This window comes from Rhamphochromis sp. 'chilingali' (genome assembly GCF_963969265.1).
Source record: "Rhamphochromis sp. 'chilingali' genome assembly, chromosome: 6".
Taxonomy (NCBI): Eukaryota; Metazoa; Chordata; class Actinopteri; order Cichliformes; family Cichlidae; genus Rhamphochromis; species Rhamphochromis sp. 'chilingali'.
The window spans coordinates 10609861-10731490 of NC_137933.1; the positions used below are offsets into that span (position 1 = coordinate 10609861).

Genomic DNA, 121630 nt, shown 5'->3' on the forward strand with positions numbered 1-121630 from the left:
GAGGTGAAGGTGGGTTTATGTGGTGGTTTATGAAATGCAACAAGAGAGCAGCTGTGGCTGCTGCAATTTTTTTTTTTTTTTTTGCAGCACAGTTAGAGAATTAGCCAGAGGCAACAACCGCCATTCCCTTTCTGGGTGTCTAAAACCACAAGGGAATATACTTTTTAGTGAAACAAGAAGGACAACTCTAAATCTAGCCTACCACCTGATATGTAGCAGGCAGGCTGAGACACATCAGTTATGCAGCTGATTATTATGAGCTTATACATATTAAAATCACAAAACCTCAGGCTTGGAGCTGGCAATCTCCTCATGAAATATAGCTATAAGCAGCTGATGACCACCAATAGACAGATACAAAGTTGACAATGACTGCAGTTGAATGAAGGAGCAGCGAAAAGGTCAAAGCAGCACACTGCAGCCAAGATGTAATTAAGATATGAAGAATAGTATAGAAATGCATCACATAAGCGAGTTTCACTGAGTTCAAGTAGTTTTACTGGTCAGTAAGTATGAGGAGTGCAGAGACATTAAAACCACATTACAGTACACTGTAAATAGGAAATGTGTATTCCCATAGATGTTACTGCTTATTTTACCAAGTCTTTCTGTCATTTTTAAATACATTAATCTTCAAAAGTCATGAGCTCTGCTCATTTCTTGGAAACATGGAAATACAATTCATTCACATTATCTTGAACTCTCTTAGACAATTGTCTTGTTATTTCTTTAAGTAGTCTTGAGATTCTGGGAAGGTCAATCCATGACTGATAGTCTTTCACACTGGCAGTTTGACTGTTGGGAATGTTGTTTTTTTTTTATTGTACTATATATTTTTCTTGTTTCCAATCAAATAGAAGATGCTTTCCAGATGGTATTGCATGATTCATCAACATCTAATGGTATTTTTCTCCGTTGATAATTCCATCAGTTTTGACAAGATCCCCAACAATGCTTGTTAAAAATGAGCCCCAGGTCATTACAGAGCCTTCATCGTGTTTTACAGATGGCTGTAGACACTCACTGTACCTCTCTTCTGACCTGCTGTTTCGATATTGATATTTATTACATTATAGTACCTGGAATACTGACTTTGGCATGCCTCTTCCTGTTTGCCTTTCTTAAAAATGTCTTCTTAACAGCCACCCACTGAGACCATTTCTGATGACAATTTGGCAAATAGTAGATGGATCAAAGGAAGGTCCAGATCCACTTTTTAGATCTTGTATTTGATCCTTACTGGACCCCCCCCCCCCCCCCCCCCCCCCCCCCCCACATACACACACACACACACACACACACACACACACATTTTCTGTAGAAGCAACTAAAGAAGGGGAACTGAATTATATGTGTTTGTGAAGAGTGGAAAGAAAGCAATTTTTTTTTTTTTTTAAAAATTCAAGTATTGCTCAAGGTCTGTTTAAAGATGACAAAAACTCTGGCTCCTTTCCTGGCTTTTGCACAGTAGTATACATGATCATATAAATAAAATTTCAACATGAAAAACTATACAAATAAAGAGTCTTCCATAAAAAATAAAATCCAGTCATTCTTTCATCATTATACAAATGTTTATTTTCATTTAAGAGATTAAAAATTATTGACTCGATCGTCAAAGGACCTCACACATACGTTTTAACCAAAAAAGGGCTTTTCATAAATATTACTCATTTTTTGTAAATTTAAATGTCTTTTCTTCTTTCTTAGATCATATATTAGCTACTAAGAAAGAAAGAAAGAAAGAAAGAAAGAATAACCCATATAACTCACATACAATTACCTTTTAGTTGGTTTGTGCAAACTGTGATAATGATCAGAGTCCAAGACAGCAGTATGCCCACATCCCTAAAACCAATGTACAATATTAATCTCTACACAGCGTTCAAGTTTACAATGAGCAAAAAAGGAAATCCTCCTCAAACAACAGTAAGAAGCAGGTTAGGGGGAAAGCTGTGCAAAATCATTTCTACCCCCAACATAATTAGCCTATTTATGTATAATTACTAAGCTGAATCAGCAGTGCATTCTAATGCACATTACAAACAATTAGAGCTCTAATAACATTAAACTCGGCCAAAAAAAAATCCTGCAAATAAAAAGAGTAAAAATAAAATGGCCTACTATTGCTATTGTAAACCTAGCCAAGGGGAGCTAAGGGCCAGTGCACTCATAGTTCTAGACGCAAGACCAGATAAAAAGAGAGGGTTGCATCAGGAAGGGCATCTGGCTTGAAATCTTGGCATAAAGAATGAGATTTCCATACTGGATCAGTTGAGGCCCGGGTTAACGACGACTGCTTCTGGTGCTGCTGGCTGACAGGGTGCCATGGAAACTGTGCTACTGCTGGCCAAAAACAAAGAAAGAAGAAAGGGGCAGCGAGAGAGAAGGAAAGGTAAGGGAAGAGACTTTAAATGTAAGAGCTATGGCTGGTAAAAGGAGAGAGCTGGATGATGTGATGGAAAGTAAGAAGGTAGATATGTAGTGTGTTCAGGAGACCATGTGGAAGAGAAGCAAGGCAGGGGTGGACTCCTATCTGTACCAATGTATAGATAGGAAGAGAAATAGAGTATAGGCTATCTTGAAGACTCTGTGAATAGTTTTTCTGAGGTGAAGAGAGTGTCAGAGAGGACTGTGAGTTTGAAACTGGGAATCAAAGGGGTAATGATGAATGTTGTCAGTGTGTATGCCCCACAGGTTGGATGTCAGATAAAAGCAAAGGGGAATTTTGGTGATTGGAGCAGACTTCAGTGGACATTTAGTTGAAGGGAGCAGAGGTGTTGGGTAGGTGTGGTGTTGAGAGAAATACAGCAAGACAGATGATGGTGGATTCTGTGAAAAGAGTGAAAATGGTTGCATGTAGGTTGCTGCACACAAGTGGGCTGCATCTTATGCAGAAGGTGCAGTCTGAAAGAGATAGGAGCTTGTAAGGTGTTGTGTCAGGGGAGAATATAGCTAAGCACCACTGGACAATAATTTGTTGGATGGCTGTGGAAACCAAGAAGAGGAAGCGAGTGAAGGTAGAACCAAGAAAGAATGTTGCAGAGAGCCCAGGGAGGAGTAGAGACAGGCTCTGGGTGGTAGGGAAACCTCACCGGATGACTGGGACAGTGCAGCTGTGGGAGACAAGAGAAACTACTAATAAGGAAAGAGGGCAAGGAGACTTGGTGGTGGAAAGAGGAAGCACAGGAAAGAAGAGGTTAGCCAAGAAAAAGTGATAGTCGGGAAGGTGAAAGTATGACAGGAGTAGTGGGTTGCTAGACATACAGCAAAGAGAAAGGTGGCAGAGACAAAGTAAAAAGGTTATAGTGAGTTTTATGTGAGGTAGGATACTAAACTAGGAGAAAAGGACTTGTTCTGTTTGGCTTTCCAAATCAAGCTGGAAAGGATGTACAGCAGGTTCAGGTGGTTAAGGATAGAGATGGAAATGTACCAGCAGATAGCAGCAAGAGTGAAAGGAGAAGGTTGTGAGACCTGCTATGATGTATATTTTGGAGACAGTGGCACTGATGAAAGACAGGAAGTAACTGGAGGTGGCAGAGTTGAAGATTTTCATTGGAAAAAAAAATAGAACAAACAAGATTAGAGATGAGTGTATCAGAGGGACAGCTCAGCACGAGTATTTTGGAGACAAAGTGAAGAGAGCCAAGGCTGAGATGGTTTGTCCACGTGCAGAGGAGGGATAGAGGATATATTGGACAAAGGATGTTGAAGATGGAGCTGCCAGTCAGGAGACAAAGATGAAGACCACAGAAAAGACATGGTTGGACTGGAGGACAAAAGGGGATGCTAGAGATAAGGAGAGATCCACTGTGATCCACTGTCACGACCCAAAAGAAAGCAGCTGAAAGAAGAAGAAAAGAAGAAACACAGGCTATTGTGCAGCTATAATAACGATGTTCAGTCGATATTAAGAGGTTCAAAGTGTGCCAAGAAAATATCCTCCACCACAAGTCTGCAACAGATTAGTGGTGGAATTGTAAAGCGCTTTGAGAGTCTCGAAAAGCACTATATAAATGCAATCCATTATTATTATTATTTCGATGCTTTCTTGATGTTTATGTGATCCACACAGAAATGTGGTCACAATTGTGAGTTAAGTGTTGTGATATATGGAGATTATTATGCATGTTTTATTTTGCTGGTTTATTGGTGTAATTTAAATCCACAATGTCATGTAAGTTCCCTGTTGCCAGGAGAGTGTATAACACTTTGGACAGTAGGGGGCAGCAGCGTGCTTTGGGAACTGAGTCGGGTGCATAAGTTTTCCATTCTGGCAAGACTGACCAGGCGAGCGGCAGCGTGTCTCCTGTGTTCACTTTCTCCCCTGTTTTACAGGTCAGTAATGTGGTCAAAAACATAAAGAAACACACAGCTGGACACTGTGATACTTAAACTTTCATGACATAAGACGGGTCTGTGATATGTGATGTATTATACTGTCGCTATGTGAGCTACTTTAGCTCTGTAGGATGTTATAGCTAGGCTGTATGCCTGGGTAACGCTAGCAAGCTGTTGCAACTGCGTATAATACTCCATATAATAATAAGAAGCACCAACCCAGTTGGGTTTACAGTTCCTGATAAACTTGTAGCTTTGTGTTCATGACAAATGTTTTGTATAACGTGTGTGTAAAGTGTTCTGAGCCCGCCTGAAGTCATGTGTAAACTTGCTGTTTCAGTGTTAGAATCTAACTGGTCTGAAAAAGACATATGAAGCGAGAGAGCTAATAAGAGTACGGCCAACAAAAATGCTGGCAAGGAAAGTAGTGCAGTAATGTTGAAAGTAGAGTTTCCTTTCTATGATAAGACACTACCATGATGATGTGAGTTATTTTGTTTATCTCATTTATGGGAAATGAGGTGTAGTTGTCATTTCTTTCAGTCATTTAAACCCTTTGTTGTTTTATGCCAGTAGTGTGGACTAATATTGAAATGTACTGGTGGAAAACAAGCCATGTGAGGGAATGAGCAGTTATTGTGAAATTGAGTTAACAAAAGAGTGGAGCAGATATGCTTGTGTTGTATGAATAAATTCTGGCAAGACTGACCAGGCGAACGGCAGCGTGTCTCCTGTGTTCACTTTCTCTCCTGTTTTACAGGATCGTAATCTGGCTACGTGCCCATCATAGTGGGGCCTGTAACATTTACCCTACCATTCAAATGCAGAAATCTCATTAGCCCCAGCAGCATTTTTCCAATCTTCCATTGTCCAATTATGGTTAGTAGCCTCAGTTTCCTGTTCTTAGCTGATACGAGTGGTCTTCTGCTTGCTTCAAGGTTTGACATGTTGTTCTTTCAGAGAGGCTCTTCTGCACGGACATTCTCCTCTGACCCAGATAATATCACTGGATATTTTCTGTTTTTTGAGCATTCTCTGTAAACCTCAGTCCAGCCCATCTTGCACCAACAACCACCATGCCACATTCAAACTCAGTAAAAAAAACCTTTCTTCCCGATTTTGATGCTCAGTTTAAACTTCGGCGGGTCATCTTGACTATGTCTACATGCTTAAATACACTGACTTGCTGCCATCTGATTGGCTGATTTGATATTTGTGTGTACAAGTAGTTGAATAAGCATACCTAATGAAGTGAGAGTATATGGGAAAAAGTAAAGAATGTAGCATGCACGAATGCTACAGAGCACAGTATTTATAGTCGAAGTCATTTATAGTGTCTACATGGATGCTTAAAATAATAAGAATAATAATTGATCAAACTTAACAATACAGCATAACACACACACACACAGACACACACACAATCTATGACTATAAATCAAACTATAAAAACTTTTTAAACTTAAGCTGCAGTGTTAGTTTAAGTTTCATTTGTGCTGTAGTGTGCTAAAACCAGATAAACTAGCCTTTGAAATGCATCCTATTAGAGTGGTCAATTACACATGACCTGGCATAACATGAACCCAGTGATGTTAAGAAAAATACAGACAATAATGTCACCATTAGTTTACTCTAAATGAACTCCATTAGTCACTCTATGCCAGAAAAACAGCAACAGTGGTAAAAAAAAAAAAAAAATACCATATCTAAGTGCAACCGTAGAAATGTTGTATGCAACTAATTTAATAAATGCAAAATTGGGTTATTACAAAAAGTACAAATCTGTTCCATTTATCCTAATAATGTTTTTTTTCTCTTTATTTATTAAAAGGTCAAATAAGGTGAATTTAATTGTTTTTAATTCTTTAAACTCAAATGTTTAAACCTTTTTATTTTTCTAGTACACCTAATGTTTATACAGGTGTATCAGTGTGGTCATTTATTCCTACTGTTAACAAATTTCTTCATATATCAAGAATACCATTTATTACATTTACAAAATGGTACGCTGTTGGTACATTCTGTCCTAATTCCACTTTATAGTTAGAGGAAAACCCTAATCTAGCAGAGGACTTTGTAGTTTTCTTTCAGTACCCTAAACAAGGAAATTCCGCAGGGACAAATAGTTCTAAAAACCCTGCAGCTTGCACTGTGCTGTCGGTGAATGTTTTTCCAGCCATGACGTGTGATTGTGCAGTGTCCTTCTTGTCTCACAAGCTGAGCTTGGCTGTGGCAGGGTGTCTTGGGACACTGGACAAAAATATTTCAGAAATGCTTCAATAAACTCAATATTTGTCATGTCAGCTCTCAACAAGGAGGTCTGAATTTGAAGGAAGCTGTCTGTGCAGCGTTTACATGTTCACCCTTTGTACTGCATGTGTGGGTTTCCTTCCTCAGAGGCACAACTGCATACAGGTCAGCAACTCCAAATTGCCTATAGATGTCAGGGTAAGTGTGGTTGTCTGTCTGTGTTAGCCTTATAACAGATTGGTGATTTGTCCTAAGGTGGACTCAGAAGTGCACAGAGGCTGAGCTCTTTTCCACATAATGTCAGTCTTTGTATATCTCTAAGCCTAGCAAAAAAAAGTGACCACTGGAACATTTTTCCAGAATTTTGCCCAAAATCTTCTTTACAGCATTGCTTCAGTTCATTGAGGTTTCATTTCATGTACTGCCCTTATAAGACCCCCTCATAGCATTTAAGTTCAGGTTGAGGCAACCTTTACTAGGCCATTGTAACACCATGATTCTTTTTCAGTCATTCTATTGGAGATCTAGATCGCTTGTTCCATGACCCATTTTCAGTCAAGTTGTATTTGTTGGACTGGTGATGTTACATTTGGCTCTAGAATACTTTGGTACACAGAGGAATTCATGGTCAACACGGTAATTTCAAGGTGACCAACAAGCCCAAAAAAAATCATCATCCCTCCACCACCGTGCTTAAAAGTTGGTATGAGTTTATTTGTGTTGTGATAGGCTTTTCTCAAAATATAGTGCTCTGGATTATGGTCATCTCCTGCAACTTTTCGAACTTAAACTGTTCTCTTCTCTTCCTTTTCACAGGACTCTATAGAATCACATGAAACCTTTCTTTTTCAGCCTGTGTATGTATATATAATTACCTCCATTGCTTTTTCAAATTACAATGACAGTCTAAGGGTTTATTGAGGGCATTCCTGCACATAGCTTTTAATGAATGAGTAATGGAAATATTCATTATTTTACTGTGAGTAATTCTTTTTTCTTAATATGAATGATTTAAAACCAAATATTTGCGGCCTTCAGTCTGGTGGCAAAAGTTTTGTTGGGAAGGAAGCGTCTGACTTGAACACCACTGCAGTGATCGCAACATTAAGTGACGGAGCAAAGGGAATTAAAAGAGTTGTTTTCCAGCATGCAGAAATCTGAAAAAGCTCCTCCACAATGAAATGATATTTACATAACAACCAAAAATTAAACAGGCTCCAGATGGCATACAGTATCTGTAATTGAATTCATTTATACAGCAGACATCTGCAGAGTGTTTTTCCAAAAAAAAAAACAACAATTTTTTTTCTTCACTATTTTCTAAAAAATCACTGAGAAATGGAGAAACAGCAAGTGAACCCATGCGTGATTCAAACAACTGTTCATTCATTCATTCTGTGTAACAGCTCCTTTACTAAGGGTTTGTTTTTGCCTTTGAAACACTATCACATTTATGAGAGTGCAAAGATGAAGCAGAGCTGGAGCTTGATAGTGCAGAGAACCTTTTTGATAATCAAAGCGAGAAGAAATCAGTCACATGATGGGAAAAAAGAAGAGGTGAAAATCCTTCATCACCTTTTTTATGTGTGTGTTGCAGCAGTGTAGCTCTTTCTTCACAATTGCTTCTTTTGTTTATTTCTCAAAGATAAAGTTGAGTTATATCTGCAGTGACACGGATAATTTAAAGATTTCAGCTGTGAATATGGCGTTAAGCTGGGCTGTTGAGTAGGACAGTATACTCTGCGCTTTGTAGCTCAAAGAAAGTGTGTCAATAGTGCCACCGCCTGGTTAGCCCTGAAGAAAAAATCTAATAGCTTGTAAATCAACATTCCTCCTCAAAACACAGCTTCTACTATAAGGTATGAATAATTGTAGCATATTGATGTACTGAGCGTTTTTCTCAGCTTTAACTGGAAATTTTATATATTAATTACAGACAGGCAACAAAATAAAGGTTCAAACACAAAGTTTTTATATGAAATTCAAAATCTTAACAGCAGGCAGTATGAACACAAACAACAAGGAAGCTAATCGTGTTCATGACAAATAGCAGTGCGGCAGGGTGATGGTAAAGCTGTGCACATATTGAATACAATAAAGGTCATTTGTTCTGACAGTGTAGATAAAATATATGTATATGCCAGTACCTTTGAACTGGCTCTATGATAACAAAGAGTTCTCAATGTCTTCACTCAGTGCAGTCTCTGCTGCCAAGTTGGCATGTACTGTATGTTCTCCAACAATGATGGTGAAAAAACCACCACCCACAGAGGTTTCATGTCAGCACAGTCTGCATCCATAACACTGTAGACATCTGTTGGTCCAAACGGGTTGTAGGGAAGCCAAATAGGTCAAACATGTCACAGTCGTGCTAGAACTCCCTTTGGATCAGCTCATCTGGTACTCCTCCTCAGGCTCTCCACGGTCTGCAGGAACGAGCGCAGGGCCTGGTCCTCCTCTAGGGTGGAGCAGTCCTCCTCCTCCTCCTCGATGATGCCACACTGCACGCAGCGGAGGCGGGGCTCACGTTGTCCTGCCCTGCAGACACAAGCTGTGGCCAGAGACTGGGGAAACTCCTCCATCACCAAAGGCAGCAGATGGGCAGGGAGCGTGTCCATGCTGGTCGCCATGGTGAACAGTGGCCCAAATGTGAGGATGATGAGCTGTAGACAGTGAAGCTCTTAAGGGAGACGGAAGCGTAGCATGTACGACTTTAAAGGTTTTGTTTTAAAAATTCTTGAGTGTCAAATCAGCCTGGACTGTTTTGGGACAGAAAATACAAAAATAAATTAAAACAAAAAAGAGTAAAATTTATAACAATATGAAGTAGTCAATCAGCAAAAGCTGGCTGACATCTCTCTGAAGGTTCTGCTTGATAAGATGATGTGAGAGATCCTGTTTTGCTCCTTTTCCAATCTGCTCGTCGTTCTTAAAACTCTGCAGTGAAATTACAAAGTGCGAGTAAGCAGTGGAGTCTGATCGCCACTGAGATCTTCTTTATATACATCTCCGCAGCCCACTCGCTTCTTCCTTTGGGCATCCCTCCACACAGAGCTCCTCTCCCCTCCTACATTCTCTGTGATGACACATTTCCGCAGCTTCCATACCAGTGCACCGGAATAATCTCCCAGAAACTGTTGGCATGGGAACCGGACAGTGATGTTTGGGAGGGAAGAGGCAGAACAGTGAAAAAGCAGCACATTGGTATGGACTGTGAAAATGACAAAAATGGTAAAAAGCCACTTTAGGAAGCTATGTGAGCTGGTAATTAGCACGCACAGTGTTAAATATAGGTATGTAAGACAAATTCATTACACAGTAGAGTTTACAGAGTTTTTACACTTAGCATTTAGGTGTGATGGTATGTGATAGACACACACGTTAACCACAGGCTGTACATAAAACGTAGTGACATTACCAACTGATTTGTGGTTGGCTTTTTGGAGCCAGAAGTGACCACATTTAGACAAGATGATGGATTTGAAAATTATCAGATTAATACTAGTAAGCCTTGTAGGCAGGGTACATCCTTAGGCTGTGTGCACAAACGCCTGCTAATTCATGCACAGATACCACACTAATAAGATAGTAGAATTCCACCGAGGCACCTCAGACTTATTGGACAGTGAAATAAACCACACAGCAAGGAAATACACGATAACCACAGCTGAAAGGTCCACTTGTGCGAACATGATGCAGAGTTAAAGCTTTAATAAAAATGTAGCAATTTATCTTCTTCTTCTGTTCCATTTAGGGGTTGCCACGGTTGCCATACTTTGTTCACTATATCCTTCCTCTGCATATGTACAAAACATCTTAGACTTTCCTCTCTTTAAAAAATATATATATAACTAAATAAATCACTATCTGCACAAGTGTGCAGGTGTTCAGTTATAGAGACCAAACTTGTTTTACGTTCCAGGGTCTGAACATGATGTAAAGTTTGGCATTTTAACATAGGAATCAGTGCGGTCGACTCTCTTTTCAAGGCAGCCTTAAGTGGGCATTTCAGGAACTGCAATTTTTTGGTAACTGATGACTGTCTACAAAGCTAATTTATATTTTAACCAACTATAAATCCTAAAGAATAAAATTTTTAAAACTACAAAGACCTAACTGACACATTTGATTAATATAGTTTAAAATACATGAGGCATACTGTAGTCGGCTGTCGCTTCACAGCAAGGAGGTCCCGAGTTTGAGTCTGCAATCTGGCCAGGGCCTATCTGTGTGGAGTTTTCATGTTCTCCTGGTATTTCCGTGGGAGCTCCGGCTTCCTCCCACAGTCCAAACACATGCAATTAGTGGGGTTAGGTTAACTGGTGAGCCTTAATTGCCCCTAGGTGTAAATGTGAACGCGAATGGTTGTCTGTCTTGCTGTGTTAAGCCCTGCATCAGATTGGCAACCTGTTCAGGGTTTAATCCGCCTCTCGCCCTTTGGTGGCTAGGATAGGCTCCTGCCTCCCTACGACCATGATAAGAATAAGTGGAAGAGAATGGCTAGTTGGCTAAAATACACAATTCAAAATGCCAGTTACGAAAAATACTGGTGGCTACCATTGCTACCCCTCAGCTTCCTACTAGATACACCGATGGCTATAAATGTGAAAATCCTAGGTGATTTTCAGAAACATGACATCCAGGTCACTGAGATTCAAATGCACCCAAGATTTTTAGTAAATACACCTATGGTATCAATTTGAAAATCCTACATCATCTTCTTCTTGATTTATCATATTCACAAACTTGCGTGTCCACGTTGCCTGCCCAGCGGGATGACAACAATGCCCTATGAGCCTTTTATGGCTGAGGGGTAAAAAAGGTGACTGAACACAGGACATGTGGACAAACGACTGGATGAAGTTAGTTGAAAAGCATTTTTATTGACGTCTGCAACGACAGTACACCTTAACAACATTTAGATTACTCCAAACAAAGCAAGTAATGTGTGAGACCACTACTGCCATACTGGATGAAGTCAAAAGTCACAAAAGAATGTCAAACAAATGTCAGATTAGAATTTGTTTTCTGCTTCACTTCATCTGTACATGGGGTACAACATTTCAGCGAATCCAAGACTTGAGAAAAAATAAAAATAAAACGTCTGTAAAGATGGAGATAAATGTTGATGTGACCCACTTACTGCATAGAAAAAAAAACAAGCCACCCACTCATTTATCGTGGAATAAAATACATTTTTGGAATGTCAAGTGTGCTGTGAGAATGACACGGAAACTCAATCATGACTGTAAACAAAACACATTTTTAGTATTCTAACCATCACAAACTCTCCCTCTATGCTCTTCATGTTTATACACGCAATGTATAGTTGGGTTAAATGATACAAGCAGCACCTTCGCTAACCCATCAACAGTAGAGGAAGTTTAAAAAAAAAAAAGGATGTTTTTGAATAAGCATGTGGTACTTTTCAACAGAAAGTTGTGCGTTTGCAGACGACAACAATGATGGAATTAAGGACGTTTTTAACATCACAGTAGAAATGGTTGAAAAAATAAACTTTTCATAAGTCTTGATAACTCACTAAGTGCTTTCAAAACAGTAAGCGCCTCCAGTTTTTATTAAGCAGCTTGAAGCTAGTCCACAAACTCACAGGAGGTCTGAAACAACAGACACGTCCAAATCTTTTAAATCTTCTCCCGCAGGGTTCATTTTTTGATTACGCTTTGCAGACAGATGGTTATTTTTTTGTTGTTGTTGTTGGTTTTAGTTTTAACATTAGTGTCCCATTCATTAAAGCTGTTCACTTAGTAAAGAGCAACGCTTTAATCAATATTGTTTGCACAACTGTTTGGATTGAATGCTTTTAATGTGGCCAGATACTGCCTCACATCATCTATGAGCTAGCAAATATCAGAGGGAGACAAAACTGAGATGTTTGCCCAGAAACTGTCACGTTCATCTGCTCGGGTCCGTGATGATGATGATGGTAGTCGGACGAGTCGTTAATCCCTCTGTCTTGGCCTCCACCGATCCGTCTACCCCTGCTTCTGCTTCTTGAGGTAACGAGCGCGCTGGGACAAACCCATCCCCATCACGTGGCTGTTGAGGATCTTGGCTGGGAGCAGAGCTGTAGTCACCCAACCCTACAGAGGGAAATTACATGGTCAGCTGGTGGCATTTACAAATAACAGATTAGCATTCATTATTAATTTCCAACCCACAAGAGCAACAAATGTGGCGAGCACGTTTGCGCGCAGGAAAATTCTGGCAATTGTGCCGTTTTAATGCCTGTGCCCTTTTCAAATTATGCTTGAACTACACGCCTTTTAGTACAAGTCCCTGCAATAACTGTGTATTTTGCATAAAGATCATAAAACCATTTCAGCATTATGCAAATCTTTTCTCACTGATGTCATCAAACGCTACACAGACAATCCCATGGTTCCTTTATAGCCAGTTGTAAAATTCTATCTCTCTCCCCTTTGACTCTATGGGTAAATTCATCTAATTTGCATGCTATACATCATATACTAACAGGCAGCTCAAATTAAACGTTTCCGCTTTAGCCAAAAAGTCTGTTACCTTACCTTTAAAGACAACAGTATCACACTGATTTCAATTATGATTACAGTAAACTTATTTTACAATCAAGGAACAGTTTAAGTAATAGAGCATTTCAGAGACTTAGAAACACATCCAGATAATTACTAGTAATTTCCTTTTTTCCCCTTTTCATTTTTCATGCTTTATTTACTTTAAAGCTGAAATTAATTTCTTATCTAAAATAACATATTATTAAAACCGAGGGGGTTGTAATCGTGGAAAGCCAGTGTGACTTTTTGTGTCAGCTTTAGGACAAAGAAAATCACACTACGGCCATCTGTATGTGCCAGTGAGCAGCGTGTACTGGACCTCCTCCACTGTGTGACAAAGACAAACCCTCAACTTGTGTGAGGAGGATGAATGAGTTGCAGAGAGACCGATCTGGCAAATACGTCGGGTGAAAACGACTGCGTTGATGTCCCTTTTAAGCGGGCATACACAACAGTTCAGTCACCGCCGCTGCCACAAAACATCATGCTTACATTCTGATCCCAAGGGAAGGATTCACACTTCGCAGTAGGGATGGGAATCATTCAAGTACAGCCGGGCGATATGACCAAAAATATTTATCACTATATCCATTTGAAAATTTGCGATAACGATATAACTGATGATATAATTGACACTAGACAAAATACTTTACAACTCCACAACTTTATTAGTGCAAAAAAACCCCACATCAATGTATTTTCACTTAAACGAGCAGCTGTTTTTTATGTGCATTAAAGTTATCTAAAAATCTAACAGTGCAAATACAAATTCCTTGCTGACAGTTTAACCAAAAGGCATTTCCAGTGAATATTGGCCAACAAATCCTCAGCATAACCATGTATAATATCCACAAAACTTAATTACACACAATATGGTAATATTATGTTGAAGCACAGTACGTACACTCCGCAGAGGCTCCTGCCTACGACAGCCGTAATGCTCCGACAATCCATCAAGCAGTGCGGGTTCCTAGCTTAGCAAAGTCGTACTAAAACATTTGACAGATTTTCGAGCGCCGTGTACATAAAATCGTTTTGAGGTCAGTAAACACAACCAGAATTCATACATGAGGCGCACGGGATTATAAGGGGCACTGTCGATTTTCAGAAACATCAAAGGATTGATTTTAAGTGTGCCGTATTTTCCAAAAAACACGGTAATAACGACGGCCCGCTAGCACGCTCTACCAAAAATAGTGCTTTGTTGTTTATCTGACGGATGAAAGCTAAACCAGTCCCACACCACTGAAGTTGCAGCATTTTTACAAACCAATTCTGGTTCATCTGTTTCATTCAACGATCCACTTTCGCCCTTCTCATTCTCCGTCGTCGTCATGCTTTTTCCGCCATGTGCGTATGAAAACAAAGGCACCGCGCATGCGCGTTTTACCCATATTCTATTGCGAGATTTCATTTTCTTATCGTTGCCCAACATTATACTGGTATTACCGTGAACGGTATGATATGGCCCAGCCCTACTTCCAAGTGCTTATCATTACGATACATTGCCTTTGATTAACATGTTGATGCACTGCTGCAAGACAATCACCCAGGTGACGTCACTATAAGTAGGATTACACGAGTGTGTCCAAACTTCTGACTGGGACTGCATTTACTGTATTATGCACTGCTTTGTTATGTCAGTATCTCTAATAGTTTTCAGTTTCAGCTTTTCCTTGCTGCCCAGTCCAACTTTTGTTCACTCTCCCTCATTTACTAGTTAAGTGAAGAGTCACACAGTCATAACACGGGTAAGTGTAAATGACTGGGTTTGATGTATTATCAAAAACACTGTTATTTGGCACCAGCGTATCAATAACTGTGCTACAAGAGGAAGCACTATGATACACTGTAATACTGGCAAGCCCTGGTAACTTCAGTTACAGTTTCTGGTAGAGATGGACCGATCCGATAGTACGTGTCGGTATCGGTCCGATACTGACCTAAATTACTGGATCGGATATCGGAGAGAAATAAAAAATGTAATCCGATCCATTAAATATCACGAAAGCACCTCACAAAACTTGCGACACGCCGTAACTCGCCTCAGAACCGTAGCACGTTGGAGCAGTATGCATCACGTGATAGAGTGGCTGTGGTGTGCGAGACCTGTTGGTGGTATGGTTGAGCATTTGGAGCTTCGCTACCAACCCGGCATTTCATCTCCGACAAAGTTATCCCAGAGAGAAGTAAAGCAAGTGTGTAAGTCCATCTCTGAATGTTTGTAAAGCATTCCCACGTTAAGCTTAACAACCGATTTATGGAGCGACTGCCTCTTCTCTCTCTCTCCTGCTGCTACTTCAATCATGAAACTGCTTAATGATCAGCTGATCGGCTTTTCTGTCGCGACTCCGTCTCTCTTGTTTGTTTTTGGCCCACTTTGCACCAGAAAGAGGGAACCAGCGGCTGAACAACAGCAGCACGTTTAAGCTTGATAATCTGTTGTTAGAATTTATTTAATATTACACCAGGATCCTTTTCTACGTAGCTGACGGCTGGTAACTGTGCAGGGGCGGATCTAGCAAAGTTTAGCCAGGGGGGCCGATAGGGCATTAATAGGGAAAAGGGGGCACAAAGACATACTTTTCTTTCTTATTCTCATTTAAAATGTCAAGCTTTTAATAAATAATTATCTGAATCTCACACCCGAAGTTTTAATTTGATGTAAAATGAATAGAAGTCCATAACTGTATATAGTAACTATTAAGTCTAATATATATACCCTAGTAAGCTTTTACTTTTTCCTTTGGGAAGGCACCATCTGTGCAGTCTGCAATTCTGTTAAAGAAAGATGTTGAATCTATTTAATATTTCTTGAAAAATAATTGATTTCTGTGCATTTTTTTCACACTGCATCAAATTAAAGTTGATTACGTCGATTAAGCATCATGAGGTGGAGGGTGAGGGGTGGTTCCCTATTTTTTATTTCTTTGTTGTTGTTGTTGCTGGGAGTTGGAACCCTATTAGTTAGGTTGCTTAATATTTACGCTAAGTACTCTTTAAAATACCAGAATAGGGAGGATGGTGTAGGTTTAAGTTTATTAGATTGATCAGTATTGCTGAACTATGAAATATTTTTTTTGCATACAGGTATAACAGAATAGCTTTAGTGTTGTTGTTTTTTTAAACTTGAGTATGAACTTATACAAAATGCAGCAAGATATTAAAAAAACAGTTTTATTGATTAAAAAAAACACTATATCGGATTCATATCGGTATCGGCAGATATCCAAATTTATGATATCGGTATCGGACATAAAAAAGTGGTATCGTGCCATCTCTAGTTTCTGGAATGTGGGCTCTTCGCCCTCGATTGTAGCCGGAGACCTGGCTCACCAAGAGTGATGACACTAGATGTGAAAGTTGGGCGAGCCGATACAATTTAAGTTCAAGGCTCACGGTGAAATAACAACTGCAAACCTGCAAATGGTCAGAACAGGGCTACCAAGAGGGAGCTGTAATGAGACAACATTGAAGCGAGTATAACTCGGGTACAGGCTTTGATTCTGCACACGCAAACCTTTTCTCTGCACCTCATACAGAGGCTGGAGGCAGGAAAGAGTGCTGACTTTATCTTATCCACAAAAAAGAAAAAAGAATTCTTTTTTTATTCTCGAATAAAGCTTACTTATGCTGATTAGAATGTATTGACCACCTGTATGCTCTTAATAGACCCTATTCTTATTTATATGCACATCAATAAACAAGATCATTGATATTCATGTCACACAGTTCACTGGTGTACAGCACAGCATGAAGGAACTGTAAAGAGAAAATGACTGCTGCTCTCAGTGACCTCTGCTAAAAACGAAGACGCCTCAGAAAAAAAAGAAAAGCAAAACTATGTTTGTGTTTCCATCTCATTTCTGATGCTCATTTCTCTGCAGAGTAATTGCAGTGTTAGGATGCAGACAATACTGAAAAGATAGCTGAGCATCCCACTCCATTATTCAGGGGATGTTTACCTTTTGACAGATGCTTTAGCAACTGTTGACACAACATTAATTCAGTGAATGGAGATGAGCCTGTAGGAGGCTATTTTGTATAAAGTGAAACTGCCGCCTGATGGGGTTTCAGTCCTGTTGCCATCACATACCTTGACTACCTGCAGTACGATTCTCGCTCGTTATCGTGAGTGTTACGCTGCAGCAGATCCATTACTACTACAGAGAAACCAGTTGTGTTAAAATAGCATTGCTTTTATGTGCTTCCCTATCTTTTATTGTCATTAAGACTACCATTTGCCGAGTAAGAACTGGCCTGTCGAGTCATTTTAAGTTCCAACTAACTGAAGCACTTTCAGCGGAGCTCGAGTCACTGTCAGCAGCAGGTTTATTGTACAGCTTTAACAGCTTTAAATGGTCTGGGAAGGCTTTCCACAAGGTTTAAGGATTGTTTATGGGAATTTTTTGCCATTTTTCCAGACGCATATTTGTGAGGTCTCACACTGATTGGACGAGAAGGCCTGGCTCGCAGTCTCCGCTCTAATTCATCCCAAAGGTTTTATATGAGGTTGAAGTCAGGACTCTGTGCAAGACAGTCAAATTCTTCCACACTAAACTCTCTCATCCCCACACCATAATCCCCTCTCCACCAAACTTTACACTTGGCACAATGCAGGCAGACAAGTACCGTTCTCCTAGCAACCGCCAAACCCAGACTCATCCATCGCATTGCCCGACAGAGAAGCATGATATGTCACATGATACGTCAAAGTCAAACTTGTCCTGGATTTTTAGTAAATGAATCTATGAAATATATTTGAAAATCCTACAACGCCTTGTTAATGTCTGTGCAAACTTTGGTGTCCACGCTGCAAAAAGATGATACCAAGGCTGAATAAATGATGCTCCAATTTACACATGAGAACCTACCATTATGGCATGAGGCAGATAGCCATTGGTCTGGGTCTGTAGCCCCACAGTGTTGAGCTGAGATGCAACATAGCGCTCTGGGCTGGGCTTGTCCAGTGTAGCCCGTCGGATTTTACTCAGCTTAGTCGCAACAAAAAATGGCAAAACACTCTGGAAGAAGAGAACAATGAGATTATAAGTTACAATGTGTCAAATTGTGTAACTCTAATGTATCAATACAGTATTCAGAAACGTGGTTTTTTGGCCTGAAGTCCTATGAAATTTGCATTAATAACTACAGTTATGTCTATATTAAATATGTGGGTCTTTCGCAGTGGTATAAACTTTACCTGAATAATGATCCCCTTATTCTTGTATTCAGCCTGCAGTCCTCGTGAAAAGAAGTCCACAAATGCCTACATGAAATAAATGTAGCTCATTAAATCACAAAGATCTAGAAAGGTGGCAAAAAGGTGACACTGAAAAGATCCTTTAAACTGTCAAAATTTATTAAAAACATATTAAAAACGAAATCAATGAGTGACTGTATCAATGGTACCAGCAGACGAAATTATCAGCAAACTGGACGACAAACTCAAGATGTTGCAAAGGCTAATTTTAGCTGCTTATTTAAAAACAGCAGCCAGGACGGGACCCAGGATTAAGACAGCAGTAAATTAACCAGGAAAACTGTGAACAGCAGGCTGTATTTAAGATAACAAATGCACATGAGACCGTGATAAAACATTATGATGCCACATGTTCCTATAAACATTTAATTGGTACACTACCTCAGGACCCGAGTTACTCACCGGCTCATTTATTTTGAATAAAAACAGCAAAATTAAAAAACAAAACAAAAAAAAAAAAACCACTTCATCCCTTCTTCTAAATAAATATTGGACAAACTTCAATCACCATCGTCAATAAATTATCAGTACGCTGTTCAATTAGAATAATTCATAAGATGAGATGGATTCCTCTTCAGTACATGGTAAGCTGAGTCCAACTTCAGTTAACACTTTATGAAAAGGTCATAAACCATGTAGCGCAATTACCTTGGAGGCAGAATAGACAGTAAGAAGAGGAACAGGGTACATGCCGCTGGCAGACGAGATGTTGAGGATGGCTCCCTTCTTCCTAAAAACAGCAAGACAAGCCGGTGCTTTTTTTTTAAAGAAGCAAATTACGAGTGAAAAGAAAGATGTGCAACAAACACTTCAATCCCCAGGTAACAAAAAGAAGACGGTAGTATGTGTACTTGCATGCTGAGCCAAAACTGCTCTTGCTGTACATCAAAGTGGAACTGGTAGATACAGATAGGATCAAAGATTTCATCAAGATACCTAAATGTTTACAATGTGGGGAATAGTTCAACTCTAGCCTGCGGTGCTTGCATACATTTCATTTAACAAAAAAAGAAAAAGACCAATGAAGGAATCATCTTTCTATTATAATATCTGGCAGTTTGCGTGACCCATCCCTTGTGGAATTATTCAGCCACATTAGTCAACAACAGCCTACGATCAAGCATGCGGCCCACCGGCTTATAACTGCACGACACATTAGCATACACCAAGTGTGCCAGGACTTATTTGAAAACAGAAAACAAACCAATATGCCTCAACACAGAGCCACATTTATTAGGATACATCTATCATGACTTCTATTTCCAAAGAACGAAAGAGGAAATCCAAGTTGTCATATACTTCTGTGAACTGATCTTTTTCCTGGAGCTGAATGACTATATGACACACAGAAGGGGAAATCATTTGATCGCCTGCTGAATTTTTAGCTATGGTCACTTCCAAAGAAATCAAAACTCTCTTTTAATGGTAGTTTCATTTAGAAATTAAAAACCCCACATTGCATAAAAATTATGAATTGTTCTGCATGTCACTGAGTGAAAAGTATTTGATCAGCAAGCCAAACATGATGTTGTAATTGATGGATTTTGATCCACTCCTCATTACAGAACCTGTCTGTAATGAGGAGTTCACTGGCTGTTCACTGTTCACTGGCTTTTTAGCTACCGGTATGTTCACTTGAGGAGACAGAAAATATGTTCAAGGTTTAAACTGAGGCATTTTCCTGCTTCATGAAAATTATCAGCTCATTCTAATGTTAATGCTGTTTACAGTTGGTATATATGTATGTATATGTATACATATGTATATTTAATGTGTACATGTGGGTGTGTGTACATGTCTATAAATAGGAATAGTAGTGGTACAATAGTTATGTCAAGCTATATAGTTTATGTCTTCCATATTTCCAACCATATCCATAATCACATACTGTGTATGCTACCATTGTATATAGTGTATTATCTTACTTTTTTTTCACTGATTGTACTTATTTGTATTTTTGTATTTCCTTCTGATATCTGTACCTGAGCTGAGGTGATGCAAAAATTTCCCCGTTGTGGGATCAATAAGGTCTTATCTTATCTTAAAATGAATGCAGCACATCTCAAAAAAGTTGAGCTCGGGCTATGTTTACCATTATTAGACATCCCCTCATATTTTAACATAATGTAAACATCTGGAAACAGAGGAGATCATCTGCTGGATCTTTAGAGAAGAATGTTGTCCCACTCTCATTTAATACTGGATTCCAGCTGCTCAACAGTCCCGAGTCTTCTTTGTCACATTTTGGTTTTCATGATTCCAAATTCTTTTTGTTATGGTGAAAGTCGTGGACTGCAGACAAACCATCACAGCACCTGAACTCGTCTACTATGAGGCCATGATGCTGTTATGGATGCAAGAGGTGATTTGACTTTGTCTTGATGAAATATACCAGCATTGTCTGGATGGAAGCAAATGTGTATATATCGTTCAGCTTCAATGGTGAAAGCTGCTAATTCAATAGGCACTAATGCACACCCGTACCATCAGAGAGAGAAAGGCTTTTGAACTGAGCACTGATGACACGCCGGATGGTCCCTCTCTTCCTAGATCCAGAGGATACAGCTTCCGTGATTTCAAAACAGAACTTCTGTGTTTTCCACTTTGCCTCTGTCCATGTTAAATAAGCTTTGGCCCAGAGAAGACAGAAGTGTTTCTGGATCATGTTCATATATGGCTTCTTGATAGAGCTTTAACCTGCATTTGTGGATGGCACGGTGACCTGTGCTCACACATTGATTTCTGGAAGTGTTCCTGAGCCCATGCAGGGATTTCCATGACAGAATCATGTCTGTTTTTATTCCCGTGATGCCCGAGGGCCCGAAGATCACGGGAATCCAATATTAATTTTCAGCCTTGTACCTTGCACAGATATTTCTCCAGCTTCTCAGAATCTTTTGATGTTATGTGGTACAGATGATGAGATATTCAAAGTCTGTACAATTTTACACTGGGAAACATTATTCTTATTCCTCTGTCCAGCTTCACTTCAGAGAAACTCTGAGTAATATGCTCTGTTTTTTTAAATATACAATCAATCATGTTACTGACCTGTTGCCTGTTAACCCCATCAATTCCTCCAGCTGTTTCTTTACAGTGTCACTTACTTTTTCAGTATTTTGCTGCCCCACCACAACTTTTTTGAGGTCTGTTGGCATCAAAAGCCTGTTTTTGTTTCAATATTACATTTTCCTTGCTTAAACATTCAAATATTTTCTATGTTCTATTGTGAACAGTAAGTAACAGAAGTAAATATATGAATTCACTGGTGCTAAAGTTTCCAAAAATGTCTTAACATGAAAAGCCCAAGATCTCTTCAGTTCCTGTTTTACTGCAGCTGGTAGCTTCTCTTTACCAAGATAAAAATACTGGCGGCTGCCAGTGGCACCCCTCGCCCTCCTAGTAGATACACTATGGTATCAATTTCAAAATCCTACTATGCCCTTTTTTTTGTTTCCATGTTATCACATCCACCTCCGACCTCTAACTTTGATGTCAAAGTCAGGTTTGAATTCATCAAAGTGTTTTAGTAGACACACCCATGGTGTCTATTTGAATTGTCTATTTTCAAGGTATCGCATTCACAAACTTGGTTTTCCACATCTCCCTGGAGGGTGACTGCAATACCCCATCAGCCTCTTACAGCTGAGACGTATAAAGAAAAGAAGAGGTTTACTTGACTACACCCACTGGACTGTCCAAAACACAGTAAAACAGAAAAATAAAAGGAGCTCAGTGCAGATATGAGAAAGAGGATCACAGAGTTACAAAAGTTAGGAACTTCTCTTGAAAAACTGAAAAGTCCAAGATCATGAGTTCAATCAGTTCTACACATACAAGTCAGCAGGAAGTGACACCTCTTTGCCGTCACACTCAGCTAAGACAAAATTAGGTGAGATGGTCAGACGTAACTCAGACACAGGCACTGACTCGGTGGTTTCTGGAATCTGCTGGAACAGCATTGTGTTTTAAATCACTATGGACTAAGAGGCTAGAGTCTAACTACAGGTTGCAGCTGACCACATAGACAAGAAAACGCCTGCTGGAGGAACATTTAATGGTCCGATGAGACTAAAAGATTGAGCTGTTTTGCCACAATTATAAAAATATGTTTTGGAGCAATGCTGAGATACTCAAGCTAAAGAAAACAGCATAAACTGTCAAGCATTGTGGTCGGGGTAGAAAGTTGCTGTGCGGCTGTTTTGCTGCTAGTTGAACTGGTACAGAGTGGATGCAATAATGAAGGAAACAGACTACCTCAGAATTTTTTTGCATTACCTCAAACCATTAGGACACTCAAATGGGTGTTTTAGGAATATAACTTTAACAAAAAATCTTTTCTTCCATGCACGAATGTGTATGTTACATGATCTCACAGCCCCAGAAAAAGAACAATTCACTTATCGAAAACCTAATATTCCCGTGTCATTTGACGACACGTTTGACCCACTGCGTAGTCAAATAATAATAAAGTTCAACATCTTTTCAGAAAATTCCAGCATTCTGCCACATTTCTTCTGTCTATGATTGTATACTAATGATGTTGACTGGGATTTGCTTCAATATCTTCTTTTGCTGCAAGGAAGAAGTTTCCCAAAAATCCTGAATCTTCCAGATCTAATATTTTAAATATCCATTCACCACTACCACAGAAATCCCAGTTTAATCTTTCACTGACCACACTGCTGGTTGGCAAACACAGCGCCCTGTTACACAATCCCACCATACCGGCCTCCCACGTATCTCGCAGCGGGTTCCAAAACAGGTGCATATGAATGATCAGGATTCACTGCGTTGAACCTTTTATAGATTCGCAGACAACGGTGATGTATAAACACAACTTACCTCTCCACCATTTGTGGTAAAACAAGACGTGTCATCTGGAAACAGAAAACAATGATAATGGGGGAAAAAGACAGAAAGAGAAAAGGTTAGAAGTGGGTGATGCAGAATAAAAGCATGAGACAGACAAAAACGGCTATTGTTTGTGGGTTGTACGTGGAGGAGTTCATCCACATTCGTAAATGTGTGTGTGCGTGTGGGTGTTGTGTGAAGAGCTGGTCGGAGAGACAAGAGAAAAGAAATGATAATGATAGAGGGAGCCGTTTAAAGAAATATTGAACAATATAAATTAAGTGTTAAGAGAGAGGGTCGACTGTAGCTGTTGCTCTGGGAACTGCTGAACATGGAGAACTGGGACAGAAGTGACTTCTTATGGTATAAGTCACTGTGTTGTGCCAGTGTGTGTGTGTGTGTGTGTGTGTGTGTGTGTATGTGTGGAGGTCTTCGGTGGTCTGTGGGACTTCCTGACTGTGGATCTATCTTACCAACCATCCTAAACACCTGAATCCACCTTGACGGCTTTAATTACTCATTCCACAGAGAGCGCACCACGGGGAAACGGATGACAAACATTTATGCATCACGAGTCCTCAGTGTGCAGTTTGGGACTGAGCCAGACATTTAAGATGAGCGGTCTGCAGCAGGCATTCATGCTGACTATCAAAAAGCACCCTGAAATTCTGTGAACATGCCTGAATGCTATTTTTCATTTGTTTGAACACATGTGCCTTTCAGTAAAAACTGGAGGAGAAAAAAAATCTGAGCTATGTCCCAAGTAGCTGTATTGATCCACACAAATTCAATGCTGTAATTACCGCTAAAGGTGGCTTTACTAAGTATTAGCTTGCAGGTGGAAATACCTGCAGTGCAATCAGGAATTTCTTTAGTAGATTTAATTTGTTTTCACACTGACATTTTAAGGTTCTTTTCTCTCTCTGATAACCTGTTAAGGGGAAAAAAAACGTAATTACTTGAATATAGCAACACTCACCTGGCACACTGATGTTATGTTAATGTTGACCAGGGTGTCAATGAACTGAAACAAGAAGAACACGTGGATTAGTACAGATGGTTACATTTTGCACTGGTGCACGTACTTGTAAGTAGAATTGTAAACATTGGCAAATGAGGTTTGTTTTGTCATTCTTAAGCCTTTTTAAGTAAAAAAGAAAAAGTCTCTGTGTGTGCGTTTACATCTAGTGTAACTGACTCGCCTCTGTCAGCTCATCAGACACATTCACACAATCCAACAATCGTGTTGCTTTTGGGTCACATCCAGCAATCTTTTGAAACAAGCCAAGTTTCTTTCAGAAGGGCCGTGTAGTTTCCAAACGGGCCCTGCACTCGCTTGGCACAGTGTTAACACTAGCAAACTTTTCCTGACAGATGACACACTCGGGCTGAAGGCTGTTGATATCCCTGATCTGAATAAATCCAAAAGATAGCTAGCTTACGTGATATTTTCTAGTAAAAGGTTTTTATTTATTTAAATTGGATCTCTTTTTATAGATGTAAGGTTACCTGTTAGCTAACTGTTTTGTTTTGTTTTCCTCCTTACTGTCAATCATGGCCTTTGATGCATCATGCTATAAGAAATGTGACCATTAACCCTTTAAGACCTACCATAGAATCAAGTCCGCCAGAGCTTATATTATATTTTTACATGCTATGGAGCCATTTTTGGGAGCATTTCAAGTTTCTATACATCAATACAACCGTTATAGCCCAAATTTTAATAATATGTATTCATTAAGTGCATAGTAAATACATAAATGGCAAAAAAGTGCAATAAACTACAAAAAAATTGAAAATCGTTTTTGTTTTTTTAACATATATTTCTAGTTAGAGTAATTTAAGAGGCTTATCCCTCAAAACTGTAAATACAAAAAAGTTGCACAAAATAGTTTCCCACCACAGGAAATTTATTTTGAGTGTCTTCATAGTTTTATTTTTTTAAATACACCAATTTTTATACACTGCAGGAAAAATGAAAATAAATATTATAATGCAAATTTGCAAAAAAAACAGCATGTGCATCAAAATTTCCAGCAACTATCAACTATCAACTATTTCCAGCAGTGCAATATGAGTCCTAAGCATCCCAGAAACGACACAGAAAGTCATAAAGTCAAACATAACCTTTAAAAACACCAGTATAGGCTCATGAGGCCCTGAAGGTAAAAAACAAAATTTTCGCGAAAATGACGTCACTTCCAGTTTCGGGCAGGTAATGGCGGACATGCGATAGTTCGCGCTGACGTCTATTCCAATGTAGGAAGTGTTATGAACAGCTGATCAGATCGGCAAAGCCTGTTTCTGGAATATTATGTTTTTGTTGCTGCAAGCGCTTTTTATGCAGTTTTTGCAAAGCTATATGTGGAAGGAAACCGTGACCGAGGACAAGCTGATGGCATAAGATGTAAGTACAACTCCTCTGGTTTCATATGCAAAAAAAATTATTGCGCTAGCTTACGTGGTTGCAGTGCTACTGGGATTTAAAAATAGTTACACAAAACGGAGCGTGCCCGCTCCGACCGGCTTTAAACGGTTAATGGAACTGCATACCTGGGATCCCTCTCATTTTTTGTTAGGCTATAGAATTTGCCTGAGTGGCTAAGATAGCAGTGATGTAATCGATTCGTTTTACAAAAAGCACTGCATGGCTGACACAAAATCCCAAGTTGTGCAGCAAATCACTTAGGAGCCACTGCTGTAAATGATAACATGATAGGGTGGAATCGTAAAAAATGTATTCTGTAACAGTAAAAGGACTATTCACATGGAAGAAATACCACGCGCATTCTTCTACAAATTCTTTTACACCTGCTTTCAGCTAGAAATTCCTGAGCAACAGCCATTACTGACTTTATGACTTACAAAGCTTAAAGACTTCATGAATAACAAATTTCCCTTCTTCTACTTAACACTTTTAAGAGGCAGAATACTGCTCTGAGTGTAAAACTGTCCCACCTATACCGATCTCCATTTAAGGAGAGTGAGACTGACGGAAACTGGACTGCTGTCTAATGCAGGTGAAGCGACCTAATCTACTTAACTTTAAATAGTAATAAAAAATTTAGATTTCCTTCAACGCTACAGCAGTTTACAGAAATAGAGCAGAGGGCCGATATATGCTGTGGAATATGCAGTCGCTGGAGAAACATCAAGGGCAAACATTCATGTATTTTCATACTAACTATAATTTGAATGTGAAATACAATAATCAGAAAACTTGGAACTTACAGTGTCGAGATTGGGGACGCTGAGGAAGAACTCAGGGTAAGGGTAGGAGATCCCAACATTGTTCACTGTTAACAAGACAAAAAAAATTCAGAATTGCCAAATTATTCAAAGAGATTAAGTATTTTATGAATACAGGATTGACTCTGTTATTCCTCATTTCAGTCTTCAGGGGGCAGTAAAAGGCTTATAAATTAACCCTTCCGAATACATGAAAAACACAGTGGATTTCACAGCACTCATTGTTTGTCAGATGTGGTTGAGATAAGATTTGACATATCGTGTGACAGGCTGATTAAAACTCGTGACAAGGGAACTGGCCTCAGCACCTCCTGCAGTCTTACCCAGTACTCCAATCTCCAGTCCTGTGAGTCCTCCTTCAATCTTAGAGTAGATGTCAACAGCACTGAAGTCTGCTTGAATTGTTTTTGTCTCCACACCACATTTACTGGCTGAGGACAGAAGTATGCATTTTAATTTACTATATCTGAGTCACAATGAAAGATACCAGAAAACAATACTCAAAAATAGCATTCAGGAATGGCAAAAATGACTATTAAATAGTGATTTAGAAAGGGAAGGAAGGGGAACAAAGTATTAAACCCTAAATTAATCATCAGTGAGGTTATCCCTCCCTTAAGAGGACGCTTTCATTTAACTGGACATATTCACTTTCAGCTCCAGTAAAAGATTTTACTACCTCATAACCAAAAGCATAAGAGTCCAGCAAAGGGCTACTCAGTAAGAGATCACTTGTGCTAAAACACTAAATTCAGTGCAGTATAATTTATTCTTTTGTTACTGAGCCCTAGTGTATTATTATGCAAGCTGTAAGATTTCAGATTCGGGACAAATGAGGCTCTAAAAGTCGCGGTCATACACATGAACTAAATTAGTCTGGTGCCTCTGGAACACAGGTAGGTTTTAATCTGACTCTAAAGATGTTTTCACACATAAACTGAAGATAATTTCAGCTGAATCCGTGTGAGATGTTGTCCTTAGCTGCGTTTTTGTTTACTTCAAATCATTCTGATAAGCAGGGTGCAGACTGACTGGCTGCAATACGCTGAACTACTTCCTGCAGCGATTCTCACAAATCACCAAGGCACACAGACATTGCACCAATCAGGGTGACCGATGCAATAAGGAGAGGAATATTTAACCATGTCCAAAATTTTACAGGGGTGAAACAATTTTGAAATAATATAAACATGTGCATATCTCACCAATAGCCTTGGATACATCATCCAGCTTCTCCTGAGAGCGGCTGATCAGCACAATGGCAAATCCTTTGCGGGCGAGCTGCAAATACAAAAATGAAATATGTCAACAAAGTAAAACACATGCGCACTGCACTTACATCCATACTGATGATCAACATTTAACTGGTTCTTTGATCGACTTTTACATTTTGGCACTAGGCTATCCTGCAATATTATGACGACGTCAAAGTTATTACTTTGAATTAATACCAAATTAATATTGAAAACTGAAAATGCAACTTTGTGAACCAAATGCAGATGAAAAAGCTTTTAAAAAGCAAAGTTTGTAGATTTTATTTTTGTCATTTGGTTTCTAAAAATGGAAACTCAAGTAAATAAATTTAATGGGAAATATAAGAGATTCTTGTTGAAAATGATTCTATACCACATGTCTCTGAGGTGAGGTAGTATCTCAAAAACTCATAAACTTGATGCAAAACAGACAATAAGTGTTTGGACTCCATTGATTCACTTTGAACCAGACTTCAAATCAAGAACACTGCTCTTGTTCACAGCAGTGGTCTGCCTGCCAACAAATAGACCCAGTGTGTGCCTTAACACTAAGCAACAATGGCATGGATGGCAGGGTCACAAGAGGAAAGTCACTGCACTCCAAAAACCAACGCTGCTGCCCAGAGCCAGTTTGCTAAAGATCACACTAGCAAGCCAGAAGGCTGTTTGAACAGAGCTCTGTGGGCAGCTAAGAGCAAAGAAAAACTTCATTGTGTATACGAGAGGCGTTTGATTTAGAAGAAGGGAAAATCGCTGCATTCGAGCGTCAGGACCTTATTCCATCTCTGAAACATCACAGATTAGGCCTGTTTTGCTGCATGTGGGCCACGACAGCTTGCCGTCATTAATGGAACAGTAAATTTTTAAATACAGCAGCAAATTCGAAAGTGCAATTCAAGGACATCCGTGAATGGAATCTCAAGAGAAACTGGGTCACACAGTGCATCAAGATAAAAGATGTCCTGAAAACTAGTCATTCTACAAAAAAACAAAAAACGAACAAGAGGAATAAATATGTTTTGAATGGCCGAGGTCTCACTCATCAAAAGATATTGTGGAATGGCCTGAAGCGAGCGCTTCATGTGAGGATACCTGTTATCGAGTTAAATATGTTTTGAACATTTAATTCAACTCACTCATCCAAAGTGATGTGAAGGACTGATCAGCAGTTACTCTAAACTCATATTACACCGTGGGCCACGTACAACCCACCTTGATCTTAAGTGGCCTGTTAGTCTAATGAAGTTTAACTACTCATTGTAAAAAAAACAAAAAAACACTTCTATAGTAGATACTGAAAAAAAAGGAACTTTTCTGTAATCTAATTGTTTTATTTATTACTGAATTACTCTGGTGTAATATGATTAAGGATGGAGGAGGTCTTTATCAGAAGGAAAAGCTGTAGAACTTGAAAATACAGAATCCTAAAGTTTCTTTCTTCCCATTTTCCAAAGCCATATAGTCGATCAGATTGGGGTCTTTGCCAGGCCGATTCTGGCCCCCCAGCCTGGTGTTTCACACCCCGGCTCTCAACATTTAGTTGCAGTTATTGCTGTGCAAGATGTTCACACCAGTTACAGATCAATCTTTGCAACTCACATGCATCATATTGGGTCATTTTCCTAAATAAATAAATTTCAGTGACCATGCTTTTGTCTCATTTGTGTGGCTCTCCATGTGTTACTTTCTGTATAAAAATGAAAAAAAAAAATTAAAAATATATTTTTTAACCGTACTCACCATCAGGTGTTACATGTTTATAGATCTACTATTACAGGCACATACTATTTTCAAGTACAAGTTCATAACTCAACACCTCTGGGAGACCCTTACCTCTTCTGCATATGCTTTCCCAATCCCATCTGTGGCTCCTGTCACAACTACAAACAGAGAGAGACTTAATTAGCAAGGAAACTATATTACCATTACTCGCACCTTAATAAGATCCTTTGTACACATGTAAAAATATACAGCCTTTCCCTTATGCTCAATTACACTGGATAAACATATGAAAAACATATTGAAAATATATCACAGACTGACCCATTACGACTTAATCACATTAATCTCTACGGGCCGTAGCTTTGACTTCTGTTATAACAGAGCGTTGCAAGCAAAACATATTTAAACAGACCAAAGAAGACATGTGCTATGTAGCCAAATATATGGGCATATGAATGTAACTGATGTCATCCCAGGGCCAAGTAATGAGGTTAATCCACTTCTCTAACAACCTCCAAAGCTGAGGGAGATTTCGGAACTTAGGTCCTGGGATTTGCTCCATTTCCACCACAAGAGCATCGGTGCAGGGCGGTCAACCAGCTGATGCTCACACTCAGCTTTTGTGTTCATCCCAGGGATTCTGGAGGCTAAGAGCAGGTCAGTCAAGTTGGCTTAAAACAACAACAAAAAAGAACTATTTCTTAATGAGCCTAGATATATCTAAGGGGTCAACGTCAAGCTTAGGCAGGAAGGGGCTTTCCTCAAACTGTTGCCAGACATGTATAGCCACGCTATTAAACAGAACCTTACAGCAAGGTCGCTTATTGTAGCAGTAATGTTTCATTTATTGGTACTAAGGAGCTGAAATTATAACACTACGTAAAAAAGAAATTTACACATTTTTCAGAATTGAACTCTCGTTCAAAAGTACTAGAGGACTGTCCTGTTGTGAAGGATTCCAGTGAGTGACCACTTCACAATCAGAGATACTTTAGATGCACACTGTCAGTTTGAGGACCTGAAGCCTTTCTGCCTCTTCCACTTTAGACTTGTTTTGTCTTTGTTTGTCAAAACGTAGAAGCAAAAAAACATACTGCAGAAAACCCGAGCGGTGCTAGCCACCACAGATGAACAGCTAAAGAGTGCCACCTACAGGAACTTTATCAGCACAGAGATCTACTTCGAAGCATGACACAATACTTAACTGACAAGTGATGTCAAGAAATTGCTGTGTAGAAAGGCTAATTATGACCCAGCGCAAAAAGCTTGAGCACAATAAAAGGGATTTACTTTTAGATGCAGTGAAGGACACGGTTGACAGGGAGCAGCTGAGGTGACTAAGGAGGACAAAAAGAGAGTGAGGGAGGGTGAGGGGAAAGAGGTCCTCTCTGTCATCAGTGGCAGTCGAGCGAGCAGATGCCCTGGAACTGCCTGGCACAAACAGCAGCGGCAGCAGGATCCTATTTTTAGCAATTCCCATCTTTCAGAAGGAACCATTCATCACACCTCTGGCTAAATATAACAAAAAAGCGGATGGGGAGTTGCGTGGTGAGTCGAAATGTTACAATATGTCCCTGAATGACCTGCCAGGCCCTACTTAGAGAGGAATACTTGCCTCATCTTTGAGTACAATATCATTCTTGTGTTTTCAGAAACTGTCCATTATATTTTATATTCCTATTGTTTTGTCATTTAGTCCCTTCTTACTTTTTTTTTTTTGCATTAGACTTCTGAAAGTAAAGTGCACTTAAGATGGGAATGCTGCTGTGTGGGTTAGGTCAAACCACATCAGTGTGGTTGGGTGCACTGAGCAGTTCAGCCTCTAGGGTCTGCTACTAGGGCTTTTAGGACGCTTAGGCTCATTAAATACTACATGCAAGGAGCACCGACATAAGTGCAGTCTGTTCAGAACAAACTTCACTACCTGGGACCATTCATAGTCAACAAAAGATATGCACGGTACCATCAAAAAACAATAGTCAACAAAGGTTTGTGGAAAGGAAATGTTTAAAACTAAAGAATGAGTCATGTTCTGTTCCTCATTGCAATTCCAGTACTCAAACTACTCTCACTATTCACGAGAATGCACACTGATGATTTAGCTTACGAGTTAAAGATTAAAAAAGGGGGGTTGAGCATTTTAAGCCTAAGTACTGCTCCACTGGGAACTGTCTGACTGTCCCTCCAGTGTGTTCCACCAGTGTTCATTTTGATGGCAAATTTTGATTTCGTTTTAGTCACAGTCTTTTGACTAAAACATCATTTAGTTTTAGACATAATTTAGGCATCTAAGTTCTTTCAGTTTTAGTTATTTAAATATCATATCAAGTGTAAAAGTTTGGTATGTTTTTACTGGTTGCTCCACACGGTTTACAAAGCGTTTTATTTCCCTTGACATCAAATGCAAAATATGTCCAATCTTCTTCTACCAGAAGCATAGGACCCACTCCCTGTTTGTTGGGGGCAGATCAAATGTGGGCATCTAACTCGCCGCACAGCTAATTTCTTCTCACTGGATCACTTCCAAACTTTTTCGGCCTTACTACACAACTTAATTAGTTCTAAGTCTCATCTCTCTAGAATATTTTCATCCTGTTTTCATTTGATGAAAGTGTCAATAGATTTCATCAGAGTTTCTGATCCTCGTGCACAGGGCTGCTCGATTATGGCAAAAATGATAATCACGATTATTTTCACTGAAATTGAGATCTCGATTATTTGACGATATTTATTTAACCCTTTAAGACCTACTATAGAACCAAGTCCGCCAGAGCTTATATTATTTTTTTACATGTTGTAGTGCCATTTATGGGAGCATTTCAAGTTGCTATACAACTGTTATAGCCCATATTTTAATAATATGTATGAATTAAGTCCATAGTAACTACATTAATTGCAAAAAAGTGCAATAAACTACAAAAAAAAATTGAAAATCGTTTTTGTTTGTTTTTTTACATATATTTCTACTTGGAGAAATTTAAGAGGTTTATCCCTCAAAACTTTAAATACAAAAAAGTTGCAAAAAATAGTTTACAACAACAGGAAACTTATTTTGAGTGTGTTCATAGTTTTATTTTGGAGATACACCAATTTTTATATACTGCAGGAAAAACAAAAAAACAATCCTATGATGCAAATTTTCAAAGAAAACAGCAGGTGCATCAAAATAAACTATTTCCAGCAGTGCAATTCGAGTTCTAAGCATCCCAGAAACTATTCAGAAAAGTCAAACATGACCAGTATAGGCCTTTAAGGCCTACAAGTAAAAAAAACTAAATTTCCGCTAAAAATGACGTCACTTCCGGTTTCGGCCAGGAAATGGCGGACATGTGATAGTTCGCGCTGACGCCTGTTTCACTGTGGGAAGTGTTACGAACAGCTGATCGGATCAGCGAAGCGTGTTTCTGGAATATTATGTTTTTGTTCCTGCAAGCGCTTTTTATGCAATTTTTGCAAAGCTTTATGTGGAAGGAAACCGTGACCGAGAACAAGCTGATGGTATGAGATGTAAGTACAACTCCTCTGGTTTCATATGCAAAAAAATTATTGCGCTAGCTTACATGGTCCAGGTTCTACAGGGATTTAAAAATAGTTACACAAAACGGAGCGTGCTGCTCTGACGGCTTTAAAGGGTTAACAATGACTTTAAAAAAATAATATAAAATAGTGTGCAACACCACTGAAGTTTTTTTTTTTTTAAACTCTCTTTTCAACCAACAGCAGTCACTCTCCTCTCCAAATAACTTCTGCTTAGCTTTCCGAGCTTCCCTCGGGTCCTCTTAATCAGCGGTCTCCAACCTTTTTTGCACCACGGACCGGTTTATGCCCGACAATATTTTCACGGACTTTAAGGTGTCGCGGATAAACGAGGGAGGGGCTAATAATCGGCTCAGTCATTTTTAATGATCGTTGAAAGCCCAGATCGTAATCGTGATTAAAATTCGATTAATTGAGCAGCCCTACTCGTGCATTAGTTTTTATTTAGTTATTGACTTGTTTTTGTCAGACAAAAGATAAAGGTCGTTGACAAAAACTGAGACAAAAATTATAGGTCGACAAAACTAACCATCTTCCACCCAACTGCACTTTCAACAGTCCACAGTTAAAGAGGGATCTGAGGTGCATAATCCCCTTTTGTATAATTTTCACATCTAGCAATCCTGGTTACAACACCTGTTAGTAACCATGCGCTGCATAAAAATGGATGTATGTAGCTAATGTTACATCATAATGGTGCCCATTGGTTTTGAACACTATATGTTAAAGTCTCAATTTAAAACATTTCAGCCCCATAGCATGGGAATCTATTTAGTTCGGCTTGCCTTAAAAACAGCTGTAAGTGGCCATCAGCAAAACTGTGGAGTCTTTTTTGCTCAAACTGATATCATCATGTTGGTATAGTTCCTGGATCACCAAAACTAATGTTGGTCCAGGTTCAAGAACACAAGTGACCAATTACATTGTAGTAAAGTTATAGTTTTGCAACATGGACGCACCCTACCTATAGCCCTGTAACCCTAACCGCGATCACATCCCAACCCCCAATCCTAACGGCCCCTTTTTTGGATTTCTTCCTGAGTGGACATCAGCAGGTGTTTTCCCACGTTGCAAAGCTATGACATCATAACAGCGTGATTGGTCTGATGCAATGTTGATCCTCGATGAATAGTTGATTGATTAAAATGTTGATCCAAGAACAACGCACAACACAGGGATATCCGACCTGATTTTTCGATCATGTTGGACTGGTGGTCCAACAGGTCATGGTGGTCTGGAAGATATTCTATGGTCTTTACTGCCTCCTTCTGGTGGTACAGGTGGCACAAGGTAAAATAAACAGTGCAGAAAGAATTTAAATATTTTAAACTTTAATGTCCCCAGTATGTATACTCTTACTCTAAGGACATCTTATATGTCGGACAACATCATGGAATGCACCAACGCAAGACTCTGTGATACAACCATTTAGTGCAATTGCTTTTTAAAAGCAAGTCATCAGTTAATTTTTTGAAATTCTCTCCATATATTACCTTTATTACAATGTCCTAATAATAAGCTATGCTCAGTGTACCTTAAGATTTAAGAAGAGTCGCTGACATCACCCTGTGAGACACAAGTTACAGATTTTGGATTTTCTATTTACCGTTTTACCAGAAGCAAGGACCATTGAAATTCAACCCATTTTTAAAACAGGATGAATTCTTGATTTTAACACAACGACTTATGCACAACGGCTGCAGCAATTTTCAATTTGTACATGTTCAAATGCTCTCTGTGCTCTTTCTGGAATGTCTAATACAAATACCACCTTAAAAGAGTTTATTTTAAGCAAATGTTTTTGCTATTTTAACACTACTCTTCATTTGTTCTTGTGCTCATCCATCTATCTGCCCTTTGCTGTGCCCATTTTCCTCTTTGTGTGATTGTCTTGAGTGCAGATGATGCCGGGATGCCAAGCATCCTCTAGGGCTGCAGCAGAGCCAAACAGAAGGGAGGAGTGGAGGAGCAAAAGAGAAGAGAAAATGACAAACACGAGCACAGGGGATCCTGAGGGCAACTAAAAATAGTACAGGGAAAAGGAGAGGAGAGTGCAGGGGGAGTCTGGAGGCACAATGATGAGGAAAACGTAGGCTGGGTTATTTTTAGTTGTTTTAAGAATGAAGTGATTTGCAGTCAGAACAGGGAAAAAAAGGAAAAACATTTTACAGCTGAGTGCATGTTCCCTTCACTCAAATAAAACAAGATCTATTTTAGGAACTGCAGTCTCTGGCAAATCTAGGTTAGACTGGCTAGGTGTTCCAATGATAGTGCTACTATGTGAACAACATTGGGGCGCAGGATTTCATGACACCTTACAAGATATAAGGACAATAACTGATTTTTGTTTTTTGTTTTTTTAACAAAACTGTTTTCACAGAAAAGTTAAACAAAATGAGAATTTTACCAACCACTCTTATTTTAACGCCTCAACTTCAGCATTTTGAAAGTCAACCATCTTGTGCCGAAATTGGGACAAGAGGATAAAAAGTTATCAGACAGAAAGCAGGGTTAAAATGACGCATGAACTCATGGACTCGACTGTCCAGGATGCTGCTAGAGGTGAAACAGCGTTTTCTTGGCACCTTTTGTGGCCAGAAAACCAGTCAATTAAAGTATGAATCACACAATCAAGTTCAGAATAGTTACTGACCATGTATATCCCCTTTCAATTAATTCAATTCAATTTTATTTATATAGTGCAAAAGCAGTCACATCAGGGCAATTTATATTGGGGCGATCGTGGCTCAAGAGTTGGGAGTTCGCCTTGTAATCGGAAGGTTGAATGTTGTGTTGTTGTGTCCTTGGGCAAGACACTTCACCCGTTGCCTACTGGTGGTGGTCAGAGGGTCCGGTGGCGCCAGTGTCCAGTGCCTCGCCTCTGTCAGTGCGCCCCAGGGTGGCTGTGGCTACAATGTAGCTTGCCATCACCAGTGTGTGAATGTGTGCGTGAATGAATGGATGACTGGATGTGTAAAGCGCTTTGGGGTCCTTAGGGACTAGTAAAGCGCTATATAAATACAGGCCATTTACCATTAGTAAAGACCCTACAACAACACAGAGAAAACCCCAACAATCAAATGACTGCCTATGAGCAAGCACTTGGCAACAATGGGAAGGAAAAGCTCCCTTTTAACAGGAAGAAACCTCCAGCAGAACCAGGCACAGGGAGGGACGGCCATCTGCCGCAACCAATTGGGGGTTATGGGAGAGAGACAAGACAGTAAACACTGCCGAAGTGAGGCAAAGATAATTAACTATTGATTAAATGTGGAGTAGTGACCCCTTATTGTCATGATTTCCCCATGTTTTTATGGCTATTTCCAGCAGGGTAACGCACCATAATGCAAAACAAAAGTCTAAATGTTTTTCATACAGCTGAGAATTAGTTCAGCAGACTTCAGGAACCTCCCCAGTTGGCATTCTGCTGGATTCACCAAGCAAGACAGGTGGCTTGAAGTGCAAATGTGCAAGTTGCAAATCTGCACAAATTGTGAATTGAATCGCACTGATGTGGAGCAGAATCTGATGCCGGCAGATCGGAGTGAGGTAAACCTATAAGCAGTTTGCCAATCACCATTAAGCAACAAAACTGTGCCGTCTGTGAAATCAGACGGCACTGTATAAAAGTCTGCAACCATCAAAAGTTTAGGGTGGAAACAAAACTGTATCCAGTATTGGTATGTCACACGTGTCACAACTATGTCATTTGAAGCAATGTTTGAGAAATAGCTTACCTTCCTAATAAAATGCTCAGCAAGTGTCACACAATGCATTAAGGCAGCTGTATTTTTTATAAGTCATTGTCTCAGATAACGTATGATTAGAATGTGTAATACCATCACAGCTTCCCTTTTCTCTCTCCCTCACAGTCTCCTGCTCTCTCTCTCACACACACCAGTGAAATGCAGGCACCGCTGAACCAGAATCACGAGGATCCTGCGTCTCATGTAAAGCTAACTTATGAATGGCTGTAGTCCCGTTATATAATCGGGCCATCCTCTCAATCAAGTCCACTTCAGTGAGACAAAGTTTGTGAATGAAAGTAGTAGCCGAGGCTAACGGGCTCCCTTTGCCTCATTGCATATTCTGAATCATTTTGCATCTGGAATCCAAAAATATCCTCCCTCCCCTTCTGCGTTTCCATTTTTAGCCGTGCACAAAAAAAAAGATCAAAGGCGTCGTCGGTTCACATCCCCCGAACATTTGGCTCCTCTCTAACACACTGATGTGACTGGAGCTGCAAAGGCTGAGAAAGATGTAGAGTCCTCTGATTTTAGCCTTGAATCTTGAATTGTTGGAAATGGTAAAGGAGTCAGGAGAACGTGTCCAAGACAAAAAGAGAAATATACAATATAAATATGCAATCAAAAGATTGTGGAATCAGCAAATAGAGATTGGAAAGGCATTGATAATACTTCTATGATGCCTTATAAGCATTTTAATTTCAGGTTTGGATTTTCATTGACTATGTAGTTTTTTTACTGACAGGCCCTACAGGTCCTGGGCTCTTCTGGGGTGCCTAAATGAATCATTATGTAAAAAACTTCTGAGATTTGTGAGCTACCAACTCTGATGTTGGTGTGAACTTTGTACACCAGACTTGCCAACACCAAAGCAATCCCGGCAGGCCAGTCTGTTCAAATTTCAAGGTTCAATCAGTAAGCAGGTAGGACAGATGGACAGCATTCAATCTAACTTGATAATCCCCTCGAGCCATAATCCAATGATAAGACTTGCAACTGTTTTACAAGTGATGACAAAAGGGCTGATCATCCCTTCAACACTATGTATTCCTTTTAAACAAAAAAGGCATCAAAGGATTTTCTGCTGCTTTACTAAAGAAGTCTTAGTGTGTAACAAGTATATGCTGAAGCAATATGGGACGACTGGATACGTCACAATCACCCCACCAGAGTGAAACATTAAACAGAGCAGCCACAGCTGTGACACACCGCAACAACCCCAGCATGAGTCGTTCCCAGTGGTTTCAAGAATAGGAGAGTCCATTAGAGAGCACCGTGTGTGCTTGTAGTCCACTGTACATTCTGTATTATGTTAGGTGCACCATCACAGCCCAGTGCAATCCAGTTCACCCTAAGAAACAAATAAACTACAGAGACACGAGGTGTGATTAGAAATGTTAAACTATTGCATCTATAAAATGCAAAAACCTGCACCTGCTTTGAATTTGGATTGTATCTTACAGTGAAAGGCACCAGCTACATTTTATTAAAAGGCCAAAGTTGCACGGCACCAAATCTGGTGAGAAAAATGTTCATTTTTCATGGACATCAGGCAATGGTACGTGCCATACTTTAGGTCATTTGTGCTAAATATTCTCCCTAAGACGCCGAAGGATTTTACAAGAGAAAAAACAAACAAAAAAAGTGGTCAGACTCTCAGACTAACAAACAAAGACCTGACCTGACTCGGGATAGTGGCACTGGCAAATATAAATTGCTTTTATAAGGGCAGTAGCAGGGCTTTTGCATAGGACCTCATCTAATACAAGCCATGTGTTCTGCCTCAGTGGAGTTACTCTCACTGTTCATCGGTTTGTTAGCTGTAGCTGGTGTTCTGATAATCTCAGTCAAATAAGATTTTTTTAGCACATGTGAGACCTTAAAGAAATTCAACCCTGGAACTAGAGATACACAGAAACCACATATGGATCAGATATAATTTCAATCCAAAATCAAAAAGATAGACCAGGTATCATGACATCAGACCAATCAATAAAATGTGTGTGGGGGGGAGGGGGTGTTTTTTCGTCTTTCCTCTATGATTTCAAACGATGGTCAAATAAGCTGACGCATAAGCTGTAATAATGATGACAATACATTCCCTGCAATGTTACCAACTAATGTGTCAAACAGTACTGAGTTATAAAAGAATTTATTATGGAAGTGACTTATAATACTTATACTACAGAATAACACTGTAACAAAGTTAAACAGAAAAAAGATTAATGCTCCACTGTTTAATTCTGTTTACATATCAGAAAAACTATCATTTTGCACATTTCAATTATATATATATATATATATATATATATATATATATATATATATATATATATATATATATATATATATATATATAGTGGGGTGGGGTGTTATGTTCAGACAAAGAATAGCTACTTAATACTTAATACAACCGACAGGACAACAGGACAGGTCCCTTTATATTGTACCATTACTACTTGAATAAATAAAACTGGCTGGTAGTCTCCCCAATTAGTTTCTCACCTGCCCACTTTCCTAGTTTGGCGGGTGACAGGAGCCGTCCGTTGCCCAGCACCCACACCCTGAACCCGGACAGCAGTCGGTACACGGTGCACAGAGACAACCAGGCCGCGGTCAGAGCACCGAGCCAGAACAGCGGTGCCTCCACGGCCCGAAACACGGCTTCTCCGCTGAACGACATAGCTGCACTACACACTTCTGTGTCTGAACTGCGTATCTATACTAGTGCCTGAATTTATTGTATCTATATTAACGTGATGACAAAGTGCTCAAAGTGCACATACATGCGTCAGCCAGAACCCTTCCTCTGTTGGACACTTCCGCATCAGTGTTTGACTGCCTGTGATTGGCCCGTTCTCTTCTTCTTCTTTTAATGCTTTTAAAACCCCCATCGCAACAAATCTACTCGTTACTACCACCTACTGTTCCAGCACAGGCTGGACCCAAAACGACCGTCATGCGGCTACAATGTTTTGCAAAATATACGCGTTAAATTCTTCTATATAACATCTTAACTTCCTACCTGTTATGTTGGTGTAAAGTAACAACTTTAATTTAAAAAAAAAAATCACATTTCAAAAGGGACCGTTTTCACTCTATGAAGCATTACGGTTTAAGGATTTACTAACTTGGTAACATCATATCAGTTTCTACTTTTACGTCCTTCTAATGTTTATAATCTTACTTTTTTATTTTACGTTTCATCCCTTAATATTGTAAGCGTTATAGTGCCCTAACTCTACCTCTCATTTGCCCTTAGTGTGCTTTGCCTTCTTTGGTTAAAAATACTGAATATTTTTTTTCTTCCCACAAATAATAACACTAATACTACACCTTCAGTATTCCAAGCCATACCATGCTTGTGTTATTTCACGTGTTTTCTCTGTTTGTTTAATAGCTGTATATGCGCTTGCACATACCTTTTCTCCAAGTGTCACTTTAAACAAACATTTCTTTTTTCAGGCTGAAGCTGAACCTGCTTGCATTGTTCTATTAATTGCTCAAATTTGCCCATCTTTTCTTTTTCTTGTTTTCATATTCTTTTCTGTATTTCATGTATTTTCTCGTAGTACACTAAATGTGCCAGTTGTGTTTCTAATCTCTTGTGTGGGGAAAATGCTTGTATTGTAGATGTTAATGTTTAATGTTCTCCCATCTTAAGACTACATATATACATGTACTGTATATACTGTTATGTCCACTGGCAGCAATTTCAAAAGTGCTCAACACGGTGTCTTGATTACACCGTAGAAAGCTTTAATGAGGACAGTGATTTGATCAGTTTTCAGTAGTCAATGAAAACACACATTCTTTTTACCTGTGTTTTCATATTGTTTGAAATACTGTAGACTGAAAATGCAATATGAAACACCCATTTCAATTTTACACCCGAAGTGTGTGTATTTTTTTTCTCCCTGTTTTCTTTTATAAAAATACTTACATTTTATCATTATGCTTGCTTTTGTCTACACCTTACTGTTTTTAAAGGCAATTTAATGGCAATAGTAGAACTTACATTTTTTTTGGAGTTTTCTGGGTTTAGCAAATATACGTGTCATGTTTTTGAAATATAGTAAGAAATCTTGTAAAAAAAAAAAACAAACAAAACAAAACAAAACTCTTTTACAACATTTCCACCCAAAACATTTTGAAAAACAATTGTTTTGAATTTGTGGGAAATTATTTTTTAGCATCCCAGATGGAGGTGTAAATAATAAATTGACACCATGCAGAATCCTGTGTTTTAATTTCAAAGATGTGTGTCCACAAATCCACTTGTGATAGATATTTAGTCTTAACTCTGCTTTCTTTAAAAAAAAACAAATGGTTTGATTATTTGTTTTATTGCCGTGATTATTCTGATTGTAACTCCTCTTTGTTTCATAGACACGATGTGTGTAATTGAATCAAACTTAATATACAGACACACACATACGGAGTACACAGTTCAGCCAAGTGGAGCAGACATGAGTGGTCCATAATGTGAGTGTGAGCGTTATATAAGCGCATGACATCTAAAAATAGAAATGCAGCAACTGTAAACATGGATCTGAACTGTTGGCTTTAAGCTTTCAAAGGAGTCTGAATGAAAGTTAGATTAACCCAGCATCCCGCATGTAAAGTGCCTAAAGTGGTGACCGTGAGTCTGATGGTGAGTACGGCTGGCATGATAGTGAGTGGGTAAAAAGTGAAACTCAAACCTACAGCGCTGATAAATAATCGAGAAATATATCTGACTTTTTTCTTTCATTATTTTTTTTAAGCTCCTGATGAGTAAAATATGTTTATAAGAAGCACACAGACTTCTTTTAATAACGCAATGTGCTGGACCGTAGTAATTTAACACCACATGTTTAGAGACATGTCATTGTGTTTGTTATTTTTGATACAGAAAAGTGTGACAAGATGATGAGATTTGTGTCCGTGCACTCTAAGACACTGACTAGTTTTTGTACAACACACAAACATCGCATTCTTTCATCAACTTTTATATTTTCCTTTTTTTCTTTACAAGGATTTTACAGGAGATCAGTATAGATTTTATTCTGAATCTTTACGTCTGTCAGATTCAGCTTACACATGCACACACACACACACACACACACACACACTGCAATACGTCATATCTACCGGCTTTTATTATTGTGTAGTTCCATGTGCGTCTTTACAGCAAAGAATCACATTGATGTGTGAATACCTAATTCTTTACAACACGTATCTCCTCAAATCAAACATGCAAACTTAATGAAGACACACGATGCAGGATTTTTCAAGGCTTTTATTAATCATCCATGTTGTTGCATAGAGACTTGAAATAACTTTATTTAAAGACAATAATAATGATAATAATACACACAGTTAATGATGTACCACAAAATTGAAATTCGGTGTATATTAAGGGGAAAGGAGAAAATGAAATCACAGTTGGGAAATCTGTTTAAGTTTTACATATCATTGACTTTTTAAACACCTGAAAGAGAAAACAAGAAAGAAAGAGACTGAGCTGAAATGTAATATTAATTTTAAAAGAAATGAATTACATAGCAAAGCAAAGAATCTTGAAGAAGAAAACAGGATTGTATAGCAAAACACACACACGCACACACCTCAGTAATAACTGGATACAGTTTGTTCACATGCTATGTGTGTCTTATCTTACCTGTTGTTACATTAAGGGAAACAGAAGTCTGTTATCATGGAGAAAATCTACACCTGAGTTAAATGTTATATGTTCAAGGTAACTCGTATTTGAATGCATTTATTAGGGCACCCTTTACAAGGGAGTGTATCTATTTATTGACATATTTTTTGGAAAAGTTCACTTCTCTTATTTTTATTTTAACTTACTCCATGCTAAGTGAGTTTCTCTGCAAACTGTAAAATTGTATAGTTTCTATGTAATTCTTGTTGTGCTTATCTGAAGACTTTCTGCCTGATACACAAACGTAGGTGCAGAACACGTGCATGTAGCTTTCAAGTATTTAGTGACATTTGCATAACAGTGTATATGCAAAATCTCAACAAAGTAATCATATAAATCTCAGGATGCTGTGGGAAACTTTGCACGTTTTCTTCACTGCACGTTTGCACATAATGGCAGTGTCTCGAATCCAGGCATGCAGACATCCACTCTTACGTCTGAAAAGCCAGCACTACAGCACAGACGCACATTAACTCGTAACGAAAATTTCATTCTGCCCGCTGTCGTGAATTAACAGTGATTTTACGTCTAAGCAGGAAAAGCACTGCAAAACAAAAAAGCTGGCATCACTTAATACGTTTACAAACATTATTTCCATGGGATATCTCCTGTGGAGCTTGACGCAGACGTGTTTAACACATTTAAAACTACAAATCAGCTTCTCATTTGCGGTCCCATATGTCAGCAATGACGCATGCAGTACAGCCCTGTAGAAAAAGAGAGGAACACACATACACCACATCGTTAATCTACATTTTTGTATATTTTCCAGTATAAAATTTCAGAATCCCTCTGTTTTCCTTAAATTATTTATTTGTTTGTGAAAGGCTTTTTTTTTTTAGTATAGTGTCCTTCACTGTTGAAAAGACCCTTTTAAGTATTTCTACCTTGTCCCTGTCCTTTCCCCAAACCTCCATCAACACACAATGACAAAAGACTGCCTTCTAACCAGTGTGTGTATATTTCGGAGCTATGATGATTTAAGAGATGTCCTGGAGAGGAGGTGCTGATAGGGAGAGTTGGACATATTCTTCTAAACCAGGAGCTCATGACTTCATGAGATGCTGGAGCTAAGGGAGAGGGGTTTAGGGCATGGTGGTGGGGGCGTGGGGGGTCACTTCCTGCTTCTTTCAGCCTGTGTGTGACCTCAGAATTCGATCCTGATTAAGGCAGATTTAAAAAGTTTACCAAAAATCATGGAACAATCACACAATCATCATAACATTGTGCAATAATCTGAACACTCATATGTGTGGAGATCTGACTGTGTATGCACGGCAGTGTGGGTTGGAAAAAACAGGCACCCTACACAGGACTGTGTATTGGCATGTCATAAACACATTATGAATATTTGATTGTCAACACGTTAAATGTGCCCCTTGTGCCTTTGTTAAATAGTCCAGTATTTAACAAAAAAGAGTAAAAGAAAATTTGCTTAAGCCGAATCAGTTTCCTTCTTGGAATGATCGTAATGCGTTTTGATCCACAATAACAGACGGAGAACAAAAGAAGAAGATGAATGAAAAAGAAGGGCATGCAAGATAAACGCAGCGAGTGTGTCTGTGTACGTGTCGAAGGTGAGGATTACATCCTCACACCATGAGAACATTACCAGCTGATTTTGCAAAATAAAAAATAAAAAATAAATAAAATGAAAGACTTTACTCTTTACTTCCCTTTTACAGATTCCCTCACGTGCTTCCACCTTCTGACCTCATTGTGCTTTGGTCACTGCTGCTGTGTCTCATTGTCCAATGTGTGATGTGACAAACCTGCGAGTACAAAAGGCAAAAAAAAAACCCAAGAACAATGACAAAAAGCGAATTAATGATAATAATAATAATAATAATAATAATAATAATAATAGTATGCCGAGGCAACATTATTGCCATAATAAAGACATTTTCTTTCATTCTTTGTGCCAGAATTGACACAATGGCGTACAGGTGCTTGTGAAGAGTAACGGGGTAAATGTACAGATATATACAGATATAAAGGAGTAGAAGCACACAGGGTGATACTAGTATGAATATCCACGCCCAGTAAGCTGTAATTTTAACAATGAAAATGCATCAGAAGTCAAAACAGGGGAGTGGAAAAAGAAATGGTCAGGAAGTGCCCTGTGATGCAGTTTACAGCAGCCAGTTTATTTCACAGAACCATAAGCAAGGAATAGAGAAAAGATGTTTTAAACAAGCAAACTATTCAACAAAGAAATAAAATGAGAAACAAAGCACACACTGGACATCTTCGCTTTGACATCTATGCGCACACCTCACAACCCTAGACACTTTATTTAAGTTGGCAGATTTACGTGTCTTTTTCCAGCTGCAGAAATGTTGAAAATTTTCTTTCATATATTCATTACTCACAGAATTTTGAGCTCATTTTTACCTCCTTCATCTGGACATGTGTCTGTCCAGTTTTCAGTTTATATACCAGATGCTTATTTGTGGGGGGTTTCTCTTTATGTCTTTATGGAACCCACCGAGTAATACCTCACAGCGCAGGCTGCAATTTTTGAATTTGAATTTAATTTAGTAACTCATATAAGGTTGGATGAGGTTTTACTGCTTTGTGTGCTGTGACCTTTTTTCCCCTCCTGTACATTCATGTCGTGGAACATCCAAACTTAAGGTGCAGGTGTTTTAATGACACTGAGGGTTCATTTGAGGTCCTACAGAGAGCAGCACCAATACTGAATGTGCTTGATCTTATCTTATTTTCTGTAGTCTTTAGAACTGCTTTTCTAGCCTTCGTGTTTATTTACAATTCTATTTCTAATGACATGTGAATGTATTTCACACCAGCACGTTCTTTTTGAGAAGATAGTTCTTTTATAAATAAGCAGAATGCATGTGTTCTTAATAGGAAGGGGTGCCTCTGTAACTCACACTGTAAATCTCATCTTGCTATCTTAAACACAGGACTCCAAGTAAGTTTTGGCAAAGCTGCACACGTTAACCAAAACTCAGAGTGTTTAAAGGAGACACAAAAATGTGTGTGTCTGTGTGTTGTTAGATTAGACCACTTTTGTTTGTCTGGAACTGTCTTTTAAACGAGCGTCAGACATGGCTTTGGAAAACATCAAGATAGAGATTTTGAGCTCACTGGAATTGCTCCAAACTTTTCCAAATATAAGAAGGAAGAAAGAAAGAAAGAAAGAAAGAAAGAAAGAAAGAAAGAAAGAAAGAAAGAAAGAAAGAAAGAAAGAAAGAAATGCATTCAGATGGAGATGTAATGTTTATGGAGAATAACTAAATCATTAATTTAAAAAAAAATATTAGTAGAGGATAAATTGTTTATTTATAGCACAACAGAAAAAAAAACTGCATAATTATGCTGTGTGAGAGTTTAGATAGGTGCAAGACAGCACTCCTGATTGTTTTGTTTTCCTTCCCTCTGTTCACTCAGTGCTGCATCAAAGCAAGAGGTGCAAGAGATTCGTGTGTTTAAAAATTAAATCTAAATGAAATGTGTAAAGACACCTTGTTACAACTGATCACTGTGTGTGTGTGTGTGTGTGTGTGTGTGTGTGTGTGTGTGTGTGTGTGTGTGTGTGTGTGTGTGTGTGTGTGTGTGTGTGTGTGTGTGTTGAAAGCATGGGTCACACTTGTACACTTTGTGATCCCAAATCTCATTCTTCCAACACACCACAGAGACTTCTCAGTCTCAACAACACGAACGATGTTTGGATCCTCCACAAATGCTTTTTGGGGTAAGGGCTTCCCAGGTTCATGTATGCACAGCAAGCCCAGACCGCAAAAAGATTCGTGACGGACAACTGCAACAGCTTCAGAAAAAAGAAGAAAGAAAGAAAGAAAAAGAAAAAAAAACTCCAGTCATCGATTCCTCGGGGTCTTCATCCTCAAAGTGTTTTCAGATTTTAGAAAGAAAGAAAAAAATGGAGAAGAAAAGAAACGTTGCTCATTAGGGCGATTTTTGCACATGATCACGAGCTTAGATGACTTCCCAGCGAAGACGTATCTAGCAAAATTGAGCTCGAATCCGCTGGATCGGCATAGCTTCGCAACAGCGCGAATCCTTGTTATTAAAAAAGAGCGGCGACGAAGAGAGGCGGCATCTCATTGCCGTTATAGACTTTAACACGCAGCAGAGGATGGCAGCGAGCTGATTGGACAGGACGAGTCGCCATCGACCAATAGCGACGTAAAGGAAAGGAGCACCTAAGCAGGAGGCCGAAGCACCTGACAGTTTTTCATGACCACCCCCCACCCCACCGCCTCCGAAACACCCCCTCCCAAACAACGTTCACTACGGACATTAGTGTGACACCCAGTCCAAAAAAAAAATATATATATATATATATATATTTTTTTTTAATCCATCACATCAGCTGAAAGCGCGCGAGAAAACGTCGTGATGTGATTGCACCACTTGTGGATCCCTTTCAGTGATGCTGCAAAAGAAAAAAAAACCCACTATCATACCCCCTCCCATTCAGTCCCATTAATAATAAAGTTTTCTTTATTTGCAAACGCTTAATTTGGCTCCAGACCTCCAGCTGCCGAACCAAGGGGCCCTACCCTCGCTTCGTTTTCATTGGGCCGTCCAGCCGTTCATTCGTGGACGCCTCTCCCAGCCGGTCACGATTCCCCCCATCTGTCTCGAGCGCACCGAAGCCAGACGCCACTGACGCAGCACGCGCCTTACTCACTTTCAGCAGTCACGACTCGAGACTCATCGTGCACGGAAGAGGGGGGGAATCTGCAAAGAAGGATCAAATTGTAAAGGTTGCGCTATATTTGAGTATCTGAGGCGGATTGCTGCTTGAGCTGCTCACCCTGCAGCGTAAGCAATGGGAATGGGGGGTTGGAGAAAGAATAGCGAAAATATAATAGAGCTTTCCACTACCAATTAAAGACAAAAAAGAGGAAAAAGCAAGCAGAGAGAAGTAATCACCCTAAAAGCCCACTGTGAAAAACGTAGTGCACCAAGCTACAACTAGAGTGTAAAAAGAAGCAAAAGCCAGTCTTAAAACACTCCAGCACCACCAACACGGGGACAGCTCCCCACTCGCTCTAACAGCCTTCGTCTACCGCGAAAGGCTTGAGATTAACGTCACGAAGTGCCGCTAATAAGAGCAACAATGGCAACATTATTTCGAGCAGACCGACAAAAAGACACATCCACCCCCTTTTTTAAGCATAGCTGAGGGTGATCCCCGCGTAGCTGCAAACGCGGACTGCTTTGATATCCCTTCAAGCATGCGGCAAAAATAGCAGAAATCCACACAAAACACTCGTGACACGGCGTTTTTTGTTTGTTTGTTTTTTCAAACATTTGTGGTTCCCTCGTCTTTTACAGCACTGTGAATAGAAACATTGTAGCAAACGGCTTTCTTTTTTTTGCAAAGCATTTAAAACAGAGAAAAAAAAGATCAGGCAGGTACAGAAAGGTATATAGCCTACAACTCACCATTGTAGCAGCGGAGCCTCCTTTAAAAATACGAAAAGTGGCGTAAAAAGAGGCCCCCCAAATAAAACGCCTCTTTTCTTCTTCTTCTTCTTTTTATTAACCATAAAATGTGCTCCGGCTTTCCGCTTCTTCACTGTACTCTTGAATGGTGTGCCTTTTATAGGAGTGATGCCCCCTATCTATTTCTGGATCACGATCCAACCCCGTTTCTATTTTTAGCTCGCGCGTGATGAAAAAAGAAAAGCTCGCAGAGGTTCCTTGGAGGAATTTCGAGCGCGTGCGGGCTGTTTGAGAACTGGCGCGAGCTCCCGCTTCTCCCTCCTTGTTGCACTGCCACGCGCGCGAGCACGCCCGCATGTCTTCCCTAATATACACTGTGGAGAAAAAAGGAAAGAAAAGAAAAAGAAGACACTGGGGGGATGCGATTTGATTTAAACCGAATGGCGAAAGAAGGCAGAAATAGGCTTTTGATTTTATTTTTTATTAATTCATGGTGTTGCCGCTGGAAGCACGGTTCCTGTAACCCCCCGCGCGCCCCGCCATCCACAACACACACGCGCGGACGCCCCACAGCCTATCAAATGTGACTATAAAATAATGTGGTTAAAAACGCGCTAACCAGGCTTTAGCTTTAGCACAAGAGGTCATTTTTTTATGCAGCCCGCTTTATGTTTAACGCCAATAACAAATTTAGTTATAAAGCAGACTTCCTTCTCCTGTGGGCTGCGTCAGTCACTCGGCATTGACGTCAGGTGGAGAATCTCCTACTTTGAAGGTGGAAGCAGGAGCCTCCATTGCCTACGTTGAGCCTAAAGACCAGCGAAGCTCTGCAAATGTAAAATACCAGCGGGTGATACGGAAAGGCCACGGTCTAATGTAATGTCAGAGCTCTGTGTAGTGTCACTGGGAGTAAAAGCCTGCTGCACGACAATAAAAACGGTGAGTTGCCTAAAACATGAGCTCGGTTGGTCAACTTGAGACAACACCAGCCGTCAGATGTGTCTTGTCGGCTCTTATTTTACAGCACAAGGCCCGTGAAGGTGGTAAAGGTCCTTAAAACGACTGTGGGTTGGTTTTACCCTTTCAGCACAACTACAAGTGGCCCTCGGTGTGATCATGCGGAGCTGGACTACACACACACACACACGGTGCAAGCCTGCTGCCGCGGTCTGAGTCCTGCAGATTCTCACTGCACAGGGCAGAATGCTGAAACGCGTAGTAACGGAGCGGCGCTTGGCCGACCGATGATGCTATTTTTAACTCCCATACTCAACATGCCTGGCGCTGCGGGTTTCTCTGCTCAAGGTAGCTTACTATACTGTATGAGAGGCAAAATATAAACACGGGAAAGAAAAGCGGGCGAGATCTGGTTTCTCTAGTTTGGGGGGGGGGGGGGGGGGGGGGGGGGGGGGGGGGGCACTCCTAAGCAAATTATAGGGTTTTTTTTGGATTATCAATTTATCCCTTTATGAATGAAGCACCTTGTTATTCATTAAAGCTGCAACCTGTAGGATTTTATTATATGCAAACTTGATGCATCAGAACAAAAATGCTTTTCTTTTTTGCATAACTAAGGCATCTACAGTTATGTCCATAAATATTTGGACAGAGACAACTTTTTTTTCTAATTTTGGTTCTGTACATTACCACATTGAATTTTAAATGCAACAACTCAGATGCAGTTGACATACAGACTTTCAGCTTTAATTCAGTGGCTTGAACAAAAAGACTGTATAAAAATGTGAGGAATTGAAGCATTTTTTAAACACTATCTTCATTTCAGAGGCTCAAAAGTAATTGGACAAATTAAATAAGTGAAAATGTTAATTTCTAATACTTAGTTGAAAACCCTTTGCTGCCAATGACAGCCTGAAGTCCTTAAGTCATGGACATCACCAGATACTGGGTTTCCTTCTTTTCAATGCTCTGTCAGACCTTTACTGCAGCGACTTTCAGTTGCTGTTTGTTTGTGGGCCTTTCTGTCCGAAGTTTAGTCTTCACCAAGTAAAATGCAAACTCAGCTGCTAAGACCAGGTGGCCAGTAAAGAATATTCCACTTCTTTGCTTTAATAAACTCCTGGGTTACTTTGGCTGTATGTTCTGGATCATTGTCCAGCTGTATTATGAAACACCACCCAATCAATTTGACTGCGTTTAGCTGGATTTGAGCAGACAGTATGTCTCTGAACACCTCAGAATTCATTCAGCTGCTTCCGTCCTGTGTCACATCATTTTTTTAAGTAAAGTCTAGACTAGACTTTCTATTCTTGAGGCTTATGAGTGGTTTGTACCTTGCATTGAACTCAACCAGTCTTCTCTTTATGGTACACTTGGATATTTATGGGCCTACCTCCGTGAGAGTGTTGTTCACTTGGTTGGCTGTTGTGAAAGGGGTTCTCTTCACCATGGAAATGATTCTACAATTATCCACCACTGTTGTCTTCCATGGACATTCAGGTCTTTTTGCATTGATGAGTTCACCACACCTCAGATAAACTCCACGCCTTTAACTGCTTAACTGATAATGACATAACGAAGGAATTGCTCACACCTGCCCATAAAATAGCCTTTGAGTCAACTGTCCAATTACTTTGGCTCCCTTTAAAAAGAGGGTGGCACACGTTAAGAAGCAGGAACTCCTAAACACTTCATCAAATTTGAATGTGGATACCTTCAAATGATAGCTGATCTTACACATTCTGTCCATGTTCACTATATAACTATAATTGGAATATGTTTCAGTAAACAGGTAAAAAAAAAAAAAAAAAAAAAAAAAATCTCATACCTTTCCAGATAGTTGCCCAACCTAGATATAGTTTTGTTAAAAAAAATGTAACACAATAAAGTTGCTTAACACAGTCCAAATTCAGTTATATTCAGTTCTCACATCACAAAATACACAGAGCTAGCTCTGGCACAGTGGCAATGGGACTAAGCTATTAGTGTAACAGAACAGACAAAAAGTTCAGGATGTTAAATCCAAAACCTAAAGTATAATCTGAAAAACAGTTGCAGAAATCTCTTCTGAGAGAGAAGACAGAAAATAGCTCAGTGTAAATTATTTTGCGTTAATTGTGATTTAAATAAAACACTTGTTTTCTGCTCCTTTTTTGACTACCTCGATGAATAGATCTGTAGGGGAACAGCATGCCAAGGAAAGACTGTGACAAGGTTTCTCAGGAGCTGTCCATGGTATCAAAACAAACAGGGGTGGGAGGTTCAGCTTACAGTCTCTGGTGATGTCAGGTAGTTTTTTTAGGAGTTGGGCTCGGCCTCTTAGGTCCAGTCAAATAATGTCTTTTTTAAAAACATTTTTATCATTTTTTATTAAAAACATTATCCTTTTTCATCTTTATTCGATAGTCACAGTGGAGAGAGGACAGCAAAGTGGGGACAGAGAGGGAGGGAAAACATGAGGCAAAGGGCCGCGGGTGCGACTCAAACCCGGGTGGGCTGCTCTCAGCCGTATGGCATGTGGTCGCCCACTCAACGCACTGAGCTTAACCAGCGCCCATGAAGGATGTCTTGGTATTTGTAATGCTTCAACATGCCAGGACATTTTGTCAATTTTATGCTCCAAACTTTGTGGTAACAATTTTGGGATGGCCCCTTCCAGTTCCAACAAGACTGCGCAAAACAAGGTCCATAAAGACATGGATGAGCGAGTTTCATGCCGAAGAACTTCACTGGCCTGACTTCAACCCGATCAGAGACTAGCAGAGACTCTGACCCATGCCTTCTCCATCCAACATCTGTGTGTGACTTCACAAATACATTTCTGAAGTAATGGTGTTACGGACCTAGCAGGGCCTTCTCCTGAAGTTGCCTATGTGGGCGTGTCCTACCATCTCTCCTGCCCTAGGTGCCACCTTTTTCTTTTGGACAGCTGACTCCCATCAGCAAGCCATGTTGGTGGGTGCAGCTAGTGAGCTGTGTTCGGTGATTGTTTACTCCCACTCTGTGGAGAGGAGTGATTGGTGACTAAACTTTTTTTTACTTACTTTTCAGTTTACTGACCGATGCCTGAGTTTTTGTTTGTTTCTTTAAATGGTGATAGCGGCTTGTCCGTCTCTATTAGTTGAGTTATTAATAAAAACGTTAATAAAACTCCTTAATTTAACCCTTTTGCTTCCCTGTCTCCTTTTTCCGACCCGGACACTTTTTGTTACTTTCCCTCATCGCCTGCCCGCTCATATTAAACCTTATAGACTAAGAATGGGATGTCACTGAAGTTCATATTCATGTGAGGGCAGATGAGTAAATACTTTTGGTTATATTATGTAAACAAATGGAGAAGATCTGCTCAATTCATCATGGAAAGTGCCCTATGATGCAATTTAATTCAATTCAGATTTATTTGTATGGCACTAGAACAGTTGCCTCAAGGTGCTTTATTTTGTAAAGTAAAGACCATACAACTATACAAAGAAAGCAAGGAAAGCCCCAACTATCATATGACAACCCTTCCCAAAGTGCTCTGGCAACAATGGGGAAAAAACTCCCTTTTAACAAGAAGAAATCTCCAGAAGAACCAGGTTCATGGAGGGGCAGCCATCTGCTGCGATCAATTGAGGGTGCACACAGGATTACCTGATCTGGCCCTAATTATAACCTTTATTAAGAAGGAAAATTTTAAGCTCAATCTAAAAATAGCGGAGGTTTTCTCATCTTGAAACCAAACTGAGAGTTGGTTGCACAAGAGAGGGGCCTGATAGATGGATGGATGGTTGTCCCCCTATTCTACTTTCAAAATCTCTGAAAACCTCGAGTAAGCTTGCAGTCTGAGAATAAAGTGCTCTACTGGGATAATATGATTCTATGAAGTTTTTATATATGATGTGGCCTGATATTTCAGGAATTGTATGTGGGAAGAAGGATTTTACAATCAATTAGGATTTTACAGAAAGCTCGTGAAGAGAAGCTAATACAGGAAATATGAGCTCTTTTTCTGGTCTTTGTCAGGACTCTTGCTGCTGCATTTTAGATGAATGCTTTTCAGGGAATTATCTGACAATAGCAAAGACGTACAGTTAGTGGGGATAGGTTAACTGGAAACACTAAATTGCCTGTGGATGTGAGTGCGATTGGTTGTCTCTGTCTATGTGTTAACCCTGCGAGAGACTGGCGACCTGTCCAGGGTCATCTGGTTCATGGATAAATATAGCTGTTTGTCATCTGCATAGCAAAGGAAATGTATGCATCCATCCATGCATTTTATTAACCACTTATTCACATCAGGTTCATGGCGAGGGCTTGAACCAGGTATCATTCAGCAAAGGGCATGGTACACCCTGGAATAATGGCCATTCCAATAAAAGGGATAATGGAAATGTATGCATATCGAATGAGGGAAGCAGTTGACAGCGTTTTAGTAGATACAGGTGAATGGCTTAGAAATGAATTGAGCTGCGGTTTGGGGAAGGCCTCGAAGGGGACTGAAAGCAGCTCCTGGGCCTGGCAGATCCCCATGTACTAAATAGAAGTGAAGAAGTGAAAGAATTGAAAAGGGGAGGGAGGGTGGGGGACGTAAACAAGAATGAACAGCTTGTAGAACTGAGGGAACATATATAGATAAGAACCGGAAGTAACGTGTTTAGAGGCGGGGTCCCGTTCCTGAAATTCAGATACTTTATCTCTAATTGTGTTAGAGACATTCCTCATTTTCAAGGACAAATTGAAATATATAAGATAAATACAACTCAAACCAATGAAGGACATTTTAATACATTTTAATAGTCTTTGCAGTCTCTGGAGAAAAATTCTGCTATTCCCTGTATTAAATCCTGCACAGGTCTAGAAGGAGAAGCACAAAGATGAGTCCATCATCAAGAGGCCATAAGAAGTGTCATGATGCACTCTAAATCCTGGCTGAAACTCTTCAAATAAACCATTCCTCTGTCTGTAAGCAGACTCACAACTGATGTTTGGAGTTTTTTGTGAAATAAAAGGTCAATGGTGTGTACTATGATGTGTGGACTCTATGTGCATAGTGTACCAAAGCAAACTTTGCCCATTCACTTTTATGTGAATGTAATGTACGTATTTATTGGTATTTTTATAATCCAGTTGTGTGGTTCTATTATATTTTTTAAAAACTATTTTAAATGTTGAATATATGAAATAAAAATGACCGTATCTACAGACTTTGTTGGAAATCAGTTCACACACTGGACAACAGCTACAGAGAAGACGTTCAAATAAAACAGCATTCTTCCTCGCGTGTTGAAATCTCCTTCCTCTCGTTATCACTGTGCCTTTAAAACAGTCATCTCCTTTCATGTTCATGTAGGAAACTCACTATTATTATGTAATATCTTACAGCAACATCCATTCACTGTTACTATATTCAGCAGTAGCGAGCTAAATATAACTACATACCATCAGCTGTGATAACAAATTTCAGCGTGGCATCAAAAAGTTTTGCATGAGAACAAATTAGAATCTTAGAACATTGGCCATTTGTTCCACTGTTTCTCAACCTCAAGTGTCTTTTTACATCTATATAGCAGACAATTTTGGCAGAATATAAACAGAGAGTTGCAAAAATTATTCTGAATGTTAATTTTCAAATTTGCATCAGTAGAAATGCAACACAGTGTTGCACAAAATATATATCTCCGTCCCCACTATTAAAAAAACAACAGCAGCTGCATGTTATTACACTTACAAGGTCAGTGTCGATACTGTGAAAAGGCCAAATCAATACCTAACATGGATAAGTGAGCTACAGCTGATTTATAATGCATAAACGTATGCATCAAACAAAGTGCATTATTTAAAGGCCATGGTGCATACAAGTTCATGTTTACCAATCGCAGTAACAAAATTAGCTGCCTCAGCTGCAGCAAACTTGACAAAGGACTCCCAGTGAGTATACTATCACTCTGAAAACACTCAATGGGAACAGAGCATCACACACACCCATTCAATGCAGCGTCTCTGTGGTGTGCCAACTCACATGCCTATTACATAACAGGGCTCCTACTCCCAGGCCTGACGCCCCTGATAAATACACGCACGCTTTGCTGCACATGAACTATTTATATACAGCACCCAAGACAGGGATGGTCAAAAATACCACTCCAGTCAATTATTCATTGAGAAACATTCCAAAACACAGAGGAGAATGAGTTCGTCTGCACAGGCTGGGGGGTGGGTGAGGGGGCTAACAATAAACAACATCCATTAGCAATGCAGCAGCTCATTTGTCCTCAGTGGTGCTGAATCCAAAGGGCAGCAAATGTGCAGCTGCAAATCCCCCCATGTGTTGTGCTTGTATTTATAGGAGTCTGTGCATACACTTCAGCTTCTCTGCAACCATCTTGTTCCTTTCCAGGGTTCTAAAAATAGCAGGCTGCATTGTGTGTGTGTGTGTGTGTGTGTGTGTGTGTGTGTGTTTGTGTGTGTGTGTGCCATTTTTAGATCCTGGAAATGAAATGGAAAAAAAAAGAACAAGGCGGCAGAAAAAGATACTGTTGTTTATGTGAATGAACACACCGTTCCATATTTGTTCTAAGGCACTCCATGCTGCACTGGCAACATTGTGTACAAGTAAACAATGCTTAACACAGCCAGGTTTCAATTCATGAGGCCTATATGAATTGTTTCACACGTGTAAAGCTTTAGAAATCCAGTTATTTTCTAGCGTTTCTCACAGTGCATCATCTGTTTCTTCTTTCACTGGAGAAGAAGAAAACTGCATCCAGTGTCACATCTGTGCCCAGAGCGTTCTAGCGCCACCATGGGTCAAGCTAGAGCTGCGTTTTTGCACAAAAAACTTTTGAACCACATACATGACATTTGGCTTCTTGGATTAAGACACATTCAAAGTGAACTGTGATGTCTGCTGCTGCTCTAAAAAGTTTAAGCATTTTCACAGGTCGCCTTTTTCCCTCTCAATCTCAATTAGAATTGGGACAGATGATTGTCAGACCTAGTCTCATGTTATCAGATGGATCATTAGCCAATCGGAGCAAAGCCACCAAACAGGAAGTGAGATCATAGCTACGATGCCTAACAAATGTATTAGAGCATTATAAGGTTTCTGCCACAGCTGACCTAAATTAACAGTATTGGTAATTACCAGAATTATCATTTTTTTAGGTTTCTGTAATGGTTAATCTGTCAGTATGTGCAAGCTCTTTATATTTTTAATGCTAAAATAATATTGTTGTTGTTAGCCATAAATGTTCAAATGTATTGTTTTACAAAAAAGCAGAAAATAATATTCAAACACTTTATTTTGATTAAGGTGAGAGAAAAGTTATTTGCTCTGCAGAAAAATCAGTTTATATATCCTATGCTTGATTCATTGCCGACTTCTCAGAAAAGTCCAGATGAATTTATTTATGGACAGATTTCTGTCCAGACTATTTCCGTTTTCATGACATGTGGTCTAATGAATTTGCTAAGCACCGTACACCAGCAATCCTTGATTGTATTTGCACCAAATGTGGCGTATGGACTCCACTGGGTCAGGCTGAAAATCTGTTGCTTGACCACAGGGGTGCTGTAAGCAGAAGCAGGGTTTTCCTGTCAGTGCATAGAGTACATACAACCACGCTTCTAATGTGACAGCTGTGCTCTGCTGACCTGCTTGGCGTCCTTATCACTGCTGGCAGCTTTAGTCATTTAAGTACTGTTAAAGCCCATATTCACAATCACATCACATAAACAATTGGTGCTTTTCAGTGGGAGCAAACTCAGTTTTGTTTTTGCACTTGTTATACACACACAAAATAATTAAAACACATATATTATTTAAAAAATAACTTATGGTAATATTGATGTGATGTTGTGGCAATCTTAGTTTTGCTATAACACACTCATTGTACAGCTCTGCTGTCCTAATGTGTGAAAATCTGTTATTATCTTCAACTCACACAATGCCAATACAACATCCTTTGAAAGAGGTTCATTCTTCATAGTAGTAGTAAAACAGGTGAATGCTGCATAAAAACCACATTATCTGAACAAGCTGAGGGTGGGTGGGAAGTCTTTGTCAGTCTCTGCTGATAACAGCCTTTGGAATACAAGAGGCATTTAACTTTAACTTATCATTTTTCATGTATTTTCATGTTTTGGTACGATAACCAAGGAACAGGTTTGGGTATTTGAGTAGCAGATCTGGCAATATAGAATAAATGACTGCTAATACAACTTCTTTTTGACTGCAAAATACACTTTTAACTTTGTCTCTCTCTTTGCGAATCCCATTAGGACAATGTTGGGAAATAAAGTTGGTTAAAAAAAAATTCAAACAGCGCCACCACTTGGCAATTTTTTAAGATTACATGAGTGGAAAAAAAAAAAAAAAAAGAATGCTGAGCTTGTCTTTATGATCATAGTTTTCAATCGTGAAATCTCCCCAATGCTTTTATTTTCCAGTGAAACAAAGAAATGACACAGAAACAAAGTGAAATCCACACACTGCCTTTAATACTGTACATTTAATACAGATTCCAGTTTTTTTTATCATTATTTTTTCTTTTTATAGATGGGCAATGAGATATCATTTTTCTGCCAGATGATTTCCATAAGTTAAGAAGCAAATGTAATAGCATAGTTTATTTTCTGTCTTTTGTAGCTTGGCGCAAAAATCTAATCGTTTAGGTCCCATATAAATAGGAATGCTTTAAGAAAAGAAAAAAAAAGTGCAAAAGAACTGAATGTCCCCATCCATTTTAAGAAGCAGAAATAGTGAGGGAATATATTAATCGAGTCAACCTCATTTAAACTCGAGTTGAAAAGCACATTCCATACCGTGTCAGCAAAAGCAAATACTGTATCATCCCCAATTACTTTAGATTAAAATGTACCATTTTCAGGCGGTAGTATCTCATTATCCTTTAGCGTAATAGAGCAATATACTTTTTTTTGTTATAGATCCCACTTCCTCATATTAAACAGCAGTAAAATGTCTTCAAGAAAGACAGTTTAAGCTTTTCTTCAATTTAAATAAAATAATGTAAGAGAATTAGGTGGGTTCTGTGGTCATTAGTTTTGTCCAACTTTTATTGCAAATCATGCAAAAATTGATTTGCAAAAATGAGTCTGAGCCTTTTGATTTTGAGACATAACAAAAATCCTGCAAGTAGTGGGCCAAGATTATCTACAGTTTTACTGTATGACAGTTCAAACTTAATTCTTGGTATTGGTTAGACCTTTTTAAAAAAAAAAAAAATTAAATAAAAACAATCCCCACCCCCACAAAAAAAAACAAACCAAAAAACAAAAACAAACAAGGACTCAAGATTCAGCCGATTATAAAGCTCGACACCTCATGTTTGACTTAGTTCATTTTTCCTACACTTTTACTTTGTGCAAGTTTGTTGCAATCTTCTGATGTGTATTCTGTCTGCATGTATGTGTGTGAGTGTTTATCTGATGTGTGCATGGCCAGTGGGTACTACTGGGATTAAACTGGCTGAGTGGTTTAGGGCTGACGACGTTCCCTCTTGGTGAGCAGGTAACACTGAATGGTTCTCAGTCGATCTTTGGCAGGAGCGAACTCTGGCTGCAGCTTCAAAGTAGACTCGTACCAGCGCATGGCTTTCTCAAACTCCTCCTGGTGACGAGGAAAACAAAGACACTTGATGTGGTATGATGCACCTATGATGCTGGTGAGCAGCTCTCAGTAAATATTGATGGATTATTAGAAAAAAGTGTGACTGTGGCTGTTACCATTGCTATATAGACATTGGCAAGGGTAAAGTGGTTCACGACGAAGTGCGGAGCAATTTCTACTGCCATGCGAGCTACTGTAAGCGCGTCCTCCCATAGCCGGGCGTTCTGGAAGATGTTGGCCAGGCTGATAAGTGGCACATCCTGGTTTAAAAGTCACGAGAGGGAGAAAAAAAACAAAAAAAACAAAACAACATATAAAGAGATTTATTTTTCATTTTCACAAGAAAACCACTGTTGGGAACAACTTTTGCCTAACTTGCCTTCATATGATGGGGAGCGTAGTTGAGTGCTTGTCGTAGACAGTCGATGGCTCTCTTGCCTTGACCTTTCACTCTCCAGTATAGTGCAGCCATGCTGGATAAAACCCAGGAAGTCTGATTCTGCCGTTTTAGGGATTAGAGAAGAGAAAAACTCAATGAACCGTGTTAGTCGCACTGGAGTTGCATGGTACAGCTATCAAAAGAAGTACAATAATATTCAGAGAAAAACTTTGGAGAGTTTAATCATAAAGCGCGACTGGACAAACAAACCACCAGAAGTGAATAAACCACAGTACCGACTTTCACAGTGGGGTGTTTATATTTGCTAGATTCAGTTTTGACTTAAAGCGAAGGATATTCTGAATAACATGCTGTAGCGCCAAGGAGACGACCAGTGATCAGATGTTTATACAGCTGAATATATTTTTAGACATCTTTCCTTTATTAAAATACTAGTCTAATGGTAATCACAGTAAAACAGTATTCTCCTGATATATGAACATGACTTGCTGTACATTCAAGTCATAACAGGTGGAAAAATCTATTATTCTAAAGCAAAAACTTATTTTTAAATTGCCTTGGAGCATCAGAGAGCCCTTACCTTCTCCAGGACTTTAGCAATGCGGGTGCCCACCTGCTCAAAGGACTGTGGGGAAAACTTATCTTTGCCGAGGTTCTGCAGGACCTTTGGGTTTGGAAAAGAAGAGACATAAATCACACTATGAGCTACTGTAAGAAAGATGGGTTTAAAAAAATCCTGTCAATCAAGTTAAACACAACAAAATTGTGTTTTTATTTCTTAAGAAGGTTCTGAGATTGTTTTTAAATGTTGTGTGTTTTCCCCCACTTAAGGGTAATTTGAAACTTTTAAGTTTAAAAAGAGTGATATACAAGCTTGTCAACAATTTGGATGAGAAGACTAGAATGTAGTGACATTAGTTTTGATGTGATTAAGTTCATCTTATTTGCTCTTAGAAAAATCCTTCTGTAAAGGAAACCTTAACATGGAACTTTTTTCCAGTCTTGTGCTGTTTGCATTTATTTTATATGTTGCCTCTTGTTATCTCCGGCTTCTGCCTCAGCATACCTCACGCAGTTGGCTCTCCCCAGTGTAATGGATGGCGGCACGATTGGCTACCCCTGCCAGGTGGTCGAGGGTGTGCATACTAGCAGCTAGGTTGGCGTTGCATAAAGGTTCAACAGCTGGCTCCTGGAGTGGAGTGGCAAAGTCTATGTGCTCTGTGATGCTGATGGGAGGGAGTGGAGAGAAAATAAAAAGAAATTATCCAGCTGTCTATTTCTTATAAATACATTTCTAAGTTCTGTTAAAAATGAAATTGCCACCTGCTTTCACAGTGATATGGTAATAAAACAAATCCTCTTTGAATCTGTTTAGAACTTCATAAATACAGGATAAAAACGTATTCAGGACAGTGAGAGCCTTACTCAATGTTCTTGGCAGAAACAGCCAACCAAGTGCTAGCTACAGTGGTGAGGTCCACCCTCCGTATCCGCTGGCACTCCTCTGGCCCTGGCCAGCCAAGACTTGTGTAGTCTCTCCAACGGCCTGTCCAAAGAATAAAGAAAAAGAAAAATACAGTGACACCTCTCTGAGAGGCTTTTTCTCTGTGCGTGATGTTGTCAGTTAATACTAAAGGTTTATGTGTTACCTGAAGGACCGGGCGATGGGATAGTTGGACCGCTGATCTCCAAAACAGAGTGACCCCCAGGCAGTGAGTCCCCATTCTGGCTGTCATCAGAGGTGGAAACACTTTCTGACCCATCCACTTTAGCCTTTCTGACCCGCTTTACTTGGAAAGTGATCTGAAGTAGTAGTAATACTCAATTAAGGTACTCACAAATATCTGACAGATGTTGGCAAGGATTACTCAAACTCAGTTCTGCCATTTAAAAACCAGTGAACTTCCACACTTACCCACTCTGCTCCCTCGTCATCCTCACAGTTTCCAAAACAGGGCCCACTACCAGGACGAGCACCCATGACGCGGTCGTTCTTTAGCACCCGGATACCTCGCAGGTCACCTCGCTTCCCACCGACATCCAGTGCACCCTCAAAGGCTCCCATCAGATCCTCCTTCAGCTGCCAGTCCTCCTCCTCCTTTTCTCCATCATCTCCAAAAGAAGCGCTCATTTTTGCCGCTGCCGATGCAGAAGGAGAAGCCTGCTGCTGTCCGGCTGCCTCATCTGAGCCGTTACTGTCCACGATGACCTCTGCATGGTGCGGAGAAAGGAATGAATAGGATTACGAAACATTAGTTCAACAGGAAAGAAAGAGCATGTAAACCCCAAAACAAACAAACAAGAAAAAACGATAGGACACCCCAAAGTAGACCATGGGAACCTGAAAGCCAGTAAAATGTAGTAAAGTATTCCACTGCTGTTAAATCTCGCTTGTCTGTGACACTTACACTACACATTTTTGCCACATGCCAAACTGCACAAGACGGAATCTCAAGTTCTGAATTATTTAGACCAAATACATCCTTGCTGAAGTGCCACAGACATAATATCTTGACTGCTTCATTGTGCCAGTGAAGACGCCACATATCAAATTCTTACTCTCAAAGAGCAGAGTGTCTTCCATGGCTGAAATGGCCGGTGCGTCCTGCTTCTCTTCACTGCCCTCCCAGTCTTCCAGTTGCAGGCCGAGGTCCTCCTCAGCCATGCAGGCAGTGCCCTCCGGATCAACTATAAATTACCACAAAAAGCATGCAATTAAAATGAAACTACAAAATGTTTGACAAAAATGGACACAAATGCACAAAAACAAAAAAAGACTAATTAAACAATGATGAATGGATTATTATGTAAGGGTTTTGCATATTTGCAACTATTTTTTTTATCAATTTAGACATTATACTTTAGTAATTTTAGCTAATACAACTTTTTAAAAAGTATTTTCCCCCACTTGAGTGGAGAACTATGAAATAATTTTGGTTATTTTTTGCTATTCTTTTAACATTTATCCAGAATATCATGTGATAATTGTTCAACCTTAGCTCACAGCCTTACAGATTTTACACTGGAAACAATTTCCTGTTGTACTTACTTCAAACAGTGAAAACACAGCTACTGTGTTTGTTTTTGGGTTTAAAAAAAAAAAAAAAAAAATCAGTTCAAAATCTACATATCGACTCCATTTACTGTCTCACTGTCCCCTGAAGAAGCCTACATGTTTCCCCCCACGTTATATGGTTCTCTTTCTTGTACTAGTAGGTCTTTGGCAGCCGTTCGGTAACTACTGTAAACTGACTGATATAATGTTTGGCTATGACTTTTACCTCAAATCTTTCACATAATTCAAATGTTATTTTTTCATTGGGTGCTTAAGTGCATACATGTACACATTGTGCTGGCCTTGCATGGACAACAGCCAGAACAGGGAGCCAGAAGAACCGATGGATCTTATCTATCAGGGACACCAGTTTGAGACCTCAGCTGTTTCTGCACCACTATTTTCTAGCTCACTGTAGTTCTTCCCCTGACAAGATCTAAAACACAAGGACAGCAGTCATCACCAAACTTTTACTATAAGTCTATTTTTTTTAGTACATTTGATTTTTATTGAAAAATCTAAATGGTAGATATGTGCTTTGTAAGGGCTCAAGCAACCTCAGACATTTGGTGTGCGCTTTATGGACGCAACCTTCAACTTTAGAGCTCAAAATATAGTCCCTTCTAAATTTGGCATCAGCTATTTTCTGCAGCTTAAATTATTGAGTGGAAAAATTTCTTCACTTCAAAGCACTGTTCTCTCCACTCCCACTGATATGAATACAGGAAAGAAACCCAACATACAAGCAGTTTTTCACAGCAACTCTTGCAGCTTCAGGCAGAGCAACACGAGGTGGTTTGTGAGTGTAAGGCCCAAAGCAGATGAGTCCGAGGCTAAATTTCACTTCAGCTCATAGAGATAGAAAAATAAATATTTGTAAAGCTCTAATAAATGCATTTAGACTCACCAACTCTTAATAAATGCTATTACATTTGCTGATTAATTCAAACATTCCCGCATTAAACATTACTGGGAATGTTTAATCCTGTATTCAACCGAATAAAACTAAAACCCTTAAATTAGATGTGACAGATTCTGCTCAAGTGGCTGTTACAGCATTTCAGCGTGCTGTGAACCAACACAGGAAAAAAACAAAAAAAACAAAACAAAAACACAGCCAGTGGGCAGAGAATGAGTTTCTCTGGTCGCCCAATAAAGCTCTGCTTTTAAAAGAGATTACCCAACAGTTCTTCATTTTACAAAACTTCAGATATTTAAGGGTTTCAGCAACTTAAGAACATTATCATTTTGCAACTATTAGTTTCGATTAAATATTTATCTTGTTTTTAGTATGCAAAGATTTCTTTAAAATACTCCCACTTGAATTTTGTCATGCAAAACTTTCAACTAGGTCACTGCTGATCATCTGAATCTGTACTGTAATCCATCATTTTAGACATACTCCGTAACTAAATAGCAAAACAGAAAATTATACTAAAAAACAAAAAAAAAAAAACGACCCACAAATAAACAACAAAACCAGGTATTTTTTCCCCACCCCCCAAGTTACTCACTTGAGCAGGACTGTCGGTTTGATAGATTGTAAAGGGAGGGGTAGAACTGAAGACAACGCAGCAGAGGTAGACTGTTGCGGCACTGCTCACAGCCAGAAAAGGACGTGAAGGAAGAGGAGGAAAGGGCCGTGACCAGGATGTGGCGGAACAGGGCCAGGGCACCTGTCACATTGCCCTGGGCCAAGTGTACGCTCACCAGGCTGAGCAGGGTATGAGGCTGAGGGAGGAAAAAAAACAAAAACAAGACAAGACGGGTGAAATTAGATGGTGGATGATGTGCATGATAATGAACATTGTTCCTGTCATCTGTGGAGGATCTGCTTTTCTTATTTTTATTTTTTAAATCATGCATGTAAAACAGCACTTCTGCAGTTTCCAGCTTACATATAACACAATTGACCTGCGGTTCCTGAATTATTATAACATGAGAATTCTCTACACGCATAAACCAGCTTTTACCCGCAAAGCTTGATTTAGAATGATATTGGAAATTTTCCCTATCAAATTTAGTCTGTGGTTTCTCTATGGCATTTTCTTGATTGGGTGTGTCAAAACATAACGCCCAAGGGCCAAAATCAGCTCTGCCAAAGACAAAGACTCCATTCTGGCCCACTGGCAGTTTTGGAAAATACGAATAAGGGCACAAAATATCTGACTTTTAACTGTATTTTCACATTTTTACAGCTTTTCCTTCTAATAAACACCTCCACTGTAACCATTCATACTACACTAAAACAACTAATAGATAAACCATTAAATTACACAAAATTTGTTTTTTCACCATGTGCTAAAAATGCAAGATTTTTGTATTCTTTACTATAAAACCCATCAATTAACAAAAAACTTCAGTTTTTAATTAAATAAGTCTGCGCAATGACCTAACTGAGCTTCTTCTGTTTTTTCATACTGATTTCTTGCAATTTAAGAAATTTAAAGCAGCATTTATTTATCATATATAAAACTCGAGATATATTTTTGAAACTGCATTTTCTTCTTATATATTAAAATATTTTAAGGATTAAATGTGTGATTAAACTTCTTTAGACTATCAGAAAGGAGAGTTTTGCTGGTCCGGCCCACTTAACATCAAAGCGTGCTATATGTGGCCCAGAATGTAAAATGAGTCTAACATCTAGATGCTGCGCATTTTTAGGCAAACACTCAGGTTTTAAATTTTCCTAGGTTCCTCTGCCATGTTGAAATGTGTTGTCCAGTGGTTGGGACATTTGTTCCTGGAACCACCTTGATGAGTGCTCAGACATGGCACAATGACACTACTGATCCCAGTAATTGAAAAGTGGTGCTCTGTGAAGCCATCAAAAATGCAGTTCATCAGAAGTTTGTTGGCTAAGTCGCATTCAGCACAGGCAATAAAAAACAAAAAAACAAAACCAAAAAAACCACTACTGCTGATTTGGGATTTTCAGTCCAGTACAACGCAGCGTGCTGCAAAGACGATAACAGGCGTGTTTTTGTTTCCTTTGACGCAAGGCGATGTGATGAATACCGTTTGTGTTAGCAAATACGTTTCTCCAACACGAAACAAAATATAAAGCACACCTAAACAAACTACTTGTACAGCATACTGAAATAGCATAACCCAGCAGGTTATTTACCTCTGACGCATTAAGTGCCAATGCATACTCCAGCAGTGTTTGTGCGTGGGTGCTTAGGCCGTGGTGTAGCAGCAGGTTTGCAGCATTGGCGAGAGGGAGGTGGCGATGGGAAGGCGAAGTTGAGCTCAAGGCTTGGCGCAGGCACTGCAGGGCACGGCTACCATTGCCTTTGGCTCGCCAAAATAGAGCTGCCTCATTGTGGACCTGCCAGCGGGGTATAGTGGCCTATACATACAAAACAACTTAGGTTAGCTTAAGGTGGCCTCAAACAATTTGAGCTGGGAGCTATTTGGAGTGACTAGAGTTATTCATAATCAGACTTCAGATATAATGGAAACGTCTTGTGAACTCAACAACTTAAGTTGGACTGCAGGAACACTGAGTCAGAAAAGGGTTCATCTAAACTATATTTAAAGAAAAATAAACATACTCTGTAGCACTCTATACAGATTTAGGCTTATACACCAGATGGTAAGATACATAGCAACGATCAGAACCTGTGTGGGTGTGAGGAGCTCCCTTACTTGTTTCATGGCTTGAGCAATTCTATGGCCAATTTGGTCCAGCATCAATCCTCCACTACGTAACTGCAGTATCTATATACACAGACAGAAATATGTGTATATGGATAGTCTTTGCCACAAAAAAAAAAAAAGAATACAAACACACACACAAGAGGACTGTAGTGGTTGTTTTCATATGCAAATGTCCCGCACGTGTACAAATAGACAGACGGATACCTCAGAGGCAAAAGGATCTGGCAGCTCCTTTTCTTCCAGGGGCCACTCTAGTGAGGCAGGCAGAAGGGCTGGGTATGGTTGGGGGACAGGACCACAGTCTGGCAGACCTACTGTCCCAGAAAGACTGCTGGTCCCATAAAGAAGAGTTGCCACTGGGCTGAATAAACATAAGCAGACATATTTCACTCATTATTCTTTTTTTTGCAAAGCTCTTTGAACACATGTGTTTCTTTTGCATTCCTGTAGATCCGTCTGAGAAATGTGAAACTAATACATCTATGCTGCTACCACTAGAAATGTGTCCATCCAGGAATCTGTACTGACCTGATGCCCTGTGATTCAGGTGAAAGGTAGTAGGTTGGCAGCAGGTGAGCTGGGGGGACACTTGGATACTCATGGGCACAGTCAGACCTCTGAGGCCACAACATCCTCTGCAAGTCCTACATCACAAACACACTTCCTGTAACTCTAATTATTCAAAACATGATCACGCTCTAGTTATCCAGTTTATCCAGGCTATATGTGACTATTTTACAAGTCTAATATTTTCTCTTCAGTATTTAAATTTGTCTGCCAAATGTAAACCACCAGTTCCCACACAGTGCTGTAAGTACTATGGTGAGTTTAAGTTCATTTCGAGCAATTTGTTTAAAGTTTGTTTAAGCACTGCAAGAGTTTTATTTAGTTTTATTTATTTATTTTGTTTTTATTTACAGTCACAGATTTCACCTGTGAAAAACAAGAAAATTAAAAGAAAACAAAAAACAAAAACAAAAAACATGTAATTGGTTTAGCCTGCCTTTGTGTAATCCTGATGGCTGCCCCAGAGGGCGGCAGCGGGATCCTGGCCCCCAGACACGGTGGGGTGGAGCTGGAGGCTGGCTTCCGTCTGGTTTGAGTTGCGCTCTGACACAAGTGCCACACTGGATGCCACTGACACCTCTTCTCCAAACTACGAACAAAGACAGAAACACAAAGCAAAACAAGGTTCTTCATAAATAATGACTCAATAAATAAATGTTTGTTTTATTCTTGTAGAAAGAACACAGCAGTGTCGTTGCATTTAAATTGTTTGTCTATAAAAACACAAACAAAAACCCTGGGCTAAGAAACACTGTCCTTCTGTTTGAACACACATGCTCATTCGTGGATTGTTCATTGGTTTTGATATGCTCTACACTGTAGAAAAATACTGATGACATTCAAACTGTGACATATTTTATGTAGTAAGTGAAAAAATGTTTTAAATGCAAATTATGTTTTGAGTTTTACATGCATTTGCCAGTGTTAGAGTGTTCACATCTACCTGTACGCAAGAGCTCTCTACAGAGTGACTGAAGTAAATTTATCATCGGGGGATGTAGTCGTGTGCAGCTATTACAGTGTGCCGTTAATTTCTGAGACTGAGAACATCTCCTGTACAGCAGAGGTAATTCTTAGTCTTTCCTTTCAGGGGAAATGAGAACCTGAGAGCCAGTTTCATTACTGTTTGATGGTTTTTGTGCCTTAACTTGAAAGAAAAGAAAAACTTTAAAAAAAGGCAGACTGACTGATCCACCAGTTCTTAACATATTAACAGACCATCTTCTCTCTTTGTCACATCTAACAGTCACTTTGGCAAGGACACCAACTACAACTGAATAGAACAATTTTTGTACACTAGAACTGATTTTTCATAGCAAAAAAGCGATATCCCTAAAGTCATTCAGAAAAGAAGAGATTATGCCATTGCTTTTAGACTAGAATAACCTCTCGTGATGAACTTGTTAAACATACTTTCAATAGTGTGCGCATCTGCCAAGAAGGCGGTCAGCGTTTATCATTTTGATGTCTACATTTTCTTATAAACAGTTTTTCCAAAGACTCACTTGGACATACTGAACATGTTCAAACAGATCACCCCGGTGGTAGCGGACAGGCAGGTCAAACGGGCAGTAGAGGCTGTGCTGCTGCTGACCCAGCCGACACATCTGATGGTTCCCTGAAACACACATGATGGAAAAGTCTCAGATGCTATTCTAAACACTCGGAGACTATAAAAGAGGGACTGAGCCACTGGGAAGTGAGTTAGCGTAGTCCCATCTTAGAACCTAAAGCTAAGCATTTTAGTGTGTTGAAGCCAACAATGTCAATAACTGACTCGTAACTAGCAATTTAGAAAATGAACTTATCAGAAAACTATTTATTTGAAGTCACTGTTCAGAGGAGCCTAAGGACTGTTTTAGGGCTGGATGACTATGACCAAAATGCTGTTAAAAATTGAGATCACAATTATTTGTCATGATTATTCATTGATTTTAGAGACAGAAATCTTTTTTGCTGTCAGGTAAACAAAATCCTATTTTCATATTCGTATTGTGTGACACTCTTGCTAATGTACAGACTAAAATAAAACCGGTCTTTCTAATTTGCCAGAATTAAGCGCATCTCTTTGAAGAAAAATAAACATAAAAATTAAACAAACATGGCACTGCTTTCACTTTATACACTGCGTTATATTCCTGTTAATTAGAATATCTGGCTTTTATTCACCTGACCTAACACCTAACCTAGCAAAATCTTTCACTCCATTCATTGTACCTGCATGGTGGGTGTGAATAACACGTAAAATAACTCCAGTAAAACTCGAGTAAAATACTCGACAGCTGTGAGATTCCTCTGTGACATTCTACATAGAACACAGGTTTTGTCACTGTAGAAAGACAACTGTCTGCCTTTATTAATCACCGTGTTTATTGGAAATATACTTTTTGACCAAATGTCTTTATGATCTGGTTGGATACGCTGATGCGCTGCAAGGCTCGCTTTTATTGACATCGGAGTTGATTTTGGAAGATTCACAATTACACAATTTTTTTTGGTCTACATGCATTAATTATACTGCAGGTGGCCGGATAACTCAACATACAGCAAATGACTATGTTGCTTTGTGGTTCACAGACAACTCTAGTGCTCTCTTGGCAAATCGTTTGTTCAGACTGGCACCAATTCCAAAGTATTTCCGAGCAGTGGGATGATGATCAGCTTTAAGGCACAAGCTCTTCAGCTTCTGCAGTGTCAGACATTTTCATGGTGCTTTAAATCTATATTTTAATGTTGTTTAATCTTCTCCTGAATAATCCAGGAAACTTCAAGCCGTCAGCTGCAGTAAACAGCTGTGGCACATGCAGGTAAATGGCAAGACACTGATTTAGCAAGTGTCCAAAGGTTGATTCTGTTCATCTGGACGTAGCGTTTTCAGTGGGAGAAACATTTTGTCACTCATCCAAGTGACTTCTTCAGTCTCAGCTGACTGCAGGTTTTCCCAATCTTATAAACAGTACCTTTGAATAATAGCTGAAACCAGCCCACTGAAAGAACAATGGGCTGGGAGGTCAGTTCCTTCATCATGATTATGCAAATTCTCATGACCATTTATCAAAGACCACTGATCAATGGCCATGAGTACCCTTCACAGAGAGTTGGGGAATGGCTGCAATCACAGCATTGTAGGATGGTGAAAGATGTACCCTTAGGCCCCCTCCTCGATTCAGAGATGGTCTTTCCCTTTTCACGTAAATGGCCTCCTTGACTCCAGTCGACTGAAGTAGTCACTTGGATGAGTGACGAAACGTTTCTCCCACTGAAAACGCTACGTCCAGATGAACAGAATCAACCTTTGGAGATTTACTTACCTGGATGATGGAGAATGCATCAAGACAATTTAGCAAGTGCTTAATTTACTTTTTCTTGGTGTTGTACTGACAGAGAACACACTTTTAATATCGTTCGATCGCATTCAAATGATTGTGTGGAGCCAAAATTGTGATCGAGATAAAGTTTTGTTTAATTTGTTTTCTCGTAGTCTACGTTACAGCCAAACCTGTTTTTGCACCTAACCCCAACTAAACCCTACTTTTGTTTTTTTAAAGGGACCATGTGTAAACCTAGATTAATGTGACTTGACATCTTGCTGAGTTGCTCATATTGTGAATTTGCTTATTCATGCTTGAGTTCATTTATGAGTTTCACAACTTTACAATCATCTCTACTGCACCTTGACAGCTTTACCACTTCTGCTATGTGAAACCAAGTAATAAACTTTGCCCTCCTCAGAACTGATACACATCAGTTTGCAGTAAAACAACTGGCTGAACAAGTCGCTTCTTTTTCACAATTATAAAAAATGCACATTAATTTAGTATGTAACAAGCTAAACCACAGCCAGCCCAGGCTCCTCATATTATCTTTTGACCTGGTAAAGCAATTAGCTTTCTCCAAAGTAGAACGTAATTTGCTGCAAAACTCATTAACTGAACTGTGCGATTACACTACTTTGCAATAATCTCATGACTATCCTAAATGTTCTCTTTCCTGTTCTGTTCTCGTTTAATTCCTGTATGTGGCATCTCACCAAGTTGGGCTTCTTTGGCCATCTGGGTTTCATGGATAATGTTGCGCAGGATTTGTTCTTCCTGCAGCAGCTTGTGTTTGTCCAGCGCCTCCTGCTGGCGAAGGTAGTGATCATGCTGCTTTTGGTACTCCTTCAGCTCATTCAGTGTCCGCTGTAGGGACCTACAAATATGGAAAACAAAGAGGGGAAAAACAGGACAGTTGGTAGACATGGATAAGTGTAAAAATAGTCCATTGGCTGCCAGCTCTGCACTTATTTTAATCACATATTTTGACTTCCCTACAGGTACGTCTATGTGTATTTCTTGTAATCACTGAACAACCTCGACATACAGCAAATGACAATATATTTTCATTGCAAGGCTTTTCTTTGGCATTATCAGTAACAGAAATGTACAGTAAAAACAAAAACACAACCAAAATCACTTAGAGAGTGTGTTAAAATGCTTGTGTACCTGTGCTGGGCTTCCAGGCGTTGCTCCAGTTTTTGCTGACACAACACAGCATGCTTCCTCCTTAGGGCCTGTTCATAGCCTGGCTGGGCCTGCAGTCCCTGCTCGTAACACAGCACCGAGTGGTTGTATTCCCCAAGCATCTAGTCAGACAGCAACATAAAGCACGACAGATACAGCAGAGGTCAGACTTACCTGTTTCATGTAGCGACGCTTTGCGAGCACAACAGAACGATAAACAGACTAAAAATATGTACAGACTAGTACACTGATAGAAAGCCTGGTGGACACAAAGAGAAGTGTTATATAAAAATACATTTTGTAAAATACTGGTACTCCCCGTAAATATGAAAACTGTTTTACAGGCCTTGCTTGTAAATCCACTGATAGTCAGAAATTTTCTAAAATACTAGTCCGTAAGAAAACAGGATTTTGATAGCTGGATTTTGATTCTCTCTGAAACCTAACTACAGTGAAATTCAGGAAATGCTGTGATAAAACATTCACTGTGGCTTGAAGGTTTCCCTTTAACTTACAGCATAAATGTTGCCTAAAGTGTAGTGACTGGTGAAGAGGTCTGAGGTAAGGTCGAGGGCAGCGTGGGCGAGGATAGCAGCATCTGCTGAAAAATGGGCACGATGTAGGATGTTGGCCATGTTAACCAGGGCTATATCCTTGTGCTGCCTACAGGAACAACAAACACACAGATACACCTGTAACCACTCGCACGCAATAAACTAAATATTACCGCAAAACTCGTCTGACGAGCCTCACAGTACCTTGGGGAGAAATGCAGAGCGCGCACAACACAGTCCACGGCCTTCTGAGGCTCATTCTTCATACGCCAATAAAATGACGCCATGTTGTACAGCACCCAGGACGACGAATTCTGAAACACACAATCCTAAAGTTATGTGTCTTTTTATGCCTTATGAAATACACAAACTGCCAACTTTTAAGGTTCTACAGAATTTTAGCTTTTCCTCCTCCTTCATATTGTTGCGTTGGACAGTAGAGCTCAGTAACCTTAAGACTCACTGATAATCTGTGCTTCAGAACGTGTCTGACGTTGCACTCAGAATGACTATTGCTTCAATATTTGGGTGTCATAAACCAATCATCTGAACAGAACAAATTTAGATAAGCAGACATGCAAAAATTATATTTGGACCATTTGCCAGTACTTATATCATACTCCTACACCAACTCCAAAGGAAAAAAACAAAAACAGTCACTTTTTTTGTTTTTAAGTATACTGAGTAAATGTTTCACAGAGACCCTTACCCTCAGTAAGCCTTCATGGATGCGATGACCCACCTCATCAGCACTCCGACCCAGCTTAGGAGACAATGAACTAAAAATAGGATCCTCCTTAGAAAGAAGTGGGGAGGTCAGGTTTGCCCTCTCCTGTACACCCTAGAGGAGAGAGAAGGGGAAGACAATTAGATCATATTTTAGCAGGTGATCAAACAAGCAAAAAGGCTGAAGTCTCCTTGGTGCTGTACACCTAGGACTGGGCGATATATCGATTTTTTTTAAAATATTGATATATTTTTATACGAGATATGAGATGTGACTAGGGCTGCACGATTTTGCATAAAATGAGAATCACGATTTTTTTGCTTAGAATTGAGATCACGATTCTCTCACGATTTTCTTTTCCAGTATAAATATTTATTGCACTTATTAACTGCACATCAACTTCGTAACAGTTGAGACTGAACATAAAAACAATAAATAAACATAAAAACAACAAATGTCTTACATTTTGTCGTTGCCGCAAAATGTTGTACTGCTTGAAATTCCGTCTCCACCGTTGCTCGACGCTGCGTGTACAGAGCAGGTAGTGCAACAATAGAAAAATAGTTGCGGGACGGCACTGTGTAGCGTTTGTCTAGGGTGTTCATCATTTTCCTAAATCCCTCGTTTTGCACAGTGTTGATGGGAGCCATATCTTTGGTCAGGTGATAAGTGATAGCCTCCGTAATTTCTTTGTGCCTGCGGGAGTTCGACGTGTATAGGGAAGCGCTGTATAAGGTTCCCGTTATTGATGTTTGGGTGGTTGACCGGGACGGATTTTCTCCTGTCACTTTCTCCTCATCCCTGATGTGCTCTCTGTTGTTTTTTCCCTGCCAATTTTAGCAGCCAGCTTCTGTATCACGTGGTATAAGGCTCCGCACTCGTCATTTGTTGAGCAGGAAGAGTGAGCGCTTGTTTTCATGCAGATTACGTCCCGGATCAAAATGCGGTACAATCGTCGTCGTCTTTTCTCTCTCTCTTTTTTTAAAAAATCGTTGTCATTTGGAAATGAGATCGCACATAAGTATGAATTGAGATTGCGATTTTCTAACGATTAATCGTGCAGCCCTAGATGTGACAATATCGTTTATATCGATATAGTCTATGATACGCTATAATTTTACTTGTGGAGCCGCAAGTTTGCCTCTCTTTCGTCCACTTTTGTCTCTACGCAACGTTACTCGGCCTCTCCTTCACTGAACAAAACTCCCCCTCCCCCATCGCTTCACCTGCAGGCAAAGACAGGATGGACACGGCAGCTATCAAAGAGGAGCTGGTCGGTAAAAAGAAAACATTTGGAGATCACTATTTCAGTGCTGGCACGGTGGTTAGCACTGTTGCCGCACAGCAAGAAGGTCCTGAGTTCAATTCCAACACCAGGCCGAGGTCTTTCTGTGTGGAGTTTGCGTGTTCTCCCCGTGTTTGCGTGGGTTCTCTCCGGGTACTCCGGCTTCCTCCCACCGTCCAAAGACATGCAGCTTGTGGGGATAGGTTAATTGGATAATCCAAATTATCACTAGGTGTGAATGTGCGAATGAATGTGAGTGTGAATGGTTGTTTGTCCCTGTGTGTTGGCCCTGCGACAGACTGGCGACCTGTCCACGGTGTACCCTGCCTCTCGCCCTATGACAGCTGGGATAGGCTCCAGTGCCCCCCGCGACCCTGAAAAGGATAAACGGAAGCGAATGGATGGATGGGATGGATATTTCAGTGCTGTCAGCGTAATGTTAACGCCATAACTGCAGTAACGTTAACATAAATCTCTGTTAACGAGTTACCGCGGATCGCCCTGTGGGTGGGGCGGGATGGCATTAACGAGCTAACTGGGCTAACGCGTTGACGCCTAAAATCCTTTCATTTTCTCAAAAATTGACAGTGCGCCTTATGTATGAATTCTGGTTGTGCTTACTGACCGCGAACCGATTTTATGTGGTACACAGCGCTCAGAAACCTTTCAAAAAAATGTTTTGGTACGACTTCGGTAAGCTACAAAAGCTGCACTGCTAAGGCTATCGAGGAGCCTCGCAGAGTAGTACGTACTCTGCTTCAACGTAATATTACCGTACTGTGTGTGTATAAGGACCACAAATGGCACCTGTTAAGAGACACGGTTACAAAGAGGATTTCAAACTCAAGGCTGTCAGTCAGTAGAACTTGGGAACAGAGCAGCTGTAAAATCTGTCTTTGTTATTCTGCTCAGCATCTTTTAGTTTACATTTTGACTGCACAATTGTGAGCTTTTTGTTATGCACAAAAACAACATTGTTTTATTTTATTTATGGAGCATTATTATTTAATAAATGCTGATAATTTATTTCTGAGTAATTTTTTCTTGTACATAAGATTAGATAAAACTTTATTAATCCCTTGGGTGGGTTCCTCTGGGAAATCCGGTTTCCAGTACAGAGAAATATATAAATAAAATATACGAAAGGGATAAATGTCCTCCTGTTTCCCCTCCACAGAGGAGTTAAACAGTTTGATGGGAGTTTTTAAGTCTGTCCGTTGTCGTCTTTGGGAGAAGCAACCTGTCACTGAACAGACTCCTCTGGTTGTTTATGGCCATGTGCAGAGGATGCCCAGCATTGCCCATAATGTCCAGCAATTTTTTCTACACAGTATGTTAATAAAAGTGCCCATGTGAGATTTGGGACAAGCTTTGACTAAGAACTCTCTTTTTGTTCTTACTTTATGGCTTAAAAAAAAATATCGAGATATATATCGTATATCGCCATCCAGCTAAAGAATATTGAGATATGAATTTTGGGTCATATCGCCCAGTCCTACGTACACCAAACATCAGAGCAGATGAAGTAGAAAATATTGCGTAGGGGTGGGCGGTATAAACGGTATACGGTACAAACTATATAAATTTGGCCAACGGTAGAGATTTTGACTATACCGCTCTACCGCGATAGCGCATGTTGATGGTGTCATCAAGCGGCGCCGGTTTTGGTCGAAAGCATTGCAGCGGCTGCAAACAATATCATCTGCAAATGATGCCGGGTGACAGTAATAGCAAAGAGACGAAGCACTTTTGGAATATGGGGTGTCACTACCCGATCCGTACCAGAAACCCGATCGGTACCACGCATGCGCAAATCTTACGTCACTTCCCCTATTTGCCAACATTGCGATAGTTAATGTATTTTTTTTTTTCATTCAAACCTTTGTTTAAACCTCAGTGCAATACAAAATAGAATTAAACAGTACCATATTAATGGTGTTGTACTTACAAAAAAAAATTGCATACCATAGACAAACAAAAGAACAATTTTCAGAACCTACAATATAAATATGCAAGGGGGAAAGTACCTGATCAAGCCAAAGAATAAAGTGATTGAAAGATCTTGATTTTTTTTTCACAAACACCAATAGTTTTTATAGCTTTTGGGTTAGTGGAGTTCTTAATTGAATTAAGATACTGTACAAGTTCAAAGGAGAATACATAAAAAGAGGGATGTCTTCCTAAACATTTGGACTTGTGAATATGAAATTTAGCCATTAAAATTAACAAGTTAATCATATATCTGTTATCAAAGTTGAATTGTCTTTGTTTTTTGTGTAGACCAAATAAAACACATTTCCAAAACAGTACAAATCCTTTAAATAACCGTGGTTATGCTACTGTGAAATAAAGATCTGACAGATTTATTGTTGTTCTTAAAATTGCTTAGAAAAGCAAATCTTGCCAACAAAAGTTTGTATAGGAGATGCCAACAGCCTGTGGAATGAAGTGATATTAGGTTGATTCTTAAACAGCATACAAACCCCTGATGGTATTGAGCCAAATACTTTTGTATAATCATGACGATTTATAGCTAAATTGAAATGTAAACAAAATTCTTCACAGGAGAAAAGCATACCATTTGAATCAAATAATTGGTTGACTAAAACAATGTTATTCCTAAACCAACTATCTAAGAAGAGAGATTTTCTTTTAAATAAAACATCCTTGTTATTCCAGATAATAACTGTGTGGACTAAAGTTATGCTAGTAAATAAGTGTCCATGCTAAAAAGCTTGACAATGAAAAGCAGAGATTTTTATAGGTATTTTATCAATATCAAAATTACAGGTAAGGAAAAATTCAGTGCCACCTAACTTAGAAAACATGAACACAGGTATAGTATTCCAAATGGAAGTAGGATTAGTAATTAGATTCTTTAATCAATTTATTTTGAATGTGTTATTTAAAGTGTTAAAACCTAACACATTAAGTCCTCCATTGACATATGAGTTCATAAGAACTGTTTTTTTAAATGTAGTGTGTCCTATTTTTCCAGATAAAGTTGAAAAGTAACTTATCAACCTCTTTTATGAGTTTATTATCAAGGTGCAATGCCAATGCAGCGTATGTAAGACGAGAGATACCTTCTGCTTTAGTTATTAATACTCTGCCTTTTAACGACAAATCTCTTAAGAGCCACTGATTAAATCTGTGTTTGAGTTTCTCTAGAATAGGATAGAAATTTAGAGTGATTCTATTTTCCTGGTTTTTGGTTATTATGATACCTAAATAACGAACTTATTGTTTTATTGGAATGTTACACAAAGCTGTTTTCGAACATTCTTTTATCGCCATAAGTTCACATTTAGGAATATTCAAGTACAATCCAGAAGCTTTGGAAAATATGGAGATTGTTTCAATAGCAAGAGAGATTTGATATTCATCTTTTAGGAATAATGTAGTGTCATCCGCTAACTGTGTTATGAGTAAATCTTTGCCAATTAGCAATATACCTTTTACATTGCTTGATTTTATATGGTTAGACAATAGTTGGGCAATTAATAAAAACAGGTATGGAGAAATGGGACAGCCTTGTCTTATCCCTCTTTGTATGTTAAATCTGGGTGAAGTGCTGTTTGTTAATTTAATACTGCTGTTACTGTTATGGTATAATGTTTTAATCGCTGTAGAGAAGTACCAAAACCATACTTATCTAGAGCTTGAAATAAAAATTCATGCGCCACCGTATCGAAGGCCTTGTGGAAGTCTAAAAATAATATGAAACCATTGCAATTTATGAGGTCAGAATAATCAAGAATATCTGAAACCAATCTAATATTGTTAGTTATATGTCTTTTGGGCATAAAGCCAGATTGTGTTTCATCAATAACAGAGTCAAGAACCATCTTAAGTCTGTTAGCTACAATTAGAGCAAATACTTTATAATCATTATTTAGTAAGCTAATTGGTCTCCAATTATCAATCATTAATAGGTCCTTATTAGGCTTCGGAATCAACGTGGTCAAACCTTGATTCATCATAGTGGGAAGTTGTTGGTTTCCTATGCTTTCTGCAAATACCTCAAGAAGAAAGGGAGACAACTCTTCAGAAAAAGTTTTATATAATTCTGCAGTAAGACCATCCGTACCTGGAGATTTATTATTTTTTAATAGCCCAATTGCATTTTTGACTTCTTCTAATGAAATGGGTTGATCACATAATATAGAATCTTCTTGGCTGATAGATTTAACATTCAGCGATTCTAAGAGGTGATCTACAGCTTCCTGAGAAAATGTAGAGCTATAAAGTTCATTATAGAAATGACTACAATGTTTAGAGATTAATCTGTAATCCTCTGTTATAATCCCATTTATCATTAATTTGCTAATATTATTTATGCTTGAGTGTTTCTTTTCTAAACTGAAGAAATAATGGAAATTACGCTCACCTTCTTCAAGCCATTTAGATCTTGATCTGATAAAGGCTCCTTTTGCTTTGGCTGAATATAAACAATCTAATTTATCTTGTAATTTAGCAAGGTTCAATTTATCCTCTTCAGTTAAAGTGTCAATTTGTTTATTAGATAACTGTAATTTGAGAGATTATATTTTCTTCCTCTAACCTTTTGGATTTCACATTAAGGCTGCCAACCTTCCTTAAATATTTGCCAATTACAAATTTTAATAATTCCCTAAATTTTCTTGAGCTATAGACCAAAAGTTTGAGATCAGATCTTTAAGATCCTTTTTCACATTGTCTTTCTGTAATAATGAGCTGTTGAGTTTCCAATATGTAAATTTAATAACAGAAGAATTAGAAGGGAAGTTAAACAGAGGGAAGGGCATTAGGGAAGTTAAATTTATTTTATTATATATGGCTTTATGATCTGTTTCTGGAGAAGGCCATGCACCTACATCTATGCTATTGATGTCAAAATTCTCTGAAACTAACCAACAGTCTATCCTTGAATGTCTCGAGTTAGAATTGTTGCACCAAGTAAACATTTTGGACTGAGAATATTTGAATCTCCAAATGTCTGTGTGTTTTAGGTGTACCATAACAGCTTTCAATGTAGTATTAATTCTGTTCGAATGTCCTGGAAGAAATTTATCTAATTCAGCATCCATAATACAGTTAAAGTCTCCACCTAGTAATAATTTTGCATTTGGAAATTTATTTAACCAGCTAGATTTTTTTTTTTTCCAATCGTCAAAAATAAATGATCATTTTCTAGCTTCGTGTTAAACCCATATATGTTAGTTACAATTAAAACTAAATCATTATATTTTATGACTTGACATATGTAATGACCTGCAGAAGAAATGAGGGTCAGGGAATATTGAAGAGTTTGTGTGAATTTCAGCACCATTTACAAAGCCTCGACCTCCAACAAAGTAAGCAGATTTCCCTTCTTCACATGCTTTCTTTATAATGGGCCACAGCTTCAGTCTGTTTTCTTTGTCCTCTCTCGTCAGGGGCCCGTTCTTCGTACGTCGCTTACTACATCCAAGATCAAATGACACATCCAAGATCAAATCATCGCGCTAACCGTGAGCTCGCTAATCCGGTTCCCCGAACACACCTGCTGTTGACGATTAGTACAGCTGGACGCAGTAATGTGACATCACTGGGTGTCATAAAAGGGGCTACGCATCGATAGTAGAAACATTGATCGGCAACCCTCTGATTGGTCGGCGAAAATGTCGAAGGAGCGCGCTCGGCTCGGTATTTTTCGGCAGCAGAGCAAGAACTCCTGAGTGAGGGATTTCAGGAGTTTCAGAGTTTAATCAGAACGCAAGGGAACACTGCAAAGGCTGCAAAAGCAAGGAGAGAGGGCTGGCAGAAAGTTGCTGACAAATTAAACTCGTAAGTAATTTAATAATAATAATAATAATATATTGGATTTATATAGCGCTTTTCAAGGCACCCAAAGCGCTTTACAATGCCACTATTCATTCACTCTCACATTCACACACTGGTGGAGGCAGCTACGGTTGTAGCCACAGCTGCCCTGGGGCAGACTGACAGAAGCGAGGCTGCCATATTGCGCCATCGGCCCCTCTGGCCAACACCAGTAGGCGGTAGGGTAGATTTATTATATTACACTATATTATCCAATATTATATTACATTATATTATATTGTTATATTATATCCTCTTTCACATTAGAGCCACAACAGGACCCACTAGAACATGGGAACAAGTAAAAGTGAAATATAAGAATATTCTACAGAATGGTAATATTTATCACTTATATTGCTTTTCGTCTCTTGGAAAGAGAGCCTGAAATAATCTGTTTGTTTGTTTATAACAGCAACCAAGAAAAGGGCAGAGCAAAAAAAGACAGGTGGTGGTCCTGCACCCCCTCGTCAACAAGTTGGTTAAGTAAATAATATCCTCACGGGAAAATCGATATCTCTCAATGAGCACACTGTCGCGCTGAGCTAAAGGATCCTGTCTGTCCCGCAATATACGCTGAATTCTGAGGACTCTCCTTATCAATCTTGCACCTTCCGCAATGGGTTGCTCGCGTAAACGGACAGGACATGGCTGCGACAGGCTTCCCAAATCCACCTTGGCTTTTATAGCCGTGGTCTCTCATCTTGATTACACGAAGTAATTTACAATTACTACTCTAAAATATGAATTACATCTGTAATAATCACATACATGTAATAGAATGTTAATAGTACATTTCCCTTTTTTAGGAAATGACCTGTATGTATCTGTGTGACATCAATAAAAGGATCAAGTGCTGCATTATCTTCAGTTACATTGATGTTATTTATTTATCGCTGTTGCTTTCGTATAAATGAAGCGGACATACCTGCGTGGCCGCGATCTAATCCTGTTTACATAAAGTAAACCTGCTCCCGAGCAGGTTTACGCTTACGGCTCTGTTGCTATGACAGCAAGTCCCGGATGAGCTTCGGGGAACCGACTGATCCAGGATCACGCGAAATCGTCAACAATCTAATCCGGCTAACCTACTTAGCGAGGTACGAAGAACGGGCCCCAGGTCTTCAGTGAACCGCAGATGATTATATTGAAGGAAAGTATTGTTCTTGGCAGCTTTCCACACAGCATCACGAATTCTCCTTGAGATGAACTGGATGATGATCCCTCTGGGTCTTGGGTCATTTTGTTTTGGTTTCCCCACTCGATGAGCGATGTCTAAGACCTCTGGAAGCTTTTCCTTTTCTGCTGGCAGAACCGTTTGGCATATCTCAATCACTTTTGCGCACACATCTTCTTTCTCCAACTCCGGTACCCAATACAGTCTCAGGTTCCAACGGCGGTTGTAGCGTTCAATTTCAGAGATGCATTCGTCACATTTCTGTGTAAGCCACTCGTTTTTCTCAATGACCATAATCTTATCACTTGTGTCCTTTCATTCCGTACGAACTGTTCCTACCATTTCTTCAATGGCGTCACTTCTGGTGTTGATCAGATTGATCAAAGTGTTGACTGCATCAGCTTTCAGGGAGTCGCCATCAGAGTGACTGGTAGACAATGTTGGTTTTTTTTAGCCACTGGAGGCTTGGAAGGCGTAACTGGTAGTGGTGGAAATTCTTCTTCAACCATCTGCTGACAATCCATTTCTTTCATGTAGCTATGGTCGCTAGCTAGCATGCTAGTTGCATGTGGTTTGCCCGAGTTACTCAGCCTTTTCTGAACAGATTTCGACATGTTGTTGTTATTAAATTTGGATTCAGATTTAGCAGGTTTTATTGCGCTGATCTTCAAAAAAGTCTTGGAAGCTAGAAAGACGTCAAATAGGTGCTATAAAACTGCTTTATAACATTCTAGTGCTGAGAGCTCGAAAAAAATACTCCTCTTCACGTCGCCATCTTGCTCAGCCCCCCAGTTAATGTGTTTGAGTGACACGGTTAGCGCCCAGTTAGCTCCTAGCATTTCTCAACAGCTCTGCCTCCTTTTCAACTGCCAGAGACATTTAAACAATGGATAATCCGTTTACAAACAAATTCATGCTTTTCTCCTCAACAGAGAGCGTCCCCCATTTTAACAACAGCGCCGTAAAATAAGAAGAATGGCGCAGAATGTGTCACGTGAAGATTCATCAGCCAGATTAAGTGTTTACTGACAATTGACATCATCATGACTATTCCAACAATCCTCTCCGCACAGAGAAGCATAAACACACTTGACTATCACTAAATCAAATTAAACATGCATTTGTAATGGCGCTACTTCAGTTTACAATACAGTTCATTCACTTAGTCAGCAGGTGGCGGTATCCTCGTACACTGGGGAGTAAACTGCCATTAAATGAAACAGAAGAAGAAGAAAAAGAAAAATCTGCACATGCGCAGTACAGATCGGGTAGACTTTGCACATGTGCAGTAAGGATCGGGGAGTACTGATCCGTAACTATCTTTTTATTTTTCATTTTTGTCTACATTATATTGAAATGTTTCATTATTGCAACCATTTTAAGAGATAATTATTATTGTTAACATCTTAACAGATACTCTGACCCGTAACGGCCGGAAGTAGACACCTTTCGCATATGCGTGGTACCGATCGGGTTTCCGGTACAGATCGGGTAGTGACATGGGGAAAGCCCAAAACTGCACTACCTCCACTTCCGTACCATTGATTCATTAATGCTGAATTCTCTCGCAGCTGCTCTTCACTAGCTTCCGGCGCCCCCCGTGTGCGGCAGCCTGTTACAGCAGCTCTGCTCATTCTGAGTTTCTTTCTTTCTTATCTTTTCTTCTCGTAATTTTTTATAACTAACGTATCAGTAATTAGACTCTGCAACCATGTTCTACCGTTTTGTGCTAGTTCTGGTCGTTTTTCTTAGTTTATTTCTACTTTTTTCACGCGTGTCTGGGGACCCAGAGCAGGGATCCTGTGTTTACAGTAAGGATCAGCTGTTAGCGCTGCGTCCCGCAGCGGTACTGCCGGCGGACAGACCCGACATTCCCAGCGAGCTGAGGAGGAAAAGACGGGGGTGTCGTGCTGGGAAGGAGCGCCGTCGCCCGAGAAGGAGACGTTATCGACCATCTCTTCCTTCTGTAATCATTGGAAACGTAAGATCTTTGCCCAATAAGATGGATGAACTCACGTCGCTAACCTGGTCACAGAGGGAGTACCGGCAATGTAGCATCATGATGCTAACGGAGTCGTGGCTAACACCGCTAACTCCGGACACAAGCGTGACACTACCGGGATTTCAGATGCTGCGAGCGGACAGGACGAGAGACAGCGGTAAGAGGAAAGGAGGGGGACTGGCAGTTTTTGTGAACGACAGATGGTGTAACCCTGGGCACATCACTGTGAAAGAACAACTCTGCAGCAGAGACATTGAGCTGTTAGCCGTTAGCATGCGTCCGTACTATCTGCCCCGGGAATTCTCGCATGTTATCGCAATAACAGCGTATGTCCCCCCCTCGGCCAACGCGGATGCAGCCTGTGACACTCTCCACTCAGTGGTCAGCAGACTGCAAACACAATCTCCGAGAGCCCTTCTCATAATATCAGGGGACTTCAATCATGCCTCTTTGGACTCCACACTGCCCACCTTCACCCAGTATGTGACCTGCTCAACCAGAGACAATAAAACACTGGACTTACTGTATGCCAATGCTGAAGAGGCATACAGTTCATCACCTCTCCCTCCACTGGGCAAATCTGACCACAACCTGGTGCACCTTGTCCCTGTGTATGAGCCCTTAGTGCGCAGGGTGCCACCAGCCACCCGCACAGTGCAGAGATGGTCAGAGGAGAGCGAGGAGGCTCTTAAGGACTGTTTTGAGTCGACTGTGTGGAAGGTGATCTGTGACGACCATGGAGAGGACATCGACAGCCTTACTACATGCATTACTGACTATATAAACTTCTGTGTGGATAACACCGTACCTACCAGGACTGTACGGTGTTTCTCCAACAACAAACCTTGGATTACCCCAGAAATTAAAGCTGTCCTCAAGCAGAAGAGGAGGGCCTTCAAATCCAAAGACAAAGAGGAGTTGAAAAGGGTGCAGAGAGAGTTGAGGGGACTGATAAGGAATGGGAAGGACAGCTACAGGCAGAAGATGGAGAACCAGCTTCAGCAAAACAACGTTGGTGAAGTCTGGAGAGGCCTCAGAACCATCTCAGGCCACAAACAGCAGAACTCTCTGCCTGGGAGGGATGTGAGATGGGCAAATGAACTGAATCATTTCTTCAACAGATTTGATTCAGCCATGAGGCAGTCTGCAACATCGGCTGCAGACTCACCCACCCCCACTGCTGCTGTTCCACCTCAGACACTTCACACCTCCTCTATTCACCCTGCTCACTCCTCCCCACCCCCAACAACAGCATCCAATACACACTCAACACAAGGCTCCAGCCTGTCTCTCTCAACCACCCAGGTTAGGAGGGAACTGAGGAGGATTAATGGCAAGAAGGCAGCGGGCCCAGATGGCATCAGCTCGAGGGTCGTCAGGTCCTGCGCGGACCAACTGTGTGGGGTGATGGAGCACCTCTTCAACCTGAGCCTGAGGTTGGGAAGAGTCCCACAGCTCTGGAAAACCTCCTGTGTTGTACCAGTGCCAAAGACTTCACGCCCCAAGGACCTCAACAGCTACAGGCCGGTGGCTCTGACATCCCACCTGATGAAGACCCTGGAGCGGTTGGTCCTGGCTCAGCTTCGGCGCCTAACAAGCTCATCACTGGACCCACTTCAGTTTGCCTACCAGCCTGGCATTGGAGCGGATGATGCCGTCATTCACCTCCTACATCGTTCCCTCGCTCACCTGGAGACCGCTGGAAGCACTGTGAGAATCATGTTCTTTGATTTCTCCAGTGCCTTCAACACTATTCTTCCCTCGGTTCTGAAGGACAAGCTGGTGAACTCTGGAGTGGACCATCACCTCACTACCTGGATCCTGGACTACCTCACCGACCGACCACAGTATGTGAGGACTCAGGGCTGTGTGTCGGACAGGGTCGTCTGCAGTACGGGGGGGCCCCACAGGGAACGGTTCTGGCTCCGTTCCTCTTCACCATCTACACTGCAGACACAATTCCACCCAGTGCTTCCTGCAGAAGTTCTCTGATGACTCTGCAATAGTCGGCCTCATCACTGATGGGGACGACAAGGAGTACAGAGGTCTGACCCAAGACTTTGTGGACTGGTGCCAGCTGAACTACCTCCAGATCAACGCCAGTAAAACCAAGGAGCTGGTGGTAGACTTCCGCAGGCACAAGCATTCTCCACTGCAACCACTGAACATCCAGGGTATGGACATTGAGGCTGTGGACAGCTACAGGTACCTTGGTGTTCATCTGAACAACAGACTGGACTGGACTCATAACTCAGACGCCCTCTACAGGAAAGGGCAGAGCAGGTTGTACCTGCTGCGGAGACTCAGGTCGTTTGGGGTGGAGGGCCCACTCCTGAAGACCTTCTATGACTCTGTGGTGGCTTCTGCTATCTTTTATGGTGTGGTCTGCTGGGGCGGCAGCATCTCTGCTGGGGACAGGAAGAGACTGAACAGGGTGATCCGAAGGGCCAGCTCTGTTCTAGGATGCCCTCTGGACCCAGTGGAGGTGGTGAGTGACAGGAGAATGGCGGCTAAGCTGTCATCCCTGTTGGACAACGTCTCCCACCCCATGCAGCAGACTGTGACAGCACTGAGCAGCTCCTTCAGTGGGAGACTGCGGCACCCACGGTGTGGGACGGAGAGATTTCGCAGGTCTTTCCTCCCCACTGCTGTCAGACTCCACAACAAAGACTTTAACTGAACAAACACACACATCCACACATGTGCAATAACACTAAGTGCAATAATCCTTTCTGGCATCGTTGTATTTTTACTCAGTTGTATATAGCATTCGTATTCTATTTTTATCTTATTGTATATTTTTATTCTATTTTATTCTACTGTATATAGTATATTATTTTATTCTATTCTGTACAGCTGTGTACTGTATTTATTCTTATTGTATTCTAATTTTTGCGTCATAACTTTTGCACTGTCCACTTCCTGCTGTGACAAAACAAATTTCCCACGTGTGGGACTAATAAAGGTTATCTTATCTTATCTTCCCACGTTGTTGCAGTATATTAATGACTAACCTCATATTATGGATGGATTATCTCAGTTGTTCTCCTGAGTGAAGTTTGGTCCGTTTACAGCATCCTGCCATGCAATTGCATTTGTCTCTAACCACCAGAAACCCTCACGTTAACTTTTATCGAGTGGAAAAAAGTTAGCGTTCGTCCTTTAGCTTCACTGTGCTAATGTTATGCTAACTTTTGCTAGCAATCACGTAGCACATCATTATATACCAGCTAGTCCGACTTCAGTAACCCTACAAAACGTCACTGCTGTTTAGTTTTCTGTCTTCATTTATGTTGGAAGTGATAGCAGAGCTGTACGTTTTAATTTTTTGAGAAGTCTCTCAGTCAGAACATGCTATATCAACACTGATCATTTTATTAAAGATAAAATAATTTAGACAGTTTTTAACGCTCAGTGATGCCGCAGTGTTTGTTTGACTTTGGGACCTGAAGAAGAGGGAGTTTTGGACCCAGATTACTCCGCAGGGCTCCTGACTATGGCAGCTGTAATGCTCCGGCAATCCATCAAGCAGTGCGCCTTCATAGTCTACCAAAGTCGTACTAAAACATTTTTGAACAGATTTCTGCGCGCCGTGTACCACATAAAATTGATTCGAGGTGAGTAAGCACAACCAGAATTCATACATAAGTAGGGATGGGTATCGTTTAGGTTTTATCCGATACCGGTGCCAAATCGGTACTTTTGAAACGGTGCCAGTGCTCAAACGGTGCTCAAACCGGTGCTTAAAGAATGGAGAACACAAACTTTGTCCAAAAACCTCTCATGTTCAGCTGTTTTTTTTGTAAAAAGATAACAATGTTAGCCTTTTCTGCAGCTATGGGGCATATATGGTATCACTCATGGCTGGAAGCAGTGCTTAATCAATGGAAAAAACACAAACTTTGTCCAAAAACCTCTCATGTTTAACTGTTTTCCACTTCTTCTTTGGTCATTTTAGCCTTTTTGGCCAGGGTGAAGAGAGTATCTGCCATCAAACAAGAAGACAGCCGCATGTAGCTATGATGAGGTTTGCTAGTTCACCTTACATGCATTAATGTAATAACGTGGTTAGCCTACTCAACGTAAATTACACACGAACAACATTAAGCTACTCACGCAGAGAAGAACGGCTGCTGCTGCCATCAAATACGGCGCATTTCTCGGCTTTTAAAAAAACGCTATGCGTCGCCAGGTGTTTCATGAGATTCGAGGTGTTACCTCCTTTGACAGTATCACAGTATCAGCTTAAAGCACTTGTTGCTGCTGAGTTTGCATATTTTGCTGTGAAGTACAGCCAGACTTTTAACCGCTTCGCCTTGGACATTTTTAATCTGTAGCTCTGCGCTAACAGAACGTACGTACCTGGCCCCACCTACTATCCTCGGAAACGTAAAACAATTGGCTAAAAGTGTATCACAGCTCAGGAAAAAAAAGCACCGAAATAAAGCACCGAAATGTGCGCTGCTTTTCGGTCTGGTTACTACCGTTTATGTCAGAACGACACCGGTACCCATCCCTATACATAAGGCACACTGTCGATTTTTGAGAAAATTAAAGGATTTTATGTGTGCCTTATAGTGTGTAAAATACATGATACAGAAGAAAAGAATTTATCGCGATATATATCGTTACTGCACATGCTTCAAATTATACCGTGATATGGATTTTAGGCCATATCGCCCAGCCCTACTATTGTGACCCCATTTGACAGCAGTCTGCAGTAAAGACTCTCACAATTACCTAAAATGAGACTTGTAAAAACAAATAAAGTGAATAACATAAATACAAGCTTGACACAGTGCAGTGGTTATGACCTTCACATTACAGCAAGAGGGCCCGAATCCGCCAGCCGGATGAGGCCTTTCTGTGTGAAGTTTTCATATTCGGGTACAGGACAGTGGTGATTAACGTGATGTGAATGATTATCAGTCTCCCTGTGATGGACTGGCCAAGCTGTACCCTGTCTTTTGCTCTCTCACAAATGGGATAACCTACATCCACTCCACGACAATGAATTGGAAAAGTAGTTAAGAAAATAGACAGATTGAATATAAATACATGTTTTCCATGTCATTTAAATTGGTCCTGTTGTTTCTTATTCATTTACTACCGTCTCCTTACGCATAAAAAAGGACTCCTAGTCTACTCTTTGCAGTGTGGAATACAGCTTATTAATTTAACACTGGTATCAGTACAAATCCTCTTTTCCAATGTATGGGAATAGTATTGGAACTAGAAAAACGTGGATCGGTGTGTACCTAATTAATGATAAATTTCTTGACATTGGATTCAAGGAGAAATTTAAATTCAAACATCATACAAGTAAGTTTGTAGATAAACTGCAACAAGGGGTTGGTTTAAAACAAACAAACAACAGTGGCATCAGCACCTCCTATAACATAAAAATAAATAATCACCGTTTTCATATTAACAAAATCCAAAACTGTAGGTATGTTATGTTATACTGAACTGTATTAGATGGCACAGTGGTAATTAACAGAAATGCACTTGATGCAATTTTCTTGGCCAATACCAATTTTATTCTAAGCGTGGCCTGCCGAAAACGATTGTTGCTGATTTTGATTTTCTTTCTAAGAACTAAAAGTGGCAGCATATACGAGCAAAAATCAATTATTCTTCAGAAAAATGTTATTATCATAAAAGACATGATTAAACTTTACAATTTCCCCCAAACCAAGTTACAGGATCTTCTCTCAATGACACGAATGAAAGTTGCTCAGTTATTGTAAAGAGGCATAAATGATGAACTTAAACGAGCTGCTATACATCCACTTATACCTGGCAAGCTTGACCTACCCAAACAAAAGCAGCTGCAATAAATATATATAACAAATCTAATGCCATTTAGTTACATTGTTTTCTACTGTGCTTAGAAAATCACCAGGACCTTGAACCTTTTTACTCATCAGCATAGTTTCCCTCATAGCTCCTATGATCTTTTGCTCATACTGAGGCTGCTGCCTTGTGGCTGGCTGGCTCTGAGCTCTCGATGGCTTTAACTTTAGCCTCTTTGCCTTTGTTAGCTTCTTTAAAATGTTTAAGTACAGCTGGGCGAGGGTGTTTTAAGTGTCTAATAAGGTCTGTTGTTTATTTTAGCAAACTCTGCGTCTTCACTCACAGTAAATAAATTCTAGTTAAAGACATGTTAGCACAAGGCTGCAAGTGTGGGCATGACTACCTGCTCACGTTACCCATCTGTGTAACAGACCGGCTCATAATCAGACCCACATGAGACAGACTGGCTGATCTGGGATGAGCATGTCGGAAAACAGCAGATTCCAGTCCCTGGCTGGTCAGTTGGTCCATTTCTAGTAATTAAGTGTAAAATTGGCTTAAAGCCTAATTAAACAAGAACTGCCATGTAATTCCATGCAACTCTGCAATTCAGTTCCAGAGGTTAGGTTCAGGATAACATTTCAAAATATTTGTTGGGAAATAAAAAAGCCATGCAGATAATACTTGTCATCAAGCGGCCCTATATCCTCACAACAGATGATGAGCCTGGTGTCTACTCACCCTGAGGTGCTGGAAAGCATGGATACTATAAGGTAGTTCAAACACTTTTCCACAGTCTGGCTTCTCTAGATCTGGGGGTAGAGCAGACCTGGAATCAATGTAGTCTTCAGGGCTAGAAAGAAAAGAGGAGAAGAAAAGATGACAATTTCATCATAATCACACAGAGGCCGTGAAGTTATTTAGGAGCAGAAACCATAAATGCATATTTAAAAGCAAAATAATGGCACAGACCTGATGTCTTTGCTTTCCAATGAGACATAAGTGCCATCATACAGATCCAGGTCTCCCAGGGGTACCTTAGCCATTACACAGTCTGCATCCTCCTTGTAATGCCTCTGCTCCAAACCCGTATCTCGGTCCTCATTCTCCTCAATATGAATCTTCTGTGCCACTAGCTGCTTCTGCTCAACAATCAGAAAAGAAGGCAGCAGTGAGGCATGACAAACTGGAATTGGATCTTAAATTAAACGACTGAATTTAATTTAATAATGTAGTGACACAAACTACGGCGAATGACCAGCATGAATGAAAGAATAAATGGGTAAACCCACCTCCAGCTTCTTGAGGTAGTTAACGCGGGTTTCTTGCCTCATGAAGATTACAACATCGTGCGGGTGTTTCAGATTTAAAGGGGAGTCCACCTGAAAAGCAAACAGCGCGATCGTGACCGACGTGCTTAGCTTCGCTTACTTAGGCCGAAAAAGACTTGGGCAGTTGATTAATCTCTGATATGACAACATTCAGATAGTGTGGAGTCATTGATTTAACTAGTGCGCCCGATTGTTAATTTCACACACGCACACTCGTCTTGTCAGACGCTCCTAATACACATAAATACGTAATGTCCCTGTCTATAGTCGGCACCAAACACCACTGACGTTCTGGCATATCTGCAAGCGCCTTCCAATGGAGGCATACACACTGTCATAAAAATATAAGTGTTTATCTTGACCCGGTTAACCAAAAGATAAAGGAACTAGTCTGATAAAGCTAAACCACTTGGTCAAACAAGCGGGATTTTAATATCCACGGAACTTTCTTTCTAAATCCACAGTTGCTCAAGCTGACAAATGAGTCGCACCGAGTTAAATTATTATAAGTACTACAGTTACGTTACAGTCGGTGCTATGAAAAATAGTTAGCTTCATAAGCTAGCAGCCAAACGTAAGCGTTAGCAGGTCAATGAGCTGTCATACTTGCTGCTGAATTTTTCCGTCCTCTGTGACAACCCAGTGGGTCGTAGCCCCTCCGGAGTCCACTGCAAGTATACACAGGAGGATGAAAAGCTTTCCATGTAGCGACGTTTTCCGCGAATAGTTGACACGGCAGGGCAAAGACTCCGGGCAGATTTTCCTGAGGTCCGCCATTTTTCTATCTCCCTTTTTCTTTTTCTATTTTTTTCCTGCGGCAACAATAGACTCCCACCAGGAGATGGCGCTCGCGTCTGCAAAGCGCGAAAAAAAATGTAATGACGTTTGGAAAAAGAAAAAAACAGGAAATTCTGTAGATACCAAAAGTTCGAGACGTTTTCAAGGCAAAGGTGGGTGTGCTACGAGAATAAAAACCTGCGTTCACGGACACATTCGGAGCTTATAACGCTTTTGTCACCGATGTGAGGGACGTGATTTCGCTGCCCGTTGTTTTGGTCAGTGGTTTTCTTTTAATACTTTACTTTTGACTGCAACCAGATTCGCATTTGTAGTTCCGTATCCAGGGGCATGGCTGGTTCGTCAAGTGCCAACACTTCCAGTCGTTGTATGCAGACTGTTAGCTAGCTGTAACGTGTTTTATGTAAAAAAGATTTGATACCGAATGTTGGAGTTTAGGCAGAACCTTATCGACTGACTGATGCTGACTAATGAAAAGTAAAAGTTACGCCCCATGTAGAGGAATAGTAGATTCAAGGAGGAGGTTTACGACGCCCATAGCTTGTACATGACTCACTGTACAGGTTGACAGTCTGGTTGGCATGTTTTTATGTACAAAGCTGCATATAGTCAAGGATGATTAGCTTATTTGGTTTGTTAAGCTAGGTGGGATATAAGGAGTAACGATAAATGGTACTAATCTTACAATCTAAATTCAAGACTGAGTCTTTAAGATTAATTCCAGTTGTCACAAAATGTGTTGTTCAGTATTATAGTTTAATAACCAACCAAAGACTACACTGCATATTTCATTAGTTCATACTCGGGTTTGTGAAGATTTCTCTATTTATTTTGGTTTGTTGCAAGAATCCAAGAATCTTCTCTGAAGTGAATTCCCACGTGTGTGTGTGTGTGTGTGTGTGTGTGTGTGTGTGTGTGTGTGTGTGTGTGTGTGTCTGTCTTTGGAGCGGTGTGTTAACTCTTCTGGTATAGGATTTGCTTACAAACCCACAGATTAGATGGGGAAGAGTAAGGGAAGGCCAAATAATGAATTGGTAATGCGATTATGTGAAAAATAAATTGTCTGATTGCTCATTAAGGAAAAAGATCATTAGAAATAACCCTAAAACCTTCCCATAGGGATCCTGTTTTCATGATAAATGAGCTGATTTGCTTTAGGTTTTTTCTAAAAGAAGGGAGGAAGTTGATTGGAGGAAATTATAAAGATGGTTGTAGGAGGATATTTCTTGAACATCATATCATTGTGTAACTCTACAAAACCTTTTTAGCAGCTTCATACAAAAAGAAAATCTCTTTTGTGCGGCTGAAGTAAAAATATCCCCATTTTAAAAGCAGAAAAATGCACGTCTATTTTAAAGTTAATAGAGTTAGAATTTATTTCATGCTTCCTTACCTCTTTCAGACTTTGCCACCTGCTACAAATGGCCTGCTGTGAAAGCAATAAGGGGGGTTTAGAGGAGGACAGCTATGATGGAGCTGTTGGTGGAGTGCTGTCTGACTGTGCTCTGGCTATGCTGGAAAAAGAACAGGAGTCCATTCTTAGCCCTTCAGAGAACCCTAGTGCCTTCATGAGCAGCAGCAGCTTTCAGGCTGCCCCCCTGCAGGGCTACGATGTGGAGTTTGATCCACCGCTGGAGAGTAAATACGAGTGCCCCATTTGTCTCATGGCTTTGAGGAACGCCATTCAAACACGCTGTGGTCACCGCTTCTGCAAGAGCTGCATTGAGAAATCCATCCGGTATGCTATTGTGCATCTTTTTAATCAGCAATGAGCACTTAGGTTTCTATTTCATTTATCATCACAAGTTTCACAGGCCAGTTTTGAATCCTTGTTAGTTCTTTATTAGCATCAAGGCAATCTGGCAAATTACGGAGTAATGATTTAGAAATGAAAGGCTTCCGAATGATCCAAAAATTCACTGGTACTTGTTTTAATAGTGAAGTAGACAAAAGGGACCAACGATTTCTGTTCTTCTTCTTGCAAATCAGTGATACGGGACAGAGGTGCCCAGTGGACAACGAAATGTTGTCAGAAGACCAACTGTTCCCTGATAACTTTGCCAAAAGGGAAATTCTGTCGCTAACTGTTCGCTGTCCAAACTTGGGCTGTGCCGACAAGATGGAGCTCCGGCATTTGGAGGTAAAAAAAACTGTGACAGACATGTTTGATCCAAACACAGAACACTAAGTCAGGGATGTTAACAGGCTGGTGTTTGAAGATGCAGTTGCTTTGCACGTGAACATTTCAAAGACATATTTATGATTGTGATCACTTTGTTTTGGGTTTTTTGTTTTTTTTTTTTAAAGCTTTTTGCTTGTCAGTGTGATTATAAACCTCTCACTACTGCTGACTGCCAACTTCATAAAATGGACAGGTGTCAGCAGCTTGTAGACATTTTTGAGATTGCTGTAGAACATGTTTGTCAACACAATAAAATGACTTCAGAGAACACCACCACAACTACACTTTTTTTTTTTCTTGGCACATAAATAACAGTTCATCCCCCAGTTTGTGTCTTTCTCTGGTGTGGACAGAGGACTTGTTACAGCTTTCCTGACACCACTTTTATTCTGTTTTAGCTATTCTGGTCTTTTATCTCATTGGATGATGTTTGCATGTGTATACGTATACATGTATTTTATGTTCATGTATGTGTGCTGAATGTACATTTTTGTATATGTATGTGCATATTTGCATGTACACATATCTTTACAAACATATGGATGTCTCACAATGTTTTCTGTTTTCATCTTATCTATTTTAATTCTTTTTATTTGATTATATTATCCCTTTGTTTAGCACTTTGGCCGACACTTGATGTCTTTTAAATGTGCTATATGATTAAAGATGAAGACTTTCCTGCTACAGAAGCAAATTAAATGTTTTTTGTATTTATTTTTTCATTTTATTGTTTTAACTTCCAGGATCATTTGGTGCATTGTGAGTTTGCCACTGTGCCTTGTCCACAGTGCCAGCAGTCTGTGAAAAAGAGCCACCTAGAAGAGCACATAACTGTTCAGTGCCAAAAAAGACCCATGTCATGTCCAGACTGTGTGGCATGCTTTCTTTATGAGGAGAGAGAGGTACCATTGAATCACTTTTCAAGAACAGATCTCATGGCAGAGTTACAGTGATGTTTTGTGTGTCTGTGAGGAAATTTTCCTAATAGTCTCCTTTCATTTGCTCCTTCAGCTTCATCAGCAACAGTGTCCCTTTGCCAGTGTGAAGTGTCAGTACTGTGAGCTGGAGCTCGTCAGAGACCAGGTGAGTCTCTTAAGAGTCTGCCATGAAGAAGAGGCCTCAGGTGAATGAAGGGTTAGGAAGTGGTGATCAAAACAGGAACTACTCTCTTGTTTAAGCAATGGGGAACCATTCCAAACTCGGTCACATCACATGTTACAGTGCAGAAGGACAGTCACCATTTCAGCAGTAGAAAGTGGAACCACTTCTGTTTTAATTGTTGTCTGTTATTCCTGTTCCCTTGTTCCCTTTGTCTGTCATTTTCAGCAATAAGCAATCTCTTTGAAATGCTTAAAAAAACCCAATCTGAATATGACTGAAGCTAATTTACTAATGAATTTTTTTTTCTTTTTCTTTTTTCCCCCCCAGATGGAGTCTCACTGTGACACAGATTGCCCAAAAGCACCTATTGCCTGTAACTTTAGCATCTTTGGATGTAAAGAAAGGGTAGGTGATCAATTTCTAGATTTCCATTCTTTCAGCTCTCATACAGCACATTCTTAATAGGTTAATACAGTGGTTCCCAAACTTTTTTTGCTGGCCCCCCCTTTGTTTTACAAGAAAAATGCCCCCCGCGCGCGCGCACAGGGAGGCATAAACACATCCTCCAACCACACACACCCATATTTTGCTCCGTTGCGGTTTATTTCACACCTCAAACATTTAGTAAACAATTAAGCAAATACAAGTAATCTGCAATAAATTACAGGTAGTAAGGAAATAAACTACTAACTCTTTTACGCTATGCCGCACCTACACCGGTATTTTTTTAAAAAACGCAGCTGTTTGGTCCACACGTAAACGGCGTTTCGAATCACCGAAAACTGAGATTTTTAAAACTCCTTTTTTGCGTTTACGTGTGGACAAGGAATACAGAGTTCATCACGTCAAAGGTATGTGCCTTTTTTCACGTCAGCTGTGCGCCACGTTATTGTTTACATGTGATGAATTGCAGAATGGCAGATAAACAGTATTTTGTCTCTATCTTCAGGTTTTACACGCTTACATATAAACACACAGTTACTGTCCCTCTATTTAGAAAGGCAGAGGCGTCACAGTGTACAGGGAGTGCAGAATTATTAGGCAAGTTGTATTTTTGAGGAATAATTTTATTATTGAACAACAACCATGTTCTCAATGAACCCAAAAAACTCATTAATATCAAAGCTGAATGTTTTTGGAAGTAGTTTTTAGTTTGTTTTTAGTTTTAGCTATTTTAGGGGGATATCTGTGTGTGCAGGTGACTATTACTGTGCATAATTATTAGGCAACTTAACAAAATACAAATATATACCCATTTCAATTATTTATTTTTACCAGTGAAACCAATATAACATCTCCACATTCACAAATATACATTTCTGACGTTCAAAAACAAAACAAAAACAAATCGGCGACCAATATAGCCACCTTTCTTTGCAAGGACACTCAAAAGCCTGCCATCCATGGATTCTGTCAGTGTTTTGATCTGTTCACCATCAACATTGCGTGCAGCAGCAACCACAGCCTCCCAGACACTGTTCAGAGAGGTGTACGGTTTTCCCTCCTTGTAAATCTCACATTTGATGATGGAAACTGTGGCAGGATCAGCCTGATATTATTTGTATCCCACTGTAACTTTACTGTATAAAGAGCTAACATCTCCAAAATGTCAGGAGTAGTTAGTCATTACAAGAAGTGTTTGTGAACTAAAAATCAAAAATGTGGGATACTGTTTGTCCGTGATTTAAACAGCCCAGCGCTGCTCCCAACAAGGGAAAACCAATTCTGCAGGGGAGACCTACCTTGGCACTTGTGCAGGTGAAGCCAAAGGGATATTTTCTAGTCTCTGGCTTAGAATGAAGTTGGTTTGGAAACATATTCAGCGATGCTTCATCTCCTGCTTTGCGTTTGTGTGGGTGCCCCGTGCTAGCAGTGTACAAGCGTTTTGTTTTTTTTCCCCCTTTTCATACCGCGCCCCCCCTGCAATGGCACACTTTGGGAAGGTCTGGGTTAATAGGTTTTGTAGTTTGCGACACAAGTTTTAAAGCTGGTTTGACTCTGCAGATGCAGCGCCACAACCTGGCTCAGCACATGCAGGAGTTCACACAGATGCATATGCGCTACATGGCTGAATTTCTGCGTGGCCTTAGCCTCAATGGTACTACACCCAAACCCCTGAGGACTTTAGGACCTTCACTTTCCTCTGAGGATCAAGGAGCTGCACCATCAGTACCGGCCTGTAGTGGGCCCAGAGGGGCTGCAGCTCTGAGCTGCAGTAGCAGTTGTGCTCCAGGTCCGTCTAGTGAAGAGATGCAGCAGAGGCTCCGTGAGATGGATGGACGATTGGTGAAGCAGGATCACCAGCTCCGTGAACTCATCATCTTAAAAGACACCCAAGTAAGTGATATCCAAGTGTATTTTGACCTTTTGGGGTTTTGGTTTGTTTTTGTTCTTTTAGATTAGTTTCTTTTAGATTAGTCTCAAAGCCTCTATTCTTTCATTTTCTCTCAAATATTTTCCCATTTCATTTTCACAGGCAGGCCAGCTAGCAGAGCTCAGGCGTAGAGTGTCCATGCTGGAGGATACAGTAAAAGAGCTGGAGGCCCAACATTGCAATGGTATCTTCATCTGGCGCCTCAAAGGTTTTTCAGTCCACCTGCGGAACCAAGAAGCGGGCCAGCCAGTGGTTGAGCACAGCCCCGGCTTTTACACAGGCCGCCCAGGCTACAAGCTGTGCCTGCGCTTACACCTGCAGACCCCCAATGCCCCTCGCTGCTCCAACTACATCTCCCTATTTGTGCACACCATGCAAGGAGCTTTTGATGGGCAGCTTACCTGGCCATTTCAAGGAACCATCCGGCTCGCCATCCTAGACCAGGGCCCTGAGGGTCAGCATCACATGGAGGCAATGGAGACTAAACCAGATCTACAGGCCTTCCAGAAGCCGACAATTCAGCGCAATCCCAAAGGATTTGGCTATGTCACCTTTATGCACCTGTCTCAGCTGAGTCAGAGAGCTTATGTTAAAGACGACACTCTGCTCATCCGCTGCGAGGTGACGCCGCGTTTTGACAATATCCTTCACCGTGAGGGACCAGCTGTACAGCCAAGAGGACCTGAGGCATTTGCTTCAAGAGACTAAAGTCGCACTCCTTCGTGTGGGATCTTCCACAAGCTGACATTTATGGTACCTCTACCAGTGTTTTAGTAATTCAGTAAAGTTCATTTTTAATTGATGGTGATCAAGTGGAAGAAAAATTGACATTAACAACCTTTTAAAATAGCTAGTATTTATTTTTTTTCAAGATCTCAATGTTTGTTGTAATACATGTACAGCAGAATTCATTTAGATCATTATGAGAGATATGTACTTTAAATCTACGCTGTTAAGACCATGTGAACTGTATCTAATCAGCTCAGCACCACAGGCTCTCTTGCTATTGTTGTAGAACACAGCATGAGGACTTTTTGGTTTTGGGTTTTTATTTTTTACCTCTAGTGTCATTTTTCAATCATTGTTTAAAGAGCAGATGCCTTTTTTGGGTTTTTTTTCCCTTGTCATCTGCAAGTGTGTACAGGATATGTGGATAATGTATTACATATTCTTAACAGCAGAGGATGAAAATGACAGGTTTTTATAAAATGCTCAATTAAGTGAACAGGCTTAAATCCCTAGAATCAGTTGTGGGAATTTGTTGTAACCACAGTCGATCATATGTTATCTAATATTGAATCATGAACCAAAAAAAGGGTCACTAGGTAACAATGGAAAGTTAAACGCTTATAATTATTAGCATAGACACAATCTTATTTTCATTCCCCTTATGTGTGCTTAGTCTACTGACTCACCTTGGCAAGCCAAACCAATGGAAGCCTAGAGGCCCCCCCCCCCCCCCCCTCCCCCTCCCTCTCCTCCTCCATCCTTGTATATTCTGGGTAAACAGCATATATTGGAAACACTGGAGGTGCTATTTATCTTAGAATAGATGCAAATGAACCTGAACAGGTGAAACTGAATTCCAAGCAGTGAACTAACCCTGGCCATTTTTCCTTTTAATCAGGAACAATCTCTCTGTTCCACTGTAGGACAAAGGGCATTTGGGGGTGGTAGCGTTCAAAATTCCCTTTCAGATGTTTTACAAAGAAAGTGATGCATTTGCCACATTTGGGCACGCCAGGATCTCACACAGAGAATTTTGATGAGAAACACAGCAGTAACACAAAAGCTCCACGGGGGTATCTTGTGAGAAAGGTCATTGTGTGGAACAGAATCAGCAAAAACTTATTGTCCATTCCAAATGCCGCATTTCAAGCGTCACTGCTTCTGCCCATCCTGATTTTTGAGGCATCACTGTGGCACAAACAGCAGAAATGATGGACGGATTACTCAAAGTGCCTTTTACTCAAGCTCCTAACTAATGTAACCTTAAATAATTGAAGTGTAAATGTGAATGCAACTTTGTCACGCTCCATGAAATGCTAATAATTGATTGGATTAATGTTTTAGCTAATGAAAGCTGTCCTCCTAAACACAGTTACCACAGTGGAACATTTAATGTTTTCCTCTAAAGGACCCAATATTTTTATAAATAAAACACCATTTCACTCATTTAAAGTCCATTTTCCCCTTATTGGATTTAAAAAAATATTTTTCATCTCTCTCAATATTCTTCAGCTGTCTGTATGCAGCCATTATCACTTTTATTCATCAATGTAAGGAAATTTTTTGTTGGCCCCATATCCTGGATGTCCCGGTTTTGTTTTTTCTTCTTGCTTCGCTTCATTCGCTGTTTGACTTTGAGATGCATCTGCAGCGGCGCCATCTGTCTTGTCGCCTGCAAGAGACGCTAGAGAATGACATATTATTGCTTGGACTACATCGAAAAGGCACAAAGCACTGTGTTTGAATCTTTTTGCATAATTACTTTTTGACTCACTCGGAACTCTCGGCGCGTCCTTCCCACATTTGAGTGTGCTCTGAGCAAAGCACTCAGCCATCCAGGACAGCACCTCTCCGCAATATCTGACCTGGAGAAAAAAAAGGTCAGAGGTCACTATTTTTAACTTATAAACTACTTCTGCACTAGACTTTAAACTTGAAATAGATTTGGGAAAATGCATCCCTGGATGGTGCTATTGAGCTCAGTATACCGTTTACCTGACTTTCCATGGATGCCAGTCGTCTCTCTTGGTCCTTAAATCCACCGACAGTCTTCAGCAAGCTTTGAACCCTTGATCCCAAACAAAGTCATTTAGAACATTTTAACCTTAAGAGACACAGATTGGTGCTGTGCAGGTACTACAAGAGTTTCTAACTTAATTGCTTTGAGAATAGCATGCAAACTTTTGCAAGAGAATTATGAAGTGACCGTTACTTTGAGGAGGTGCTCTTGAGTCTCTCCTCGCTGCTTTCCCAGTGCTGACGCTCTACTTTGGCCAGGTAATTCTCTTTCTGCACAGTCTCCCATGTTATCAGCCTCTGGTCCAGCCCCGCCGGCAACTCCCTCTCTGGCAACACACAAAAGCAAGGAAGTGAGTAACCAATTAACCTAAAAAAGTTCCACTTGGTGGGTGAGAGACAAAGATAAGCCCGCCATGTGTTTGCTTGTGTTTGATTTGGTTTTTGTTTAGCCACCTAAGCCGCAGAGAACTCTTTCAATGTCTGTTTCAAATAACGGCTTAATAGCCCCTAATGGAAAAGTGTATATAGAGCCTTCATACCAAGACGTTCCTGCTTGGACTCAGGCTGCTTAATTAGGCTGAGGAAGAGCTGAGAGAGGTGGCTGATGATGATGAAGGGTGGGGCCAGTGCTGGACGGCTGTGGTATTCCACGATCAGGTTATATCTTTGGAACTTCCAGAAGATATCTGTGTTGCCTTGCACTACCTGGAATGTGTAGCTGCAAATGGGGGAAGAAGCAAGTAAACCAGTTTGTGTATGTGTGTTTTTCTTTTTAATTTTATAATTTCAATAAGCCACTGGCTCATCTCATGTGATCAGACGGGCAAATGTATGCACGTTTTCCTGGATTCTCATCCCCTGACCTGAACATGGCAATGAGGAGGTTCATCAGCAGGACATTGGTGACGAGGAGGTAGATAACCAGCAGCAGGATGACCAGCCAGTTGGCATAGACGTTGGGACATGGTGGCCGCAGGCCCTCGATAATCTCGTCTGAGTCATCGGTGCAGTTCATTTCAGGCATGCGAGCAGCTGCGCTCCATTAGATGTAAGAACAAGATACGATAAGATTAGAAGGGGGGGAACAAAAAAATCTAGGGCAAACAGATTACAACCCCAATGGCAAGCATAAGCAAAACATTAATTACACATCTTGGCAAAGTATTTTGCATTTTTTCACAAACAGATAAACAGTTAAAGGATGTATCGTACTGTCTATCTCCTCCAAAGGGATCTGGCCAAAAATGTGCAGGTAGGGACGATACAGCGCTCTGCGAAACACCCAGTCAATCCTTTGGTCATTGGGGTGGAGGAGAGCCTGGGTGGCAACTCCGTATGCAATGAGCCAGACACACAAGAAAAACAGGAAGAAGAAGACATCCTTCATCTGTTTAAAAAAAAAAGAGAGAGAGAGCAAAAGATCTCCGTCTTAATCTTCTTTTTAGGCGTCTTCTTCTATTAGCAAGAGCACAACTTAAAGTCATGATTTTGTTTTGGTCACCATTCTTTCCACAATGATGATCTTGGGTCCCAGCTGCTTGTGAATGGCAAAGATATGGATGAGACGCAGAGTAAACACCATGAAATCAATGGCCAGAACTGTCCTTCCCGCCTCGTAGGTGTCATTCACCATCCTGAGAGAAAAAAAATAAATCACACCCTGTAGCAACACTTTTCTTTTTTTGCATTCAGCCATTCATTCATTTAACCACTTGCTTACTTATTTTGATGCTTTAGCCACAATCATCACCACGACACATACTAAAGCCTAAGTGCTCACATTAGATTTAGATTTACCTGCAGGAGACCCCAACAACAAAGAGTGAGATGGCAACCATGTCACACTTGTTCCAGTTGTCCTCCACGTAGAGTTTAAACTTCTTTAAGATGCTCATCTCTTCATCAGTGAAGAAGCTCTGTTGTCATAAAGATTAATAAAGAGATATATCTTTTTTTTTTACATGTGAATATTTTTGTAAAACTGTTCAACAGAAAATCTGAGCCTGTCTTGACTTCTTTCAGATCAAATACTAGAACGACATTCAAACACACCTCCAGGGCCCACAGCTAAAGGTCGATCCCAAAATCAATAGCACTGATACCAACGCTGGTATTGGTATCAGATCGATATTTCACTCTGAAAAGCTGAAAGGTGTGTTTTGTTGTGTTAGCTAATTATTGTGGAAAATACTAATCACAGTGATTTAGTGCTCATTAAAATGTGTTCAGAATTTTCAAATTGATGATGATTCATGTCATAAATCATGATAGACTGCTGTCCCCTACACAGGCTGCCTTTGTAGTTTAAAAGCATTGGTATTTGTATCATTAATAGTGGTCTTTTACCTGGCATCAGCTTGATGCCTAAATGTGTGGCATTGCACAGCAGTCCCCACAGCTCTGCTGCTTTAGAGGGGACCTTCAGTGCAACCAAATGGTGAGTCCTGTCAAATGTCTTTTATACTTAGAGTGTGAGGTTGACTTTTCTCCTGTGACTTGAACAGGTTACCTGAACGTGCCTTAAGAACCACTGCTTGGTCCCTTGATGGCGCAGTTGGTTTGTCAATAAGCTGAGGGCAGCATGTGTGCTTTCACAAAGTCACAGTCTGCTGTGCGAAAGCTTTGAGTGCCATTCGACAGATGTCTACATGACATCCAAATACTTTCAACTGTCCCCAGGTACAAGCTGTAGATTTAAACACTTAAGGTAAACCTAGCTTACACTCAGCAATTAATTATTTTAATAAATCTGCAGTAAAAGATGGTAAAATGAGCAAAATGCACTACTGGCATAACTCTATGAGAGGGAGCAGACTGGGACTACTCGTTTATTAAAAAGCTGGTAGAACTAGGCTGTTGAAGTTTTTTTTTTTTTTTTGTAAAAAAGTATGATAACAAGGCCCCTGTGGCGTTATCTTCATTTAGGAAAAGGCATGCACCTTAGAGCCATCCTTTTGAATGCACAGGGGCCCTGCTGGGCATGGTAGCATGCCAGAGTTGCCTGCAGCAGTGTGGTTCTTATTTTGGAAATCTCTACCATAATTCTGTCTGAATTACACATTGAAAAATAGAGTGGTGAAGGACTTTGTCATCTGGGCATTTTTGTGCCCAAGGGAAGAGAGCTCAGTGGGATCGGTGCAATAAGGGATCATGCTTGTCTGACCTGGCTCACTAAAGAGGCGAAAGGCTTAAAACCCCTGAGACAATGAGCTCACTGTAGCGATTCACATCACCTCCTACTCAGATGTGTCAGAGCCTAACACGTCTAATAGAAATGCCACTGCTTCGAAAAAGGTGTCACGCTGCCTAGAGAGAAAGATGCTGATTCTTGGCATTATATAGGTGCCAGCATGATTAGATGATCACCTGTCGAAGTTCCTCCAGCACCATTGTGAAGACCCAGAAGTAGAGCATTATCTCTGGCGCTCCAGGGCCAAGAGGCGGCGGCGGGCGGAAGTCTAGCAGCAGCACGTAAGTGAAGAGGCAGAGGAAAGCAAAATACATGATGACATTGCCGAGGAACACCGTTACAGGAGCGCTCCAAAAGCGACGCCAGCGACGCAGTAAGAAACGCCACCAAACAGAGGCGCAGCTCTGATCTGCTTGACCTCCAGGTGAAGAGTCCCTGGAAAAAAAAGACACCACATTAATATGTAAAGACAAATCTATATCTAACTATAGATATAATCATGTAAATGGAGATTAACAGCCAGGATTCTAAAATTCAAACATGTTTACTGATGTTATAAGTCTGAGATGGTATGACGGGCATCAGGAAGTGTTTTATTTGCATTATTATTCACACTGCAGCTCATTTGTGTTTATAGGGTTTTAGCACCAAGGTTATTATAGATAACTAAAACTAAACTAAAAACAAAACCACAATTAGATGTGAAAAAACAAACAAACATTGTGAAGCATTGATGGATCTGTGTATCGACACTCTGGATGTCTACAAGTCTGTAAGTCAACAGCATTCAAATAGTTAAGTGCTTTTAATGCAATACCTGTACTGACTTTCCTTAAATTTTGCCTCTGACAAATTACCCTTCATATAGTAAAAATTAAAAAGTGTAGACCTAACGCTTGAAGTAATAAAGATTTTTAAAACAGTAAAAACCAACTGAAACAAGAAAATCCACTCTGGAAACGAACTCAAAGTAAATCGAATTAAAAGCAAATAATCAAAAATGGAAAGAAAACATTAAGTAGCTAATTTGTTGTCACAAAAAACAGTCTTGCTGAATAGAAAATATAAACAACAACTGAAATTACATTTTTAGCTTAATCATTTTGGCAAAAAGCAGATCAGTGTGCACTCACGCTGAAGTCTATGAACTCTAAATTAAACAAGAGAGCAAACTCACAGAGGGTCATCATCATCATCGCTTAGAAGTAAAGCCTTTTCTGTGTCCAGACTGTCCAGCTCCACAAACTGCTTGCCAGCATTACGATTGTCAAGTTCTTCATCACTGAAAAGAAAACCCCAAAACCCAGATAATGCACACAACCGAGTGACACAGAGCTCATCAGCATGGCAAAGACAAAAGGTGGAGTTCATCAACAGACTGATCACCTGAACTTTATGAGGTTGGTCCATATGAGCGGTGCACAGAAGAAAGACGCCACGAGTTTGGAGATGGCTGTGTCTGTTTTCATAGACCCCCACCAAATCTTTGTGAGCAGAGCCTGCAGAACAGAATCAGTTTCTCATACAACATTGGCAAACTAGCAGAGTGTGTAAATTCAGGTTACCACAAGGGGGCACCAGAGGCCTTACAAAATTTCTACTTTGCAGCTTGGAGCCCATATTCACAGAAGAAACATATGTGGAGTTATCTCAGATAGACAGAGAGAAAAAAAAATCAAAATCAAAATGCTTCTCCCCCAGTCGAACCATTTCATTAACCAGCAGCTACTTTGCCTGAGACCAGGGAAACCCACTTTCTCTTGAAACATTACACATGTACTGGATTGTAATTAACGGCATCCCATTAAAAAGGTAATTCCGACTGTGTGCTATGAATAAAATATATCATTCCCATGTGCTAACCTTCCCTACTGACACTGAATACCAATTAACTCTCACTGATGACTTTCTAATAGCAAGGGCATCTGTTGGAGGCATATTTAGACAAAACTGTGCATAAAGTGGCTTCTAAGTATCTAATGGCATACAGTGCAGAGGGAAATGTTTAATAACTGCTATGGAAACCCAGTATATCAGCAGAGATGGTGGCAAAGAACCAGACTTATCTGTCGGCTTCCCAATACTTAATCTGTAGGATGAAACGTATAAATTTTAAAACGGAGCACCGCATGTGTCTTCTTGTCACCTGAACTCCGTCGTGGGCAAAGAAGGATTTGGCATCTGCCTCAGTTGCCAAGTTAAGGACTGTAGATTTGCTCCAGCAGTGTGTTCTCCTCACTAACAAAGCATAAGCCCTGTCTTCACTGTTGGAGTAACACTCTCCAAAGACATCTGCCACAATAAGAACAGTAGTTACACAGTGTCAACCGCTCAGTTAGATTACATCCAGATTTATATTTTAGTCCCTCAAGTGGAATCTGTTTGTGCTTGTGGATAACAAAAAAAAAGCAAAGCAAAACACTGCTGGCTTGAAGTTAGAGGTTTTACCTCTTGCTATGTTTGACCATTGCATTATCAGCTCCTGTCATTAAACAGTTTATGTACTCACCAAGGGCAAACTGCTCATACTTGGCCTCCTTCATGCTACGTGCGGACTCAGCCTCAGATTCCAGTCGTGCCATCTCTTTCAGAATCTTACAACCCGCCAGGGCTGCCGCAACCGCCTCAGGGCCCTGAAAGATTACAAGAGAGCTGTATCCAAGAAATGGGTCTGAAAGGGGGATTTGAATTTTTGAGAGCTGCATCTTTTGCATCTAAATGCTTCTATTGTGTGCATGGGGCTACTACAGATACAACTTGTAGGTTTTTTCCCCCATGTGATTTCTAAAGCCTGCATTCAAAGGCACTTCCTTACATGTCGTGCGACACCGTCGTTATCGGCCAAAATAACTAGTCAGCCAGTTTGGGTATGATAGCAGGCTCTTGAAGGGCTTTAACCATCTGACCTAAGGCATATTTGAATGGTTGTTTTATTTTCAGTCTCTGTAGTTTGATCTATTGAATAACCCAGAAGTAAGCTGCTTGCTTTAGGTTGTATATGAACTGCATGGATTGTGTAAAGTATAAATAAAGAATGACTGTTTTCACAGTGTGGCTAGATAGTTCCCCTGAATGTTTCATGAACTGAAAGATTCTTTACAACATATCTATATATAGCTGACATTATAAACCTGTCTGTTATACATATAAAAATGGACATTTTCTAACTTCTTACAGGTCTTGGGAAGACAAGGAAAGCAAGTATTACATATAGATAACAGCCAGATTCACTCTTTTCTTAACCACTTATCCAACTAGGGCTCTGATAGCTTGGAGTATAATGGTTGGAAGGCTGGGTAGATGCTGGATGGAACATCAGTCCAGGGTTAACGAAAAAACATATTTATGAGATGTTCAAGAGATATTCATGCTTACAAGCAGATCTATGGTCCGTTTAAAGTCACCAGTAATGCTAATACTCATGCACTGGACTGTGAGGAAGAGCAGCATATTGCAGCAGAGGGCTCTTCCCATTTTTGTTTAAAGGATCAATGATTTGTGTTGATTATGCTGCATTTTCTTCACGCTCCTGGGTCGACATACTGTATATGCACATAATAAATATGTGAGATTTTGCTAGCCTGCAAGAATAATTGTCGCCTTCAACGTGGGAAATACTTCAAACAATCAAATTACGAATGCCAGAGTCCAGGCCAGAGCCTGAGTGCTGAGGCGCTAGAGGTGGGGGATGGGCACACACTGAACGCAATTACCATAATTTCAGATAATGTTTGAAATATAAGACGTTGGAAAAGAGCACATAATGATGACTGCGTGTGAGATTACAACAATTGGTTGCCTCAGTTCAGGGAATGGCAATAAAGAAATGAAAGGTGCTTTGAAAAGACGTTGAAAACAAAGAGCAATTATCATTGATGAGTGTCATTTAAACTATTCGTGGGACATCAATCCCTTGTCGGCCTATATGTCTCATTACCTTCATCAGGACGTTAGACACGCATGCGCTGGCTCACCGCTGGTTGGCTGCCTCAGCAAGCAGCCTGACCTTCATTTGAATAATGTTCTTGGAGATAAGATAGCTTTTTAGTTCACCTCAGTTCTTGATAAATACGCCGTTTGCCGGGCTCTTTTTTTTTTTTTTTTTTAATCTCGAGTGACATTTTCATATGGCAGGACTGACCTACACCTGCACTGGGCTGGCCCGCATCGCTCATCACACCCAAAGCAGAACGCAAACTATCACAGCATAATTCTGCTCACTTCACTTTGCTTTGAGTAGAATTTTCCAAAGCCAGGCACATTTAGTTATTTATCGAGCCGCACAGTGCTGAGATAGTACGAGCTGTAGCTCAACCGACTAAAGAATCTGACAAGACTGACCATGGCCCAAAAGTAGTTAGCCATCTGCTGCCGGTTCTGAAGGGCCGCCCAGAGGAAGAGATCTCGCCAAGGATGCTCGCAGCGCTCCTCTAACTCAGCCAGATTCTTCTGGGTGTGGAACAGTCGACCCTTTGCTGGCTTCTCCTGGAGCACACAGAGAGAACGCTTAATGTATTTAATATGTATAGTAGATGAGGCAGCCGCACACAGTTTACAGAACAGGCAGTGCTTACATAAGTCAATCTACGACAGTCCTTTTACCGCAAAACCAATTTCCCTCGCTCCGCTGTAAAGAAGTCATAGCTGCTTGGTTGTCAACTGGAATATGTAATGAATTTAGCCAAGCAGACCTTCAGCCAAGAAAACATTTGACTGTGGCTGTGTTTTTCTTTGAGACAACCAGCCTTACAACAGTGAGTAGCACAAAACCTGACAGCATAATTAGAGAAAATATAGGGATTTTTAGAGTGCAGCAGCAGGTGTGATTTTCCACGATGATCCATCTCTTTTTTGCTGCAGTTAGAGAGAAAAAAATGATGATGTGATAGGAGTAACAAAAGGACTGGCTGCCCTGAAAAGAGCACTTTGGCTTTATTGGGTAGATTTGATGTTTTTTTCTGCTATTAGTGTAGGTAGGATGAGTTGCTATTAAAGTCGCCATTAAAGATTCACTGTCTTCCGGGAAGTCAGTTTACCACAAAGTCTATATATTTTCTGGTTCATTGCATCTTTCAGGCGCTTAAATGTTGTGAATATAGCTGCCTGAGTAGGTTAGAGGTAAACTCTCTCACTCGCTGCTCACATCTCATAGATGAATGCAAACCTTTATGTGGTTTCACAGAGACACTGCTTCATTTTAAGTTGGCAGACCAAAAGGGATGAGAAACCTAACACAGACAACATATTGCTTGTTTGGAACTTTCAAAGAAGAGTACATCACCTACCGTGGGAGTCTTCTGGTAAAAGCCTTTACAAGAGTCGTGGAGAAAGTCTTTCAGCACTTTGGCGACCTCATAGAGGGTGAAGCGGGGTTTTCGGTCTCCTTGCTCGGAAGGATGGTGCCCGGGTGGACCATGTGTCCTGGCAGCTCCGAGCAGAAGCTGCTTCTCCTCGTACTTTTTGAGGAGCAGGTTGTGAAGAAGGCTTTTCTCTGAGACAGACCAGTAAAGCTCCTGAAGACGGCCATAGGTAAGGAACTCTCCCAGGTTCACGCCATTGTCCACGAAAAGGCGTACAAAGTCTGGCTTGTCATTGATCAGTGCATCCATCATCACCTCTTCAAGATCGCAAGCCTGCAAAGATCAGTAGACTTATTACAGTGACTCACTCATGACCTCTCTTCTTCACAGCTGTAAAAATATTCTTTTCTGTTATTATGAAGAGCCTTACCAGTCTTGATTGGTACTCTTATTGTTATTACTATAATACTATTCAATAAATCCCTTTCTTGCAGATTTAATCCAAATGTGAATATTGCAAATTGCACATGCTAAACAGCTTTAAAAACATGCTCTGTAGAGGTCTAAGAGGGTAGCTATTAGGTGGTCTGCTGTGTAATTTTGCACACACATCCATGATCCTCTGAAGGTGAATCCTACTGGCACAGCTGGTGCTTTGAGGTTGGTGTTAATTGCTAACATCTATTAATTAGGCTATGTTAGCAGGCTAATATATCAAAATGATAACAGCCTCTACAAAAAAGGTGGACATAGCCTCTAGGTTTGAATTCCAGCATAGAAGTGTGTCAAAACTTTTTTCTTTGGTTCTTAAATTCTTTCAAATCCTGCCTTCTTCCTAACGGCCAGTAGAGGGCGTGGGCTGGTTGCAAAAAGAGGTCAGATTGTATAAAGATGTATAAAAAACAACCCAACTTTCCACTTTATTTATGATCTCAGTGAACACTATAATGATGATTTCATGGTGTCATTCACTACTTTTAAATCATATCTAGCAGAGAATGGTGCGCAGTTTGTACATTTTGCTTTTATTTAGACAAAAATAGATGACAAAGCAGGGTATAATTCGGACTGTTGCTGCCTGTCTATGTGCAGTTATCATGGGTTTCTCACTCAGTCTCCACTTTTCAGTCATGACATCTCATGTCAGCAAAACATGGCAACTGCCAAAATGTCAGGCTTCAGCCTTCAAAATAGAAGTCCACAAATCAGTGGGCAATGTCACGCTAGCTGCATCCATCTTTTATATACAGACTATGAAACCAGCACATTTGGCTATAATAGTGATAATGAAAAATATTATATCTGATGAAATATATTATTGATATCATTGTGAGCATATTAGAATACTAGCATATTCACAACTGGGCTAGCTTTTGTTTTAATTACCTTAAATAGCCCAGACTCTCACTGATTGTACTCGAAAAATTCCCACTCCCTTTTAATGTTGCTTTAGCAGGCACGCCAGGTTTAACCTCCTAAGACCCGAACTCTTCCACGACATGCATTTTTAATTTCTCTTTGATATTTGGGCATATTGGGGCCCGATGAATGTAAAAACAAAGAATTACCAGATTTTTATTTTTTTTTACCTCATTTTTGTTTTTAAGAAAAGTGAGAGCCACAAATGAGGATATTCATTTTAAATTTTGATAGAACAGTAGCAGTATAATGTCCTCATAAGTGGATATCAGGCCCATGTAGAGCAGAATTGAGTATTTTGGTCTAAATAACCCAAAATGTGATGTCCACATATGTGGACGGCCGGTCCTAGGAGGTTAATTACCAAAATTTGTCAAACCTTGATCAGATCCTTTTGTCTCACCTTCCACTCCACATCTCCATTAAAAATGTCACTCTTTGCAATGTCCACTCTGTTCCAGGCCACTGCCAGCTTCAGCTCATCCAGAAAGTCTTGGGCTTCTTGACTTTGGCTCTTGCAAGCTGATAAACACACACACACACACACACACACACGCACGCACGCACGCACGCACGCACGCACGCACGCACACACACACACACACACAAAATGTCAACAGATTTACAATCTATCAAGCGCTCAAAATGTCAAAGCTCTTTCTTATTGCAACTGTCATGTCAGGAAACCTGTAATTGTGCAGCCTTAGGAAATTGCAAGTTTCTTAAACATATCTCTCACAAGAAAAATATTTTACCTTTGACTAGAGCTTTGAGAATGACTGTATCCAGCTCAGAGCTCTCTTGTTCCGGGTCATGGACAGTGAGAAGATGCTCGTGATCAAGTATCTTCTGAATCTGATTGTCAGGGCGACAGTCAGTAATTATGGAAATATCATTTGAGTGATGCAATTTATTAAAGAGAATTTAATGTGTTGTATACAAAGTACCTTTATTATGTGTATCAGCTCAGAAAAAAATATGTTACGAAATTGTTGTCTTGCCTTCCCTCCTTGTGTTCTTAATTAGGTCATCACATACAAATGTTGACGATAATGATGAAAATCCTACATTAGCTTCCTTCACAATCTTCCCCAGTGTGCCCTATTTTTCTGCCAATGTTCAAGTCTTGTGATGTGCATATCTGTATATGTGCCTGCTCCACGCTGTGCACATCGCTCTTACCAGCTTGACCCAGTTACTGATGTCTGTGCTGTGGTGGGCATTTGGAAAGGTGTCCAGCAGCAGCTCATGAACACTGTCCGTATCCCAGCAGCCCCTATTCATCAGTGTGACAAGGATGTCAGCCACACCTCCAGAGCCTGCCAGGATCAGCCATGGTGTCGAATTGCCAATGCCTTTATACATTCTCTGCAAGAAGGGACACAGTGTTCTGATGAATTTTCAGTTGATATGATTTTTTTTTTAAAGATGATAACTTCCCAACTAAACATCAACAAGAATTATATTTCTCAGTGTAAGCTGTAGTCTATAATCTCCTCAGTAATGGCTCTATTTATGCAAATGCATTGGTGACTTTGATGGGCTTTTTGGTTGAAGAGATTAGTTTTGTGAAAACAGAAAGAATTTGTTTCTCAGTCTGGCTTTGGCCTGCTGCCTCAGGAGATGGCACCACCAAAATTTGACTCAGAGCCTAATTTTCAAGCCTTAGCCAGCGTTCAAACTGAGAATGTGCACATTTGAATGACAAAACAAATCTGCCTTTCAGAGGGTCTCTTCGTGGTTTCGCCTTTAAAGTTCTTGAGAAGCTAATGTAGCACAATGAAAAAAAAAAGCTTACTTTTAGGATCCTGGGTTCTCCGTGGACCAAGAGACACAGAACAGGGATCTCAAAACTTCCTGCACCTAGAAGAATATTCACAGAATGAAATGCAGAAAAAGGAGAAGCTGGGGTGATGGTGGGTTGCAAAGAAGCTTACAGGGGTAGCATTAGTAGCTCTGGGCAGGCTAAAGCAAGTTAAATATAAGAGGTTCACTAACAGGAAGTGTTACCTACATTGGTTGTGCATGCTCTGTGTGTAAAAATATCTCTGTGATGTGTTCCCTTTGTCTCTAAGTTGTGGATAGTTGAACCAAATGTTGTTTTTATTTTTGCTCTGATATTAAATGTGAACAGCTTTGGAAACCCGAAAAGGAAAATGACCTGAAAATGACTGAAACACTATTTATGGAAACAGGCTACTTTTGAATATGCAGTAAAAGTAGTAAGTAAGCAATTAAGTAAAGCTTATTTATATAGTTCTTTTCAAGAACAAAAGTCACAAAATGCTTTACAATTTACAATTACAATGAAATTTTTAATTTACAATTAAAATGGTAAAAATAGACTCCATTAGATTCACTGCTATTGTGCTTGTGAAGTAATTCAAGAATTCATAAACATCATAAAATATGAATATGCTTTTTTTTTTCCTTTTTTGTTTTAAAAAAAAAGAAGCTATTTATATATGAAGCAGCCACATGTACTATGTGCAACACCACAATGAAACAATGCCAAAATGCATCCATAATTGAAATCCATAAAAGCTACCATTTGTCACAATGAATTCTCGTAAGTACATTCCAGTGTCATTTTTACATAGGTACATGTAAAGGAACGATATAAACTTTTAATGAAGCAACGTTAACATACGGCATACTGCTTAAGTCAAAGATTGGTTCCCAGCAATGACCTAAAAGATTTTTACCTCCGTAACCTGTGCGCTGAAGAGAGATATGCTTGAGCAGCTTCACCCTCATTTCACTGGTGGCTCCAGGTCTGTTGGGATCTTCCTCAACCAGAACAAAGTGAGAGTGGTGACTGTCCAGGGAATACACTGATCCATGGGGCAGGTCTTGAGGCTTGTATAGTGCGGGTTCATCAACCTTAAGAAAATATGAAGGGATACCCAGCAGGAAAGAGGACAGCGACAACACATTAACACGAGAGATGTAAATATTAGTTCATGGAGGATACTAATATTGGCCTTGTGCTCCCTTTGTGTGAACAGGAACCTTGGCTGTGAGTAGTGCCTCTCGGTTGTGGATCATGTTCCAGGGAGCAATGCCAATGGCCACAACACGAACTTTAGAAGAGGTGCTGGCCAAGGAGTGATCTCGTACCGCCTGGCCTAAGTGCTTGGTGATGCCAAAGCGAAGGCCATTAGTCAAAATCCATGCCCCTAGAGAACAGCAATGCAGTTGTATATGTACATATGAGGTTTTGAACGTTTGATGTCTAATTTTACATGATCTCTCTGCAAAGTTGTAATTCTGATGAGTATCAAACTGGAAAGTTGGATCCAAGATTGCATATTAAACTATTGTAGCTGCCAATATAATCATAAAGCTAGTTATTCTGAAATTAATCATATCATTTATTAATGAAAACCACATAATATCACAGAAAAAAACAACACTTTATATATCAAATAAAAGGCACTCTCTTGCCAGTATAGCAGCCTAAAAAGATTCCATTTCTTTGATTTCAAAAGCCAGGGCCAGTTTGTACCCTTGATTATAACCTGTGCTTTGTGCAGCCTTCACAAGTCCCTTTCTCAGTGTGTCCCTAAGCCAGGGCCTCATCTGAGCCACCTCATCGCCTCCCACTACTGCAACCACCAGGTGTGGAGGAGCAAGACCCCACTCTTCTGTCAGCATCTGGTAGATCAGCACTGGGTCTGTGTTGCTGCACACCCTCACAAACTGATTGAAGGCAAGGGGGAAAGTGATGCGTCAGTATACCGGTTGAACTGCACACTCTTGTTATGTTACTTTCCTTACTCGTTATGACATCCAGTCTCACCTTTCCTCTCGTTTTAGTCGGACCGAGAAAGTCAATGTCACCAACTCTGCCAGCTGCCCAGTGGCTCTTCTCTTTCTTCATTCTGCTGCCGAGTCTTCTGGCTACATTCTCTAGAGTCTCATCTACTGTAGAGCAGCAGGAACAGCCCAGCAGGACACTGACAGCAAAAAAGTGTGAAATTGTTATATGCATCAGTCTTCTGCAGCACAGAAAAGGTATGAAAAAGAATCAGATTCAATTTTTATCTAGACTATCCTGCCCACAAAGCTCCTCATAAACATGCAGCAACACTTTTCTGTGCTGTTGCAATTACAAAAGGACAGTTAATTTCACCTGCCAAGGCTGTTACACTGTTCTCTTTGCTGATTTGGTTTGCTTCTTATTACCGTGTGTGTTTATGTATTTTTTTAATATAAAAAAAAGCTTGTCAAAGTTCAACAAAAACACCTTAACGTTGACATTAAAGCACTATTAAAATTCATATCTAAGATTCATCCAGGTTGCACTGTGTTCAGCCTATTTATATTTATCATTGCTGCCCATTTGTAGTTTGCTGCATTTTGTATAGTTTCTAAAGACTTTCTGCAACTTGTGGTTTTCTTGTGTATATTTGCATATTTATATATATTGCCTATTTCTTTCTTTCTTTTTGTATGCATTCCATGTTTGTATGCACAAACTTTGCCAAATAACAATGATTCCGATTCTGATCAGACATAATATTATATTATGGAAATTCTCCATATGTACCACACTCATTTCTATTTTTTTGTACATTGAATTGATTATTAACGATATTTTAAATATCCCTAACATACACTCTTTTTGTTTTCTTTCCCATATGGTAAATGGACTGGTTCTTATATAGTGCTTTTCTACTCTTCTGAGCACTCAAAGCGCTTTATACAACTTGTGCATTCACCCATTTACACAAGCACATTTGTCTAAGTGCTTTTTTTTTTCTTTAGCTAACATTCACACACATTCATACTCCGATGGATGCATCGGAGAGCAATTTGGGGTTAGTATCTTGCCCAAGGATATTTGGCATGCAGACTAGGGGAAGCCAGGAATCGAACCACCAACCTTCCGAGGTGACCTGCTCTACCACCTGAGCTACAGCCACCCCATAGCATTTTTCCTTTTTTTTTTTTTTTTAACATAAGTGGACTGAAATCAGTAATTAATGCTATTCCATTAACTCTCACTTTAATTTTCACTTGAGTAGAAGCCTAATATTTCCAGACAGGGTTGAAGCTTCCTGCAGTACCATTTTTTTTTAATTTGATCAAGATGCATAGATGGAATAAAAAATTGGGAGGTTATTTCATTAAATGAACTCATTTAGATGATTTAAATGCTTTATGGTTTATCTGCTTCGTCCAGTATTAGCTAAATGAAAAATGTAGCTCTGTGCTTTTCTTCTTATTTAATATCGGAGAAAGCATTCATTTCTCCACAGCCAGGAATGGACCGGCTCTCATGAATAATTTAAAAAGAAAACTGTACTTGGATTTAGTTAATGTTTGTTAGTCCAGTGCAAATGGTTTCATCCTGTGGCACTCTTGCCCGTGAGGCCTCTTAAGCGTTGGCCTTTTCAGCTGCTCTGATGATGACGTCCTCATCACGAATGCTTCTGAACACTCGTTTGAGAAAAAAGCTTCTGTCAGAGCCGATAATTCTACTGTAGAAGAAAAAAAAAGTTTCTCTTGTTTCAGAGTGCTGCACACACAAACACACACACCCATGTTCCTCTGACCACTCCAGCGTGTCCCCACATTGCAGGCATCGCGTCTGTGGTTGCAGCGTCCCCTGTAAACAAATGAATACCCAGATATTAGGTCGCTTTAACGATAAATCCATTATGACTCACTCACCGCTGGCTCTACAGACGGAAAGCTTCTTAGAAGTACATGTGGTCAATGCAAAGCTGGCAGAATTTTCATTCTCGCTTCATATGCAAAGTGCTTCGTGCCCCATGTTTGAACTACAAATGCACAAAACCCTCTTTTTTGCTGGTATGCACGAAGCAGGGAAACAGACATGCATCTGAACCTCTAAATGTAAGCCCCCTTATAAGTTGTGAAATGAGGACATTTGCTAGCCCTGTGCAAAATTTTAGGTGCTTTAGATATTTAGGACTGTGTACATCAGTCAATGCATCAGATCAGACCAGCATTTATTGTGCAGCATTACAACAGCACCAAACATACTTAAAGCCTCATAACAGACTGTTTTGAGCTAGAAGAACAAGGAGTCTTGCGACAGATGGCATGGTAGACACAGAGCCCTGATCTTAGCATCATGGAGTCAGTCTGGGATTATATGAAGAGGAATATGCAACTAAGACAGCATAAATCAGCAGAAAAAATTGTGGCAAATTCTTTAAGGCACCTGGAACAACCTAACCTGGAAAGAACCTTGAGAAAAATGGGGAGGGGATCTGCTTTTGACATCGTGACCTTCTTTATACGGAGCTATTGTTTTACAGTTCAGTTTATCTCGGGATGAGTCTTTTCATAGGAACCAAAATACACTGAGCTCAGAAAGAAGGCTCATTTAATATTGATAAGATTACCCATTTGCCTCAGTAAACAGACACTTTTATCAGCCAGCCTTATTTGCATGGGCGCTTGAGCAGCTTTGTGAAAGACGATTAAAACAAACAAAAAAATAATAGTAGTGCAAATTCCTGTGACCGACAGCAGTAGCCTCCCCATTTACTTTGAGTAAAGAACATGCGTTTTAAAGCAACTGTGGTTCAATGGTTAATATACAGGCGGCGAGTCAATTTGTGTTCAGCCATCTGTTTTAATGGGAGAGAGCAGCTTGTTGTGGAGGCTTTTATTTGACTACAGGTCTGGGTCTGGGAGGGAGAAGACTACTGGGCATGCAAACAGGACGATTTACATGCAAAGGTAGAGGAAAGGACAAGCAGCTGTGTGTATGTGTGCTGGAGTGGGTATCTCAAGGACACACACACTCTTCCATGCACACACACACACACACACACACACACACACACACACACACACACACACACACACACACACACACACACACACACACACACACACGCACTTCTAGCTTGAAGTCTAGTATTTAAATGAACTTTGTTAGGGCTCATATGTGGGGCCTCTTTTAAATGCTTATGCATTTGTTGTCATTTAAACTAACAATAATGTTCCATAAGCAATATTTTTAGCACCTTTTTTCCTCACACTTTGCCATTTCACCAAGTTTAGTGATTTGGTGAATGGCTAATAAATATATTCTGTTTTTAAAAAAAAACCTAAAATGTAAAATCTGAAGATTCAAATTTGAGCTATTTTAACTTTTTGTTCTCTGATCTGTTGTTTGACTTTAAAACCTTAATTATCTACTTTATTATTAACTAGTGTATCTTAATGTAGCTTGAGACACACACACAGACACACAATGGTGATCCAGTGGTCATCATTACATGTCTTAACGTGTGTGAGATGATGCTTTTCAGACAAAAAAAGACAACAAAAGGAAGAAGAAGAGAAAAGAAATGAGCTGCAATTTAGATACTCACCAGAGGTGTGTCTTGTCCCTCCTGCATGGCTGAAATAGATGTTCCCCTCTTGTTCCCCTGCAGAACCACACCTGTGAGAGCTCAGCGGGTGTCCTTCCACAAGCCTCAGGTGAACCTCCTGGGCTATTAGGAAGTAGCGCAAAGGTGGGGCCCTCCCTCCAGCCAATCCCAGACACTGGCGTGCACCATCACTTTGCATGTTGGTCAGCCGTTGCACATCACCCTCATCTGGACCACACCTTTACTTGCAAAATGGAACAGCCTTGTGTCTAGTTTCTCTACACTGCAGGGCAATGTTCTTGGACAGCTTAAGAATTATAGGCTTAACATTTCCATATGGAAACTTTCCACATGTTTGACATGGTCAGTGAATGGTGTGTGTTGTATATAAAACGAATGGACACGAAGGTTCAGTGTATTTCCTTCATTTTGGTGCTCTGTATTGTGCTCACTTGCTTCAGTTTATCAGAGGTGTAACTCAAAATGCCTACCGGTCAGTGGCAGACTCAAGTTTAGAGAAGAGGGGCTCAAAGGTCACCAGACTGATCGGGAAAAGTCATATGAGGAGTGCGAATCGTTCCTTCTTTATCATTACTATTCTGATCTTGCAGTGCAAGGTCCATTACCCACAGTTTCTCTAGCAGAGTTCCTGAGTGAACAGGAAATTACATGTGTGGTCCTCTCTTACTGGTCCACTTGAAGTGTATTTGTGAAGATTTCTCACCAAAATACAACTAATGCAATACAACTAACTCAAGTACAGGTTGCATATTAAAAATGAGCATGGGCTCCATTTTCTGAAAAGTAAAGCCAAAACAGAAGTGCCTCCTCAGGCTTCTGAAAGAGGTTCAATGAGGAGAGATCATTCGGAAGAACTGGACATGATTTATTGAGAAAAAGAAATAAATTAACACATTTAGTGATCAGACTCTGATAATCCATCATGGAAGAACAGAATCCCAGTGGTGATAGGATTTAGGACAGGACTCTTCCGAGTCTAGACACTGGTGGTGGTGAAGATGAAGCTGGAAGCTGAAGATTGATGTAGCTCTGACCAACTCGGATGAGGCGGAGACGGGGAGGAGGCAGGCAGTGATGTCAGTACTGGGAAAGTGAAAGTGATGTAAAGAACAGACTAGCTGAACACCCAGGAAAGCAGAATAGATAATGTCCATGAGAAAAGCAGAGCCCCAGGCAGGGGGGTCAAATACAAGGCCTGGGAGCCAGAATGCTGCCCCCAGTTTAGCAAAGACTCTAATCCAGTCCCCTGGACAGCTTCAGAAAATGTGAAGGAGTGCATAGTTTTCAGAAATGTAACTGTATTTGTATAAGTTTTCCAACGTTTCCAATTGATAAAGACTGCCCCTCACTACCCCCCCCCCCCCCCCCCCCCCCCACAGCCATTCATACTACACTAAAGTAATTAACTATTAGATAAACAATTACATGAGAGAAAAGTTCCTGTTTTTCCAATGTCAGCTAAAGAAATAACAAGATAATGTTCTCTTTTTTGACGAAGGATGGCAGGGTGTAATTCACGGTAGGCCAAGCTTGTTACTAACATGAGGTTTCACTGTCAGATCAACCCCCAACTCATCAGTTCTGCTTTCAAGACATCAAGATACCGACAATAAAACACTCAGCTTGAGGCTGAGTGTTTTATTGTTTTATTGTGTGCTCCTTGTCACCAAACATGTGGCTACCGCCATCTTTTTACATTCAGTCTTAGAATAGGCCTGCAAAAAAGCAAAACCGTACCTGATTTAAATTTAAAATCTCCTTCAAGCTAGTCTCCCAACTTAGCTTCACAGACCACTTAATCACAGCTCGTGGGGACTGAACTGCATTTTGCCATCTGGTGTGACAAACAAAAACATTTTATAAACAGAAATAATTGCAAACAATTTAGTGTTGGTTTGTACTTCTTGACAGTTTGCAGCCATGCATGGGTTATAAATGTGCTTGTGTGCATTCATGCTGGGGCATCCTAGGGTATTTAAAAGTAGAACTTGAGGCAGAGACTTCAGCTTGCCCCCCCTCATTGGAGCCAGCTCCCAGTTTGGATTTGGGAGACAGACACCCTCTCTACTTTTAAGATTAAGCTCTAAGCTTTTCTTCTTTTAATTTTTAATATTTTTTATTTATAAAGCTTATAGATCAGACTGGCTAAGGTGATCCTCAATGTCTTAGTTACACTAAAATAGGTGTAGGCTGCTGGAGACTTCCTGTGATTCACTGAGTGTTTTTCTTCAGTCTCTATGTGTTTATACACCAGTTTGCATTTAATCACTAGTTATTATTAATTTTAAAAAATTTTATTTCACATGTATAAAGGTAGGTAAATCTCACTGAGGCAAGAGGTCTCATATTTTAATAAATTTATTGTTGTTCTCTTCCACAGTATGATCGGTTTCCTGAGCCTGGATCTGCTGCAGGTTTCTTGCTGTTAAAAGGGAGTTTTTCCTGTCACCAAGTGCTTTTTCATAGGGGGTCATCTGATGGTTAGGCTTTTCTCTGTTTTATTGTGAGGTCTTTACCTTAAAATTTAAAGTGCGTTGAGGTAACTTTTGTTGTGATTCAAAATAAATAAAACATAACTGAACTGGATTATGCTGAGTAAGAAGAAATTCTTCTGTGACCACTAGACAGGACAGACTAACAAACACAATCAGGAGCTTTTATCCAGTGTTTCAGCTGAGTTCGTCACACAATGATTGGATCACCACCAGCAACCCCCACACCACAGCTGTCCCTCTCCAACAGCCAATCAGAAGTCTTGTCATTGTGTACAAACAAAAAAGTTTTGCGCCCTGCAGCCTTTAAATCAACCTGCAGTCAAGTATCGAGCAGAGCAGAGTGCACCACCACTATCTCCACCAAAAACTTAACCATTTGAAGGATGGAGCCCACCAGGCGCAGGGAGTCTGTTTGCAGGAGCTTGTTTGGCCCGGTGGACCACAGCCAGCTGCGCCGGGACTTGAAGCTGAAGCTTAAGGAGATCATTGAGCAGGACAGGCGGCGCTGGAATTTTAACTTCGAGTGTGAAACCCCGCTGCCCGGCCGGTTTCAGTGGGAGGAAGCCGCACGGCCGAAGGACGCTGCCCACCGTTCAGGTGGGGACAGGCCGAGCGACGGCGAAGACGGCGCAGGGACCGACCAGGAGAACTGCTCCAACATCACCAACAAGCGCAAGAGTCCCACTGAAGAGATGCTCCACAGGCTCTCCAAACCGGCAGCCAGTCTCAAAGACAATGCACGGATCACAGGTACAGGAAAATGAGTCCCGTTGGCTTTTGTTTGTTGGCTTATCGACAAATGTAATGCCAAGATATTGACCAATCTCGCGCTCCGATTTTCAGATTATTTCGCAAAGAGAAGGAGGACAACAACAAGAGCCAAGAGCATCCCGAATCATTTTCACGTCGGTTCTAATGAAGCAGCTCTGCGCAAGACTTTAAGATGAACATGCAGCTGAAAATGACTATTTGTTTTCATGGACTTGATCCCCACAACAAATTATTTTATTTTATTTTATTGTATGTTGGTGGATTTTATTTATTCTTTTTTTTTCTTTAGCAGTTTTTTTGTTTGTTTTTTTAGATTGCATCTCTTATTAGAATATTTATTCTATTTATGGATGTTATGAATGTTCTTCACTGGCATTTAAAAAAATCTGTTATACACTCGTGCTGCTAATCTAACTTGTTCTAAAAAAAGCACTATTTTGTTAGGTCATTATTGTTATATAAAATGAATATGTAGCACATTTCTGTGCATATTACAGTTTTAATAAACTGTGATTATTGATCATTACATTTTATGCCTGTTGACTTTTTTATAACACCAGGAAACTTTTCGTGTAAAGTAACAAATTTGTGATAGTTTCATTTTCATCTCCTATATCAAACCTTTTTAATGTGAATTTTATCTCTAAAAACTCTTTCTTTGATAAAATCAGACATAGCCATTCAGAAGCTCATGCATGATTGCCAGTCAATACTTTACAGATCTATACTTGTCTAAGACATACATTGAGAACTGCAGCACATCAATAATACACAATGTAAAAACTACAGATTGGTAATATCCAAAACAATGTCCACCACATTTTGCACTGTGACAGTTTGCTGACACTGAATAGAGCTTAATCTTTTTATCCTCCGGCTGTCAAACGTGTTGTCAGTCTTGTCTTTATATGCAAGACACCGAGACTGCTTTTTCTTACACTAAAATGTTCATCTATTTATAGCCGTGCCCTTTGGTGAACAGATTTCTAAATTATTGGTTTTTCAATATGACTGCAGTCTTATGAGAGAGTACATCTTTAGTGTTTTTTTGCTGTCTTTGCAGCAGACACAGATGAGTAGGTTAATAAGTCTCTCTCTTTCGCTCTCTCTCTGAAGTCATAGAAGAAAAAAAAACTATTCGGGTTGTAAGTTTAGCAATTCAAAGAAGAAAATTGTTTCAGAGTAATTGCATTTTCTGGGTTCTATTATGAGATATTTCATAATCACAATTGTAAGAAATGTGCCGTCAGGCTTTAAATTATATCCATTAATATAAACTGTAATTGCCAAATTAGCCCATTAGAAAAGCCAAATCCCGCATAAGTATGTGCACTCCTGCAGTGTTGGGGTTTCAGCTCTAAAGAACTTCAAGAGGCCATCTGGCCTGAGAGCAGGATAATAGCAACAAAGCAGAGCGTGCCATCTATTTCACCTGCAAATCAGCCTTTGGCACTCCTCGACCCCCCCACCCCCAGGTCTTCCCTCGGCTTTTCTATTTTCACTTAGTCCCTGTTCATAGTCAAAGTTGCTATCATCCTTGACAAGTGCCTGAAGCAATACCACTTACGCTTATTCTTACTTTGCCTTACGATTGCTCAAATGTCACTTTCCCAAAGGCCACCTGTTCATACTTGCTACACAAGCAAGAAAAAAGAAAGACAATAACACTTTTAAAAGGCTCGGTGACGTTGCTAACTGTGTTATTTCTGAATGGGAGACAAATGATCATTCACTTTGTTCCAGTGGATTTATTTTTCAAATAAACGTGTCAAAAATAAATAGCAAACTGTCCCATGGGTCCATAGGTTCCCATAGGATAGAGGATTCCCAGGTTTCCAACTCCAGCAGTAATTACATTCCTGAAAGAGAAGCATTACAAGCATCAGTACATTATCTGTGAATTTAACTGTCACTAACAAGCCTGCAATGATTGTTTCATGCAATTCTAGAGTGATTTTGCTGAGAGAATAAGAACTGTTCCTTCATAATGACCCATAGGTTGATTAAAAAACAAACAAACAAAAAACAAAAAGCATCCTGCAAAGAGTACTGCTTTGTTTTTGGCTGATTGGGATTTCATTAAATTGTCCAAAGTAGAAGAAATTGCAGAAAAGACACGCATTAGGACTTCCACTTGTGTTTGATCACTCAACAAATACAATCTGAGGAAATTGTATCCTTTGATGCGAAGCAAACTGCTGGCAAAATTAGCATGTTAGTGTTTTATTTCTTTTTTCTTTCTGTATGAAATGTGCCTTACAAATTGCCTCACCTAAGCAGATGCTAAAGAAACATGAAAAAAAAATCAGTTCATTGTAGCTTTAGGACATAATGACTTTCTGTATTGTTTGATTGTTTATAACGCAGATTACTCCAATATCCCAAACAATCCACGCCCTCCCTGTAATGAAACTCTCCCCTCACCCTCTTCCTGATCGCCACAAAGGCCAAGCACCCTCAGCACACTTTAGGAGGGTGCAGCCCATTG

The 121630-nt window shown here is 40.2% G+C and overlaps 5 protein-coding genes across 7 annotated transcripts; 2 read left to right on the forward strand and 3 right to left on the reverse strand.

Moving 5' to 3' along the window:
* Window positions 1-11454: 11454 nt before the first annotated feature.
* Window positions 11455-39608, reverse strand: hsd17b12b (hydroxysteroid (17-beta) dehydrogenase 12b). Its single transcript, XM_080885490.1, has 11 exons — window positions 39275-39608; window positions 29598-29644; window positions 27717-27792; window positions 26835-26942; window positions 26494-26558; window positions 24242-24286; window positions 23254-23288; window positions 19057-19138; window positions 18349-18414; window positions 18020-18169; window positions 11455-12695 (listed from the first exon to the last, which is right to left on the reverse strand). Exons 1-11 carry the CDS (start codon window positions 39450-39452, stop codon window positions 12588-12590), a joined length of 960 nt encoding a protein of 319 aa, XP_080741616.1. The 5' UTR covers window positions 39453-39608; the 3' UTR covers window positions 11455-12587.
* Window positions 39609-58056: 18448 nt separating this feature from the next.
* On the reverse strand, window positions 58057-90195 carry ttc17 (tetratricopeptide repeat domain 17). The gene is made up of 25 exons (XM_080885667.1): window positions 89989-90195; window positions 89344-89433; window positions 89024-89193; window positions 88793-88904; window positions 71933-72064; window positions 71428-71537; window positions 71185-71332; window positions 70652-70791; window positions 70198-70358; window positions 67673-67785; window positions 66604-66756; window positions 66129-66244; window positions 65805-65961; window positions 65589-65660; window positions 65065-65289; window positions 63449-63665; window positions 61439-61567; window positions 60795-61090; window positions 60529-60682; window positions 60305-60425; window positions 59946-60105; window positions 59460-59543; window positions 58859-58978; window positions 58596-58739; window positions 58057-58479 (listed from the first exon to the last, which is right to left on the reverse strand). Exons 1-25 carry the CDS (start codon window positions 90157-90159, stop codon window positions 58348-58350), a joined length of 3627 nt encoding a protein of 1208 aa, XP_080741793.1. The 5' UTR covers window positions 90160-90195; the 3' UTR covers window positions 58057-58347.
* Window positions 90196-90219: 24 nt separating this feature from the next.
* On the forward strand, window positions 90220-98018 carry traf6 (TNF receptor-associated factor 6). 2 transcript variants are annotated; one of them, XM_080885674.1, is made up of 8 exons: window positions 90220-90332; window positions 91583-91918; window positions 92170-92320; window positions 93106-93264; window positions 93374-93445; window positions 93791-93868; window positions 95468-95800; window positions 95940-98018. In XM_080885674.1, the coding sequence occupies exons 2-8, from the start codon at window positions 91602-91604 to the stop codon at window positions 96543-96545; spliced, it is 1716 nt and encodes a 571-aa protein (XP_080741800.1). In that variant the 5' UTR covers window positions 90220-90332; window positions 91583-91601; the 3' UTR covers window positions 96546-98018. The 2 variants fall into 2 exon arrangements, with proteins under 2 accessions (XP_080741800.1, XP_080741799.1); XM_080885673.1 differs by having other exon boundaries at window positions 90284-90437.
* Window positions 97240-115950, reverse strand: trpm5 (transient receptor potential cation channel, subfamily M, member 5). 2 transcript variants are annotated; one of them, XM_080885666.1, is made up of 26 exons: window positions 115856-115950; window positions 114041-114108; window positions 112297-112453; window positions 112016-112196; window positions 111507-111673; window positions 111200-111377; window positions 110293-110357; window positions 109677-109862; window positions 109250-109349; window positions 108898-109016; window positions 107061-107408; window positions 106117-106260; window positions 104285-104408; window positions 103922-104067; window positions 103162-103274; window positions 102953-103057; window positions 101952-102210; window positions 100383-100501; window positions 100087-100219; window positions 99798-99972; window positions 99449-99617; window positions 99125-99303; window positions 98779-98911; window positions 98562-98634; window positions 98341-98431; window positions 97240-98250 (listed from the first exon to the last, which is right to left on the reverse strand). In XM_080885666.1, exons 1-26 carry the CDS (start codon window positions 115880-115882, stop codon window positions 98105-98107), a joined length of 3705 nt encoding a protein of 1234 aa, XP_080741792.1. In that variant the 5' UTR covers window positions 115883-115950; the 3' UTR covers window positions 97240-98104. The 2 variants fall into 2 exon arrangements, with proteins under 2 accessions (XP_080741792.1, XP_080741791.1); XM_080885665.1 differs by having other exon boundaries at window positions 97240-98431.
* A 2735-nt stretch (window positions 115951-118685) lies between these two features.
* On the forward strand, window positions 118686-119664 carry cdkn1ca (cyclin dependent kinase inhibitor 1Ca). The gene is made up of 2 exons (XM_080885675.1): window positions 118686-119121; window positions 119215-119664. Exons 1-2 carry the CDS (start codon window positions 118755-118757, stop codon window positions 119316-119318), a joined length of 471 nt encoding a protein of 156 aa, XP_080741801.1. The 5' UTR covers window positions 118686-118754; the 3' UTR covers window positions 119319-119664.
* The last annotated feature ends 1966 nt before the right edge of the window (window positions 119665-121630 follow it).

What these genes read in the sequence shown, in the direction of transcription:
- cdkn1ca (XM_080885675.1), top strand. Translation starts at nt 118,755, where the DNA reads ATGGAGCCCACCAGGCGCAGGGAGTCTGTTTGCAGGAGCTTGTTTGGC. An exon ending in AGACAATGCACGGATCACAG is followed by an intron (nt 119,122 to 119,214) that starts GTACAGGAAAAT and finishes TCCGATTTTCAG; the next exon opens with ATTATTTCGCAAAGAGAAGG.
- trpm5 (XM_080885665.1), bottom strand. Translation starts at nt 115,882, where the DNA reads ATGCAGGAGGGACAAGACACACCTCTG. An exon ending in AGGGACAAGACACACCTCTG is followed by an intron (nt 114,109 to 115,855) that starts GTGAGTATCTAA and finishes ATTTGTTTACAG; the next exon opens with GGGACGCTGCAACCACAGAC. An exon ending in CGACTAAAACGAGAGGAAAG is followed by an intron (nt 112,197 to 112,296) that starts GTGAGACTGGAT and finishes GCCTTCAATCAG; the next exon opens with TTTGTGAGGGTGTGCAGCAA.
- hsd17b12b (XM_080885490.1), bottom strand. Translation starts at nt 39,452, where the DNA reads ATGTCGTTCAGCGGAGAAGCCGTGTTTCGGGCCGTGGAGGCACCGCTG. An exon ending in TTACCACAAATGGTGGAGAG is followed by an intron (nt 19,139 to 23,253) that starts GTAAGTTGTGTT and finishes TGCTGTTTTTAG; the next exon opens with GAAGAAGGGAGCCATCCTCA. An exon ending in ATAAGGGGATCATTATTCAG is followed by an intron (nt 18,170 to 18,348) that starts GTAAAGTTTATA and finishes CTCTTCTTCCAG; the next exon opens with AGTGTTTTGCCATTTTTTGT.
- traf6 (XM_080885674.1), top strand. Translation starts at nt 91,602, where the DNA reads ATGGCCTGCTGTGAAAGCAATAAGGGGGGTTTAGAGGAGGACAGCTAT. An exon ending in TTCTTTATGAGGAGAGAGAG is followed by an intron (nt 93,265 to 93,373) that starts GTACCATTGAAT and finishes TTGCTCCTTCAG; the next exon opens with CTTCATCAGCAACAGTGTCC. An exon ending in TCATCTTAAAAGACACCCAA is followed by an intron (nt 95,801 to 95,939) that starts GTAAGTGATATC and finishes TCATTTTCACAG; the next exon opens with GCAGGCCAGCTAGCAGAGCT.
- ttc17 (XM_080885667.1), bottom strand. Translation starts at nt 90,159, where the DNA reads ATGGCGGACCTCAGGAAAATCTGCCCGGAGTCTTTGCCCTGCCGTGTC. An exon ending in CGCCTGGAAGCCCAGCACAG is followed by an intron (nt 70,359 to 70,651) that starts GTACACAAGCAT and finishes CCATATTTGTAG; the next exon opens with GTCCCTACAGCGGACACTGA. An exon ending in GTTTCTGCCAAGAACATTGA is followed by an intron (nt 60,106 to 60,304) that starts GTAAGGCTCTCA and finishes CCCTCCCATCAG; the next exon opens with CATCACAGAGCACATAGACT.